Genomic DNA, 140730 nt, shown 5'->3' with positions numbered 1-140730 from the left:
ATTATATTATTGGGATGGTAGGTTGAAATATAAATTAAAAAAAAATATTGTGATGTAGAAGACATTCATTATATTTGTATCGTTCATGTTCAATTAGCCAAGTTTTAATGCAGGACATCTTCTGTTTCTTGAGGTTTTCATTGAACCTCGCCTTCTACAACCTGTACTTTAATATGGAAAACTTCGGCATGAACGTCTTCTTGACACAGGCGTTGTTTGGTGCTACTGAAATACCAGCAATTTTATCCGCCATGTGGCTGATGGAGGTTTGTGGAAGAAGACTTTCACTCATATCAACACTTCTCACAGGAGGCGTCTCTTGCATATTTATTCCTGCTGTTCCTCAAGGTAAACCATTTGACTTTGTAAGCAAAATGACAATTCAGTTTATGTGAAGTTTAATGTTTTTTTGTTGTTTTTATATCTTCTCAGGGTATGCTATTGCTGTTACATGTTTAGCTATCACAGCTCGTTTTTTCCTGACCTGGGCTGGTGCTGTATGTGGTGTCTACATGCAGGAGTTGTTTCCCACATCTGTTAGGTAGATGTTCACAGTTTATATTTTTGTCTTTTTGTGCAAACTTTCATGACCAGGGCGAAGCAGCATTTAAAAATACAGTAAATCACTTCATTAGCCTGCTCAGTGCCTTGACTAATTACAAGTGAAAGGTTAATACATTGAGTGTTTAAACACACTAAGAGTTAGCAAATTGGTTGTTAGCTATTTGATCAATATGTGGAAGTGTTATAACTGTTATAATGCCCCCTTTCAGACAAACAGCCACAGCTTTAGGATCCATGTCAGGGAGAGTAGGTGCATTACTAGCTCCACTGCTCAACCTGCTGGCCGTGTACCACTGGGTCATACCCACCACGGTCTACAGCAGCCTGACACTGGCCAGTGGAGCTCTCTGCTTCCTGCTTCCCGAGACCAGGAGGAGAGAGCTTCCTGAATCAGCCGATGAGGCCGAGGACAACAGGTGAATATGCTCCATCATATTTATCACTAGACAATTCTCTTATATGTCCTCCTTTCATCAAGGATAGATCTTAGTTGTGCATCTGAATCTGTTTTTTTTCCTGAAATTTGTCTTTCAGAAAGGACGCCTCCACAAGGACAGAAAGTCTCAATCAACAGTCAACCAAGTTATAGGTTATTCTTTAGAAATGCGTAATGTATTTGCAATACATCATACAATACATCACTCATCAGTAGTGCACACCTTCCTTCCATGGGGTCCCATGTTAAGCATTGGGTACAAGATCATTAACATGTTGAAACAATACTATTACTACATCACTGATGTAGTGATAGTTTTGTATGTCGAAAAAAGTCATAGTATAGATGTCGTAAAACGTCACGAATAAGTCGTAGTATAGCATATCGAAAAAAAAAATCATAGTATAGTATGTCGGAAAAAGTCCTGAAAAAAGTCCTAGAATAGTATACCGAAAAAAGTCCAGAAAAAAGTCACAAAATGATTTAAAGTATAGTTGTGTCCAAAAAAGTAATGAAAAAAATCATATTATGTTGAAAAAAGTCACCCGCTAAGATCAGACTGTCAGCATTTAATTCTATTGTTGTTTTAACTGCTGTTCAAAAAAACACTTTGTAACCTTAATAAGAATAGTGCTTTACTATAATTATTGTTGCAACCTGAGCTCCCCATTGACAATCTGTTGCAGACCTTAAAACTCATCTGTTCAGACTGCACCGTGGTGAATTAAAAACATTTAAATCAGTCTTTGTCTCTTATTGTGGTGACATGTAGCACTTGAAGCAACTCAGCGTATCTGCTAACTTGATCTACTTGAATGATTTGTTAAATTTTGGTGATGTAACATAATTGAAAGTCACTTTGGATAAAAGTGTCAGTTAAAAATGCATATATTGCCTTAAAATGGGAGACAAACAAATAAATGAATGTGGTCAACTATGTGCATAATTAACAATTCGTTTGACTCTTTGATGACGTACTAATAACTTCTTGAGTCATAGTATAGTATTTGTTAAAAAGGTCAGACCTTCAATCAGATCATTTACCTTGTGTTCTTGTATATAGTTCTGTTAGGTTAAACATTGATGGATATTGGTAAAACCTGTGGTGCCTTCTAAAGGAGATAAAAGGAGCTCAACATAAAGGAGATAACATCAACATGGCTGATTTCGGAGAGATCCTGAGATACATCGGAGAATTTGGATTATTCCAGCAGCTCAATCTGTTTGCACTTTGCTTTCCATATTTCCTCCAGTCTTTCCTTTTTGCAAGTTTTCTTTTTCTCCAGTCTGATCCGGATCGACACTGTAACACGGACTGGATCCTTGAGGCCGACTCTTACCTGACCACTGAGGAGCAGCTGAACCTGACTCTGCCCCGGGAGGACGATGGGACCTTCAGCAGGTGTCGCATGTTTGTCCCCGTGGACTGGGACATCGGTGCCATTAGGGAGTACGGACTCAACGAGACCACGGGGTGCCAGACCGGATGGGTGTACAACGACACGCTGTACGAGGCCACCATAGTCACCGATGTAAGTCACGAGACAAGTATTACAAATAAATGCAAACATTAATAATTTGCCTTCATGGAACTCTGTTCTTTTTTTAACAGTTTGATCTCGTTTGTGGAAACGCCAACTTTGTCAAAATGATACAAGCAGTGTTCATGGCTGGTGTTCTTGTTGGTACACTCATATTTGGTCCTTTTGCTGAATCGTAAGTATTTCATACAGGAATGAATTGTGGGCTTTTTTGACTATGAAGTGAAGAAAGAAAATGCAATTTGGTAAGATTCGTACCATCTAAAATTACAGCAAATTTATGCTTCCACAAATACAAAGAAAAAACAAATATGTGTGATCTGGTTATATGTTGATACCAGAAAAAAGAATTCTTTGTATTTTATATCAAATCTGCTACATTATGTTCCACCTGACTATTCTGTTTAACTCGGTCACCATACAGAAGCTACATACTCTTGTTCCAGCTCTATTTTAACTCTAAAACGATTGTAATCTTCACATAGACATTTCATCTGGCAGTTTGGGGACCAGATAGGAGGCGAGTCCCCACAATATGATGAAATCTACTCGAGACAAACACAAATACCTAAAAATGCAGCATTGTGATACTGACTGTTGTGTTGCATTGACTGGGTGAACATAATGTTAGAGTGTTTGTTTACATTGATGCCAAACAATATGATTGATACCATCTACCAGTATCTGTAGAACTTTGTCCATCTCTTTCTGTTGCAGGTTTGGTCGCAAGCGAGCAACTCAAATTCCAGCAGTTGCAATAACCATATTTATTGTAACAACAGCGTTAAGCCCCAATGTTTACTTATATTTAGTATCTCAATTCTTGGTGGGAATCGGAGCTGGAGGATATCGAATCAACTGTATAATACTGGGTATGTATACTGAATTTATACATATTTATTATGAGAAACTCACACAAAGGCTGTTTGTATTGGAAAATGACAGTTGCCATCTTTGTTGCATGAAAAAGAAGCTGTAAAGAAGGGATTGTCTGATCTTACGTAGCCAATGTTAGCATGTCTGGCTAATCAGCTTACCACCACAGATCGAACAAAATCAAACAGTATTTTTGATCGTAGTTTATATATTTTCTGATTTGTCTGATCATTTGAGTTGTTTTTCAATAAGACCTTTAAATCTTTCGCCACCATTGATTTTACAACCAATGTTTTTCATTTTCCCGATTGCAGCCACTGAGTGGATCGGGCCAACCAAGAGATCATGGGGATTTTGCATGGCTCAGCTGTTTTCTGCAGTGGGATAGTGTATCCTCGCCGGTGTGATTTACGGCATCCGAAACTGGAGACTGGCTCAACTAGTAACTGTGGCCCCATTTGCAGTTATCAGTATCTACATATGGTGTGCATGAACATTTTTTAAATTTTCTTTTATTGTTTGACTTGTAAGTTACTGTTGTTAAAGAGCCACTGTCCTTGTTTCTACCAGGTTCATTCCTGAGTCGGCCAGATGGCTGTTAAGCAGAGGAAGGACAGAAGAGGCCAAACAGCTGATTGTCAAGGCAGCAGCCATCAACAAACGCACTGTTCCAGACTCTCTGTTGGACAACGTACTGAAACTTAAAGCTTGTGTGACATGAATCCAACAAGAATAACAGGATAAAAATATATGACTAATTTATAAAACTTGGAAAGATATTTAAAAAATAATAAATACATATTTATTATGTATGTATCATTTGTGTAGACTATTAATTTCAGTGGATATTAATACTTATTTTGATTCAAATTCCATTGCCTACTCATCAGTTGCATTTTTATTTTTCATTTGATACTAATTTAATTGCTTATTAATATATCAAATCACTTTTTTCAAGCTGATTTAATTGTGTAGTTAATCATTTTTTGGTCAATTTTAGTTCAATGATTCCGTTCTTTTTTTTCTTTTTTGTTTTGTTAACGATTAATTCATCTTGAAAAAGCTGTTACTATTAGTATGAGTTTAGTTTTTTTTTTTTAGTTTTTTTTTTTACTTATTCTCAGTTAAATATGAAGTGCCTCTTATTGAAAGGTAATAATTTACTATAATAAAATAGTAATACATTATAATAATTTTTCCTGCAGATTGAAATGAAAGATCCCGTGCACAAAGGAGGTATACTAATTATTCTCAGATCGCCTCGCCTGACCAAATATTTCTTCATTATATTATTGGGATGGTAGGTTGAAATATAAATTTAAAAAAAATATTGTGATGTAGAAGACATTCATTATATTTGTATCGTTCATGTTCAATTAGCCAAGTTTTAATGCAGGACATCTTCTGTTTCTTGAGGTTTTCATCGAACCTCGCCTTCTACAACCTGTACTTTAATATGGAAAACTTCGGCATGAACGTCTTCTTGACACAGGCGTTGTTTGGTGCTATTGAAATACCAGCTATTTTATCCGCCATGTGGCTGATGGAGGTTTGTGGAAGAAGACTTTCACTCATATCAACACTTCTCATAGGAGGCGTCTCTTGCATATTTATTCCTGCTGTTCCTCAAGGTAAACCATTTGACTTTGTAAGCAAAATGACAATTCAGTTTATGTGAAGTTTAATGTTTTTTTGTTGTTTTTATATCTTCTCAGGGTATGCTATTGCTGTTACATGTTTAGCTATCACAGCTCGTTTTTTCCTGACCTGGGCTGGTGCTGTATGTGGTGTCTACATGCAGGAGTTGTTTCCCACATCTGTTAGGTAGATGTTCACAGTTTATATTTTTGTCTTTTTGTGCAAACTTTCATGACCAGGGCGAAGCAGCATTTAAAAATACAGTAAATTACTTCATTAGCCTGCTCAGTGCCTTGACAAATTACAAGTGAAAGGTCAATACATTGAGTGTTTAAACACACTAAGAGTAAGCAAATTGGTTGTTAGCTATTTGATCAATATGTGGAAGTGTTATAACTGTTATAATGCCCCCTTTCCCCCTTTCAGACAAACAGCCACAGCTTTAGGATCCATGTCAGGGAGAGTAGGTGCATTACTAGCTCCACTGCTCAACCTGCTGGCCGTGTACCACTGGGTCATACCCACCACGGTCTACAGCAGCCTGACACTGGCCAGTGGAGCTCTCTGCTTCCTGCTTCCCGAGACCAGGAGGAGAGAGCTTCCTGAATCAGCCGATGAGGCCGAGGAAAACAGGTGAATATGCTCCATCATAATTATCACTAGACAATTCTCTTACATGTCCTCCTTTCATCAAGGATAGATCTTAGTTGTGCATCTGAATCCGTCCTTTGTCTTTCAGAAATGACGCCCCCACAAGGACAGAAGGTCTCAATCAACAGTCAACCAAGTTATAGGTTATTCTTTAAAACTGTGTAATACATTTGTTTCACTCATAGTATTGTATGCCGAAAAAAGTCACAAAAAAGGCATAGTATTCTATGGTTGATCAGTTAGTATAGCATGTTGAAAAAAGTCACTAAACAAGTCATGAATATCATTTTGGGCCCTAGTTTTGTGGCGCAGGGCGGTGCAGGGTGGCGGAGCCGGCGTAATGCAAGTTTCGACCCGCGCAGCCTTGCGCATGGTCAGTTTGGCAGTTTGGTGGATCGCCTGCGCCAAGATGGGTGTGGCGGCGAAGCAGGGGGAGGCGTCACAGATTCAGCTTGGCGTAGCGGAAGTTTCGTGGCAAAAAGCCTCGCCGAGACTGCGCGCTGACTACGCCTAGTCTACGAAACTAGGGCCCTTTGTGTTTCCTGTTCCATAACCATCTAGCGTATCTCTCCGAAACATCAGGAGGTAGCTAAGGGAGTGTCATACTCCGTTGTCCGCCTCCACAGTCTACTCTCAACACTGGTGACCTCACAACAACAAGGATTCAAACTCACTGCAGCCACCATCTTGACCAGGAACCTAACAACCACGTCACCATGCCATTCACAATTACCGCTTATTTAACTCTGTCACAGGAAACTCTAAAGTAAATGCATCAGGACTGAACCAACAACCTTTGGTCTTCAGATCAGTCTTCTGTCGACCTGAGCTTTTCTGATGCTGCTATACTTTCATCACATATTTGTCATTTTGGGTTTGTGAAACAGAGCTGGGATTTGATCATTAAGTTAGAGCCTCAGACTGGGGAACACTCTACCTACTGAGATCAGACTGTCATCATTTCATTCTATTGTTGTTTTAACTGCTGTTTTTTTAATTTTTGAAAAAAAACCTTAATAAGAATAGTGCTATATAAAGTTTACTGTAATTATTGTTGTTGCAACCTGTTGACCCCATCTGACTCCCCATCTATTGCAGACCTAAAACTCATCTGTTGTGATTGCACCGTGGTGAATTAAAAACATTCAAATCAGTCTTTGTCTCTTATTGTTGTGAAATGTAGCACTTGAAGCAGCTCAGTGTATCTGCTGAAGTTGATCTACTTGAATGATTTGTTAAATTTTGGTGAATTGTATCCACAGTTAAATGTACATATTGAAAGTCACTTTGGACAAATGTGTCAAATGACTGGAATGTAATGGTGCTACTAATTATTTAGTAATGATTAGTCAAAAGAAGCTACAAAAATACAGAAATCCATTTCATTTTAAACATTTATTAACTCAATGCTGGATCACAACTGGAGTATTACAGCACGAAATGAAAGGAGACAATGCACTCAACAAAGAAAAATATTTCAGTTTTTATTTAGTCAGTTCAGTTTGAAAGGATGTTTCAACACTTGTATAAAGAAAAAAAACTGTCAATGTTAATCATCAGCACAAATGCAGATATTGCTTTAAAAGGGCGAACATTCATCCATCCATTTTCTACCGCTTATCCTGTATTCAGGGTCGCGGGGGGGCTGGAGCCGATCCCAGCTGTCATTGGGCAAAGGCAGGGTACACCCTGGACAGGACGCCAGTCCATCGCAGGGCTGGCGAACAAACAAACATACATGACAAAAAATTCATAGTATAGGTCAGTGTAGAATGTCGAAAAAAATCACAGTATGTCAAAAAAGTCATAAGTAAAAAAGTCATGTAAAAAAAAGTAATATGTAAAAAAGTCATAGAATGTCAAAAAAGTCATGTAGAAAAGTCATAGAATGTCAATTAAGTCATGTAAAAAAAGTCTTAGTATGTCAAAAAAGTCTTATGTAAAAAAAGTCATAGAATGTCAAAAAAGTAATGTGTAAAAAAGTCATAGAATGTCAAAAAAGTAATGTAAAAAAAAGTCATAGAATGTCAAAAAAGTAATGTAAAAAAAGTCATAGAATGTCAAAAAAGTCATGTGAACAAAAGTCATAGAATGTAAAAAAAAGTCATATGTAAAAAAAAGTCTTATGTAAAAAAAGTCATAGAATGTCAAAAAAGTCATGTGAACAAAAGTCATAGAATGTCAAAAAATTCATAGTATAGTATGTTGGAAAAAGTCAGATTAAAGTATGTTGAAAAAAGCCACAAAAAAAACATAGTATAGCATGTCGAAAACAAGTCATAGAATGTCAAAAAAGTCACAATAAGTAAGTCATAGAATGTCAAAAAAGTCATAGAATGTCAAAAAAGTCATGTGAACAAAAGTCATAGAATGTCAAAAAAGTCATATGTAAAAAAAAGTCTTGGTATGTCAAAAAAGTCTTATGTAAAAAAAAGTCATAGAATGTCAAAAAAGTAATATGTAAAAAAAAGTCATAGAATGTCAAAAAATGAATGTGGAAAAAGTCATAGAATGTCAGAAAAGTCATGTGGAAAAAGTCATAGAATGTCAAAAAAGTTATGTGAAAAAAGTCATAGAATGTCAAAAAAGTTATAGTATAGTATGTCGGAAAAAGTCAGATTAAAGTATGTTGAACAAAGCACAAAAAAGCCATAGTATAGCATGTCGAAAAAAAGGCATAGTATGTCGAAAAAAGTCACAATAAGTAAGTCATAGTAAAGTACCGGTATGTCGAAAAAAGACACAAAAAAGACAGTATGTCAAAAAAAAGCCATATGTAAAAAAGTCATAGAAATAAAGTATGTTGAAAAAAGCCACAAAAAAGTCATCCTTTAGTATGACGAAAAAAGTCATAGTATGTCGAAAAAAGTCACGATAAAAAGTCATAGTAAAGTATGTTGAAAAAAGCTGCAGAAAAGTCATAGTATGTCGAATAAAGTCATGATAAAAAAGTCAGTAAAGTATGTCGAAAAAAGTCACACAAAAAAGTAATTGTAAAGAATGTAAAAAAAATAACTAAAAAAGTCAGTATAGAATGTCAGAAAAAGTAACGAAAAAAGTCATAGTAAAGTATGTCGAAAAAAGCCACAAAAAAGTTATAGGATAATATGTCAAAAAAAAATTCATAGTATAGTAGGTCAGTGTAGAATGTCGAAAAAAATCACAGTATGTCAAAAAAGTCATATGTAAAAAAGTCATAGAATGTGAAAAAAGTCATGTAAAAAAAAGTCATAGAATGTCAAAAAAGTAATGTGAAAAAAGTCATAGAATGTCAAAAAAGTCATGTGAAAAAAGTCATAGAATGTCAAAAAAGTCATGTAAAAAAAAGTCATAGAATGTCAAAAAAGTCAAGTGAAAAAAGTCATAGAATGTCAAAAAAGTCATAGTATAGTATGTCGGAAAAAGTCAGATTAAAGTATGTTGAAAAAAGCCACAAAAAAGTCATAGTATAGCATGTCGAAAAAAAGTCATAGAATGTCAAAAAAGTCATGTGAACAAAAGTCATAAAATGTCAAAAAAGTCATGTGAACAAAAGTCATAGAATGTCAAAAAAGTCATATGTAAAAGAAGTCATAGAATGTCAAAAAAGTCATATGTAAAAGAAGTCATAGAATGTCAAAAAAGTCATGTGTAAAAAAGTAATAGAATGTCAAAAAAGTCATGTAAAAAAAAGTCATAGAATGTCAAAAAAGTCATGTAAAAAAAGTAATGTGAAAAAAGTCATAGAATGTAAAAAAAAGTCATGTGAACAAAAGTCATAGAATGTCAAAAAAGTCATAGTATAGTATGTCGGAAAAAGTCAGATTAAAGTATGTTGAAAAAAGCCACAAAAAAGCCATAGTATAGCATGTCGAAAACAAGTCATAGAATGTCAAAAAAGTCATATGTAAAAAAGTCATAGAATGTCAAAAAAGTCATAGAATGTCAAAAAAGTCATGTGAACAAAAGTCATAGAATGTCAAAAAAGTCATATGTAAAAAAAAGTCATATGTAAAAAAAGTCTTATGTAAAAAAAGTCATAGAATGTCAAAAAAGTCATGTGAACAAAAGTCATAGAATGTCAAAAAAGTCATATGTAAAAAAAAAGTCTTGGTATGTCAAAAAAGTCTTATGTAAAAAAAGTCATAGAATCTCAAAAAAGTAATATGTAAAAAAAAGTCATAGAATGTCAAAAAAGTCATGTGGAAAAAGTCATAGAATGTCAAAAAAGTACTGTGAAAAAAGTCATAGAATGTCAAAAAAGTCATAGTATAGTATGTCGGAAAAAGTCAGATTAAAGTATGTTGAACAAAGCCACAAAAAAGCCATAGTATAGCATGTCGAAAAAAAGGCATAGTATGTCGAAAAAAGTCACAATAAGTAAGTCATAGTAAAGTACCGGTATGTCGAAAAAAGACACAAAAAAGACAGTATGTCAAAAAAAAAAGCCATATGTAAAAAAGTCACAGAAATAAAGTATGTTGAAAAAAGCCACAAAAAAGTCATCCTTTAGTATGACGAAAAAAGTCATAGTATGTCGAAAAAAAGTAACGATAAAAAGTCATGGTATGTCAAAAAAAGTAACGAAAAAAAAAAGTCATAGTATAGTATGTCGAAAAAAGCCCCCAAAACACTTATAGGATAATATAAAAAATTCATAGTATGTCTAAAAGGTCAGTGTAGAATGTCGAAAAAGTCTCAGTATGTCGAAAGTCATAAAATGTAAAAAAAAAAAAAAAAGTCATGTAAAAACAACAAAAAAGTCATAGTATGTAAAAAAAAAAAAGTCGTAGTATAGTATGTCGAAAAAAAAGTAATGAAAAAAAAATCATGGTATAGCATGTTGAAAAAAGTGATAATCTCTGGAAGTGTAAATCACACTGAATTACATTATTTGCAATAGTTTCAAGAATTTTATAACAAAGCTAAAGACTAAAGACTGAATTTATGTTGTACATCCCTGAGAGCCGAGAGTCTACAGGCTATAAACCTTCCTCTTCTTCTCGGAAGTCATCCACTGAGGTCACAATATTCAGAAGCGACAAAATAAAAGCGCCCGTCTTAACAAGCAGTTACAAGCGAAAGCTAAAGTAAAAAGACATAAAACAATAATACACTTTAATAGAATGTACATTTACATAGTTAGCATTAACATTGTTGCATTAGTAGCACCAACACGAGCACAATAATAATTTTGGTTCAATACTGGTGACTCGATACTGAGTCTCCCTGCTCTGTATGTTATAGATGTATGTTCTTCTAGCTGTATGCAAAAAATATGTTGCATACAGATATGTTTATCTGTACAAAAAATGTTAAACATGTGATAGAATTAATACTGAATTTTTTTTTTACCTACCTGTTGCCGATGTTTTTGATACTGTTTCTGAATGTATCCCGTCATGTCCGAGTAAAATCCTCCATCACTTCTTCTCTTCTTTTCATGAATGAGATACGTATTTTTAACAATCCCTTTTTACAAACTTTTGAAGACTTGGATGCAGTTCTTGGATTCTCGCTGCAAAAAGCGACCACCTGATTGGTCTAGTGGGAAACACGTGACGGTGTGCCTACGGAAGCCTCATCGTTCATAATCTAAATAAAATAAGATAGAACTATTCATCCCGAAGGAAAGCCAGATGTTACACAAAATGTATATATAATAATGTAGAAATTGACTGAACTTCACTTTACTTGATTGATTTGATCTTTTCTTCACTTTATTTATAACCAATAGCAATGGACTAGTACAAAGTAACCTATAATTATGGAGAACTGTAATCTAACCTCAAAGGTTTATTCAGCCACCAATAAAAATGCAGGCTTTACTGATACTGTCGTCGGTTATTAGGTCGTATCACATGGCTCTGTGAATACCCATTTTCAAATGTTTTTTAGTTTGCCTGGTTTATTGCACACATCACATTGCAGATTGCAGACACGTCTCCACCCAGCATGAATAGTCTTTCTTAAAGTTGACATCTTATTCATTTGATGTTAAGATAACAGTCTTTGGTTCAGTTGAGGTGAAAACAAGAAAACACCTGATGAGCAACGTATTCTTCACCACCGACTTCAGAGAATGGTAAAGTAGTGCACATCAAGGAGTGGGAGAAGAGTAGAGGGGGAAACCACAGAGGCGAAGAGGGAGACGATGGGTGAGAGAGGTGTACACCTGTACAATTATATAAATCACAGGTGCACTAAGTTATAGTTCAGTTAGGTTAATCATTAATGGATAGTGTTAAAACCTGTGGTGCAGTCTTTATAACCAAACATTAAGGAGATAACATCAACATGGCTGATTTCGGAGAGATCCTTAGGAACATCGGAGAATTTGGATTATTCCAGCAGCTCACTCTATTTGCACTTTCCTTTTCAAATTTGATTCAGCCATTCATTTTTGCAAGTTTTCTTTTTCTCCAGTCTGATCCGGATCGACACTGTAACACGGACTGGATCCTTGAGGCCGACTCTAACCTGACCACTGAGGAGCAACTGAACCTGACTCTGCCCCGGGAGGACGATGGGACCTTCAGCAGGTGTCGGATGTTTGTCCCCGTGGACTGGGACGTCGGTGCCATTAGGGAGTACGGACTTAACGAGACCACGGGGTGCCAGACTGGATGGGTGTACCACGACACGCTGTACAAGGCCACCATAGTCACCGATGTGAGTCACGAGGGTAGAAACTGGAGAAATTACTTTTAATGAAATCCTTTCTTCATTAAACATTATTCTTTCTTCACAGTTTGATCTTGTTTGTGACAAAGCTACGTTGGTGGAAATGACACAAGCGGTGTTCATGGCCGGTATTCTTGTTGGTTCTGTCTTATTTGGACCTTTTGCTGAGTCGTAAGTGTATTTCATGTAGTAATTCAACTTTTTTTTTTTTTTTTTTTTACAATTTTACATGTAAGATACAATTTCTACCCAACACAAAATGAATTACTATAGTGGGAAATTGCACTATGCAAATGCATTGCATTTACTTTCCTCACAAAAACTTAAGTGCCATTAAAAGGTGTGTTGTTTGTTATCAACTTTGTGATAATTCCATACAAGTAACAAACAACTTATACAAATACACAACAAATAATGTGCCATGTAACAACACATTGTTCAGACTGTTATGATCGTAAAAAAATACATGTTATATGTAGTATTTTAAAAATTCTTAAATTTTACTTGGGGAACCCTTTAAAAACCCTGACTAAACACTTAATCATCATATTTCTCTTACATCTTAAACTTAACAGTTAGTTAGATTATTTTCAGAGGTAGGAAGTAATAAAGTACAAATACTTTGCCTTGGGACCCGAGTTGAGTATAGAAATACACAAATACACACGTACAAACCGCAAAGTACATAATTGTTAAGACTGTTGTGCTGAAAAGATTTAGTGCACAAAAAGCTGCTGCCCATTTCTAGTGTTGATTAATTTAACCTCTGTCCACATTAAATACCTATTATTTTGTACATAAACTTACCATGTTATTGCTTTGTAGCACAGATGAAATGAGGTGCTTTTCAATTTGGATTAATACATTTCTGTCAGCACCATTAGTTCCTTTAATTCGGTACGTCTTTTTTTCATCCCTTTCTGTTGCAGGTTTGGTCGCAAACGAACAATTCAAACTACAGTGGTTATATTGTTCATATTTAGTATAATAACAGGATTAAGCCCAAATGTCTACTTATACTTACTATCCACATTTATTGTGGGAATTGGAGGTGGAGGATATCGAATCAACTCTATAATACTGGGTATGAACTGTAAACAGCTATAATTGTATCACATTTGGCATCCAGACTTATCAGAAATGTCAGATTATCCAAATCAAGCTAACATGGGACTAATTTAAGATACTTGCATGATAGCAAATTTACAACAATTCTATTATTTTTGGTTTTCCAAATAATGATGATTGAAAATGATCCACAGAATAATTAAAAATATATATATATATATATTTTTATAAAATGTGTTTAAATTATTCTAATATCTTATTATTTTAAAAGCATTACTTAAAAATGTACATATTGTTTATTTTCCTAACTGCAGCCACTGAGTGGATCGGACCGTCCAAAAGATCATTGGGAACTTGCATGATTGAGCTGTTCGGTGCGGTGGGGCAATGCGTCCTCGCCGGTGTGATGTATTTCATCAGAGAATGGAGAGTGGTTCAACTTGTCACAGCAGCTCCAGTTGCAGTGGTTGTTATCTACATATGGTGTGCATTAACCCGTTTTATAGCCTTTTATTGTTTCCATTTGTAAATGATTTTCTGTTTGAACTGAGAATTTCCTTATTGTCCTACCAGGTTTATTCCGGAGTCGGCAAGATGGCTGTTAAGCAGAGGAAGGACAGAAGAGGCTAAACAGCTGATTGTCAAGGCGGCAGCCATCAACAAACACACTGTTCCAGACTCTCTATTGGACAATGTGCTGAACCACCATCATTTATTTTCTCTAAATTATTGCGCTGCTTTAAAGTATTTGCTACTACTTTTACCCCAGGAAACTATTTATGCAACTCAATATCAAAACGCAGTTTTATTTCTGTTACAGATTGCTGTGAAAGATGTCAGAAGGAAAGGAGGCATTAAATTGATTTTCAGATCACATGTACTGACTAAATATTTCGTCATCATAACATTGGTATGGTAAGTTGAAATTTTCATGAGCTCTATCAACTTCTTAAAATGGCCCTAATCTAATATTGTCGTATTTGGCCAGTTGGGAGGTCATTTGATGCAGAAATGGAGATAAAGTGACCAAATTCCAACGCAACAAGGCTCTATGTTAATGATGCAACATAATGTCTGACATTCAGGGTCTTGCCCTACACATGAATGATGTGTTTTCTTCCCGTCTTTCAACTCAGGTTTTCACTGAACATATCAATTCTAAGCCTGTACTTAAATATGGGGAACTTTGGCTTGGATATATTTGTGACACAGTTCTTGTTCGGTGCTACTGAAATAGTAGCTCATATACTGTGTATATGGCTGCTGGAGGTTTTTGGCAGAAAAAGATTATTTTTAGCAACAGTTCTGACCGGAGGACTCTGTTGCATACTTGTCATATCGGTTCCTCAAGGTAATCCCCACGAAACACTATATAAAAATGATTTTGTCCCGTTTGTCTGGTTCTCAAATTGTTATCTTTTTTTTTCAGAATATGCCATTGCTGTTACGTCCTTAGCCGTCACATCACGTTTTTTCCTGATCTGGGCTGGTACTATATGCAATGTTTATGTCCAGGAGTTGTTTCCAACATCTGTTAGGTAGGTGTTCACAGAGAGAAGGAGCTTTTAAGATGTACTAAAAGGTTTGTATTAACCTGCTTAGGTGTCCAATGAATGGCTCGACACATTGGGCAATAGGTAGCCTACGGAAAGGTTAACGCAGACCCGGGTTCGGGTCAGCCATCTGTGTGAAGTTTGCATGTTCTCCCTGTGTCAGCAACATAGCAGAAGTGTACCTTTTTAGTTTTTTCTTGCTTTTATTTGGCTTCACTGTTTGGGGATCCTGTGTCTGCTATGTCTTTTCTGCCAAAGTTAACTTTGTTTTTAAAAAGGTGCTACACAAAATTTGCTATTTGACCCAACTGTGGAAATGTCTTCTATTTTTCCCCTTTCAGACAAACAGCCACAGCTTTAGGATCCATATCAGCAAGATTAGGTGGATTACTAGCTCCACTTCTAAACCTGCTGGCCGTGTACCACTGGTTCATACCCAACACAATCTACAGCACCTTGACACTGGCCAGTGGAGCTCTCTGCTTCCTGCTTCCTGAGACCAGGAGGACAGAGCTTCCTGAATCAGTCGATGAGGTTGAGAACAACAGGTGACTTTCGCAAATATGTTCCATCACCTTATGTCATTAGACAAGTTCATCTCTTACATTACATCATTTGCTCCCTGATATCTCTCATCCTTTGTCTTTCAGAAAGGGGACCAAAGCAGACACAGTCAGTTGTTCAAATTCAACCAAGCTGTAAACGTGTTTAAAGCCCAAAACCTTCATCATATTCACTTCATCATGTAAACCGCAAAAGCAGCCGAAGAAGTATGAAGTGGTGCAGTGGTGTAAGGTCTTGTATCATTTGCTTTTGTTGTGTAATTCTACTGACTACATTTGTCATAAAGCTTATGAATGAACTACATTGTTTTTAGTGGGGTTTTCTTTTATTCTGAGAATACGCTTTACATGTAAATGCAATAAAACCACATGTATAGGTATAAATATAGTCACATTGTTGGTTTATTGTTTGTAAACACAGCATTCATAAAATGTGCCCCTCCCCCCCCAGTTAAACCAGAATTAATGAAGAGAGAGGCCAGCGTTTGTTAGAACAAATCTGTGAACCACAAGAGATGGTGCTGGGTAGCAGAAAACCACATAACTTTAAAGAAAACAGTTCAGTCAGCAATGTCATTATATGTAGCGGTATCATTTATTTATATGTAAATTAGCTTTATATCAGAACAGAAGTTCTCTCAAACCACGTTTAAAGCAGGTCTAGACCCAACAAATTAAATGACAGGAATCTGAAGACTGTTTGCAAATGTCCTGTATGTGATGTACTGTATGCACACTGTACATGCTCCAAAATGTCTTCTTAGAATTTAAAATTACTCAATTATAGATTGTAAAATTACAAATCAATTTGTTGAAATGATGACCAACAACTTGAGCAGGAGTGTAGTATGAACTATACAAGATGCTGTCATACATTTAGTTCAACTTCAAGGGGGAATTAAAGAAAACTGCCTCAGTGCCTAAGAGTTGTCATTTAATAAGGCTACAAGTTCATCAATCAGTAGGAAACAGCATTTTCATATCAGAATATTTGGTTTTATTTTCTAGAATGTATACAGAAATTTCACAGACCAATTAAACATTTGATTGAACACTGATTTTATTAGCTATTTATCCATGTGAAATAACTGTGAAATATAAAGCTATTCTGCAAACATTACATTCTTTGCTTCTTTGTTTAAACTTTGAAAGAAAACCGTATCCATGTCATTCAATGCATTGATTTCGGAGCCCTAATGTAAAGACACATGCTGAATTTACTTGCACTTACATTTATGTTACAGATTGTGTTTGATACACGTTTCTAAATAAAATACAACGGTAAATGAAAGCGATATTGCTTGTGCTTTTTAACTTATTAAATGTGAAGTGTTTATGAACATCTTAATGTATTATTTTTGCACATTCCAACTTTGTGTATCACATCATGTAAACGCGGTCCTGCTTTTACCCGAGCAAATCATTCATCCAGCTGTTTGTGACAGTGCTTCCTGCTGTTTGCTCAGTGCCGTTGTTATCAGTCACCAAAAGACTGTCCACAAATGGATTTACATCACTCGGCTCTGACACGGCCAGCAACTGTGGTTCTGATGCAAAGATGTCATCAGTAAAAACACCTGTCTGAGGTGAAGGAGCAACGGTGGATGTATCTGAAATGAGTAACTCATTCAGTGAGTTAGAAGGTGCCGGGGTGGATGGCAGTGTCGTAAACGCATCACTAGATCCGAAGATGTCATTAGCAAAAAGATCCATCTGAGCTGAAGGAACAACGGTGGATGCATCTGAAATGAGTAACTCATTCAGTGAGTTAGAAGGTGCCGGGGTGGATGGCAGTGCCGTAAACGCATCACTAGATCCGAAGATGTCATTAGCAAGAAGATCAGTCTGAGCTGAAGGAGCAACGGTGGATGCATCTGAAATAAGTAACTCATTCAGTGAGTTAGAAGGTGCCAGGGTGGATTGCAGTGCCGTGAATGCATCACTAGATCGGAAGATGTCGTCAGCCAAAAGACCCATCTGAGCTGGAGGAGCAGCAGTGGATGTATCTGAAACCAGTAACTCATTCAGTGAGTTAGAAGGTGCCGGGGTGGATGGAAGCCCCGTAAACGCATCACCAAATCCGAGGATGTCATCGGGAAAGGAAGATGGTTGGTTTGACGAAGCATCAGCTCCTCCTTGTTGAGGAGTGATCAGTGCATCGCTTGAGCTGAAAAAGTCTCTTGTCTGGCCGTTTGTACCAAAAGGACTTGTGGTTTGATCCTCATTGTGGTTTAGGGGTGCCGAGGCAGGGGCAATAAGCTGATCTGTGAGGCTAAGCGCCACGTCTTCCTCAGTTGATATCGGGTGAGCGTCGAACAGGCTACAGCTATCAATGGGGGCAGCTTCGGGCATGGATGTGTCACTGAAGGGAGATAAAAATGCATCAGCGGGGGTGTTCATGAATACGTCCGCACCAAAAAGATCACAGGAATCTTCAGGAAGTTCATGGTGGAGGTGAATGTCTCTTCCTCCATCGTCCAATGCGAGCACTTCATTTAGCATTTGAGCAGATTCATCAGTATTGATCTGAATAGGCAAAAGGTCATCAGGGGCTGAACAGCTACTGTGCCCAAAAATATCATAAAATGAAGCACTCAAACGTTCATCACCACTTTTCTCAACTATTACGTTACCGAATGACTGTTCAGATGCTTGGCTCACCGGTTCTATCGTATTGGGGAGATCTTCACACTGAGCTTGTCCAGGATCAGTTTCAGACAGGCCTGTAGACTCTTTGCCGCTTTGTAAATCTAATTCATGATCATCATTTTGTCCTGGAGCTGTTTGGTCATCTCCTGTTTCACTTGTTGAAGCCTTGAGCAGGTTGGTTGGCTCTGTGGATTTGCTTGCAGCTTCACTTATGTTACTCTCCATTGTATTGGGCTCAGCAGAATGCGACTTTTCCTTTATATGCTCTCCTGCTTGTAGTTCCTGAGGTGGTACTCGAGACATGTCGTCCTCCTTTTGCATCTCTTCTGTAGCGGCCTCCTTTACCTCCTCTGTCTTTTTGTCATTATCACACGTTTTGTAATTTCTCTCATTTTTCACAGCCGGTTTTGTAGCGTCCTCAGCCTTCTCCGAGGATGACTGAAACAGTCTTCCTAAGAGTCCACCACTAGGCTTGGCATCTGGTTTCTTGGCATCTTTTGGTTCAGCCTTGTCCGTTTTGTCATTTCCACCTGATGTGAAGAGCTTGGACAAAGGACTCTTTCCTTTGGACCAGGATCCCAGTTTGACTTTTGTCTTTTCAGGCTGTTTTACAGAACCCTTCAGAGAATTTGTTCTCCGAACAGGCTTCTTCTGACTACTGCAGTTTTCATGGTCTTGAAGTAACTCAGTCTTTTCAACTTGATTTTTGTTCCCCTCAGGACTGGTCTTCTCTCTGGTCGTATGTTCTGCAGGACTGTGTGGAGTCCTTGAACTGTCTGATTCAGACAGGTTGTCAGAGTTTCCTGGGATGAAAGGAGATAGCTCAAACGGCTCCTGGTGTTTCACAACTTCTTCAGTTGAATTAAATGTTTCAGTGAAAGTATCAAGTGATTCCTGAACTTCGTCTACAGTTCCATTCGGAGCTGTTACCTCAGTATGTGTGACTTCTTGACTGCTCTCCATTTCAGACTCTTGGTTTGACAAACTGCTTGTTTCTCCATTATATTTGGCGATAAATAAAACCTCGCTTTCACGCTTTCCCTTGCTGAACTCAAACGACAAATGATCAAAGTCATTTTTGTCAACGACATCTTTTATATCATCGGATTTATTGACTTCCTTTTGGTCTAAACGCTGTGTGCTGTGCTCTTCAACTTTGGCTCCCGTGGTCAGTTGGGAGGACGGGTCATGCTGACCAACATTAGGAGCAAAACGTACAGACTTCCGAACTTTATTCAGATGAGTGTCCAGCCGGTTAGATGTAGGGTTTGTTTTTGAAGTGGGTGCCACATTTTTCTGTCCAAACTTCTGGTTTGCGACAGAAATACCCTTTTCTACAGAGGGTGAATAAAAGTTCAGCCCTGTTGAGGAGATGTTGTCTTTGGTTGGATAGGTATGGCGTTTAGTTTCCTCTGACAGCAACGTCTTCACTTTATCTTTCATTTCTCCACCATGGTTGATCTTTAATCGGTTGTTGTCACCTTTGTGATGCTCTGGAGTAGACGCTTTGCCAATGTCAGATATCTTATTTGTCACATATGTTCGCTGTGGCAGATTAACCCCAGTTCTCTTCTTCTCTGGTGGCCAGCTCACTTTTAGTTTGCCCTTAACATCAGCACTGCCATCGCATCCCATTTCTCTCACAGACACCTTTTTAACAAACACACCAGCAGAGGATGCTCTGGAGCCGTCAGATGTGTTTGAATTTCCTTTTTTCATTTTGGGAGCAGACACAGCAGCCGGCTCATCTACGTCTTTACTTTTCTGAAGCCAGCGGTCTTTATGTTGCTTGTGCCCAAATCCTTCATCATAGTTTCCTGTTCTTTTAAAAAGCTGTTGGTAGTGAGAAACGCAGTAGAACTCTCCATTAAGAGACGAATAGTTGTAGATGCTGCGATAAAGTAAAAGAAAGTCTTTTGTAATATATTTAATATATTTAACATTTATCATATAAATTATTCGTGCGAGATCAGCTGCAAATGATTTCAGTGCATTGGAGATTTGCAATTATCATGATGTAATTTTTAAAATTCTCATCCTAGTCATTTATATTATTAATTAGGGTGAATATTTTTTTTTATAACTGTTGATTTAGTTCATTTTCATCGTACTGAAAAAATATCTTACCTGAGCTTCTTCTTACAATGTTTACAGCAGAAACACTTGTTGTGCAGGGTAAGTTTATTGGCCACCATTTTTTCCATTGGATAGACGGGTGTCAAACAGGCGGAACACAAATCCTTGGCAGGTGAATCGAACTATGATGATAAAACAAATTCAGTTTAAATTATTTTATGTTAAACATTTAATTTTTTTCCTTTCTGCCTTTTTATTTACAAAACATGATGTCTTTACTGGAATTATTTATTATAGTTTTTCGAACAAAGGCTGACAACACAGTCACACTGTGCTGATTTCACCCTAGTGGCCAGCTTTGCACACTGTTGCAACTCAAAGTCAGGCAACTGCTGGATAGATTAGTGCAGCTACGCTGAATATCAACGAATATCACACCAATCCCGACGAATCATCAGGTAGAGACAGAACGTGTTTCACCGCTGATAGCTAGCTATCGTTCCCTGTATTATACTTAATTCAACTTAATTAAATGATTTAACATGGAAACAAGCAACTTCCTCGAGTCTCCACTTGTTGCCTGGCAACTCTTCCTAGCCACAAAGCTGTCCGGCACATAATCCTTTAAAACAGCATTTTTTTTTTCACCAAGCGTTTTTTATACTTCAGTTTTATAAGGTGGTAAATGTTCATGTTGATATGTAATAACCAATAACTTTCATTACATCCACTTCAGGTTTTAAAAGTTTTGGAATAACAACAACAGACAAGCATGAAGAACAGAAGTCACAGTTAACAATCTTTTAAACTAGTTTATTTGACAATTTACACAACAGAACATACAGTACCAACTTATCTTTAATAAAATAACATTACACTTGGGCATGTGGTTACAGTATAAAATCTATAAGACAGACTGTTTTTTTAATTAAAATTCAACATTTTCATGATTTCAATTTCAAAGCAAAACCTTTTTCATGAATCACAGATGGAATAACTACTTTCTTAAAAAGGACAGGAAGGTCGCTGTACATCTTATTTAGCGCTTTTCCTTTGGTTGGCTAAATGTTACGAACACCGTTCCTTCCTCATTGGTGTTGCTCAACACTTTATCTTCAAAAGGGCGACCAGATCTTCGGATTAATGGGGATGTCATAACTTCGTATCTGGCTGGACTCCCGGCTACTTCAAACAGTGCTGACGATTTACTGTCGGACTGTTTGGTGACAAATGTTGAAGTCACAGAAGACACAAATACATTGCCAAAGCTGTCAGTCTCTTCGTACGTTTCACTGACGGTCTTTGAGCCAACTATTCCGGTGGGTTGCTCTGGAACAGTTTTCACTTCGATCACACTAACCTTGCGTTGTGCCGGACTCTGACCATTCTTTGAGGGTTCAGCAGCAGCAGCAGACTCCTGTCCGAGATCACCATGTGCACTATGGCAGCTTTGAGAAAGACCCTCCGTTTTTGGTTTAAATGTAGACATTGGTGACTTTGGTTGTTCAGCAGACTTTCTGGCAGCCGAGTGAATGGAGATGAATGACGGGGAAGACTGGGAAGACTGTCTGATAAGTGGCTTGTCCTTGACTTGTCTGCGCACTTCTTGTTGCGAAGCACTTGAATCCGAAACTGTTTGCGTATTCATGCCAGTTGCCTCTTTGGTTTTGCCTGATTTGGCCTTGCTTGACACAATACTTATTTTCCTGATGTTGTTGGCAGGTTGAACATTTTGCTCACATTTCAATGATTCATCAAATAGTCCTGACAAACCTGCAATGTCAGCCTCAGATTTCAGATTGGAGACGGAGTACAAAGCCTTTTTGATGGCCTCTTCAATGTCAAGAAGTTTTGCTAATGTTTGCTCCTTCAGATTCATTATTTCCTTGCTTGCTTTTTCCAGATCTTCAAATACAGTCTCAACTGAAGAGATGCTTTCAAGGTCGTCGTCCTGTGTCTCTACTTCAACTTTCTTTTCATCACTTTGCTTTGCATTTCCACTTGGCGTTGCCACCCAAGCAGGAACAGTCTCACATAACGTCTTAAAGGAGCTAACATCGACACTGCTCGTCTCTCCCTCTATATCTTGCACTTGACACAGGATTCCTTTGAGTTCCTCTCGTTTCCTCAAATTTTCAAAGATTTCCATGGCTGCTTTCACATTTCCCTTCATGATCTCCTCCTTGTGGACAGAAAGCCTTTCTCGTCTTTCATAATCTGTCTCCTTTACTTTCTTCTCTCTTAAAACAACTTTTTCCTCGAGTTTGACTTGCTTTTCATTGAGGTCCTTTTGCTGTACATGGCATGTCTTGGGTTTTGATGTTTCCTGTGTATCACCTGTGTTGTGCTCTTTCTTGGGAGGTGATTTGTGTTGTTGAGCAGTGGTTTTGTTGATTTGTTTATGGTCACTAGGATAATCATTTATCACGTTTACCTTCTTGGACAACAAAGGGGTTCTTCTATTCAGAGTCTCACTTTCCTTCCTTTCAAAGTTCTGCAGAGTAGCTTGCAAGCTCATGTTCATTTCATGTTTGTCATCTTCTGCCAAATTTTTCATGCACCTTTGTATCTCTTCAGCCGCATTAATTTTCTGTATTACATTTCTCTCCATTTCCACTTCGGAGCTGTTCGACATCTTTACTTGGCAGTCTGTTTCATTTCCTGTAAGTTTTTTCTTATTCTTCTTAGTTTCCTGAACCTTTGAGTCCATTGGTAGACATTCACTAATTTGATTCAAGTCTTGAGATGCCTCAATACAGTTTTGGTGGGATGTTTCCTCTAAGATCTCTGTACTGATTTTGCCAGGTGTTGTGGTTCCATTTAGTTTATCTGGAGAGGGCATAGGGAATGGTTTGCTTTGTTTTGGAGGAATCACTGTGCTTTTTAGTTTGTCTGTAATGTGGCAAGCGACTTTGGGAGGAGCTAAAATATTCGGTTCTTCTACGACTACTGATTTTATCCATTGTGGCTTTGGTGGTAAAGCTGGCTTCTGCTCCTTGGATTTCTCGCTTGTCTTTTGAGGGAGTGGAGGTGGAGTTACACTCACAGAGCTGGATGATTTAGTGTTTCCATTTGCTACAGGGTTGGGTTGTGTTGTAAGGGATGGTTGTCCTTCACAGGTTACTGAAATTGAAGGAGACAATGTTGTGTCAGATGGAGGCATAGACACCACAACACACTGCTTCTGAACAGTCTTGCTCCTCCCTGAACAAGCCTTCCCTGAATTCCTGTATATCATTGCAGCTTTATAGTCTCCTTTGGATACATTTACACTAGACTTCTCAAGAGATTGCAGAGCCAATTTGACGTTACCTCTTACGATATCTTCTTTATCTAGGAGCTTCTGCTCTGTTGCTGCACTTTTCAGAGACTTAATAGATGCCTTCACATCTCCTCTGATAACTTCTTCTGTCTCATCTTCTGTTGTCTGCCCATTACATTCACAACTTACAAAAGGTGGCAGTGATTCTGGTGCACAATTGCTGACTATAACTGCACTTTGTTGACAAGACTCAAAGGAAACATGGCTTCCCTGATCTTTCTCTGCATCACTGACCTTTGGATACGTCTTGATTTGCTGGCATCTGGAGGAAGATGAACATGTAGATTGCATCACTGCGGCAGAGCTTTCCTCTTGTGCTGTCACATTCACGTTGTATATTTTTCCAGGGACAACGACGTCACGCTCCATGTGCATGCTTTGCTGCTTAGCCATTTCAAGGGACTTTTTTGCTGCTTTCACATCTCCGGATATGATGACCTCTTTTTCTGATTGGCCTCCTTCTATTTCAGGACCTGGCAAGTTCATGTCATAGATAGTTCCAGGTTTAATGGTCTCCCTCTCCATACACAGGCTCTGCTGCTTTGCCCGTTCTAATGACTGCATTGTCGCCTTGATGTCCCCAGCCACAATTTCCTCCTTCTCCACCATGACAGGTTGCTTTACTGCAAGTTGTTGCTTTGCTGTCAAGATATCCCCAGGGATTATTTCTTCCTTCGGAGCGCAGTTTTCAACACTGAGAGAGCACTCTGATGAAAAAACCTTTTTGGTGTTCTTTACGTCCCCTGGCAAAACATCCAAAATGGTTCGCTCTACTTGCTCTTTTTGCTGACAGAGACTTCTCTTTGCTTCCTTCACATCACCTTGAACTACTTCAATGTGTTCCTCAGCCAGAAGACTGTGATCAACTTCATCTGCTGTTGCATCAGTATGAAGACTTTTCAGATAGCACATGTCTCCTTTCTCAATGCAACTTTTGTACAGATTCACATTTCCCTTTTCATTTTCATCCACTCTACATGACGCTGCAGTCCTCTGACTCTTAGCAGTGGCTAGCAGATTTCCAATGGTAGACTTGACGTCTCCCTTCTCTATAATGTGACCATCGGTTGTGGTTTCAGAATTGCAGATGAGTGAATAAACTGACATCTCTGCTTTCCCCTCCACAGTCTCTTGCATTATGATTCCTTTTTTCAAATCCTTATCTTGGGCGAGCAATTCTTCAATCATCTGGACAATGTTTTGTATTCTTTGATCGCTCTCGAGGTTGATAGTTGTGGGTGACTGGTAGACTGGAAGTTCTACTACTGTGGTATTCACTTTACCCCTCACCACTTCTCTAAGAAGACTTATTTGTGGCTTTAGGGTTGGTTTGAGTAAGAGTTGTAACATGATGTTCCTTATGTTACCCCCGATAACCTCTTCGTTCTGGATTTGCACGCCATCATTGCCTTCAAGCAGATATTTTGCCATGCTAACATTTCTACTCTCATTTGCTTCTATTATGATGCCGCTTGAGTGAACAAAATGCATTTGGCACAGATAGCACAGGGTGTCAGCAACACTGTTGGCAGTGATTTTGTCAAGGGGCGTGGTCTCAAAGAGCCAAGTAGTGCACTTTACATCAGCTTTTGGTATTTCCTCCTCAGCACCTTGCACTGAGGTATCCTCTGGCTCCTTGATTTTGATTTTGTCAAGTGGCTGTGATTCAAACAGCCAAGTGCAGCGTTTCACATCTCCTTTCTGGCTGTCTTCCCTGTGGACCGTTTTTACCGGACCTTGCTCCTGAGGGTCCCCTTTCAGACTGTCAATGGTTTGATTCTCAAAGAGCCAGGTGGAGGTCCTGACATCACCATGTTGGACATCAGTAACACTAACCATTCGCATGAATTTCTGGCATGACTGATCAGATTCAAATATCTGTTTATTGAGTTGCACATTACTGCTTCCCAACTCTTCAATGACCCTGACAGAGGGCTCATCCTGGCTGGTAAATGAGTCCAAAGGTTGTGTCTCAAACTTCCATCTGGCTGATTTGACATCTCCTGTCTTAACATCTTCCTGGGTAACAGCCCGGATCACGTAAACTTCCTTCTCTGCCTTGATGGCATCAAGGGGTTTTGTCTCAAACATCCATCTTGCTCCTCTTACATCAGCACTCATTACCTCCTCTTTTTTCACAGTTGTAACTTCATGAAACTGGCCCTCTTTATCTCTGATGGCATACAGCGGCAGGGACTCAAACATCATGGTGCTCGACTTCACGTCAACACTGCTCACAGGTTGTTCCACAGAGACTGAGTTCTGTTCAAGGGGCTGGTCATGGATTTTGTCCAGTGAAGAGGTTTCGAATATAAACTTTTTGTTCTGTACATCACCGCCCTCTGCACCACTGACTTTCTGATTGTTTGCATCCTCACTGTTCCTATTCATTTGGTTCATGGGGCAGTTTTCAAACATCCAGGTAAATTTATGTACAGAACCTTTTACAAGGTGTTCATCTTGGTTCTGCTCATCAGATGTTGCCACCATTTCTGATCCTATTTCATTGAGGGAGCAGGATTCAAAAAGTTCTTTGACTCGTGAGACTTCTCCAGACTGGAAGTTGACCTGGCTGACACATCTCACATCTTGCTCAGAGTTTGCATCCTTTCTCATTCTATTCAGGGTTTCTGTTTCAAAAACATGTTGAACACCAACTTCCGATTTGACAGAATCCTGTAAGGTGTTGCAGAGTTTCAAATTGAACTCTTCACCATCTTTGATGCTATCTAGAGGCTGTGATTCAAAAAGCCAAGTCATGGACTTGACATCGGTATTGTCAATGGCTTCTTTATCATTTACTTTTTCTGATTTGTCATACAAAATGTCCATTGGTTGTGTCTCAAATAACCACTTGCAGTTCTTGACATCACCTTTAGGATGCTCCTCTTCTACAGAAACGTCATGCTCTGTCTGGTTGAACTTGGAATGGATCCCATCTATTGTCTGGGTTTCAAAAAGCCACTTCGCCATCTTGACATCACCGGTGGTATCCTCCTGTCTGGTGATCCCTTTGATCACCTCAACATTTCCTTTTCCTTCTTCAAGCTTGTCTAAAGGCGTCGTCTCAAACATCCACTTATAATTTTGGACCTTCCCTTTGATGAATTCTTCTCGGCTGACTGTTGTGACCGTATGGAGGTTTCCAGAACTGTCTTTTATTGCATATAAAGGAGTCGTCTCAAACATTGCTTTGTTACCTTTTACATGTCCTGCTGCAATAGCTTTTTCCTCCTCAATAATCTCCTCATCAGACTGTGTGATTTTGCTCAGGGGAAGTGTTTCAAAGAGATGTTTGAAACCCTTAACATCGCCCTTTTCAATCTCTTGTTCTTTGAATGAGGTGGTCTTTTGAGTGCTGCAGCTCTCGAATATTTGTTTTTTGCCTTTTACTTCTCCTTGTTCGTCAGCTGAAAGGGTAATCTTTTTCAAACTCCCAACTTCATAGCTATCATTAAGGGCCTCCATGGGTTGAGTTTCAAACAGCCACAGAGAAGTCTTGACATCTCCGGCTACAATTTCTTCCTTTCCCAAAGACTTTTCTGCAGAGTCTCCTGTTCGTGCTGCCAAGGGTTGCATCTCAAAGAGCTTCCTCTTGTTCATGACATCGGCATCTCCTGCACAGTCAGCCACCGTTCCTTCAAACGTGTCCACTCCCACAACCTCTTGTATTGTGTCAAATGACTGAGTTTCAAACATCCATCGCTTTTGGTCAACTCCTCCTCTGTGCCCCTCTTCCAGAGATATACCCCGAATTATTTTCACCCCATCAGTTCCCTTATTAATCAGGTCCAAAGGCTGGGTTTCAAAAAGCCAACGGGCAGTGCTGATATTGCTGCTGTTGATCTCCTCCCTGCAGATGGATTTAATCTCATGGATATTTCCACTGTTGTCTCTTATGGCACAGCAAGGTTCTGCCTGGAAGAGTTTTACAGTCTTCTGGACATCACCTTTCTGCTCCTGGAGCTCAGATCTCAGTTTGAGGAAGCTCTGGTCTACTATGGAGTTGCAGCGTCCCAGGTCACTTAATGGTTTAGACTCAAAAAGCAGCCGAGCCCCTGTCACATCTCCTGGCTGGATGGGTTCTTTCAGCACTGCTTCGACCAGTTCACCCTCTTCTCTTTTGGATTCGGTAAGAGAATCTAAGGGCTGAGTCTCAAACAGCCATGTTGACGTCCTAACATCCCCTCTGACAGAAGTCTGTCTTTTAGCAGACATGTGTTGGCTGCCGTCAATGTGCTCAAACATAGAGGAGGTGCCTCTGACGTTTCCACCTTTCAACTCCTCATCGTCCAGCAGCTTCTTGGTTTCGTGAGGATCCCCAATATTGTCCAGTTTCCAGTTCTCAAAGATCCACCTCATGGACTGCACTTCACCCTGATAAGCTGCATCCGTTGCCTGAGTATTTTCTGACTGCACTGCCTTCAATATCTCATCATCCACTGCATCATCAAGGCTTGCCCTCAGGTCTGGGTGGATGTGTTTAAAGAGCCTCTTCAGCTCACTCTTCTGCCGTTGCTGGTAGAACGTGGAAAAGGTTTCTTTAGGTGGGGGCAGAGGGAGGCTTCCCAGTGCTGAATGCTCTTCATAGTCAAGGGGTCTAGGTGGTATGGGAGGAGGTGGGGGGGGAGGCAGGTCGTCGTCATCATGAGATGGGTAAGAAACTGTGATTTTCCTGGCTGCTTCAGCCATCTTTAAATGAAAGACAGATGGGAGTAATATTGTCAGGTCTCAGTAGTCAGAAAATGCTTTTGTTAAAGTACGGTCAAATATTAGATTGACATGCATTTTAGCAAGTGCAGACATATCTTACCTTTGTATATGCTTGCTTGATGTTTTTAACAGCAAACCATCCTTTGTCACACCAGGGTTAACGAAACACTTCATAGCTGTTAGTAAGCAGACATCACACAGACACCGAGTCTATACTACAAGTGCACCAAGTTAAATTAATTACTAAACGTCTTCCTTTGGAAGTATAAATCCGCATTAACATACTTTTTTTGGCCACTTGGCGGCAGCGGAAACAAGCTGCATACACATTCAAACAGTATGTGTACAGTAGCATTTCCATCAGAGATGTAGCAACTCATTTGAAGACGAATGATCTGAAAAATTCAATTTTAATATTCATTCTCTTTTTATATTGGATCTGGATCTTTAGCCACTAAATGCTCCACTATGTCCACCAGCTGGTTTCTAATGTTGTCCGTTTGCTGGGTCGGAAGGGTACGGTGGGATTCTTAGATCTTTTTTTGCTGGAATCAGCTGCCTGCTGCGGCCAAAGACAACACTGATGAGAGCAGTGCAACATAACCAAAAATAGTAGTTAAATCTGCAAAGCCAAAACAATGAGTTGAAAGGTGCTGAAGAGAATGCGGCTTGGCGGTACCACATTATTGCACTCACATTAACGCAGTTTCACAAAGTGTGTTGTAGAACGTAACGTAAAAACGGCAAGGCCCTGTTTAGAGTCAGTGATTTGTTTGTAGAAACATTGTGATGCTACAGGATAGACTCCGTGAAGACGACTCACTCCCTGTGTAACTTTAAAAGTCATATATGGCACCATTATGTTGTTTGAGTTCTTGAATGTGATCAAAGGTTAACTGTTACTTTGTTCAAACAAGCAAAAAAAAAAATTAGTCAGAGTAATTTCCACAGCACACAGTATCAGTGCCCACACGTGGTAGTAAAGGATGCTAAATTAACTATACAGTACCTTACTGTTTTTGATTCTCGTCCCTGGAGTATTGACGGATTCCTATTGAAAAGCAGAAAAAATAAAGTGCAATTTTGATCAGTTTGGATTAAGTTTGGCTATTTTCTATAAAGAAATATATACATTCACTGTGCTGCACATGTGCTATACATTTAAAGTATTTTATTATACATCATCCACTGTGACAGAGCATTGCGGTCATTCCCTACTGAAGACCTTGACCTCGGTGTGCAGGGAGGAATGAAAGGCATTTCAGGAACTCACTGGCTGAGTTGAGCCTCCTGTGGAGTCGATGGCTGCTGCTCTTGACAGATAGAGAGCTGATCTGTCTCTCACTGAGGAGGAAGTAGATATCCTGTCTCTGTTTTGTCTTGTTGGCGTGCCCCCCTTAGTCAGCGCTGGACTATATTTGTCATCTGCAATGGAAAAAGAAAAATATTTATGTTTTGAGATCATTTGGTCAGTAAAATGAGAATAACTGAAGTAAAATAACCTGCTTGACACATACTTTCCCGACATAAATGTGGAGTGTGACTCGTGTCAGCGACAACTTAATGATAACACTGTGTGGGTGGGTATTTTTAGTGATGCAGGAATCTTATCACTGTTGCAGCTCCCTGTTAACTTCCATCTGCATCTGCAAGGCCTACAGTATATGACACCCTGACAGTGAGTCTGAGTAGCTTAGGGGACTTAAATATTAAAAGGAACCTATATATGATTTATTGTGCTAAAGACACATTCTTAACAAAGAAGTGAGTTTAGGAAGGCATTGATCCCAGTAGCTGACTGGACAAATAGGCCCACACAGGCTGCCTGCTGCCTTGGAACATCACCAAACTGCATGCCATGCACAGACCATGACGCCCGAGAAGAAAAAAAAACAGCAACTGCTAGCTCAGCTGGAGTGACACAGATTGTTTGCACGTTGTTTGTGTGAGCTCTCGGCCATCAAACCATCAACACCTGACCAAAGGAATGCGTCTGCCTGACCCCATGAAAAATATAGTAATGATCTCCGTTTGGTGAGCATTAGTCCACCTGGTTGTTTAACTCTGCAATAATACAGATATTTGATTTACTGAAATAAGAAGGGGTGTAACGGGCACACGTATTCGTAGCAGAAATCTCCTCTAAAGGACGTTTGGTTTGGTATGCAACATTCGTCCGTTGTTCCATGTGAACCAAACTTCACTCTACACTTCAAACATTTCATTTACGACAGCATCGCCGTAATGTGTCAATAAGTGGAACAAAGCAAAAGTGGACAGGGCGGCGAGTCCTTCCCCTCGCGGCGTTCAGGCTCCTCCCAGATTCACACCGAGCCAAAGTAATAACTAATGCTATAGAGAGTTTTTCGATGTGCATATGTGACCACACTCGATCTTAGACGATACAGAATTAAAGCATATGATCAAAGTGCTTGAGCAGCTACAACAAGCCTCCACATGAGTATTTTAGTCTGTTGTGTCCAAGCGATGAGGTTAGGTTACAGCCCAGTTCAGAAATGATTTACAGGTCAGAGTCTCGTGATGGAGGATTACACAATCAGAAGTCATTTTTGATCACCAGGATTGGGTTACATTGTTGTGTTTGACTGTGGTTTATGTTTGTTATTGATTTATTTTCTATACCAGTATTTGAGTGACTTAACTGGTAAAGTAAGAATTGTGGCCAATGAGCAACTGTTAATTGTTTATAATATTCTAAATAAATGACCAAAATATTTAATATAATTCTGCATTTTCATTGTTTTCCCCTTTTGTAGGCTACCGACCAAGCTGAAAACAGTTGATTAGTTTGAGTAAAGAACATGGTAGATGTTTTAAATTCAGAACGTATTTCAACAACAACAACAAGAGCGATGAGAACAATATGACCAGAGGTCAACAGCCCCAGAGTGCTGCACAGGCCATCCGGCTGTAACTAATGGACAGATTTGAACACACCTCCCCTTTTCACACATTAAGCCCTCGCAGGACAAAAGGATGGACCAGCAAGCTGGCGCCTCTCACGAGTCCGGACTTAAACTATTTTCATAGATGGGTGAGCAGACTGAATGAGGCAACCGAGTGCCGTGCGTGTCCCGTTGAAGCCCTCGCCCACTCAAATGAGAGGTCAGCTTCATCACTTGTCATCACCACACACTCGTATCAAAAAACTAGTCAAATGTAAAAAACGTTTTAAACAAATGAAAAGTGACTCGAAGCTTCGCTGACATTTTTTCCAGTGATTCCCACACGTTCAAAATGGATTTTTGCCGGACGTCTCTTTGATGCGGGTTCGGTCTCCAGGAATGAAGAGGTGCTATTAGTGGCACAGTAATGTGGGGGGCGTTTTGGGGCTGCGGGCAGCTGTACAAATGACGGTGAAATGCAGTTGGTATTTGTTCTTCACTACCACCACCTTCACCACCGTCAGCTGTCGGCGATTGTACCCACATTCACAGACTGAAATGAAAACCAGCATGCCAAAAGGCTGCTCACGCTGGAGGGCCCCGGAATGCACATCACACCACTGGGTATTACACCGATCAATAAAAACGATAGATCGGGATTTTCTTTATTGCTTTTACAGCAGATTTGCTGCAGTTCATCGTGACTCTCGTGATGACAGAACGACTGAACGCTAATGATTGAGTGCTCCTGTTGTCTGACCTCCCATTCCAGACATTTCTAAAGATAATGGGTGGAAAATTGATAGCCACTTAAGACTTAATGAAGATGCCAGCAATGTAATCACACTTCAATTTGTGACCTAAGCTTTGATGTCACTCAAAGAAATAGCCATAATTAAGAGAGAAATGGTTTGAAAATGTTTTCTATTATTATTATTTTTATCTCAGTCAATATATAATAATAATATAATTAATTATAAGCCTATATGCTTAAAATCAATTGCAGTATTTGGTTTCTCAGTGACACACTGGCACAATATTAAAATTTACCTTTAATATTTAGATTTTTGTTATACTGAAATAAAAGCAAAGAGTATCCACTAAACTCCACGTTCACTCGCTTAGCTCACAGATCAATCACGTCATTCAGAACAACGAAGCCATGTAGGTTTAAGTATCTTTTACATTAGCTACATATTCAGTTTCCTCCATTTCCAGAAAGTTAATAATCATGATACTCACTAAAATACCATCCAGTGTTGTTCCCTCTCGGTTCCCTGTGTATCCCCGCTGTGCTGGATAACTCGACTCTTAGGGCCCCTGTGATGTACGATCAGCCTCTCTGCTTCTCCGTTCACTGGGACTGAACTCTTTCTAGTCCTGTGGCCTCGGTGACAGCTGATTTTTATCAGAGCCCACTGCTCCAGTGGAAGACTCTGGCTATTTTGGGAGGGTGGGCTGGCGGCTGAGTCAATCACCTCTGTTAGTCACAGAGAGACTGGGGCACCCTCCGCCTCCCATTCCCAAAGCTACATTGTCACCCACTATAACGGGCGCTGGGTGGGACCTGCAGTATGTATGTCAGTGGGTGTTTTTGGTGGGAAATATAATTTAATTTTAATTTTTTTAACTTAAGACTGTCTGTATCATACTGACCCATATACATGTGTGCTAGTTTATGCTAGTAGACAATGGTTGAACAAATTGTAGCTTAAGATTTTTATATATATATATATATATATATATATTTTCACCTACGATCAGAAAGTACACTATGATTTCTAACAGTCATCCTCAGAAATACTCCAAGAAACACATAAGATGTCCACTCACATTCCTCTTTATGTCTTATTCGCACCTGACGCAGCTCAAGGTCAAAGGGTCAAGTGCGATACGCTGGCACGATATCAGTTCCAGGACACGGAGAGGCATGCCTCAGAGGGACGCGGTCTGTGTCACGGAGCCTTCAGCAACAGCCTCACTCCTATCTTAAGCATCTAAGCCAAACGCATAGTTATGTATTTACTCTGCTACATCCTTGTCTTTATTTAGCCGTTTCCCTGCTACCTACCAGGGCCAAAGAACACAGAGGTCAGTGTTTAACCAACAATCTGTCAGGATGTACACGGTGACACTTGTCCCACACACACGCTCCAGACATTTTTGTTCTTGTAACTTAATCTAGATTATTTTGGTATACTTGATGTGTTTTTGACATGGACAGATAAATGTCTCAGCCTACATTCATGGTTCAACAAAACAGCAGGAACATAAACATCGCCTCCCTCAAAGAGCAGTGATGGTCTTAGTTTGCCACAAGGTTGCTATAAAGAGAGTACAACAGTGACTGTCAACTGTGGCACCAAAATACAACGGTGATCTCATGCTGTCGAGGGGATCCTGTCACCGACCCCATCTGCCCTATCAGATCTCAGTGTCCATAAACATGACATCCAGCACCACTGCTCACCGTGTGAGTATCTGGATGATCGGGCAGAAGACTCCGGGAGTCCATTCATGGCCTTTCCTCCTTCCACCTGGGTGGCTCTCTGTGGATAAAAAACATACAGTGGGGAAGACTGTAACAACACACTGTTTTTTCTATGGTTAGTCCCTGTTTGGAAAGGTGGCCTACAAAGACTAATGGGAGCTTAAAGTAATAGTTTGACAAGTATGTTTATTTGCTTTTTTTTTGCGATTAGATGAGAAGATTCATACCTCTCTCACATCTGCATGTTAATGCATGGAACAAAAAAACACAAATGGTTGTTTTTAAATGTATTTTTTTAAATAGGTTAAATAAATATATGTACTAAACTCACACACCTGAATGGTTGTTTCCTTGTGACTTCTCCAGTCCTGTAGAGGCCAGATTCTCCCTGTGTTGATGTCAGTAGCAGAGGCTGAGTTGAGCCGTGGGCTGCTGTTGAAGCTTTGCTGCAGGGTGGCCCTGGACTCAAACAGGGCACAAAGAGCTTTGGTGCCTGAAGACTCCTTCTGAGGCAGGAAATCCATGGAGCGACTCCTGGACAGATTGGAGCGTCTTCCAGATCCCCAGAGGGCCACTTTGTCCAGCCTCCTCCATTGAGGCTCCACACAGCTGTCTGTCACCTGAAAGCAGCGGCTGAGATGTATGTGTGTTGTTTGGGTAGTGGTGTTGTTTTACTGGTTGCCACGTTTATTGCTATGGATGAAAATACGAAAATAAAAAGATGTTGCACCTGAAGTTTATGCTCCTCTTTTTCAATACTCCTCAGGTCAGCACAGCTTTGGTATCTGTTTGAACACATTTATTGACAAATGTATTAATAATGATCCTTTTGCTGGGAATACATTAGCAGGAAAAGTGAATTAAACTGTCTATGTGCTCTTGAGCAATGCACAAACACTGAACTTTCATTTGTCTTAACTAGAAGAGGAATGGACTGGGAAGCTGTGTAAACGTGTGAGCGTGAAGCACGTAATGCTGCATGATCATGTGAATACGAACATACCATATATTGTGCAGAACTTACTGTTGCACCAGCTGAGACACAGACTTCCTGTCCCAGCGTGTGGAAGCTGGCATGACCCATGACCTCTCCTGAACCCCAGAGAGACTCCTCAGGGACTGGGTCCTCCTCAGGCCAAATGCCATATCAGTCCCTCTATCAGCAGCTAAAATAAGGAAATGTTACATGGCAATAACCTGTAATTGCTTTATTTGTGTGTGCTTACAAAAATTGGTAACATAAAGCACATGACTTGCAATGCTAAATCACTTGATTGGAGTTTACCGTCACATTTAGAGCAGAAAAAACAAGTCAAATAAATGTGTTATTTCAAAGTTCTAACTTGAGATAAATCTGAAATTTAACTTAATTTTAGTCAATACGTAACAGATTTTCACGCTGACTGTCATATGACTCTGTTAATGTTTATGAATTCCTGCACTCATCAATCTTAACTTGGATCCTCAGTATGATTATAGTACAATCAATATATGATATTGTAGTTAAATGCCACTGTCAAACACAAGTAAGATATGTTAATTTTGAACAGAGATACATTCATGTGTAGACTATACTTTAAAAACACATGCATCACAACAAACAAGCTACAAAGCAGAATCGTTACGATATTGTCATTGCGAATAAGACTATGCTGCTGCTCTTTCTGCAAAAAAAATGTCAAAAGAATATTCAAACCCAAACCTGAAGAGGAGACGAAGACACCTGTGCATTTCTGTCACTTGTGGTTTTGGAGCATCTCACTGCAAGACACAGCAATTTCTGGGGGTCAAAGTCCTTCAGCACCTTGTGATTCAAAGCTTCCGGATATGAGACCTGCTGCCATAACATCACCTGATACATTTCTCGGAAGAATAGATAGAACACAGGATTTTAATTCTGCAAAGCTGATCATAAAACTTAATGACAACAATGACAACATGAAGCATTAAAAAAAACACACACACACAAGAGAAACCAGAGAGCAGTGTGTTCAATGACAGACAGCTGCTCCAGTCGGAGGCCTGTGTTGAAATGCCTGGCATAGCCTCTGTGTTACTGTATCTCACGCCAAAACTCAAAAGCAGCAGCATTTCATCTGCAACCTCACATACATGACATAGCAGCTCTATGTGCAGCAGGAGGCACAGTCATTCACCTCACACACTAGTCCTTAACGTACCTGGCAGTGTGTTAAATTGCTCTACTCTGCTATATTCTGGAAAGGCTGACGCTGCACCATGATGTCAATCTGCTGGTGATCATCAGTTACAATTCAACCACCGTTGGCGCATGATTTGTATACGCCAACAAGTCACGGAGAGCTTTATATGAGCTTTATTTTTTTTCTCCTACGGAGGTAAAATGAAGTAATCATTAACAATCGTTATGATCATCTAGTGTGTAACAGTTTACAACACATGTAGCAATGTGAAATCAACGAGTAAAACTGACTAAATTGAGGATTAAATAACTGTATGTCCTATAATGTTAATGCTCCACCATTATTATTTTTTGGTAGTTCTACATACGCTGTGTCACTTTTAAGACTAGAAAAACTAAGACTTTTTTTTACATATGACTTTTTTGACATTCTATGACTTTTTCTTACATGACTTTTTTGACATTCTATGACTTTTTTTCACATGACTTTTTTGACATTCTATGACTTTTTTCACATGAATTTTTCACATTCTATGACTTTTTTTGACATAAGACTTTTTTGTCATTCTATGACTTTTTTTTACATTACTTTTTTGACATTCTATTACTTTTTTTGACAAGACTTTTTTGACATACCAAGACTTTTTTTTACATATGACTTTTTTGACATTCTATGACTTTTTTTTACATGACTTTTTTGACATTCTATGACTTTTTTACATACGACTTTTTTGACATTCTATGACTTTTTTTTACATTACTTTTTTGACATTCTATGACTTTTTTACATACGACTTTTTTGACATTCTATGACTTTTTTACATATGACTTTTTTGTCATTCTATGACTTTTTTTATATTACTTTTTTGACATTCTATGACTTTTTTCACATGACTTTTTTCACATTCTATGACTTTTTTTGACATAAGACTTTTTTGACATTCTATGACTTTTTTTGACATAAGACTTTTTTGACATACCAAGACTTTTTTTTACCTATGACTTTTTTGACATTCTATGACTTTTTTTTACATGACTTTTTTGACATTCTGACTTTTTTCACATGACTTTTTTGACATTCTATTACTTTTTTTGACAAGCCTTTTTTGACATACCAAGACTTTTTTTTACATATGACTTTTTTGACATTCTATGACTTTTTTTTACATGACTTTTTTGACATTCTATGACTTTTTTACATACGACTTTTTTGACATTCTATGACTTTTTTACATATGACTTTTTTGTCATTCTATGACTTTTTTTATATTACTTTTTTGACATTCTATGACTTTTTTCACATGACTTTATTCACATTCTATGACTTTTTTTGACATAAGACTTTTTTGACATACCAAGACTTTTTTTTACATATGACTTTTTTTGACATTCTATGACTTTTTTTACATGATTTTTTTGACATTCTATGAATTTTTTTTACATAAGACTTTTTTGACATAGCAAGACTTTTTTTTACATATTACTTTTTTCACATTCTATGACTTTTTTACATATGACTTTTTTCACATTCTATGACTTTTTCTTACATGACTTTTTTGACATTCTATGACTTTTTTACATGACTTTTTTGACATTCTATGACTTTTTTTTTACATGACTTTTTTGACATTCTATGACTTTTTTCACATGACTTTTTTCACATGACTTTTTTCACACTGACTTTTTTTGACAAGACTTTTTTGACATACCAAGACTTTTTTTTTACATATGACTTTTTTGACATTCTATGACTTTTTTTATATTACTTTTTCGACATTCTATGACTTTTTTCACATGACTTTTTTTGACATTCTATGACTTCTTTTGACATAAGACTTTTTTGACATACCAAGACTTTTTTTTACATATGACTTTTTTGACATTCTATGACTTTTTTTTACATGACTTTTTTGACATTCTATGACTTTTTTACATACGACTTTTTTGACATTCTATGACTTTTTTTTACATTTTTTTTTTGACATTCTATGACTTTTTTTACATACGACTTTTTTGACATTCTATGACTTTTTTACATATGACTTTTTTGTCATTCTATGACTTTTTTTATATTACTTTTTTGACATTCTATGACTTTTTTCACATGACTTTTTTCACATTCTATGACTTTTTTTGACATAAGACTTTTTTGACATTCTATGACTTTTTTTGACATAAGACTTTTTTGACATACCAAGACTTTTTTTTACCTATGACTTTTTTGACATTCTATGACTTTTTTTTACATGACTTTTTTGACATTCTGACTTTTTTCACATGACTTTTTTGACATTCTATTACTTTTTTTGACAAGACTTTTTTGACATACCAAGACTTTTTTTTACATATGACTTTTTTGACATTCTATGACTTTTTTTTACATGACTTTTTTGACATTCTATGACTTTTTTACATACGACTTTTTTGACATTCTATGACTTTTTTACATATGACTTTTTTGTCATTCTATGACTTTTTTTATATTACTTTTTTGACATTCTATGACTTTTTTCACATGACTTTATTCACATTCTATGACTTTTTTTGACATAAGACTTTTTTGACATACCAAGACTTTTTTTTACATATGACTTTTTTTGACATTCTATGACTTTTTTTACATGATTTTTTTGACATTCTATGAATTTTTTTTACATAAGACTTTTTTGACATAGCAAGACTTTTTTTTACATATTACTTTTTTCACATTCTATGACTTTTTTACATATGACTTTTTTCACATTCTATGACTTTTTTTTACATGACTTTTTTGACATTCTATGACTTTTTTACATGACTTTTTTTAAATTCTATGACTTTTTTTTTACATGACTTTTTTGACATTCTATGACTTTTTTCACATGACTTTTTTCACATGACTTTTTTCACACTGACTTTTTTTGACAAGACTTTTTTGACATACCAAGACTTTTTTTTTTACATATGACTTTTTTGACATTCTATGACTTTTTTTATATTACTTTTTTGACATTCTATGACTTTTTTCACATGACTTTTTTGACATTCTATGACTTCTTTTGACATAAGACTTTTTTGACATACCAAGACTTTTTTTTACATATGACTTTTTTGACATTCTATGACTTTTTTTTACATGACTTTTTTGACATTCTATGACTTTTTTACATACGACTTTTTTGACATTCTATGACTTTTTTTTACATTACTTTTTTGACATTCTATGACTTTTTTTTACATACGACTTTTTTGACATTCTATGACTTTTTTACATATGACTTTTTTGTCATTCTATGACTTTTTTTATATTACTTTTTTGACATTCTATGACTTTTTTCACATGACTTTTTTCACATTCTATGACTTTTTTTGACATAAGACTTTTTTGACATTCTATGACTTTTTTTGACATAAGACTTTTTTGACATACCAAGACTTTTTTTTACCTATGACTTTTTTGACATTCTATGACTTTTTTTTACATGACTTTTTTGACATTCTGACTTTTTTCACATGACTTTTTTGACATTCTATTACTTTTTTTGACAAGCCTTTTTTGACATACCAAGACTTTTTTTTACATATGACTTTTTTGACATTCTATGACTTTTTTTTACATGACTTTTTTGACATTCTATGACTTTTTTACATACGACTTTTTTGACATTCTATGACTTTTTTACATATGACTTTTTTGTCATTCTATGACTTTTTTTATATTACTTTTTTGACATTCTATGACTTTTTTCACATGACTTTATTCACATTCTATGACTTTTTTTGACATAAGACTTTTTTGACATACCAAGACTTTTTTTGACATAAGACTTTTTTGACATTCTATGACTTTTTTTACATGACTTTTTTTGACATTCTATGAATTTTTTTTACATAAGACTTTTTTGACATAGCAAGACTTTTTTTTACATATTACTTTTTTCACATTCTATGACTTTTTTACATATGACTTTTTTCACATTCTATGACTTTTTTTTACATGACTTTTTTGACATTCTATGACTTTTTTACATGACTTTTTTGACATTCTATGACTTTTTTTTTACATGACTTTTTTGACATTCTATGACTTTTTTCACATGACTTTTTTCACATGACTTTTTTCACATGACTTTTTTCACACTGACTTTTTTTGACAAGACTTTTTTGACATACCAAGACTTTTTTTTTACATATGACTTTTTTGACATTCTATGACTTTTTTTATATTACTTTTTTGACATTCTATGACTTTTTTCACATGACTTTTTTGACATTCTATGACTTCTTTTGACATAAGACTTTTTTGACATACCAAGACTTTTTTTTACATGACTTTTTTGACATTCTATGACTTTTTTTACATTACTTTTTTTTACATTCTATGACTTTTTTTACATAAGACTTTTTTGACATAGCGTCTGATTTTGTTCACATCGGGCGCCATGTTTATCCATGTTAGAAAGTGACGCAGCTAAACTAAGCTAACTCCCATAGCTACTTTACAACTAGCGTAGCTAAATTACTCGTAGTTTGACGTTTATGTATTTGTTTTAAGTAACATTAAAGCTTTTATATTAACAATGGACAACGTGACTATCTAAGAGTGTGGTGACAGACATAGTAGTTTCGTAGTAGATTAGCTATTAGCAGCTAACTAGCTACCTGTTCCACCTTCCGTTGGGCATGTTAGCGCCTTGTACGTCAGCTCGCTGCAATCGGTGCGTTTGAATGAGAACTCAGATATTTTCCTCATGAGTTGGCGGACACCAAAACAGAGCTAAATGAGATTATCACTTCATGTTGGTCTGTACCTGCTGGATGTGTAGATTAAAAAAAGCTAGTTAGCTGACATATTAGCCATATACAACAAAATGCCGCCTCCAAGGGGCCATTTATATTATTACAGGCTAATTATTGCCGCTGACTAAAAGGGTGTCATCTATGGAAAAAAAGAAACTTTCTTAATAAAGTTTGTTTTTTAGTATATCAAAATAATCATTTATTATCCCCAAAATATTGAGATACTTTTTCAGTATCTCAAAAATATTGACTTAGGTGACTTAGTGAAGTATGCCATTATTCTGAGATATTAACATTATTTGAGAAGGCTTCTTGTTTTTTTGATGTACTAAGTCATTATTTTGAGAACTTAAGCAATCATTTCGAGATACTAAGTTAATATTTTTGAGAAAATGTCTCTTTTTTGTGGCGGAAAATTGGTTTCATGTTTTTTTTTTTTTTAATCCTGCGGTTCCATTTAACAGAAAAGCATAAATTGTTATCATTGACCAGACCACTTCAATTTACCATGTCGATCTCAAGTGGAGAAAATGATTAACTCATTGGAAAAAAATCACACCAGTGATGGTTGTTGGGACTTAATGTTACATAACAACCAGGAGATGGCGCCAGACCAACACGCCGGCCTTCATGAAGAAAAAACTTGGTTAAAGGGCATCAGAAATGTTGCATATTGTTTTTATACTTAATATTTGGGCAAATTAGTGCACGTGTTCAACAACATTAAAAGCACAGATAGTGGTGAATACTTTCAAGTTTCAAGTTATTATCACAAGCACAGCAATCACAGAGAAGCAAAAGTCATTGCCATGAAAATCTCACAATGCTCTAAAAAAAAAGTATGTGTAAAAAAAAATGTTTTTCATATACATGAAATAGTGCAAAAGACATAATGCAAGGATCAAATATAATGTACATAAAGTCTAAAATAAAATACTGTAATGTATATTTGAACTGCAGAATAAATCACCTGAACAGAAATGTAAATGTTTATGCATAGTGAGAAGTAATAGCTTTTTCTAAATCTTTGCTTTTATTAAAAAACGCATCATACCTTGTTCTTTTGTGCTCCTTTTAGTATCTTGTCTTCTCTCTTATATATCCATATAAAGTTATCATTACCATTTTATACATGAATGTCACCTATCGACTTCTACCTTTGTTTACTTTATTCCCTGTCTTGGTTTTGTACAGTCTATTAACTAAAGTGGGGGGTAATAAATACATGCAGTATAGAGATGTAAACAGGTTGTGAAACAGTAAATTAAAGTACATCATTTAATGTCGGAGTCATCAGACAGCGGCGAGAGAAGTGAGAAGCCCACCCTGTGTCTAACAGTTGTGTTGTTGGCCTTTGAATGTGTTTTGCCAGCTGCAATGGAAGAAAAGAGAAGCAATCAGTGGGTGATTGAGCATGTAGGGGGGGAGGGAGGGAGGTACGGGGGAGTCAGACAGTCACCCACACACACAGCTCAGCACCGGCCCAAACAGCTGAGAACAGAGCAGGTCTCCTTCCTCCTCCTCCTCCTCCTCCTCCTCCTCCTCCTCCTGCTGCTGCTGCTGATGTGTGTGCTCCTGCAAAAAGCCTCACATGGAGCCACATGTGACAGCCAACACCGACAGCAGAGCACACTCTGCTGGAAGTGGGAGAGCACAGGAGCTCCCACTGACAGCCAGATGCACTGAGTGGCTCGATTTACAACACCTTTATTCCTCAACACTTGGTGAGTCTGCGATCATGAGCTCATAATGAAACACCAACAACGGGGACGTAAGGAAGAAATACGTCTGTGTGTTGCGTTCCTTCAGGGGAAAAAACGCCTTTTGGCTCCACGTTGCGTCACACAGGCCGGTTTGTAAGTTTGTAAGAAAGGTCACCACAGCTCTCTGGTTAATGTTGACAAGAGGCTCATTGTTGGTGGGGGGGGGGGGGGGGGGGGGTGTTAAACCCAATCGCACAGCTGCTCGGCTGTTACAGCTTGTGCTGCTCACATGCATTGAGATAAGATCGCTGCTGTTGAAAGTTGTAGTTGTGTAACCTAGTTTACACTCCGCGCCGCAGCGTGTCTTACTTTTGCAACAATTCTGTCAACCTGATGATAGCATATCTGATGATATTGGATATGTAGGGATGCATTTATTCTCTAAACATTCTTCTTATTCATATTAGTTAGATTTGCTTAACATTTCCTTAAAATGTTGTTGCACAGCAGCTTTGAGCCTGACTGTCCAGAGTGGTTTTGTTTGAATTTAACATTGCAGTTCATCTCTTCTCTTCAACCTACATGTTCCACCCTCGGGCTCCAGGATGTTGTTGTAGCCCGAGTGACTCTGCTGCAGAGATACGGTATCACCCCTGGACCGGCCCCAGGATTAAGCAGACGTGCGCTTGGCACGAGGCCAGCGCCTGCCATTAGGGTGTCACAGGAAGTTCTCTGGTGTCACCCTCGCCTGAACTGATACCGCTGCACAGACAAAAGGATGGCAGTTGATGCACCGATCAGGGTGTTGGTGTTGTGAAATTTTACCCAAAGTCTTTATCTGATGGCATTTTGCAGAGTGGAGAAAGTCTCTTTGATGGAAGTTTGGCACACGTTTCGGTTTAAAGGGGTGTGGGGGGGGGGGGTATTTCCTGCAATCAGCTTCTTTTTTTTAAACTGAGAGCAACAAAGTCCAACATGAACACAAAATATCCTCATCTGGTTTGTTTCACGCTGTCTTTGCGCCTCCGTTGGAAAAAGGCGATATCACAGGGTTTTTTTTTCCGCACCACAGTTTCGCAACAATTGAATGGAAATTTGATGACAACGACTGAATAGTATATGGTTATGTTGATACGCAAACCTAGATCACACCCCAAATGGTGCATGAAGATTTATGGGGGGAAAGCGTAAAAAAATTATCTTTCTAAGATTCAGTATTTGAAATTGAAAAAAAATATGTATTTCTTTAAATCACACTACACTACAGTTTAAAAGCTAAAGATCAAACCCTAATCACAGCTGAATGGAATCCTATAGACGCAGCTTTGACGTCATTAAAGATTGATCTGTGTTGGTTATGTACTGCATGTGTATGGTTGTGTATTTTTGTTACCAGACCACAACCACAAAGGAAACTCATGAGTAAATAATAACTATACAATCTTTATTCCCCCAAACGTTTACTTGTTGCGTATGAATATACAACGTGGGGAGAAATGTGTAAAAGTTTAAAAAGTTTGAAATGGTCTTCCATGTTAAACTCATCGCCGCTGGGGTCAAAAGCAGACGACAAATACGTGTTGACAAATTGTGCTGATGATAGCGGCCACGCTGCTGACGATCGTGGCGATGATGAAGGAAAACACGATGATTCACTGCTTGACCATCAGCTAAAATAGAAAACGGCTGGACTATTTTTTGCCCTTGTGACCACGGTGACGTCTGTCAAAACATGACATCAGAGGCATAACGAAGCCGACTCATGTGTGTGCTTGTGACATATCTATCTATCTATCTATCTATCTATCTATCTATCTATCTATCTGTCTATCTATCTATCTATCTATCTATCTATCTATCTATCTATCTATCTATCTATCTATCTATCTATCTATCTATCTATCTATCTATCTATCTGTCTATCTATCTATCTATCTATCTATCTATCTATCTATCTATCTATACCTGTCAATGTGAATTTAATTTTTATACCGCATTTACAGACGGCTAGCCACACCAAAGTGCTTCACAATAAAGTGCAATAATGAAAGAATAAACTATTGCACAAAAAAGAAAAGGGCTACAGATAAAATAAGTTTAAAAGATGCAATATCTATCTATCTATCTATCTATCTATCTATCTATCTATCTATCTATCTATCTATCTATCTATCTATCTATCTATCTATCTATCTATCTATCTATCTATCTATCTATCTCTGTAGTTGAGGAAGTATTTTTGCAGGAAAACAAAACCATCTCCTGCCACCTTCCATGACTGCCTGACCGTAAAGCATTAACATGCTGATATTTCCTGTTCTGCATCAACAAAGAAGTGATCATGACAGCAAAAGAAGGGCAAATGCCTGAGATAGCATCCACGGGGGGAAGGAACGAGGAACTGGGCCACAGTTTCTCATGCCCGAAGCTTTTGTCAAGCTCAGTCAGTATATTGCTGCATGTGGGCCATCGCTGGCACAGCTTGACTGAGAAAACGGGGCCACAAGAGCCAGTGGCAGCAACCTGAGAGGCTGCCAGAATGTAGGCTAACTATATGTTATGTAACGCGGACTCTGGACGGAGAGAGCACCGTGCTCTATGGGAGCCGATATGACATGGGATCATTCGTCGAGGAGAGCAGCTCTGAAGAATGAAGCCGTGCACCATATGTCACTTCATTGTTCTCTACATGACGTGTGAATGGGATTAAATCCGGAGGGGCTGATGAATCTGGCGTAGTCTGACTTTGATTAAGTGAAAATACAGTCAACTGTGAGCGAAATTGTGCAAAAACTAAGGGATAACCATTGCAGTGCTGCTTGAGTGAAATATTCATTTTCTTGTCATGACTCATCTCCTTCTCCCTTAGTGCGGCTCCAGCGATAGTCTGAGGAAGTCTCCTGACACATTGAAGCATGTAACAAGCTCACATAAAAGGGAACAGGAAACTCCAGCCGTGCCGCACGAATGTATCTTTTGGACGGGCTCGTGCTATAAATACCGAGATCTCAGTGAGGATACGCTGACGTGGATGTTACCTTCAGGTTCCACAAATACTTAAATATCTACGCACACTCATTCACAAACAGCTGATTGGTTGTTTGTGTGCTGGATGACCCTCCTCTCTCTCTCTCTCTCGCTGGTGTTTACTCCACACACACGGGTCAAGAAACAACACACACATGCACTGGAGTGATCCCAAGCCAAAGTGGGTCACATTCTCATCACACACTCGTCCACTGAGACGAGACGAGTGGACCGTCCTCTGGTTATTAAGACCGACAGGTATTTAGTGCAGCTTTTCCGTCCAAACTGAAGCAATGATGTGTATCAACACGAGGGTCAAAGCTCAGGAGTATTTTTGACTTGTCTATGTTTCCGTTCATCCGTCTGTTAATCTTTGTTTTCCTTACTGAGCTTCATTTCCCTCCCAGTCGGGGCCAGAGTAGCCTATGATTATCTTTAAAAAGCAGAGACACTGGAATGTTAATCCAATCGCTTTAGGTTTTCTCACTCAGTATCTCCCCCGTCTATGAAAAAAAGTTAAAAATGAGCGTGTGTTTGCGTAAAGGCAAATTGCAATTTCTTACTAATGCTTACAGCTGTTACAACAAATAGAACGGGAGACAGTTTGACTCAAATCCATAATCCTGCCCATCTCCTGCTTCTCTACACTGCAGGGAGTTTCCTGGAGTTTAGGAGTGTCTGACTTAAATCACAGGAATGCCAGTGAGTCATGTTACAGTAACGTAAGACCAACACTTTTTAAAAAGAGGTCGAGCTCACCGTTTTCCTTTTTATTAGACGTGTGATGGTTGATTTACAGACACAAAAAGACGATCTATTGAGGCGATGAATGGTGAAATCTTCTAAACAACCACTACACATACGTCTGCCTCCTTAAATTCCCAGAGAGGGAAAGTGAGAAAACACACAAAAAAAACAGATCAAAGTGAAAGCATATAAAGTTAATTTATACACATTCAGTTTAAGTATGTTTAAATATCTACTTGAAGTTTTCAGTAGTGGTAAAAGAGCACAATTTCGTTGTTTATTCATTTGCTTGTAAAGTTCAATGTTATTGCAGTCAGCCTTTGCTTCCACACAGTCGCTCTGCCACAAACAATGGATATACTGTGACATAGAGGAGAAATGAAAGGAGAGTAGTAAAAAAAAATCATTACACAACTATAGCAACTAACAATAAAACAACCATCGAAGTGAAAGAATGCTGACAGTATGAACAAAAGCTGTGCCCTATGTACTCTGGGATATTCACATTATTTTGTCCACCCTCCTAAAGTCCAAAAAAACTCCTTATCCTTATTATAATAACCTGCTGGAGGTTTAGACGATAAGTTATTTATTTACCGCCACATCACTGGTTGTAACAGTGCGTCACGAACACAACAGACAGCCAGTCTGCGGGGAATGTGGGCAGCGGTGACGCGAGCGTCTCCTGCCTCTGCATGTGTGTCACCGGCTGCGTCAGGACGGCCAGAGATCCGCACAGAGAGGACTCATGTGAAGCGAGATGAACACCGCTCCCCAACCACTTCCGGTTTCCCTGCGCAGAAGAGCCGTTAGCCGGATGAGATTTCCCCATTCCCAGTTGAACTAGCTACGCTTAAAAAGAAGAAGAAGAAGAAAAAAAGTGTAGCTAGTTTAGAATGTTTAAATATCCTCGTTTTTAAGGTGCATTGGCTGTTTTTGGTCTGATTTAAGACCGGACGTTATAACAGTTAACGTTAATAACAGCTAACGTCTTTAATTTTTTAACGTTGTGTTGTGTACAAAAGATTAAAAAAACAAAACTTCGTTACGGTGTCATCAAATGGACTAGCTTTGACTTTTCCCCGGAGTCGCGAGCGCTCCTGACAGCGGTCGTTTCCACCAGGGGAGGGGTACTATCTTGCTGCTGCGCGTCGCCTCTTTGTCCGCGGCCAGCCAGTCCTCTCGTGTTCACACTGGTACTACGGTGTAGCTTTACATAAACACGGAGGGGACGCGCAGACGCTCAGCTGGCGGCGCCGCGGACGAGACCCCATAACTTCGCGTCAGTTTCAGCCTTATTTGGTTATTATGCTGCATTTAACTTCGTGGTGAGTAAACTAAGCCTTATATATAGTTTATATCGTATTTTATGTTCATCACAGCCTGTAATCTTGTGAAATTTGGTTCAATTTCTACAACTGTTTTCTTTATTGTTGTATTCCAACTTTTAATTCTAGCGGTATGTAAATGTTTCATGAAGCCTCAAAGTGACATCCTCATAACGTTTAAACGAACTTCGCGCTTGGAAGTTTTGCTCCGGTTTGAATGGGACCGTAATACGTCCTGGATGCTGCTTTAAAAGACAGCGGACGGAACAGTGTTGTCATTGTAGCCGACACGGTCGCCGTGTGTCACCGCGAGGGGTGAAGAGGTCAGCTCGTCTAATGACTGTTATTATGGCGAACAGGAAACCGCGCTCGCATTCCTGCAGTGAAAACTCGACTTGACATTCCCCGTGGGATTTAAAAACCGAGTGTCTGGAGAGGAAAAAAAAAAACAATAATGCAATTATTGAGAACTTGCTGTGCGTCGTGGTACCTGAAATGTGTGTCACTATATAAAAAAAAATGGCCTGCAGCCCCCACTTTCCTGTTTCACACTAACGCTCGTGCATGTGCCTCTGCTGCTTTGAACCTTTTAAAGTATTGATGTGGTCTCAGTGGACACCCACATGTACAGTGTGAAGTCTCTCCACTGCGTCTGATGATATCAAATGTAATGAATGTGATATAATTGGGACATGGGGGAGCTTTAATAATATCGCCATGCAAAAAGGAATTAATTGGAAACGCTGTCGTTTTATTATTTTATGAGCATTAAAAAGCCAATGCAGATGATTTCTTTTTCACATGAGCTGAATCCCTTTTTAACGTCCAGCTGTTAATGCAGACGCACACGGTTCTGCTGGGTTGAACGGTGTAACAGAGCACAGGACGGTGTCTCTTGTTTCACCTCTTATTTGCTGATGGATCCAGGAAGTCACTCTAAGTGCACACGCACACACACATGCACGCACACACACGCACACACTACTTTTAACTGTTTGCTCACAGCAGACAATCAGAAGCACCTTTTCTTGAGGACTTCAGTGTCGGTCCAGATCCTCATCGGCTGCTTGCATCACTGTCACTTGTTAGACCAGGATGGAGTTTAAAAGCACCTTCGAGGTCAAACACAGTTCTGACTGTTTGCAGCCGTAAAGAGGAGTGCACGTTACATAAGTGAATATTCAGTTTGCACATATTTGCTGTTTTTTTCTGAGACTCCCAGAATAGATTGAGGTTTTGGATTGTTGCTCAAACGAAACAAGACATTTGAATATGTGCTTTGGGGGAAACGTTGTGCACTTTCAGTATCCTTTCTGACATTTGATGGGCCAAAGCAGATTATAAATCTATCGGGAACTAATTATTTGTTGCAGCCCTGAGCAAACAATAACCTGGCAACAGATCATAGGCACCCATTGTGTCCAAAACTGACTTGACGGCTTCTGCACACATTCTCCTGAACTTAACTTGTGAAACAGACCGCGACAGACAAGACTTTACTTTTCTTTTCTTTACTTCAACGCCGCTCTTCGACTTTTCATTTTCTCTTCAGCCCTGCTAAGGTTTGAAATTACTCTCGTTTGGACTTATTTTCCATGTTCACATCCAAAAATAGCAGCCACTTGAACCCTTACACCCCCCAGCATGCAACCATTGGACGGACGTTTCCACGTATTCTTCACAAAAAAAACTTGAGGAATCACTGGAATGTTAATTACTCTGCAGGGAAACTCTCTCTCTCTCTCTCCCTCCCTCCCTCTCTCAGAGTGCTCGGCTGCTTTGCAAGCCAAGTGGTACTGGAGTTCATATTTGTACGTTTCTAAAACATCACTTTGTTAGATAATCGCCATGGAGATGTAATTAGCCTAAACAAGCTCGTGCCCTGAAACCGGTCCGACCGGCGGCTCTCAACAGGAAGGAGCTCTCATTCCTCCAGTTGCCGTTTGAATGTGTGCATTTGGCCTCTCCAACACATCCTTATTGCTGCGTCAGTAAATTGTTAGTCCATTAATAATTCATCGATCTTCGTCACGTTGTTGCGTTCGGAAACGCTGAAACAAAGTGCATGACTTGATGAGTGTTGGTCTGTACCACAGGGCAGTATAATGACGCATATTTAAACTGCTTGCTTCTTTTTTTTCCTGCAGAATGTACATATGATCAACAACAACAGCCAAACAATGAGAGGCATCCTGAAGAGAAAGTTTGCCGAGGTAGATGACAACCCCTGCCACTCCTCCTCTTCCTCATCCTCCTCCTCTCCTCCATCCTCCCTATCATCTCCCGCCTCCTCAGAGTGGGAGTCCGACGGGGAGAGCGCCTCCTACGACAACCACGATGTCCCACCACACCGCCCTCCTTCGCCCACCAGTTTACCCAGTAAGTCTCCAAACTAACTTCCCCTTATTTTCAAATAATGCAAACCTCCTCCTTATCTGCCCCCTCCCCCCTCCCTCCTCTCTCTGTGGTATTTTATAGGAGTGACTCTTATCAGTGTTGAGCAGGGGCGATATGAAACCTTAGGGCCAATCTAGGTGATGCACAGCCTGTCCGGTTGTGTGGTTGGGTAGAAGATCATTTGCCTGAGCAATGAATGTTGTGGAATCAATTTGAATAGCAAGGTCCCTTTAAACCAGTCATATTAAATGGCATTATTAAAGGTATCAGCGAGCTGCACGGCGGGCCTCAGCAGCTGAGATATTCTGCAGTTATTGTTGTGCAGTCTGAAAATTGTACGTATAACAGTATCAGGTACGGTCAGTGCAGCCAGCTTAGTCAGCTGTCTCGGTTGTTTACGGACTTCTGGATTTCAGCACACAGTTATGTGTGAAGGTTAGAAGTCAAACTGTTAAACCAAACAGTAACCTGATGGATTTTAAACAGTCAGCAGGAGCCGTGACTGTGTTCTGTTAAAGCACCAAAGAACAGCAGTTAGAGTTCACTTGTTTTCTCTCCGTCTTCTTCAGACCCTTTGCTTGGTATTTCCTCTCCACATGCATGTTCAACTAATGACCCACCCACTGCAGGGAAGCACCTGTAGAGTGTCACCTAGTGGCCGCTCGGAGACCTACAGGAGGCGTATTATGTGTCCAGGAAGCTTTTTCTCGGAACTGTGCTGTGTCTCAGAGTAGGAGAGATATTTATAGAGCTTCCTACGCTGACATTCAGCAAAGACAAGGAGGACTTCTAGGAATTAAGGTGACATTTTACAACATCCAGAGAGTAGATCTACAGCTCTTTGGAACCAAATAACAATATGATAATTTCCCTCATGTATAAAAGCCTAATATCATATACTTTGCATGTATTTGATATCCTAAAAGTAAGACCATTTAGTGTTAAATCTTTACGGTTCCTACTTGACGGTGTCTCACTCTTTTCCCACATTTGTTTCCCTTCTTTTCTCCCAGTTCGGTCCATCCTGAAGAGTCCCAAGCTCACATGTACGCAGAGCAACGTGCGCTTCGACCAGGTGACCGTGTTCAGTTTCCCGCGCTGCCAGGGCTTCACCAGCGTGCCCAGTCGCGGAGGTGCCACCCTGGGCATGACGCAGAGGCACAGCTCCCTCCGGAGATACACTCTGGCCGAGCACGCGCTGGAGCGGCGGCGGGAGCGCAGAGAGAGGCTCCGAGAGAGGCGGAGGCGAGAGAGGGTCGAGGCGTTGAAACACAAAGTGAGTTGCACTTCGTTTCTACAGTCAAGTCTGCAAAAAGCTACACAGGGGTGGTCTCCTTACTTGATCTGTTGATTCCAGTTGATCACCAGCGGGGCTATGGACCGCACGGAAGCAGACAGGATCACAGCGGATCAGATCCCGGACGAAGACGCCGACGTCCACATCAGCGATGCCGAGCTGGAGGACGGAGGTTTCCTGCAGCCGTACTCCTCCAAGCAGCGGCAGGCTCTCCTCCAGGCGGCCGGGGTGAAGCGAGTGGACCGGGAGGAGAAGAGGCAGCTTCACGGACTGCGTGTCTCCAGGGAGGCCTGCGGATGCGACTGCCAGGGCTTTTGTGAGCCCGAGACCTGCGCCTGCAGTCTGGCAGGAATCAAGTGCCAGGTACGCCACTTTCACATGAATGAATTATAAGCTTGATTTGTTCATGACAGGTTTTTTTTTGCATGATTAAGCATCTCATATGAATCAGTCGACTCCACCATTTACCTTTAGTTTACCTTTAGCTCACTGTCAATAAGCCAAAAAGACATTAATACCTTGTTATTCTACACACAAACAATTTCTCAATTGATTTTCCAGAAAATGTGTTATATTATTTATACATATCATATATAATCGATTGAATAATCATAATGCATCATTATTTAATAATTCATGAATGCATCCATATTATTATTATTATTGTTATTATTATTATATCCAATAATAATGTGGCATAACAATACATAATAACGCTAATAACATTAGTAATAATTAAAATAATAGTAATATACTGTAAGTGAGGATGTCGTCCACCAAGAGTCAATTTTAATCAATATTAATGATTATTATTACAGTAATTTTATTGGATTTTTACCCAAACCTGTTTTAACCTGCACACGTTTCTCAGTGTTTGTTAACTTCCTGTCGTTGTGCTGTTACTCACAGGTGGACCGCTCCAACTTCCCCTGCGGCTGCACTAATGACGGCTGTGGAAACACTCAGGGCCGCACCGAGTTCAACGCCAGGCGTGTGCGGACTCATTACATCCACACCCTCATGAAGCTCGACCTCGAGAGGCGCCTGCAAGACGAGTCGCTGAGCCGGACGGGACCTCCGAAGGACCCCGAGGAGCGCGTGGACCGGGATGAGGTCCGCCCGGTGCAGAGCGCACAGGACAAGAGCTGCCCCTTTGGGTTCACCGTGGAGGAGGACGGTCTTCCTCTCAGCATGCCCGCCACGCCTTCCTTTCATTTCAGCCCCGAGCGGTTGATGGCGGAGGAGAACAGCTGCAGCAGCGACATGACCGAATCCTCCTGCTCCTCCTCTGACTCCTCGGATGCTGGTGGACGCCTTAACGGGGGTCAGAATGACGTCGATGAAGGGCTGTCACGTGCCCTCAGCATCTCTGAAAATAAGAACTGCTCTACGTGCAGTCAGCCGAGGCACGTAGGAGAACCGCCGATGCACCACGGCAGCAACGCCAGCACTTACAGCGCACCTACTGACGATACGGGACCACTAATGAGCAACGCGTTCACAGACAGTATGAGCAGGGCCTCGCTGACAGATTACCTGGACGAGAACGCCAACCAAGCCAGGGACTTCTTTGACAATGACTCTCTGGAAGGCTTCCCCAACACTCCCTCCCCCTCCGTGGACTATTTTTCAGGCATCTACATGGACCTGAGTCTGTCCTCGGACTCCGACATCGAGTTCTTCGACAGTGACTGCACCTCTGGACCCCTGCACAGCTCTTTCAAAGTGCACGGGAACCCGGACAGCCTTTGCCACCTCCAGCTGCTCAGCTCTGTTAATTTGCCACAGTACGAGTCGAGCACCTACCTCCTGGAGTCTCTGATCGGCCTGGCTGAGCCGAGCCCGGAGCAGGCTTGTGCCGTCGGTGACACCCAGCTTTCATAGCAGATGGAAGGCATTCTGGCAACATGACAAGTGGGTCAGAACGTGAAATGTATTATACACTGCTTTTATGAATTTGTAGGAATATTTCGATGTACAAAGAACGATTGATAAAATATTTTTTTCCTAGCTGTATATATTTTTTTGCTATTTCTTAAAAAGAATGCCTTTATTTCAGAGAAACCACACGTGAGTTATTAATATATGTAATTTTTTATTATTTGTGTTATTTTCTCCACCTATATAATGTCTGACATGTTATTTAATTTCTTATATGATCCACAGAGAATATTCCTATTTGGCTCATTGTTTAAAGTAATATTTATTACAAATATTGAGGCTAACAAAACATTCCCATTTTGAAAAAGCATCAACACATTTTGCAGGCAGCTACAGGTTGTGTGTTATTTTCTACTGCCTGGCCGATTGTGGATTGACAATATGTGTAAAATATTTCTGCATTGGAGTAATATAATAAAGCATTTTTTGATTTACTTACCGATTTCAGATTCATTCCATCTCAAACTCTACAAACTAGCCCACTCTTTTGCTCTCCAAGAGGGTTTATCCTCCTCACTGTGGTCTGCTGCCATTAAGTTTCAGTTATCATCATTACATCATTACATATTCAGTAGATACAAATTTTATCGTATAGGTCATTTTTGTAGTAGTGGCCTCATTAGCACAATTTCAATATGCAGAGGCCTCAAAAGTACAAACATTCTATACTCAAGTAGAAGTACAGATACTGGTAAAAGTAGAAGTACTCATTCAACTTATTTACTCAAGTAAAAGTACAGGCTCTGAAATAGAAAGTAAAAAAAATCCCTATTTCTACTGGCTGTTTTTTTTTGAAAGGCTAACTGAATCTCGCGTCACATTCATGCCAGAGGGGGGAAAAAATCGAAAATGACCCTAAAATGCATTAAAACTACAGTAACGAGCCTGTTTTGAACACGTGTTGAGCAGAAAGTACAGATATTTGTTTTAAATGTATTGTGGTAAAAGTAGTCAGAAACATAAATACTCAAGTAAAAGTACAGCTACCATACAGTTAGTACAGTAAAGAAGTATTTGTACCTGTATTTGTACTTCCCCACCTCTGCTGGCTGGATGACACGACGCAGCTCTGCTTCGACGATGCTGTTTGCGCATGCGCGCGTTTGATAGCAGCGACGTTCGATGGTTTTGGACTGCAAACAAGATGGCCGCGGACTGTCAACCGAAATAATTCTCACTCACTTGTTATTTTCTGATGACATTATCGGCTGATTGGTGACAGGAATGGGGTTATCACAGAGTTCAGAGGTGTCCGAAGGGGGGACGTATGGATACCACGTGCACGGCGTAAGTTTGTCGGCCTTCTTTGCATTTGGAGCGGCGGCTTATCGTGAGACGTTACTGTATGCTAACCGCTAGCTAGCTAGCTAGCCGAGTAGTTGCTGGGTAAAACCCGATGACCTGTCAGCTTTCTACCGGCTCCGACACGGTGCGACACTTCCACATACTTGCGTAGTTGCGTGAGGAATACGCTTGAATTTAAGAAGAAAGTACGTAACTTGAGTTGTTAAGAAGAGCTAACTGTTAGCTAATGATTTGACTAATACAGCTAATGGTTTTCAGCGTGAAGGCTTCATGGAAGTTGTTGTTTTATTGCGTTAGTTTCGCTGCTTCTCTCTGGTGAGAACGATTGTAAATTTGGTATTTTAAAGGATCGAATAATAATCGTTATGAATCGTCATTGCAGGTGCAGCCAAATTCCCCCGCAGAAAACGCCGGCCTGCAGCCCTTCTTTGACTTCATTCTGTCTCTGGACAACAAAAGACTTGTAAGTTCGTGGGTTGTTATTGTTGTTATTGTTGTTAGCACCTAAACTGCACAGATGCATAGGAACAGTGAGTTACCGCCCACTGTCCTGACTCCTCCCATTTCCCTGCTCCGCCAGAATGAGGAAAATGACCTGCTGAAAGAGATTCTGAAGGCCAACATGGAGAGGCCGGTGAGGGTGGAGGTGTACAGCACTAAAACCACAAGGGTCCGTGAGCTGGAGGTGGTGCCCACTAACACGTGGGGGGGCCAGGGCCTGCTGGGTGCCAGCGTTCGCTTCTGCAGCTACCAAGGAGCCAATGAGAATGTCTGGCACGTTCTGGTGAGCTTCAATCGGGGGAACGACTGACCCAACGCTGATTTTGGACGTCTGGACTCATGACCCCCCTATACTGCTATCTTATAGTTTGCTGACTCCTATTGCTTTCCCGTAGGATGTGGAGGCCAGTTCACCTGCTGCTTTGGCAGAGCTGCAGCCACACAGTGACTACATCGTCGGGGCGGATCAAGTGTTGCAAGATGTAAAAAAAAATGGTTTTTATCTCTTTAAAAAAAATCTTTGAAAGATTGATGAGTGGTAGGTAACTCTGAATTTGCCGATTTCCAGTCAGAAGACTTCTTCTCGCTGATTGAGGCCCATGAAGGGAAGCCCCTGAAGCTGCTGGTGTACAACACGCAAACGGACGACTGCCGAGAGGTGGTGGTCACACCAAACGGAGCGTGGGGCGGAGAGGGCAGGTACGTGGCAAATACACTCACAACCACTGCATCTCATCGTATTTCTCATCTGTTTTATTTAGACAACATTCACTCCTTTTCACTGGAGTTAAATGCTATATAAGTAGAAAGGTACTTGCAGATTTAATTATTTTCTATTGTAGTAAGTGTATTCAAACATGTTTGTTCTCAGTCTGGGCTGTGGCATTGGTTATGGCTACTTGCACCGGATTCCAGCACAAACTGATGTTCCAGAGGCAAAGCCCCCCACCCCGGTTCCTGAGGAGCAACCCTCTCCAGAGCAGCCTGCCCATGGTTTCACGGAGGTAAATCTAAATGTGTTAAAAGTCACACTTGAGAAGCTGAAATCAACAAATGTTAGATTGCTTAAATTACTACAGATAACCCCCAAAAAAAGATGATTTGATCAAATCAGTGGTTTGACTAACTGTCACTATCACTGCTAGATTACATTGAATGTGGAGAGAATAGCATTTAGGAAGTAGAGCTTATGTCTGTTTCCTGTTTTCCAGGCACCTTTGATGGCACCTTCAAGTCAAAGTGAAGAATTGTTAGACCTGGAGCAGGTGTCCCTCCAGGAAGATCCTCTACCTCCACCCATCCAGAGGGTCATGGATCCTGGTCAGTTCAGATATGCGCTGGTTTTTAGAGCCTGATGATGGTATCTTGTCCGTAAGAACCTTTTCAACAGATGTTGTGCTCGTTTTTCCAGGTTTCTCCGAGTCTGAAGTGGCAGTGACGAACCCCGACCCTGCAGATTTGGCGGACAGGCTGGATCTGTCCGTGTCGTCCATCGACATGACCAACACGTCACTGACTATGCACGAGGAGAAGGAATGTGACATCTCTGGTGTTGGTAAGTTAGGACAGTATACAAGTGTCCCAGAGATATGGTGTGCAGATTTGGGCCAAAGGAACATAGACTGAATGTTTGTATTCCGTGTTGTACAGAGGAGCTGGGGGACAGCGGGCTGCTTTCATCGTCTCCAGACAGCCAGACTGAGCCACAAGAGCTGAGCTCCCAGGCAGCCATGGACCTCATCTCTGCTCTCTCTTCCACGGACACTTTGTCTGATTCAGGCGTCCTACCAGTGGAGCCATCTCACCTGGTCGCAGAGTCCACAGAGCTACCTGGCTCTCTGTGCGAATATAACCACAGCCCCAGCCCCCCTATGTGCGAGTCATCTCTCCCTGTAGAGCCTCCTGCTGCCGAGCCCTCTGTCCCGGCCGAAGACGCTCCCCGCCCATCTTCCGTCGATCTCTCCCCCCTCTCCTCCTCTCCCTCTGCTGTTGACGAGTCTCCTGCTCAGACCTCCGAGGATGCAACAGGGCTAGAGGAGGAGCCTCTGGATACGAGTCCCGCTCACCACTGCAGCCACGAGAGTGATGAGGAGGAACAAGAAGAAGAGGAGACTCCTCTCGAGTAAGCTTGCTTCAGGCCATACAAAAAAAAAATACTAAGTGAAGTTGACAATCATGAGGGCATTTTAAGGAAACACTAGGAAATACAGCACACATGGAAAAGCTGTCGGATTTGATATTCTTACAATAAGCGTTTGGCTCCTCGATCAGGTTAGTTACACTACAGAAACCAGCTAAAGCATTACCATTTACGTAGGAATATCTTATTTGTTTTATCTTTGTGTAGGAATTTAGAGTTCCTGCTAATTTGTACACCAAGAACATCCTCAGCATTTTTTTCCCATGCTTGGTGCAGTTAGATCATACGGGTGACAATACTTTGCTTCTGGTAGACTAACGTGACGAGTACTTGAACACTTCCAAAGACAAATGCATACATTTAACACAGGAAGGCACAGCTGCACCTTAATATTCATAACACTATCCATGTTTTTGAAGCTACCGGACTGTTGCTGTTACAGCTGTTTAAAATACCTTACCAGTCAATCATTGGCCCGTGTATTTGATTTTTAAGTGTTGGTTTGAGGGAAATATTTGTGTTGTTATGCGTGAAAGTCAGTACACTTTTGTTTTTACCCCAGATTTGATGAGACCATTATTTTTTTTAAGCAACCGTCTTCAATTTGATTTATTCAACCATGCAGTCTGTTTTTAAACTTTATATGGTTTGTGTCGCTGGAATTGTTTCATTCACTCTTCTTTGTTTGTGATCTATGCAACGGTAGACAAGCACTGCCCGAGAGGCGACAGGCAACGTGTAAATCCAATAGATGACCTTTCATTTACAGTATGTAAGAAGTCTCGTAACAGTGACGCTACTGTCGAGTAATCGTTTTCCGTTTTTCTAGGGGGCTTCTTAAAAGTTTTTCACTGTCAAAGTAGGTGCTAGTGTGTAAAATAAGGAAAAGTATTTTTGCAAATATTTTATCAATTAATTGTATGTTTTATTAGGAATGAGTGTAGTATTTTGATGAATGTGAAATGGGTGAATCTTTGATGGTAAAACAATCATATCACTTGACTTAAAAAAAAAAAAGGAAAAATAAAAAATAAATCGTCCCTTGTTTTTCTTGCTTCACACTCATCAGCTGAACACATTACAACTCAATAAAACATCCATTTGTAATTCCCATAAATCTGTCATTGTTAAACCATTCCAATTTATTTCTTCAAATGCCTAAAATATACATATTTCACAAATTATTACAACAAGGGATATTGCAGTGCTATGGCCTAATTGTGGTACCCATCATGGGTTTTTTTGGGCAATTAGAGCTCACTCGATGCGTCCTCGCTATGGTGTTAAACACACATTCTTCATGGCAAAATTAACTGCAAAAATTTACAATGAAAAGATCTGTTCTGCTTGGTGACAAACCAAGAGAGAAATGGGTATTCCTATTTATTTCACTTTGTTGAATTCCCCACAGTGGTTGAATATTAAGATATTGGATGAGATTTCCCTTCAAGTTATATTCATGTTCCATTTAACTATTAAATCTAAATGAAATATACATTAGGAACAGCCCTCCCTGTCGTCAAAGTCACTGCTCATGACCACACATTTGTTATTAAAGATATATACCTTATATAGAATTTCCCCGATTGCTAAGATGACTTGGACGACTACTAACATTCTTAAAGAGTAAAATGCAATTTCTGGGTTTTTAACATCCAAGTCAAATGACCATCATGACCATGAATGTGCTCTAGGGTTTTGGAAAAATAATTGTCGGGTTTTGTTTTGTTTTTTTAAGTAAACTGTACAACAACAAAATAAAACTGCTGTGAAAACAAAAGCCACTTAAATCAGAAAAAATGTTTTCCATATATTTACAAAACAAAGAACATTCAGTCCATTGAGAACAGCACAGCTAAAAAATAAATGACAAAGACAACAGGTGCTTCTGTCAATGAGGTTCAAGCTCTGCAATAATTAGGTGTCTAAGTTAAGTTCAAGTTAAGATGACAGCAGAACGGAGGAGGATTGCTTTGAGGGGCTGTGACGCTACCCACAGGCCGAGTGGACTCCTACACTGGTGATGCTGCCGAGACGGGCGTGGAGTGTTTGTAGAACAAGGACAGTTTCTGGAATGTACTAGAACAAACAAACAGTCTACTACATCCACGTGTGTAAAACACACGCGCTCAGACACAAACGCTTACTGCAACTTCTGTCGCTTCGAAATAAAACCGCCATCGGAAGGAAAGAACAAACAAAGCAGTCAATGTAAAAAAAAAAAAAAAAAGAAAGAAATTGGTGAGTCCTTTCTTCAAACTGTAAAAAAAAAAAAAATTAAAATAAATGAAACTATGGACCATATAATCTCCCAGGTGTCTGTTGACTGCTCCGGCCTGTTCTGGTCAGTTCCCTATGATACACCCTGAGCCTCGTCCTCACAATTTTTTTAACTGGATTCTCATTGATACTGCGACTCTTGACCACACAATGGGGTTTAGGGAACTACATGTCAGAGGTGGGTGGTGATTGGCAAATGACTAAGAGTTCTTGATTTAAAAATTAGGATTTTCACGTGGACTTCTGCCTATAGTGAAGCGTCAAGTCCCCTCCGCTCTTCCAGATAAAATGTTTAACTGTTCGCAGGTCCATGTTGGGATCTAGAACCTGGTTGAAGGATAAAAAAAATAAAATTAATACAATGACAGAGGTTGCACAAGATGGCAGAACGTGCGGGGCCACAAGATGCCATGCCCACCTGGTCTTGACACATTAGTTCGATCTTCTCCTCGGCGAGCATGGCCATGTCCTCCTCCTTCTCCTGCTCCCCCGGCTTATCGTTGGCTGAGGAGCTGGTGGTCTGCGACTCGTTGTCCAGGTTGATGATCTTCTCGTAAACATGCTCCATCACCTTCCTCACTTGGAGCATGTCACTGGCCGAGAGACGGTCCCTGCACAAACACACAGCGGGTTAAGGTAGCTCTCACTTGTGCTGATAGTTCTGGTGATAAAAAGGAAACACAATCCGGGAGCAGACGACAAACTCACTTCTTTAGAGTTTTTGCACCAGAGGAAGAATGGGGCTGGAGGTAGAACGGGATTTTGTTGAACTTGGGCATATTTTTCTGAAATAGAAGAGGAAAAGATATTTCATGCAAATTAAACAAATAAATTGTTGCCAAACATGCTGTATCATAGAAGTCTAAATTGAGATTTTCAGTCAGAAAAGCACAGGTGTAAACGGCATTAAGGATGGCTGAATTCCATTCAGCTGCTCCAGGGTCAGGGCCCCGATATCGTGCATGCAGACTCAATGTCCCGTCTTGCTGAGGCCGTGGTTACACTCATCTTTTCAATGCCACTTTGTGATGAGATGCACCAGATGGGATCTGAGCCGTGTCCACACTCGACACTTCAATGCCACCGAAGGAGCGGCTTTAAAAACGGTGGATAATCACATTTAGGTTCCTATAAAGTCTTCGCCCGTTAAGTTTTGCTGCTCATTCTTCCTGCAGTCTTAATAAACTGTTTTATTGAAGAACAGCCACTAACAAAGCTGGGCACATTCAGTAATAAACATACTTTCCTATAAATTCTTCACAATAAAAGTGTTAATAGCTTTTATTTATAAGCCACAAGATCTTCAGCAGTAACTTAGAAGACTGTATATCATCTATCTCCAGCCCTGGTTTTCCTCCTCTCTTCCCTTCGCTCTCACAGCCGTGATCGGCATGTGGTCCGACTGATCGGATCCCAATGAGAGAAACATCTGATCTGGGAACGTACGGCCTTGACAGTTAAGGCGATCGGATGACAAAAGTCGCAGTAAAGGGGGGGAAGTGGAAAGTGGAACCACGACGTGAGACTTACATAGAATAGAGCCATTGTTCATGTTGTTAGTAATACCTGAGCTTTTCCTGCTATGACAAGTAAAGTCTGTTGTAAGAAAGGTCTATACACTATTTCAGGAACTACCTGTATTGTTTCCCACAGCAAAAGAAAACATCATCCAACTACAATGTCTGACGTTCCTGTGTTAGGCTACAAGCTTCAAACAGATGGTTTGTCAAAAACAACCGAGAGCTCTGAAACATCAATGTCACATTGGTTAAAAAAAAAGTATTTTATTGGCTTCTCTGAATGAAAGAGGTTTAGATTTAGGTCTATCCCGATCACATTGTCTTAATGAATAATAATCAGCACAAACTAACTAAAATTAGCTAAACGATTGCCTTAATCTGCTGACTCTGTATGTGTGTGCATGCATTTAAACAGTCTGTGTATAGCTGGAAATATTTATGTAATTTTTCTTTATAATTTCAATCGAAACTCGTCTTCACGTTGCACTAAATGTCTAAATTAAATGAGAAAAATACTTAATATTTAATGTAGTATTAAATTCACACCAGCAAAAAAAAAAAGGCTTTATGAAATGGCCTATATCTTGATGAGAGTCTTTGGCCATATCACACAGCCCTAGCTGTAGATACACACATACCACACACATATATCTAATGTAACCTAAAATAAAGCAAATTGTACTCACGTCTACAGTTATATCAATAACCCACTGTGGAACCGTCTCATTCAGCAGCATCGACTCCGTCTCTCCACCTGAATCTCTACATAGCAACCTGCAACACACAACGCAGCACATCAGAAGCTACGCAGAGGTGCAATAAACAAATCAACCATCAGCATTCCTATTGAAGACTATAAACTGGTGACATTAGAAAGCAGGCTGCTCTCCCCGAGTTAACATTTAACCTGTGTTGATAAGGACGTTGGTGAAACATTACCTAAATAAAGTTCTGCCTCCTGCTTCCCCAAAGATGACTGGCGTGTGTGGTGGCACTTGGAAATATCCGTTCCCCTTCTGGACGCGGTTCTCCTGCTCTCCGTTCACTGTGGGCACAAGAACACAATCTTACTGTAAGACAGCAGCAGGAAATGATGTCGAGTGTGCAGCCGAGCGGATCGAAAGACAAGTGGAACAATGATGTCCCCGGAGCATTCCTGCAGAGGTCTGGGTCGACTTCGGCGTCGTAACGATTTGCCAGTTTCCCCACCTCCCTCCTTACCGTGGTTCACCTCGTTCTCTTCCTCGTCCATGGGGTTGATGCGAGTCCTGGGCCAGAACTCCAGCAGAGCCTGGAGCAGCAGTCCACCCAGGTTCACTGTGGAGATTAAAAGGGGCAGTTAGCTCCAGTTCTGCTCGATTCAATAGTCACTTGTGATTCACTCAGATGGCTTACACTTTGGATCGGATCCATCGGAGCTTGAAAAGCCGGCGTCCTTTGCGGACACCCAGGCAGCGAAGCAGTCGCTCTCGTCCAATGTGATGGTGAGCATCTGTTAAAAAAGTGAACGTGCAACAATGAGACCACTAACCAGGCTCAGGAAGGACTTTGAAAAGTTATACAGATACAGATGGAAAGGCTTTTGTGTTGCCACACTCACCCCAGTTTTCAGATCTACAGAGAACCAGTTTGGCACGTAGACCATTTTGAAGCGCTTTTTAATCTCTTCGTCAAACTCCACTTTGCCCAAATCTTCGCCCTTGCAAGCCTGAAGTGAAAAAAAATATATATATACATGAAGTCAATTTAAACCACAGGTATGGGTCAGGGCAGGTGAGCCCCAAATAACCATGACCGTCCTCCGCCAGGTGGGCCGTGGTGTTACTTGTTAGAAGCGAATTTGAACCATTAGATTCACTATTGCTGTGTTTCCACTGCATGGTACGGCACAGCTCTACTCAAATTGCTATTTTTAGGAAGTTGTGGATAGTATTACTAATGCTTATGGACTATTGGTCAGACAGAATTGTCACTTGGACATCCTGCACACACCTGCCATTTTTTAATAGCCACGTTACCATCGACCCAGACAGCCAAACCATGCGGCGGAAACGAGGCACGCGACTTGGATGAAAGAGCGGCAGACACAATCACACTTAGATAGGTCTAAACCACAGCGTGGAGTTTACCTTCAGGACATCCCAGAAAGCCACGTTGTTGTTGGTGTCTTTGGTGAGTATGTGTCTCTTGTCATTCAAAATGTGGCACTGTATGATACTGGCACCGCCTGCAAACACAACACAGCATTTCACTCTACAGAATGTCCATGGGAAATGTTATAGGAAACGCTGTAGACGAATGTTTACCCTTGATGACTTGTTCTGGCTGAGTACACAGTGGTGTCAGAGGGGTAGTGCAGTCATTGTCATATTCTCCTGATGATCGGAAGTTGTGCATTCCCTTTAGAGACTGCGTATACACATGCACACAAAGAAATGGTAATCATTACAGATTGCTCTGGGTTTTAATAATCGCTCTCCCTTGCGGGGATAGCAGGCGATTTAATGAAACGCAATTATCTTTTGTGTAACGCCCACATCATCACAAAGCTGGTTTAAATTCTTACACAAATTGCAGGAGGATTACAACTGAATAGCATTAGGAGTGGCCACATGCACGAGTCCATCCACACAGTATACCACAGTCATCATGCTGACAGTTGGCCAGTGATCTCGGAGGTGTCACGCATGCTTACCCATTTATTAACGGATGACTTGGTGGTGGAGACCCAGATTGCTGGAGGTGGGTCAGCGGATCTGTCCAGTTCCATCTGAGCAAAAGGGAAAGACAGCAAAAGGTTGAATGAGTCCAGATGTTTGGATACGAGTACAGAAATGACCGAGGGCCATTATATAACTGTTGGTTGCTTTCTTCACAAGCACAGTCATTGCTAACAAAGCTCAACAAATTAGCCCTGCACGACCAACCAAAAATATCATGCATGTAACAATAATGTCTGTTGGCAACAGAAACACCAAACGCAGGTAAAATGACAGAACCATGACCCACCAAGTACTACATGCAGCTTTTACGATATAGCTCATTTCATATCTCCATAACGATATATATCAAATAACAAATCATATCATAAAACAAATAAATAACCACGGGGTAAAGCCTATTTTTGCATGCTATCGTGTGAATTAAATACTTAAAAAATTAAGAGTATTTTCTCATTTAATTAAGAACAGTTGCAGGTGAAATTATAGAGAAATATTTCCAGCCACACACGATGACGTTGACATGCAAGCACACGAATACAGAGTAATCAGATTTAAGACAGTGGTTTGATTAAACTGAGTTTGATCAGATTCTCGGATCAGATTAAAAATGTAGTCGATGTAATATATGCATATAACCATATCTCAATATATAATTTAATCACGATTCCATTTAAAGACGATAGACTTTCACATTGAATTTGCCCGAGATTAAATTTATTTCAGCATTCAAGATCCATTCCGCTTTTCCAATGAAAAGGTGTTCTGGTTTCTTCTTACTTTGAGCACCGGGGCCTTCTCCTCACAGATGAGCACACGGATGTCGGGGTTACGCAGGTCAGTGCAGTAGATCTTTTTGTCTCTGCCTCCGGAGTAGACGTGTGTGAAGGCCTCGTTGACCTGCAGGGCCCAGACGCCTTCATCGTGCACCCGGTAGGTGGCGATGCACCTCTGCTGGCCAAGTGACCACAGGCGGATGGTCCCGTCCGAACTGCCCGACAGGCACTGCAGGGGAAGGACAGCGGGTTTAGATTTTAAAAATCCCTCCGTTTAACCGCTGCCACCACTGTGGACTTCACACATCTCGACTCACTTGAGTGCCATCTCGATTCAGTAGCAAGGACTTGACGTTGTCTGTGTGACCTTTTAGCTTCATCAGTTTAGCACATGTTCGAGGATCCCACACTCTCAGGACCTGACGAAGGGATGAACAGAAGGAGGGAGTGAAGATGAGCACTTCTTCACTACATTAACATGCACACCAGATTACTGTGACAGGTTAATTAAAGCATTCACATGGTTTAAAAGTAACAGAACACCTCCTGTAACCCCAATTTGTAAACGAATGAATGTCCACACAGATGTGTAGGTCTACAGGACACAGGGCAGTGAAATAATCAATGTTTTTTTTGTATTTAGTTTCAATTCAATTTATAGTGCGACATATATCTGTGTCATACTGATGGAAACCCAAACCTTTTCTGTGGATCCTGATACAATGACTGTACCCATCTGGTTCATAGCCAGACTGTAGATAGAGTCCTTGTTCCCACTGAGCGACGAGGCTGTTGGAGACAGATTATAGTGAGTCCACGGGTACAGAATATCTCAGAAAAACATATTCAGACATTACAGAACAGTACAAACGCACAATAAACGGTACTTGTGGGTCAGAAAATGGAACACAGAAACAAACAATTAGAAAAGCACTGAGCCAACATTTTCCGTCCCGATTCCAATATCCATTTGTTTAATAACCTAAATGCCTCACTGTGTGGAAGTTGGTTGAAAAAACTTAACGGGAATCAAGATTCAATTATATAACGTATACAGTATACGAACATAGAATTTAACTGAATAGATCGGCCTCATTTTCACAAGATCGGCCTCATTTTCACAAGATACCCAATCCAGCTATACGAGTCAGAAAAATCAGTATCGGCTCATCCCTACAAAACTGGTGACTTACTGGTGACAGTGTTGTTGGAAGCAGTGAGCGCTGTTAGTGTGTTCACATCCCACAGAAAGATCTGCCGGTCGAGACCTGCGGATGCCACAAGCTCCTTGTCCTTAGCGTAGGCCAGAGCTTTCACGTAGTCCTTGTGTGTTCGTAACGTTGACATGCAGAAGCCTTTATGTGCGTTCCACACTTTGACTGTTGTGTCTGATGAGGCAGATATCACTGCAGACAGAAGACGGTCGATAAGTCCGCCAGAAAAAAAAAAGTAGCATGAACAACACCTAATAAAACTCAATTTAAAAACTGTTCTTTATCACACTCACATGTTTTGCCATTGCAACAGAGAACTATGTCATTGACCCAGTCTGTATGATGCTCCATCGAGGCAATGTATGGGTCCTGCTGCAAAGAAAGCGAACAGAAATTAAGACACCTCCACTCTTGGTTATGGGAGGAAAAAATGACGCAATGCTGTCTGGCCATTTTTTTTAAATATAGATGAAGAATCTAAGAAGTCCTACTTTATGCTGGTAGACGCTCCATATCCGGATGATGGAGTCCCTTCCAGCGGTGAAGAGCCGGTTCAGCGCCGGGTCTAGCTGGAGTGCATTCACCCCATTTCGATTGTACTTCTCCACCTCGTCCCTAATGACATAGGACACCTGAAACACAAATAGTAGCGTGAGCACCGAGGTCGTTCCGACGCGCTAACAATCCACGCTCGTCGTTGTGAGGACAAGCTAGCTAAGGAAACGTTATACGTTAGCCAGGCTAAGTGACACACACGCACACACACACGCACACGCCTATGGGGGATATTATTCCCCGTTGAGTCATGTTAACGATGGACAAATTCTAGGGTGCTTTGATTTCGTAGCGATGTGCACTGACAGGGCGCGCGACAGAAACGCCGACACGCCAACGTCCCCCCAGCAATTAGACCGAGCCCAGATACAGTGCCGCTAAGCTACCGTCAAAGCCGTTAACAGCAGAAATCGCGTCATAAGACAGCGCGTGAATCATTCGAGTCTACTAACAAGCGAGGTAGTTGTGGCATAATATATTTGACACGCACTCCCTTGTTCAGTGTTTCCAAAAAACAACATGTAATCACGTAGAACCAACCGTTAGCAGAAGACGCTAACTAACGTAAGCTAAGCTAGCTGGGTTAGCCGGCTTGAGTCATGACTCATAACAGCAGCGCTGCTTTTTGCGGACGGATTTTGCCGCCCGTCGAGTATCCGTGACGCACTTTTCCAGGTCGAACTCGACAATCACGGCGCTGCCACAAGCTGAGCAATAATACAACCATTGTAAAGTACCTGTACTTTTCTCCGCCCAGCAGCATTTTGCCTGTGATGCGTGGCCATCTTGCATGTTGACAGTCAATTCGCGTGACGCTACATCCGGAAAAAAAGACAACATATGCACCTGAGCCGTATGGGTAATGTGGTTTTCACGCTATCTTTCAGTTTCACAGTAAGATGGGCCTGGTAGACCAGATAAATGTTTATTATAAGGCTTATTATATCCAAATGACAAGGCATCTGCCAGGGACTCCCACTTATTAGGGCCTGAAACAACTAATGGAAATAATTGTTCTATGATGTTTAGATATAAAACGTATAATTGTATTCTAACATACTCTCAAATAACACCCTTAAGGTGCATATTTTCTCAGCATCAGTGCTACATTTTCCTCTGAAAGTCACATAGATCCATGAAAAAACCAAGAAGGCCTTTAAATTCTCATACGGTCTCCTTTCAGACTACGATTAAAACAAAAGATAGATGTTCAACCTTATTAAAATGTTGTGCGTTACTGTAGCCTTCCCTGTCAAAACAGCAGTTTTACATCATATTAGGACCTGGGCTGTTTCCAGGAATCAAAATCGAAACCAAACTCATTGTTTCCTCAATATGTAGGTCTAAAATGCTTAAAGCCCTCTTTACACTGCCAGAAATAAAATGTTGAAGAGAACCAGGGGCCTACTAGGCCTACTGGGTCCAAAATGCTACAACATGCTATTTAAACCTTTTTTCTTTTGCTTGAACTTTGATATGTGCAAATACTGCATCTCCCAGACAAGACTAATCAGCTGACCAATTCATAGAAACTCCACCGTTGGCCACTAGATGGCGCAAAAGAGACGAACAACTGCATACGTATTACACCGCTCGGCCATCCGAAATCCACCATCCCTCAGCCCACTGGAACACAATTAAAAAAAAAAAAAAATGCTGACAGCTTGTGTTTTACCATGTTCTTTTCCGGTTCGTTTAAGGACATTATTCAAAATCTAAATATTTTGTTAGACAGTGAAATGACTTGCTGTGTGTTTGCACATGGCTCTGTCAAATATCAACATTGAAAGTAAGAACAAGTTCATACACTCAGAAAACAATAATGCTTTCTATGAAGGTATAGGCTACTATAAACTGCATGATTTGGTGATGTGGTAAAATGCGCACTTTCCTCATATTTGAGTGTGTGGCATGCAGGAGCGGTAATCCCCTGTGCTCCAGCAGCAGCAGCAACATCAGCAGTAGCAGCAGCATAAGCAGCAGCAGCAGCATCCTCCCTCCCTCATGCTCTTGCTCAAGGGCAAATCGAGGTGCGCCTCTCCCGCCGCTGCGCAGCTGCTGAAGACAGCGCAGCATCCTCTCTCCACGCTCGGCGGCTCGCCCCGAACCTCTCCTCTGTGGGATGAATGCGGAAGAGCCGCTCAGATGGAAAGGGAAGGTGACAGCCTGCGAGTCGCACCTGTGGCACGTTTTCAAAAAAAATGTCCAACATAAGGTGATTAGACCACTGGCGTTTATGGTCTAGAAGTGTCAGCTTTGTTCGCTAAAACTTTGGGATTGTGGTGAAAATAAGACGCACTTTTCTTGCCCTTGTTGGATTGGAGTTTTTGGTCAATCATGGAGAATAAACCCTGACGCGGAGACATGGATTTTGCGCGGAGAGTTTGGTTTTTCCTTCTTCTGAAAGCCGAAGAACTCAACTCTGGAAATTATGCAAATCTCAGAGTTTCATATGTAAGTGTTTTTATTATTATTATTATTATTATTATTATTATTATTATTATTATTATTATTATTATTATTATTATTATTATTATTGGATTTCTGGAATTAATACTGAGCATGCATTCATTCTGGAGGATGACTTCTTAAATAATAATTATTTGTTAACTGCTTTTCTGTCTTTCCTTCAAGTTACATTTCGGGGGAAAAAAGAAAGAAACATTGTTATTACTCTAGTTTTAGGATTCTATCATTTAAAACAGCACTAACATGGCTTATGTTATATATCATAAAAAATGATATACCAGAAAGTGCATAAAGCAAAATATCAATTTAATATTTCATGTTTTGATGTGAGCATTAAAGGCTTACACTTACTTAGGAAATTCACTTTCATGATCTCTCACTTCTGCAGTGACACATTACATAATGCCGTGTGAGGCACATTTGAGATGCGTTTTCCTCTTTTGGTGACATCTGACACCTTCATCTACTCGTCTAATGTAACCGATGATTGGTTTTAAGATGTCCCTGCGTTTGGGGAGGGATTCAGTTAAGCATGTGGAACAGCAGAGCTCATGAAAGTCATTTTCATCAATTCATCAGCCTCATGATGAATGATATTCTGTCTCATTTTGTATGTCTATACCTTCCGTAACCTACGTATTTAAGCTATCTCATGCAATTACATTGAAAGGTTTTTGCAGGAGAAGTAGGTCATCAGTTCAGTCTGGGCCCCCATGAAGCTCTGAGAGGGCACTGACACGCAATGTGGCCCAGAACACACAATATATGTACAGTCGAACTTTTATTTTAAAAGTTTTGATGTCAAGTAATCAGACTGTTTAATTTGATGGTAAACCGTCAGTCAACAGTTCCACATAATATTAGTTTTTACAATTCAAGAAAGAAAAGATGTACAAAAGTAACACAAAACTCCAAACATCTTAATACTTGGAATCCCATTTATTCACTTGTTTGTTTGACCAAAATCCTTAAGTATATTTGGCCAAAATTTAAAGTGGAGTACATATTACATAATGACCACAACGACAACAAGGGGATCACACTTGTCCTATTTCAAACACACGCTCTGTAACATTAAATGCAGAAAATTCACAAGAGATATGTGATACATGTTTTCTGAGGTTTCAAATATTAACATAATTTGGCAAAAACTCTCTGATTACAAATTAAAAAGATTTAAAAACCTTGAACAAATAGATAAAACTGTATTTTAGTAGCGTTGAATGAAAAAAATGTAAATGTTGAGAGTGAAGAGGTAACATGTTATCATCTCCTGTCCCCAAGAAGAAAATAAGGCTTTTACTTCAGCACGTTATGAAACACTTACAGCCTTCTTGACTCATGGACTTGGATTTATATATCCAATATAAGTTTAGGGTTGTGATCTGTTACTTATTGATAAGAAATAAGTTCAGTTCATCAGTCATGAGGTTCCACAGGTGAATCCGATAAAGACGACCTATGCGTGCACCAAAATTCAGCACCAGATCCACCTGATGCTGGATGGTCCACATGGCAAATACGTGTGTGATAGTTACACAAAACAGAATCCCATCATCATTACATAATCTGTTAGTCATTCCTTTTAATCCTTTGAAAGTATCTAACAGTCAGCTATAGTCCCTTTCTTTTAAAGGTGCAAGATACGGGATACAGAGGCAAAGTTTTACCATTGGATCTTATTTTGGAAGAAAAAAATGAATGGTAATCAATGGCAAGAGAATTTTTTATTTTTTTTTAATTGTGCCATGAATGACACATGAGGATTGTCACTGTAAAAGATAATTTTGCAGGTCAAGAAAGTCCTATTTCATCGTTGAACCGTTGAAGACTGTGAAAATACTTACGTTAGAAAGCACCGCACCGAAAAGTTGTGTAGCCACGATGCTTGTGTGTTGTAACCGGGATGTAACGTTACTCGCACTAACAACGGGTCTCGCTTGTTCTTGCATGGAATGTAGGTAAGTTAGCTAGCTAGCTAGCAAGCCAAGCTAACATCAGATGTGTGATTCATGCCACGATTCAAACGGGATAAAAAAAATGATTCCCCTCTTGCCATTGAGTCTTGTACATATTTTTTTTATATTCCAAAATAAGGTCCCATGGTCGTCCACAGGAAGGGTTGTCACTTAGCCCCCATTTAGATTGCCTCTCAACGGCTCTCAACATGGCGACGGCTAGCCAGTGGCTTACAGCTAACGAGCTAACAGCTAAACAGCAGCAAAAGTGCACTTAGAGCACGTGTTGCCCAGACGTGTAAACAAAGCAAGGAGAAGCTCAGATAACCACACACACAGAGGGAGAGCGACTTTGTTCTCTGCTCCGGAAGACATTATATTTATATAGATGAAAGATGTTTGCTGCTATATTAATGTTAAGAAGCCTAAATGCACCTGCTTTTAAATGAGGAAGAAGTGAAAGGTGGAGTCAGTGGTGGTGGTGGACCAATGCCTTGCTTATGGGCCCATTGGTGGTAGCTGATAAGAGAAAAGAAAAGTATTCCTCATTCATTACCAGAGAACTAGAAATCAGCCAGGGCAATATCGTACAATATGAGCTTATTGCGGATCATTGGTGTCGTGTTTATGTCGGTGGATAATTAACAAGAAATTTCAGAGCAGAAAACTAGCTGGATCGTCATTTAGAAACAGTGTCGCTTTGACATATTTTGTCCACCAGAGAGCATTGATAGGTTCATTATTTTACATTACACACTCATATCTTTGTCTAAATGAAGATATTTGTATTATTTATTTGCTTGATTGCTTGTTTATGTTTTAAATAATGCAGTAGCCTATTTGTTAAGCTGTAGTTCAGTCTAGCAAGACTTTAGCTAATGGTCAGCTGTCATTTATGAGAATTTAAAACAGTAGTATTGCAGAACACGTATCGTGTGGTTTGTCTGTGTGTGTGTGTCTGTGTGTGTGTGTGTGTGTGTGTGTGGCTCCGCTCTACTTTTAATCTAATTATAATAATTATTTGCAGTGATGATGACCACATCACATCTGGCTGTTATGGGAATTAATTTTCATTCAACTAAAATGCCCCCCCTCCCTCTCTGTGTTGTCTAATTCTTTACTTTTATTTTTCCTAGTAAATCTAAACACAGAGGCCGGTATTCTCTCTATTTCACTGTGGATTAATTGTATACTCTGATTATGTAGTTTGTTACAGAGGAGAGGTCATCGTCACGTAGCTTTTTACCGTTCTGTCGTCACTTCCTGACAGAAATATGCTCTGAATCCGTTTATCTGTTTCATGACGTTGCAAATGGACCTTAACCTATTTATTTTTTTGATAGCGAATGGGGATAGCGCTGGGCTGTGTGAGACAGGCTGATCTGAGATCAACCTGGGCCAAATAAGCAGATCAAGTGAAAGCAGATAACTAGCGTCTGGCTGGATGTGTGAAGGGATCAATGCATTTCAGGACAGGAGATGGAGAACTCACACAGCTTAGTCGGTATGAAAAGGATACAATGGTATTTTCTCTCTGTCAAAAGGGGAAGAGAGAAATGTAATCCTCTCTTTGGAAAGCCTTTCCAGTTATTAAAATATCAGACTTCGCCATTGGCTAAAAATTAGGTAGTCCAAAGGCCTTGAGTTTTGTCTTTATTTGGATGATGGCTTCAGTTTCAACTCAGATTACCTGTAAACTGTCCTTATACTTTATTTAAGTCCAGACGTCCAGAAATTAAGACTTTAGAAATCCGCAAGTATTATATTGACTAACTTATCATTCATTAATTTTCTGACAGAATTTAAACACTCAAAATTGGCTACTGACAGCTGTGACTTTACTATACAAACTTGTAGTAAACTGGAAAGGAGCTACACAGAAAATATGTCACTACCAATTTGTTAAGTCAAGTTTCCACTTTTTCCAGATTTCAGTGCTGTCATAATCTTAAGAAGTTTATTAGCTCTATGCGGCGACTTTCAGCTCTTTGTCTTGGTTTTATGAACGGTAACTTAACGATTCTGCAGCCGTTTTCAGTAAAAGAGCTCAGATAAACCAGCTGTTTGCTACGCAGCAGACAGACACATTTAGCAACTATGCCAACACATTGGAGCATTTAGAAGCTAAAGAGTCAGTTGAATCCCCTCAGTTGTCGGTTGAGACCAAAACAGAGCAAAAGGGAAAGTGCATATTTGACTTACATTTGTCAGCTTGCCTGAAACACAATGAATGCTGAATGATGTGAACCTTGACCTGCAGTTTAGTTTGGAAACATCAAGAGAGGGGTAGGAGGACATTTTGGCTTTTAGGAGTGCGTTTTGGCGTTAAAAATGTCAGAGTATATCTTTAAGGTTGCTGGTCGATGTCCAGGCCCAGGCAAAAAAAAAAGTGATGGCCATCCTAAATCAGTGCTGGTGAAAACCTCTGGTCAGAGCTGCAGACTGTGGACTTAATCCCTCTGACTCACAACTATGGCTGCCCTAGTTTGACAGAGGTTGGATAACAGGGAGCTGGTGGTCAGTGGCGAGGTGACACATCATATGAAGTCTCTGGACTTCCCTTGAAAAAGATAAGGTCGTCAGCGATGGAGACATACATACCAGTGCCCTTTAAGTATCATATTTCATCCGAATTGTTTGGCTTTCCTTGCAAAAGAGAATATTTACAATTTCCTGTTGCTCAATTGCCGTACTCGTGATTCATAGCGTTTCTGCGAATCTGACCTTTTTTCGATTTTTAGAAGATCATGTTCAGAGAAGTTTCTACAGAACCACTTTTAAAATATATCAGTGCTTATTGTCCTGATATATGCTTCTTTTAAAATATGAGACTATGAAAACAAGACTATTCCGACAGTCCAATATTCTCTCCTTGTAGCTTTGTTTTGGTCTCCACCAACTCCTGATGGAAATATCTAGCTCTTTAGCTGCTAAATGCTCCATTTTGTTCATCAGCTAGCTGCCACCATCTGGCTGCTGTTTGATGCTGAGCAGGTAGTTTGCTTGAACGCTCCATTGTGCTGAGATAAATGCAGTGTTGGGTGGTAAATTTCCAGTATTCTTACAAGCAATCTCTTTTGACATTATTCATATTATATCATATGGAAAGTTGATTAAAACAGCTTTAAGACTGAAAATATGTCTCGTAAAAAGAAACTAGAGGCCGGCCCTAATAAAATACCTGCCCTCTTTTGCAAAAATACTGGGACCAGCAGTCCAAGTCTCCCACATGCTCCAGCAGGTCCTGGACTCCAGCTTTGTTGCCCACATATAGAATGAGTCCGCCATATACAGGCCCATAGCATTAGCATCTGTGCTATGTAAATGCATGGAGCATTTGGTGTGTGATCACCTCTCCACCTCGGTTGCAGACGCACTTTAGTTTGCTATCTGTGACCAAAAGTTTTGTCTCTCCTACACCAGGATTTTGTATTCATAGACTTAGTTGTTACAGTAGACATACTCGCCTTGCCAAAGTGCCTCTCTGGACCGCAGGTCAACCCAGTATTGATGCTACAGATTAGAAACTTAGAAAACCTGCAAGATAGGACACAATTAGTGGTTAGTTGTTAAAGGCACTTGGACGTAAAACAACCCTCATCTCATCACTCTAAACCCCCCCCCCCCTCCCCCCATTTGAACCCTTTATGTGCTAGATGTATGGTTTTATCTGATGCGTGTATGACAAAAATTCAACATCCAAGACGCCACGTTGTTTGCAAAGTGTTTCGTGAGCCTGTATTATTGAATTTTACAATTCTCTCTCACCTCCCTTCATCTCTGCTTTCCCTGTGTTGTCCCTCCCCCACTTCCCGTAGCTGTAAGTAAATTCTAGTACAGGAGAATCAGGATGAAAAGATGGCAACCATGCTGTTACCAACGGGTCCTGATGGCTTGCGGCGGTTCACTCGCGAATCCTTGGCTGCGCTGGAGCAGCGGATTGCGGAGGAGCAGGCCAAGAACGCCAAGGGTTGCCACGAGGCTCAGAGGAACGCAGAGCCACCCAAACCCAGGATTGACCTGGAGGCAGGCAAGCAGCTGCCGCGCATCTTCGGTGACATCCCTACAGAACTTATCGGGGTGCCACTGGAAGACATTGATCCGTTTTACTACAAGAACCAGAGGGTGAGGACTGAGTGCTGGTGGAGTCTGGACAGCAAGTCTAGAAAATCGTGAAAAATGTCCCTAAATATACCTGGTTGACTGTATGTTGTGAATATCCGTTTATTCCTATTTAAATGCATCAGTAATCACTTTTGACCAGGTGCAATGATTACATTATGGTCTTTAAGGGATGCAGAAATGTGATGAGCAAGTTTAGATTTACAGAGTCAGTAGATCAGGCCGCGGCCCACTAATGTGCCGCTTATGGAGAGATGGCAGTCATTCTCAGGGTCTCTTTGTTTTGGCATGTGATGCGCCGCTAGATGGGAGGATTATCCAAAGACAAACAAATATTTAAATAAATGCAGCATCTGTTGGGGGAAAGGTTCAGGCCGCTTTGGAGTGGCCTCCATTATCTCAACTGGCCTCGCTGGCTGCGTTTGTCGTTGCTTTCTTGGAGAAGTGCTTATGGTGGAAGTTAAGACAGATGGTAAACTGGGTGGTAGACTCAACACAGCAGCTATATTATCATCTGTTGCCGGGTAAAGAAAAGAGCATTTGTTTGTCTCCAGACCTGGAGAAAAAAATAGCCTTTTGGTTGGGAAATGTGTCAACATGCTGATGACTTGTTACTATTCGTTTTATTTACAGAATTTAGTTTGTTTTATGCTACAGAATTTAGGCAATGATATTTGGAAAATGTGATTTCTCCCCTCCCTGACTCATGATTTCTGTTTTCTTTCTGTTTTCTTTGCAGACTTTTATAGTACTTAACAAAGGGAAGGCCCTCTTCAGATTCAGTGCCACATCCGCAGTTTACATATTTAGCCCATTTCACCTCATCAGATCACTTGCCATAAAAGTTTTAGTCCACTCATATCCTTTTTGGTTACCCAGAGCCGTGTCTGTTCATATCGTAATTCTGTGACTGTTTGATGGATCCACGATCTTTCCTGTCGGACCGTATTACCTCTCACTTTAATTACTGGCTCAAAAAAGTCATAGGAAGATATAGTTAGAAATCTGGCTTTCAGGTATTGTTTTGCTCTCCAAAGAGTGCTTCACTTAAACGTGAAAATGTCAGTGTCTTGACTTCTGTGAGATCATGAAATGTAACTGCTGAGAACAAACCACTGTGAAAAGTTTCCACTAAAATGATCATTTTAAGCTTTAAATAGTCTCGACTCCACCTAATGTATCTCATACTGGCAAATAAGCCAATTTCTAATGTTTACTGATTTCCCCCGACGGTTTCTATTGGATTTTTCCATAGTCCCATTTTTGAAACAGCTTTATAATGGTCCTCTCGGGGCATTGCAAAAACAAATCCCCTCATATCCCTCTTTTAATCTCCGAAATGAAATAAGAGCAAGGAGATTTCACATCATGTGACGGCTGCCTATTAGTTCTCAGACAGCCGATTCCAACTTTACATATTCCTCTGGATCTCCTCTACGTTATAGATGACAAAACATCTATTGCTCAAATAAATTGTAATATCCATCAACGGTTATTGATTCTCTGCAACTGATAAATCACATGAATATGTGTAAAATGTAGTTCAACGTGCTCTGAACTACATTATTAAAAGCCCCATTGGGGGGGAAATTTTATTTTGATGACTTTTTTCTGATAAATTTATATTTTTCATTCATTCATTCATCCATCCGTGAAAGAGTATGATGTGACTCCCCCAGGTTTAATGAAATGGAATTTACTTACATTTCCATAATCTGCCTTAACTGTATTCTAATACCATTGGCACACATAGTCATGTTTTATCCTAATGGGTATATTTCATAGGATTACAAGAAGCATTGTGTGATACATTGATGGCTGGCAAAAAGCTATATTTGACTGTAATTTACTGTTTCACAGTTACAATTTCCTTAACCTTTATTCCTCCCCACATTGTTCAGCTTGTTCATAATGTTCACTATACTGACCAACTGTTGCTTCATGGCCATGTCTGATCCGGCACCATGGACCAAGTACCTGGAGTAAGTAATATTTAAAGCTAAAGCTTTTGTGTCTTGGACAGAATCAGAAAAATGTTGTGTTCTAATGTGGAGCTTTGCTGGGGTTTGTAGTTTTGTCAGTGATGACTGAAGAAGCAGCTGACGTGTAAGTATATGATGCATGTGATGTTTTAACTTTACTGCGGTAAGAAGGCATCACAGGCATGTTTAAGGAAAGCATGTGATGTGGAATGAAACTTCAGAAATATTGTGATGTGGAAAATGCGTCATCATCATCACTGGGTTAGCATGCAGCATGCTATCTGCGCTTACTTAATTTGTTCTTTTACTTTAGCAACTTTAGACATTAATGTTTAATAGACGACGGAATGACAAGCAGGCCGCGAGAGTTAGATGATAATATCAACGCTGACTGTCACATATACGTTAAATATGAAGCTAAAGCTAGTAGCTGATTAGCCTAGCTCAACGTTAGCTTTTGAGGAATCAGCTAGCGTTAGCCTAGGCCTTCTGTTCAAACGTTAACTAAAAACTGCGGCTACTGGGCAACCAACGGAGACCTTAGGAACTTTACTGCTCCCAGCTAAGAAATAAGTAATATTTTTCTAAACTTACGTTTTTGAAGGAGACGTAGTGTAAGCTTTAGTGTTGTTGATATGTGGATTTTGCTAGCTAGCTTCTTCCTCTAGCTAAGCTAAGCTAAGGCAAGGCAATTTTATTTGTATAGCACCTTTCAACAACACTGGGCAATTCAAAGTGCTTTACATAAAATATTTAAAAGCATTGGAGAAAAAAAAACATTAAAACAAGCCAATAATAAAATAAAGTTTAAAATAAAAAAAAGCTAAGCTAGCTAGCTAAGCTAACCAACGGCTGACTTTAGCTTCATTTGTGCTCTACTGTGGCAGACCTGAAGTAAAAGACTGTTTACAGATACGAAACAAATTATAATATGAATAAACTAGTGGTCCTTAGACTTACATTGCTTTGCATAATGTTTGTATTTGTGAACATGTATTAATGTAGGCTGCAATAATGTATGTGCTTATGATGTTATTTTGCTGGTTGATATCTTGCATACAGTCTGTCAGTGGCATCAGTCCTCCAAAATGAAAGTTACTATAATTCATCAGCAGCATTCAAGTAATTTTGGGCTGAGAGTGTTACACATTATTCATTCTTTTGTTTTTCATGCTTTGCCTTTGAGTCCTGATTGTGTTTTTCAATGCTCAAAATCCATTTTTAACTTTAAATGTTTCATGGTTTAATGGAATCAGAGCTAACTGCATTCCCTTTACCCTCCACGAATATTTTTCAGGTATACTTTCACGGGCATTTACACTTTCGAGTCAGCGATAAAGATACTAGCGAGAGGATTCTGTATAATGCCGTTCACCTTCTTGAGAGATCCATGGAACTGGCTCGACTTCAGCGTCATTGTCATGGCGTAAGTAACGATGTCATTCATGCTTCATTCACATTGGCAATCACGCTCCCCACCTGACATTCACTATGTATTAGTAGTGGCTAGGCCTACATTTTTCAGTCTAAATAGGCCGTTTTTTTTGTGCTGACTGTAAAGATGGAAAGTCAAACTGAGTGTCTGTCAATCCTCAGTTATCCTGAGTGGCATTTTAAAACACGGTCAACGATAAGCCTGTTGTTAAGGTCATAGATCTGTGCAGCTCGACTCACTACCCATGATGCAGGTGGCAGATTAGACAGGTGACCTCTCAATGTATTATTCCAGTATTGTCTGAGCCCAGTCATCCTGATAGGACGTTTGCTTTGTTTGAAAACAGCGAGACACAATACCTTTGACAGCCTGTGGACACACTGAAAGCCGTCGTCACCTTCAGTAATTCATTTGTTTTTGATTCATTACCGCTCATTCAGCAAGTTCATCCGTCATTTCCTCTCTTGTGTACTCAACTAATGCAGTTCTTGTTGTTTTAACAATTTAAGGATGCTATAAGCAATGTTTCTTGGTTATGAATGATCACATGACTACTTGTATGTGAAAGGAGTTGCTTGTAGGGATGATCCTACAGAACATTATCACCAGACTGCAGCTTCACTCGGCTCTAAGGACCGTTTTAGACCCTTTCAGCCTTTCAGGGGAGGATATACAAATTTCATATCACAATTATCCTGGACAAAATAAGTGTGATTCACGATATTATCCTGATAATTATCTAAAACATACTGGAATCACTATATATTTTGTCAAGAAGCAAATATTTTTTATTGCATTACAGACACATAATTTATTTAACAAACCCATAATGGTATTTGATTGAGATTAATCGATAAAGGCATGATATTCAAACCGTAATCTATGTCTGAACATGAATTATAATCCCTGCTGTTCATACAGATCACCAGATTGTTAACTCTTCCTGCAGAAGTTCATCAATCTCCTTATCTCAAATTCCAGATATGTGACAGAATTTGTCGACCTCGGAAACGTCTCGGCATTAAGAACCTTCAGAGTACTACGAGCACTGAAAACCATCTCCGTTATCCCAGGTAAGAGGACCATGACATATCAACAGCAACACTTAATGCGTCGGTGTGCTACCAAACAGTTGATACATCGTCTCCTCTCCAAGGTCTGAAGACCATCGTCGGCGCTTTGATCCAGTCTGTGAGGAAGCTGGCAGACGTGATGATCCTAACCGTCTTCTGTCTCAGCGTGTTCGCCCTCATCGGCCTGCAGCTCTTCATGGGGCTCCTGCGTCAAAAGTGCATCCGCAGCCTCGCACACTGCATCAACTCCTCCTACAGCCCCAACACATCCTTCATCTGCAACAACAGAACCTGGAGCTCCAGGGCGGACTTCCTCGGCAGCGAAGGTCAGCCAAGGGAGCAAAAGAGGCCGGGTGTCAAGAACTTCACACAGTGGAGTTTCTTTAACTTCTTTTTCCTCTTTTCCTTAGATAATTTTTACAAAGTTGAAGGAGCAAAGGATGCCTTAATATGTGGATATGGAAGTGATGCAGGGTAAGTGAGTCTTTGTCCCGTTTACTGCTTGTTAGTAATCTGGCTCCCATACAAGTCATGTTTATACTTGGATACAGTAGCCTGATACAGTAGCTCGAGCTACAACAATAGATGATGTGCTTTCGGCTTTATATTTTATGGCCGTTATGTATAGAGATGATCCCATCGGGGGAGGGGTGTAGCGTGAGAGGCTGTACACAAGACAACATGTGGTGTGGATAATCACCACACCGCTGGAACCCTTTACCGAGAAACATGGAGTTGCCAGCTGGAGAGAGAGAGGGGGGGTCTTTGGACATTTCATCATCTCAAAAGCTCCATGACATGATTAGGTCAACTGGAGGGCACCGGATCACTTCTGATTGATATTCTGTTATTGTTGAGAGGAGATGCTGTATTGGATCCTCCAAGCGGCAGCTAAGTTTGTCTCTTTGTGATGAACCAAAGACGTCCTTGATTTCAGTTGTAACATCAGTATAACATAGACATGCATAGATGACATTTTATCTCTGGACTTTGTTCCCAATCAAAGGCACAGTGTGAAACCATCCAAATATTGCTACTCAGCCTACGCAACGAATAATCCTATAATTCCAAATGCTTTTGAAACAAGCACAACAGGATGACTCAGATTCTGCCCATGCCAGGCCCAGTTCAAGGACTAAATACCCATCTGTGTGAATCTGAAATCCTGCAGCTTCAACAAATGGCATCCATTACGTGCTCACGTTAATGATATAAGATAATGGATGATGGCAAATAACCCAAAAAAATGGTGCAGATATATATATATTTTTTTTCTTAAACTCTTAAAACAACTCTAAGGTTCTATATTGTGTTGTAAATATATGTGTATACATTTGAAAATACATTTGATCAAATAATAATAACCTTATTTGTTTGACAAGGTTAATGATTGATTGATTGATTTGCTGCTTCTTTGAGTATATTGTGTTGATGGGCTCCAACAGACAATGAGACGTTTAAATGTTTATGACACATAGCATTAAGCTAATATTGATATTTATAAAGTATTCTAAGGAGTTAATAGGAAAAAGGAGGTGGAGGTAGTGACACATTTTTATTGGCATCGGAGTGCAGTCAACACTTTAGCTTTAATCTCGCTCTGTAACCTCTCCTCCAAAAACACGGGAGCTTAATCTCCCAAGAAGTAAAATCTGATTCAGTAATTTGTGTTCAAGTCAGAGCAAAAAGAGGATACATTTGAGGGCATTCGGAGGGAAATGACGTCACTAAACATCCATAAATAGTAGGTCAGTAAGATCAGAATAGCACCAATAGGACTGATCCAGCTGTCCCGCAGTTTACAAGCCATTGCAGTTGGACTGTTTTAGATTTGATACATGTTTGTGTTTCTGCCATTTGCAGATGGTCCGTCTCATCGCATTTAAATCTTTTTATCTGTGTCTAATGGGTGTGTTAAAGGCTCTTTAGATGATAATATAAACAGGAGGGTTACTCCCTTTTGACTCCTTTTAATTTAAATGTTGCTCTGTCATCGCCAAGAATAAGGCATTAATTGCATTTGCCACGTCTTGGCGGTTAGGTTGATGCTAAATCGAAGACAGAATGACACATTCCCATGACACACTAGCCAGGTTATAGGTTAACGTCACCATAGGGTAGCTTATGCCAGCCTTTTAACTCCTGTGACATTTGAGATGGAACTTTCTGAGGCTGGATGTGGAGACGGGCAAGATATTAAGCAGGTCAGGATGGAGGACGTAAAACATAGAGGATGCTTAATCTTTTGAGTGTATTCCAACAAGTAATCCCTTAGTAGATTTCCAAATTAAAGCTTTGGATACGTTATGATGACACAGACATACACACAAACACACACACACACATACTCGTGCAAACACAAGTGGGCATGCACTGACACACACACACACACACATATTTAAATGATATTTTCAGCCTAGATGGTTAACAAGTTTGTGATAAATGATTTGCTCAAAGGTCCAAGCTGTTTCTCATCACGCCTACTGTAGAGTTCAGGCAGACGCTTATCCCCTCACATCTTAAAGCCACTGTGCATCAAGGATTATGACTTTCGACTTTTGCCCTTGACCGGACTGATGTGGGCATGGAAACCCTCCACCTTTGCCCCGCCCACCATAGAGGGAAAACACTTTGCCGCGATTGACAGATGTTCCTCTACTGTTCTGTTACACAAACTGCAGGGAATTGATGGTCCACTCTCAAGAGTATGACTAATACTGTAAAAATGTAAGCATTTCATTGTGCTCTTACATACCCGAGACTCTGTTGCTTTGGAGCCGTGTGATGTCTTGTCGGTTTAAAGGACCATACCGTTAAGAGTTTGAAGATTTTTTCTTGTTAAAGGAACAGTAAATAGGATTTAGGGGGATTTTCTTGATCAGAAATGTAATATAATATACATAACTATGTTTAAATCAGTCAATGGTCACCAGAAACTAATAATGGTTTTGTTTTTGTTAACTTTGTTTGAGCGGAAAAGACAGAACAAAACAGGCAAACCAAACACTAGCACTAGAGAGGGCCTCTCACATTTTGATGTTACCTGAAGGCCACTGTAGTTCTCTGGCACGCTTGGAGAGGGAGGGGCTAAGGGTTATTCGGTTGGATCTGCAACCTCACTACTAGATGCCGCTAAATCCCACACACTGCTCCTTGAACTAAAAATACTTTCTACTTTAAATTGTATGCTGATTATTTTCAAATGCATATGCTGTCAGTCTTTGTCAATTATTTGATGTATCTATTCTGTACGGTCTGAAATCAATTAGCAGACTCTTGACTCTTTGTTTGAGTCCATCATTGTTTATTTTCATTATTGATTAATCTTAAATTATTTTCTAGATTGATAGATTAAAATGTATCTATATATCAGGTGACTGTTGACAGAACCACAGTCCTAAATCTTTGGCTTTTCAATTTACAGAAAAGAGGCAGCGATATGTTTGAAAATGAGTAATTCTTTACATTCTTGAATACAGGATTTTTTTTTTATCCCTGCTCGCTACTTAGGATTCATTTTTTAAAAAGCTTCCTAAAAGAAGGACATCATTTTAAAACAAAACCTGTGCTGTGCTTTGAAAACTGGTCAACTGTGATGTAATGTATTCACAAAACAACAAGATATATTTGACAGGTTGAAATATGCAAAACGGCACTGAGAGGTGAACCTATTGGCGACAGTTTGAGCAGCGCAGCAGAGGGAAGGAACAGCCTGACAGGAAGATGTCGCTGGCCTCACGCAGCCTCCTCTGTCCTCGCTGCTGGGATGTTAGTAAGCATTCCTGCTTAGCTGGCTGGTTGGTGAGATCTACAGCTGTTCTCACAGCAGCGCTCTGCCGACCAGCTGTTTCCCAGCCATTACGAAATTATTCTGCACTCAAATTGACATGGCAGTCCAGCTTGTTCTCAGCTGCTGGACTTAAATATTTTCTGTAATGCCACTATGCTGCCTGACAATGAAGATCAGAGATGAAGGCATGGAACATTTTTTGAACTGCAATTTGATATCCATCTGGCCTCGGCCTAATCCCTTTTTGCTGCACTGCATTTTAGTGCTCTTGCCTGTGGCGAATTTCAAGTGCCCTCTTCAGTTGAAATAATGGTGTTGATAGCAGTGTATGTACTTACTGACTCATCCGCTTCTCTCCCCTGTTGAGTCAAAGGCCACAGGGCTCCATGTAGATACTGGAAACGTTTTTAGCTCCGATAAAGCAGCCTGCACGCGAACCACGGATACATCCGCCCAAGCTGCCATTCATTTAATTGTGCACAGCTTTTGTTGACCCATAATCATCTGTCTTTTCAACTATTTGTGTGTTACAGGAAGTGTCCGGATGGATTTGACTGCCTAAAAGTAGGGAGGAATCCAAACTATGGCTATACCAGTTTCGATACCTTCGGCTGGGCTTTTCTGGCCCTTTTCCGACTCATGACACAAGACTACTGGGAAAAACTGTTCCACCAGGTGCAATATGCAAAATCGACCAATATTCTACGTTTTCTGTGATTTTTAAATATCTATAGGTCCAGAAATACATAGTAGAACATATTTACAATGCATTATAATCTGTTTATAGCACTGTATAATTATTGTTTTAAGCACTCATAAATATTCTTAATGCTTTATAACAATAATTATAACACATTATAAAGCATTTTGTATTGAATTATAAGGTGAAGTATCAATCATACTCATTTTTTATGTGTATTGCATTTACCATAGTTGTAATACATTTTATTAAGTGGTCATTGTTTGCTTGAAGTAAAGTAAAAAGTTATTTACAATGTTTTGTGTGTTATTTAATTGTTTTTACTTTAAGAAAACAATGTCAGTGAGTGACCATAAATGAAGAAGAATTACCTTAAAAGTCATTATAAAATGCTTTATAATGTCTTATGAGTATTGTTATAAAGCATTATGGATATTAATGAGTGCTTATATGCCTTGGTTTACAGTAATCAACATGCAATAGCATATGAATGTGATCGTATTGACATATTGTCTGCTCCCTCAGACGCTGCGCTCTGCAGGGAAAACCTACATGGTTTTCTTTGTGCTGGTAATCTTCCTGGGCTCGTTCTACCTGGTCAACCTCATCCTGGCCGTCGTAGCCATGGCCTATGAGGAGCAGAACCAGGCAACCATCGCTGAGGCCTGGCAGAAGGAGAGGGAGTTCCAGCTGGCCATGGAGCACCTTCGCAGGGAGCAAAGAGTAGGTTCAATGCAAACAGTCGTCGAGGATCTTCATATTTATGTGTTTAAACATTTTTAAAATGTCATCTTCCGTAACGCAATTCCTTTCTGTGTGAAGTTGGCGGCAAAAAGACAACAAGCACAGGACACAGACTCAGTGTTGTCCCCGGAGTTGTCTCCATTCTGTCTGAAGACAGGCAGCATACGTCGAAGCAGCAGCAGAAGAAGAAGATCGCACAGGGCGTTGTCAGAAGAAACGGCAGAGGAAGCTGCTGAAGAAAAGTTTGACCCACTGGATGAGCCAATGGTACATCATTCAACCGTCACACTCCAAACCTTTCTCCCAGTCTTTGATGTCCTTATAAAAGCCATAGGAGCTAATGTATCCTCTGTGTTTCCGTAGCCTCCTCTCTCTCCCCTTCCGGTCCACCCTCTGCTGGCCACGCTCTCCTCTCACCCCCTCAGCACCAGGAGAGGAAGCCAGGTCAGCGTCTTCAGCGCTTTCCGGCCGCGCAACAACTCAGAGGCCGACTTCGGGGACGACGAGTACAGCGCTCACGGGGACGCCTTCAGGAGTCGCGCCAACTCAATAGCAACGCCGTGGAAGAGAAGGACGGGCAGTGTGCGGAGCCACTGCTCCCAAATCTTCACCCCCAGCCTCAACGTCAATGGCCGGCTCAACATCTCCCTCGATCAGAACGGAGTCACCACTCTGGGCCTACATACTCCCACCTCCATGCCTGCCTACAGCATGGAGAGGGTCAGGGAAGACACAGTGAGTGATAGAAGCCTGTGTATGTCATTTAGAAAATCCTGCAAGAGTGAATAAATGAAACAGCTAAAAGAAGAAAGCTGTGTATTTCATTTTGGAGTGTTTTCTGTCCACCACAAGGCCACCTGCGTGGAGGACATGATTCCCAGAGCCTTCCTCCAGCCTTCCCCGACAGTGACTGAGCCTCCCGCAGTGCAAAGGAAAAGAGGGCTGAGCTCGGTCAGCTTCTTCAGTGATGCCATGGGTGGTGAGTCCTTTGGAATATTAAACACATTTTTGGGAAAATATGCTTAATTGCTATTCTTACTGAGAGTTAGATGCTTGATTGGACCTCTAACCAGCAGCTGGTTAGCTTAGCTCAGCACACAGACTGGAAACAGGAGGTAACGGCTAGTCTCTGTCTAAAGGAAAAAGCTGTATTGACCTTACGGTCTGATCGATCTAACTTTTTGTAAGAAAGTGAATAAGACAAATTTCCCAAATTGTTAAATTATTCCTAATTACTCCTTTCAAAGATTGCTTGTTTATTGTAGCAATATGTTGAGCTTCAGAGACCTGTTTCAGATTGCACGTAATCATAAAGCTATCATACATCTCTGAGTTGTACATGCTGGGGCTTCAGCTAATGTGCATTAGTGTTTGATAGGTCTGCAGATGAATACTTACTGAATGAATACTCTCTTTGCAGAGCTAGAGGTGTCGAGGCAAAAGTGCCATCCCTGCTGGTACAAGTTCGCCAAGAGGTACCTGATTTGGGACTCCTGCCCCTGGTGGCTGAAGGTGAAGGAATGGGTGAAGTTCATGGTGATGGATCCTTTCCTGGATCTGGGTATCACCATATGCATTGTGCTGAACACCCTCTTCATGGCCCTGGAACACTATCCCATGACTGATGAGTTCAACACGATGCTTTCAGTGGGCAATCTGGTAAGGGGCTTTTAACGATAGGTGTGGGCAGCCTTTCACACACTTTCTCCTAAGACCTGTTGAGTGAGCAGTGGAGAGGAATGAAAGCTTCACCGAGAAGAAAGTAAAAAGCCAAGAGCGTTCATTCAGATAATGAATTTCTATATCAGACATTTAGGCTTTTTATAGTCAGTGCTGTGCTGGACATAAGGTCAAGTAAGGCCGTGTTGATCCTTTGTCAAACGTACTGCTTTAGACTATTTGCGATTATCCTCGGTAAGAGGGAGTATTTTTAGCAGGCGGTGGGATGGATTCCTGTATTTGTATTTTGCCGTCTCCCCCTACTGGTCAATTATAGACTCTGGAAAACGCTGGATAAGCTACTTTAAAATGATAAATGGAAGTAATACAGGATTTCTCAAACGTCCTAAAACATTTTATAAAATTGGGTAGAAACTTGGGTTAAAGAACAACAAGTGAAGCATATTTTGAAAAAGAAATTGAAAAATCTCTCTTGAACTTCATGGATATCTGGATCCTACAGCTGGGACATCCCAGAGTATCCATTCTAGTGCTTTCGAGAGCTAAACCTCAATTTAAACAAGCTGCAAGTGCATTGACAATTTTACTGAAAACCACTGCCTGCTGCTGGAAACAAGGTTGACCCGAGCAGTGAGACTTAACCAAACAGTACTGTATATTTGTGGACCATAAAATCCAAAATATGGGCTAAAAGAGACGACAACACACACTGAGCAATCTGCAGTAGGGTGGTAATTACATGTCGGTTTACACCTTCCACGTTACACATGGTCCATTTGACCCATTGTTAATACGTAGCATTAATTGAAGACTAATAGGCTATTTTGGTACTTTTTCCAACCTCTTATTTTTTTTATGTCTCTGTATCTGTTCTAGGTTTTCACAGGGATCTTTACAGCTGAGATGGTGCTGAAGCTGATCGCCATGGATCCCTACTTCTACTTCCAACATGGTTGGAATATCTTTGACGGAGTCATTGTTTGCCTCAGTCTGATGGAGTTGGGTCTTTCCAATGTAGAGGGGTTGTCTGTCCTGCGATCTTTCAGACTGGTACATCTTTAACTCTCACTCATTTTTTAAAAATCTTAGAACATCTTATAATCCAACCTAAAATAAAAAGTTTACCACACAATTTGTTTTCTTCAATTTGTTCTCTTTGTCAGTTACGAGTCTTCAAGCTGGCAAAATCCTGGCCCACCCTCAACACCCTCATCAAGATCATTGGCAACTCGGTGGGCGCCCTGGGAAACCTGACGCTGGTGTTGGCCATCATCGTCTTCATCTTCGCCGTGGTGGGCATGCAGCTGTTTGGCAAGAACTACCAGGACTGTGTGTGTAAGATCGCCATCGACTGTCAGCTGCCTCGCTGGCACATGAAGGACTTCTTCCACTCCTTCCTGATCGTGTTCCGGGTGCTGTGCGGCGAGTGGATCGAGACCATGTGGGATTGTATGGAAGTGGCCGGGCAGCCCCTCTGTATCTTGGTGTTCATGTTGGTCATGGTCATAGGGAACTTGGTGGTGAGTATACCATTTTGATATAAATTCTCTATTGCTACAAGATGGATCTTCATAAAAATAAATCTCATCTTAGACGAGCATTGACTGTGTAGCCAAAGGTCTCCTCTATAGACCTACATTATTGTCTATGACATACACTCTTGCACTGGGAGATATGTTCCTTCAGCTCTCATGAACACTGGAACATTGTAGTTTATCTTGAGTTAATAAAACTTGCTTATGCGTATTACTTTAACAGTATATAATAACAGAAATTCTACTGGACAGAAATCCAATTTCACATCAATACAACCAACTCTAATCCAAATGATGATGTCATGAGTAATCAGGGATTACGTCGTTGCACCAATAAGGGTTTGTGATTTCATATAATGTTGATGGGACATCCTCAAACATTTGTTGATGCCTCCTAGTGATATATATTGCAAACTCAGATATCTTTGTTGCACGATGGGTTGTGAATCTTTCAGTGTTGTTGAACGCGTGCTTCTCACTGAGAAAGTGGTTGTGTCACAGCGTCATGCTAACAGTCTTGCAGATTAGCATTACCAGTCTGCAGAACCGATCATGTCAGGGCGACATATAAGCCATCTGTTTTCCCCCTTAAGTAAGATATGTATTATCTGCACATGCTGTCGTGCAAACTGCAGCCTCAACGGAGCGACTCTCTGCGAGGAGAGGCTTTGCCACGGCCCCATGTCCAACGGGGCTGAATGTTTTATCCACTGCTAATGAACTAAGCCTTATGGGAGAAATTGTGACCTAAGTACTGTACAAAGGATCAGCCAAGGCCACAGAGTGTTCTCACTGTCGTTCCAGCCTTTTCAGCAGGTATTGAGCCACATCATTGCATGCATCTGCTTTTGTAAAGAGTAGTTAATCTGTACGACAACTCTGTTTGTACACAACTGCTGTCGCTGTTGTAGGATACGTATATTTGGTGGTCAGCCCATATGGTGATTTGTTGTCCAGCTGTGTCCTAAGCTAATGTTAATGAGAACAGGAAAAAAACAAATCCCGGAAGCACAGTCGGCCAGCAGTTGCAGCATTTTCTATGGTCAGTATAGTTTTATTTTGAATGTGGTGTCGTTTAAGTGCAGATTCTAGACACACATTGTAGTGTTGTGGTCTGTTTCTATACAGTATCGGAATGAGCAAGTAAAATCTAGTTCAATATTATTATTATTATTATTATTATCATTAATGTTTGCCCTCAATCCATTTTCAGGATTTGTTATTTTTCTATTTTTGATAAGGGTACGTTTAGACTCCTGACCTGGACATAAATTGCCAAGAGATATTATGAGTTACGTAAATCCAAACGACAGAAATGTGCTACCAGCTTGTGGATTTTCCATCTCGTGCTAAACACAAATTAGAATAATAATATACACTGCAATATGAGTGTTTTCTACACCACAATCAGTTTAGTTCTTGTCATAACTGTTTTAAAACCCTGTCAGGCATTTTCAGAAACGATGCAAGGCTTTGAGTGTGGCGTGGGCCTGTTGGATGTGGTTCAAACACCTGTTCCCAGCATGCCCTCTGTTCACCCTGCCATTAAATTCTAGTGAGTTCCACATTTAATCCAATGCCCTGAAATGTATCCGTCAGAAATGTTTTAAAACCTTTTTGGTTGGCTCTAAAATATTTGTTCCACTTTGCCTGAATGATGACTGACACTGTTTTTCATGCAGATCTATAGATGGTGCTATTTAACCTAAAATGTCTATGATACATAAACCATAGTTATGTATTTCCTGACAATATATACAGTCACAATTTTGAGGGCAGTGTCCTTTTTCTTTATCACTTTTCCCAAACCAAAAACACGTTACACAGTACTCTAACCTGAGCTGCAAATATTACTACGCATTCCAGCCAAGAGTTGTTTTTAAATAAAAAATACGTCTGATCAGATTTTAGTGATCAAAGGTTAGTGTGAGCTCACAAAACTGGTTATGACAATTTCGCATACAAATATCTGCTCGGATAAAATGATGAAGTGATGACATTTTGATCAGACATGGATGGAATCGGAAACTTTGGCGAGTAATCTGGTTGGCGGAGGCCCACAAATGCAAGGCGGTAATTGTAGTTAATAACACTAACAACTAGGGGTGAGTATTGGCAAGAACCTTGCGATACGATACGTAGCACGATACTTTGGTCACGATACGATACGTATCACGATATCACGATATTGCGATATCAATAAAGATGAAAACACAAGTACCTGTATATGTGATGATATTGATCAGAGGACAAATTGAGTCAAAACTATTTCATTCAAAACAGCCTCTCTATTTTATTAATTCCTATGAAATTCACTGGAATAAATATTGAAAATAAATCAATATTGTATTGGGCGGCAAAGTATTGCGATATATTGCCGTATCGATATTTTTACCCACCCCTACTAACAACACTACTTCTCTCACCAGTTCAGACACTGTATGACTCTTTAAATACTCAGTATAGCTTTAAATACTCCTTCTGGCCTTGCGGTAGTACTGACAGAAGATGAGCGGTGAATCGACTTAAAGGGCACATAGCCGTTTATCTTGTTTTACAAATGCCGGATACCCTTTCGTGACCCTGTTGTCTGGGCAAATATCACAACAGTGCTTCTTATAGAGTTTAATGGACAGAAACCTGCACTGCACATGAATTGTAGGGGAAAGCTGTTTATCCAAGGGATTATCCAGGATGCTTAGGGGCGAGAAGGCCAGAGGGCATTCATCACTAATCATCTGCTCATGCTCCCCATCTCTGACTGGCTCAGTGGCTAAAGATGATCCTTACCACAGGCAGTATGCGCTCATACACACACACACAGAAAGAAACAAACAACACACATGCTACTGTGCAGACATGTGCTTCATGATGCTGCTCTCTAAGCTCGTAGACAGATTACTTTGGAGTTGGATGCTTGGAAACTTGAGTTCGGTGTGGCTGAAAGGAGACGAAGCCATATGTGCTCGGGTGTTATCTTGGGAGAATATCCTCCTCAGTTTACAATGCAGGATTGGCCAGTGTTGACATTATGTAGGAGTTCATGTTATGCTCTAGATACACTTATCCTTGAGTTTACAGGCTAAACTGGGCTCCCATTGTGAAAAAAAGTTGATACAAGTGTAGAGACTGCATTTTCTGCCATTCCAGCTCAATTTCCACAGAAGTATAACAATATTCTGATATTTCTCCGTTTGTCAACAGGTGTTGAATCTGTTTCTGGCCCTGCTGCTCAGCTCCTTCAGCTCCGACAACCTCTCTGCCCCAGACGAAGACGGCGATTTGAACAACATCCAGATCGCCATCGCCCGCATCCAAACCGGCATCTCCTGGATTAGCGTGCGCTTCGGCGACCTCTTCAACCGCAGCTTGAAGCGTCGGAATCAGAAGGCCAAAGAGGCCGGTCAGGCCATCAAGCTGGTCGGAAATCACGTGGAAAGCAATGGGGGGGTTTTTGGAAGCTACGGAGAGAAGTACATTATATCGGAGGAGGACAGCTACATGACAAACCCAAACTTGACCGTCATCGTTCCCATCGCACCTGGAGAGTCAGATGTGGAGTTTCTCGAGGAGGAGGAGATTTCGGAGTCGTCAGAGGATGAAGACAACAAACCGGTGAGTGTTTCACCTCCAGATATGTGTGTTTACACTGAACCACAAGGTGGTTTACTGCGGTAGTGGTCTTTGGATGGTGTTGTCCAACAAAATAGTTGTGTTGAAGAATTGATCTACTATACTGATCAGCTGCTACCGCTGTCACATCCCTGCTTTGGGTCAAGCCAGAGGAAACAAACAGAACTATCTCACCCAAAACTACGTCGTCAAAGTGATAAGATTTCACTTCTGTTTAATGTTTGACGTGATTTTCAATAGATTTGAGACTCTAAAGTGTTGTTTACATGCTTCCTTCCTGGAAATGTCAACGTCCCATGCTGGCAGCAAACATCTGCATGTTTATATAGCGAGATCCTTGGGCCAGGAGGATATGATTTTTAAGTGGCAGGTTGTTGATGATGCAGGAGAGGTTTCTAGAAAGTTATTTTCAGTTTATTATGTCATTTTTTCTCACATAAACTCTTAATCTGTCAAGTAAACTCTGATAGAGACCAGTGCCCCAGTGAGACTGATACAACTGAGTTTAAGCCATTGTGACATCATTATCATGATGTAATGCTGATGAAATGTTACTAGCCACCCTTCTGTATACCACAATAAGGTGCTGTGAAGCCTAATCTTCATCAGATAGTCAGACAAGCATGTGGAGGTCAAAATGTCTGCTTCCAATCGGAGGACCGTTTCTTTTGTGGATGTGTTATGTTCATCAGTGAGCTTTGGAGGTGCTGGTAGATGGATTTTGACGAGCCTGGCCGTTTCCCTCTTTCCAGCTAAGCTAAGCTAACCAGCTGCTAGAATTAGCACCATATTTGCAGGACTGGCTTGAGAGTTTTATCAATCCTGTCATCCAATTAATCACATAAAGTGAATGAGCGTATTTCTTTAACATTTGACACAGCAGAGGATCAGCATTATAATTTTGGTTTAGATCCAACAGGTTGAAGTCGAGACAAAATTGTTAGACATTTATCATTGGCTGGCGGGGAAACACCATGGATAAATCCAGTTTATAGAATTATTTATGAAAAATGGCTAAGGTCAGAATAATTAACCTGCAGACTGCAGTATCCATCCATTGTCTACCGCTTATCCTGTATTCAGGGTCACGGAGGGGCTGGAGCCGATCCCAGCTGTCATTGGGCGAAGGCAGGGTACACCCTGGACAGGTCACCAGTCTATCACAGGGCTTGCATTACTATTTTATATTATTAAATGAACCTGTCTCTCTCTCTCAGCCTCACTTCATCAAGCTCCCTGTTTCTTCCTCTTGCTTTGCTCTCATTCGCCCTTCCTGTTTCCCCCGGATCCCTCTATCTCCCCGTGTCCTGTGGGTCGAGGGTAGTGTTGAGGTGGAGGGTGTGTCGCTGCTGTCCTCTCTGGCAGGCAAACAGCAGCAGGCCAGATGTGGAGCCAGTCCCTACAGAGCAGATTAAAGTGACACAGCTGAGCAGAGCCAGGCAGGGCCAGGCTGAGCTGAGCTGAGCAGGCTGCAGTCTGGCGTCTCTGTCTCTCTCTCTCTCTCTCTCTCTCTCTCTCTCTCTCTCTCTCTCTCTCTCTCTCTCTCTCTCTCTCTCTCTCTCTCTCTCTCTCTCTCTCTCTCTCTCTCTGTCTGTCTTTCCATTTCCCTTCCGTGCTGCACTCCCCAGCAAACGAGAATTAGGCATCAGGGGAAAATGAAAAAAAAAAAAACAGCCCTCCATCAGCTTAACTGTGCATCAGCAGCTGCTCAGCAGTAAAGAAGGATACATTTCATTCATTTGAATGCACACTTAACATGGCAAGAGTGTGCTTAGTAAGCAGGTAGTTGTGAATAATGTGTTACTTTACACATTCTTTAAGTGGAAAGTCAGTCTATATAGGTGCGTGTATCACTACTGCGTACACTACATGTGGCTGTAAATGTGCCGTCTTCGAGCACTAGCGCTGATAATGCTGGTAATCTGGTCTTCAGGTCCCGCGGATGCTCTTTAATGCTGGATTAGACTTCATACCAGTTTATAGGATTGAAGCTGCACCTCTGTCCTATAAATCGCGTTAAATATGTTGCTGTTACAACACAAGCAAATCTCATCAAAATTGTATTTCGGCTCGGAGGAGATTGAAAGGCAAGGCAGTGCATCTAGGTGAGTGAGCGTTGATGGGATGAATCTACGCTGAACACAGGGCAGGAAAAAAAATGCTGAAAGGCTCCTCTGTTTGGTCCGAGACTTATGAGCACTTTACAGATGTGACCACACCCCAACTAGTGATGACACAGCAGGTGCACAAAATCCATCCATCTGTTTTTCCGTGCTATACGTGACTCGGTATTGGTTCGTACACTGTTTACGGAATATATAAGTGGAAGAACTGGTTGGTAACGGTGAGGCTTCTCACTACTCAGGAGATTGTCAGCCTATCAGAGGGCAGCACGGTGGATCTGAGGAAGCCTGGAGAGGAGCTGGACAACCTATCGGAGCTGGGTGGAGAGAGCATGGAGCCGGAGGATTGCTTCCCAGAATGTGAGAGTTCGGTAGTTGTAAATTAAAACGATTAATATAAAGTACGGCACGGTAACGTCTTCATGTCTGCGCTGGTTTCCGTTTTTTCTCCAGTGTGCGTGCGCCACTGTCAGTGCTGTGAGATCGATAGCAGCAGTTTTGGCCAGTTCTGGGGGAGGCTGAGGAAGACCTGCTACCAGATTGTCGAACACAGCTGGTTTGAGACCTTCATCATCTTCATGATCCTGCTCAGCAGCGGGGCTCTGGTATGGCAAACTGTATTGATGGTCTTAAATCAACTGAAAGCACATTTGATAAATATAATCCCTGAGACGTTGCTGTGTTTGTCACACCGCCGTCCCTCCTTCTGCTGCAGGCGTTTGAAGACATCTACATCGAGAAGAGGAAAGTGGTGAAGGTGGTGTTGGAGTACGCCGACAAGGTCTTCTCCTACATCTTCGTGCTGGAGATGTTCCTCAAGTGGATTGCGTACGGCTTCAAGACGTATTTCACCAACTACTGGTGCTGGCTCGACTTTCTCATTGTGGATGTACGTGATCCATTTTGCATGTTTTTGTTGCTCTACTGTGAACGGATGATTTAAAAAAAAGAAAATCACATGTTGAGAAATGAGGTTGAACGCCTCTCATTGAAGCTGAAGCTGTAGTGCTTTTCAGGATCGGTGGGTGTCATTCCAGGAAAGCACTCGTCAATTAATATGTGCTTTATAACAACTGGTCTCCTTCCCGACTAAAATTGTGCTTCACATTCAAAACAACTTTATTAGTCCCACCATCAGCTACTCCACACACCTGTTTACTCACAGGAAACACTCAGATAGATCACTAAACAGTTGTTAGATTGTAGAGTTTAAACTTGCTTTTACGGCAGGATTTTGCCAGACAACTTCTAAAAGAAGCGCTCCAGCGATCGGAGTCATGTTACACTTCACGTAGCCTGTTGGGTAAGATGGATGTGGCTCTGTAGCGGCCCTCCAAAATGCCCGAGGCGTGCAGCCCGAGGCCTGACTTGACTCCCTCTGATTTCACCTGCTGTTACACAGATCGCCACAGACCGCACTATTGTTAGGGTAAGTTGTAGTTAGCAGGTTCTCCAGGTGAGTATTGGGCTCCTGGGATTTGGAAACTTGCATCTGCCTCACAAATGCTTCTGTGTTTTCTTCACTCCTAAGTGCTTTTCTGTTGCGATATCAAAAGCCACCGTCTCGTTTCCAAACAAACGCACTTCTACGCTACAAAATGTCGGGCTGTTGCTCAACTGTCATCCTTTTGAATCGGTCACGTCGGGACCTTGGCTTTTATATCAAAAACGAATTGCCGTTCCATTTGCACTAAGGTTTATCTACAGAAGATGTACTTTATACAGCCTATTGAACCTGTAAATGTTGCTTGACAGACATTTTAGCCAGATTAGAAATGCACCGGTGGAGCTCATGTCTGAACGGTTGTGTCGACTTCATGTACTGAGTGTCATTTGTTATGTCTGTTTAGAAGAAAAGACAAATCCTGCTGATATTTGCAAATACCGACCTTTTGTTTCTCTCTATGAAAACTACCACTTAACTTGCTTCTACAGGGTTTCTGTATTTGTATGTTTTGGAGCCAAAGACTTGTCCTGAGAATAAATATTGAGAATCTTCTTTAGATATATTGGACAAACACATGCGTAAATAGACTTTTATAAAGAAATTCAGACCAATAGGACCTTGTTAGTCCTGTTTTTAATGTTATTGGATCAATTTGGATGCAAATTGGGAAACAAATTTGGCAAAGATAGATATAACTTCTTTATAAAACTCACTCTATTTGATATATATACATATTGTATATGCATATATAGCTGAGTATGCATTCATGGACACGATTTGTCCATATGTGCATACTTGTCTGTGTTTTGTCATCATCAGTCATGACATGAACTTCTTTCATTTACATCACGTCATCTTCATTCATAGCTGTCATCCACGGGTCATTCAACAGCGGAATACCATTTAGTTTTGTCCGTTTTGGATGTAGAATAGAGTGGAAGTCTAAATTTGCTAAAAGACAACAACAACAACAAAACCAAATCTAAACCTCAAAAATTCAATAATTGTGTTCCTAACTGTGGAATGTCCCAAATACACAAAAACTCTTAAATATGGCTCTTCAAATGTTTTCTACCTGTCTTTTATTATATTTCTTTCCTTCAAAAGTTATTTTAAAATCTGCTAAGACAATTTAAGCAGTTGCTCAACTAATATGTGATATTGCTTTATTATTTAGTGCTTTTCACAATGTTTTTGTTGTGTTATGAATATGATATTTCTACTTTCCTCACCAGGTTTAAAGATTTAAACCAAGAACTGATATTATGTGTTTGAATCCATGTTATGATTCTGGCAGTACACACGTCTTTCTCTACCCCGTGTAGGTGTCCTTGATAAGCCTGGTTGCAAACTCTCTGGGATACTCCGACTTTGCGGCGATCAAGTCCCTGAGGACTCTGCGGGCGTTGAGGCCTCTCCGAGCTCTGTCCAGATTTGAGGGCATGCGGGTGAGAAAAGTGTTTTCTAAACTATACTGATGTCACATAATGCTTTTTATGTCACATAATCCTTTTTTTTACTTCTGTACGAGGTTATGTCCGAGTTTGGTCCACCACTTAGATCAACTATTCAGATACAGATATTCATGGTGCCCAGAGGATGAATCCTAATGAATGAATGAGATGCACATTCATGTTTTGAGTGGAAACCAAACAACTCAACCAATTGCTTTGGTTTAAGTATGGGAAAACGTATAAATTTCAAATCATACAGTCATATTTCCACTACATAATATTTACCCTTAAAATATGGGAGATTTATTTAGGCTATTTGAGAAAAAGTTCAAAAACTCGACACAAACATTAATCTCATTATTTAAATGTTCAAATTGTATGCATTTAAATACATTTTATGTATTGTACTACATTATTTTGTATTTATTTAAAATTTTGTTATCTTTTCATATTTTTATCGTATTTTTCTTCTTCACTTATGTTTCTTGACTGATTGAACTTGTTTTCATCTATTATTTTCTCTCACAAATTCTTATTGTATTCATTAAAACACCAAGACAAATTCCTTGAATGTGAAAACCTACTAATACCTCGATCCTGGTTAGTTGTTAGTTCAATAAGAACGTGAGCTCAGAGATGCCAAAGCAGACTAATAGAGAAACCCGGATGCCGTCAGATGACCCTGCGTCTCACCTGTTCCCTCATCAGGTGGTCGTCAACGCTCTCATAGGAGCCATCCCTTCCATCATGAACGTGCTGCTGGTGTGTCTCATCTTCTGGCTCATCTTCAGCATCATGGGGGTCAACCTGTTCGCCGGCAAGTTCGGGAAGTGCGTGAACAAAACGGGCTTCATCCACAGCTTCACCGTGGTCAACAACAAGTCAGAGTGCCTCTCTATGAACGACACCCAGTTCTACTGGACGAAAGTGAAAGTCAACTTCGACAACGTGGGACTCGGCTACCTTTCCCTTCTGCAAGTGGTGAGTCGGATGTTCAGATCCGTCCAATCCGCACATGAAGAACACGTGATAATGACATTATTGCGTTTTTTCTAGATATAAAGCCAGTGATTTACAATGCCTTGCCCAGACAGTAATTCTATGTCATATTGTATTATAGGCTACATTCAAAGGATGGATGGAAATCATGCATGCGGCTGTTGATTCAAGAGGAGTAAGTATGTCTATCTCACTCCCAGACTTCCTGAACGCGTCACAGCAACCGGCTGACTCATAAAACTTTGTTTGTTTCCAGGTGGAGGAACAACCCATCAGAGAAATCAACCTCTACATGTACCTCTACTTTGTCATCTTCATCATATTCGGCTCCTTCTTCACCCTCAATCTCTTCATCGGTGTCATTATTGACAATTTCAATCAGCAGAAACGAAAGATGAGTATTTGGAGTTTAATTCTGTACCTGTAAAATATTAAATCTGTGTACTCTTTCTTCTGTTGATCACCAATGAATGATTTTAATGTGTTTCTGTAAAAAGTAATGTGAGGTGTTTTCGTCTATACTTAGGTGGGCAGGATATCTTCATGACTGAAGAACAGAAGAAGTACTACAACGCTATGAAGAAGTTAGGATCTAAAAAACCTCAAAAGCCAATACCAAGGCCTGGGGTAAAATAGCATAATATTATATTTCCATGTTGTATTAATATCCTCCAATCCTGCATATCGTGACATTTGTATTTCCCCAATGCCAGAATGTGCTCCAAGGCTTCTTCTTCGATCTCGTGTCTAAGCAAGCCTTCGACATCATGATCATGATGCTCATCATCGTCAACATGGTGACCATGATGGTGGAAACCGACGAGCAGTCAGAGCGCATGGAGGCCATCCTCAACAAGGTCAACATGGTCTTCATCGTGATCTTCACCACCGAATGCCTGATCAAGATCGTCGCCCTCCGCTGTTACTTCTTCACAGTTGCATGGAACATCTTTGATTTTGTGGTGATAGTTCTCTCTATCGTGGGTAAGTAGAGACACAAAAAAACACCATTAACCGAGGGCGTTATATCTTTCAGTACCATCTGTTGTTTGTTAGCAGAATATTGTTGTAGCAGTGTGACATTTTTTTTATTTTTGCTATTTTCTTTTAGACCACTTTACATCCTCCAATGAAATAATTTTGGGGGATGTATCCACAGACAGCTGCAGAATAAAATCTCTTCACATTTCTATTATTAAAACAATAGATAGAGAGGATTGTGCCTTGACAAATGTTTTTTACTGAACTTTTCCTACGTTTCTTTAAAGTCCCAGTCGGCAAGTCCGACAGATCGAGGGCACTCTGTCAGATTTTGAATGTTTACAACTCTCACGCTCCTCCCCCACGACCACCGAGCTCCTCCCCCTCGACCACCGAGCTCCTCCCCCACGACCACCGAGCTCCTCCCCCTCAACCACCGAGCTCCTCCCCCACGACCACCGAGCTCCTCCCCCACGACCACCGAGCTCCTCCCCCTCGACCACTGAGCTCCTCCCCCACGACCACCGAGCTCGACCACCGAGCTCCTCCCCCACGACCACCGAGCTCCTCCCCCTCGACCACCGAGCTCCTCCCCCTCGACCACCGAGCTCCTCCTCCCCCTCGACCACCGAGCTCCTCCCCCACGACCACCGAGCTCCTCCCCCTCGACCACCGAGCTCCTCCCCCACGACCACCGAGCTCCTCCCCCACGACCACCGAGCTCCTCCCCCTCGACCACCGAGCTCCTCCCCCACGACCACCGAGCTCCTCCCCCTCGACTTCCTGCCCTTTGAAATCCCTTAGATCACGCCACCTTTGAAACGCGGGTCCGATGTTGACTCTGGTTTTATCACGGGCACCGTTGCCATCTTTCTTTTTGTCCTTCTTTTCCACCGGTGTTTTCTTTTCCTTGGTTGTTTTGGACCTCCTCGTTTCGGTTTTTAACGAGGAGGTCTTGTTGCTACTTCCCTCCGCCTCCCCCCTGTGATAGTGGAACGACCCGAGGGGGGAGGGGCTCTGTGTGCACGAACACAGCCCTGCGTGCTGATTGGACGGGATGATCCGGGCGCTGTCGATTTTTGCAAAACAAACAACAGGCTCTACGTGCACGTAGAGGCACGCTTTTTTTTCTAAAACCGGATGATTTATGTTGTTGATTGATTGATTTAAATGTTGCCAACTGGGACTTTAAGCGCATCCTTGTGCATTGAGATGAACCTGCTCTCACCTCGTCTTCTTCTCTCATTTCAGGGATCGTTCTCGCGGACATCATTGAGAAGTACTTTGTGTCTCCGACCCTGTTTCGAGTCATCAGACTGGCAAGGATAGGACGTGTACTTCGACTTATACGTGCAGCCAAAGGAATAAGGACTCTACTGTTTGCCTTAATGATGTCCATGCCGGCACTGTTCAACATTGGCCTCCTGCTTTTCCTCGTCATGTTCATCTACGCTATTTTCGGTATGGCGAACTTTGCCTACGTGAAAAAACAAGACGGGATTGACGACATGTTTAACTTTGAGACCTTCGGGAACAGCATGATCTGCCTTTTTCAGATCAGCACCTCGGCGGGTTGGGACAACCTCCTGAGTCCTATCATGGCCAGCTCGCCGGAGGAGTGCGACCTTCGCTTTGTCAATACTGGCACCAACACCCGGGGGAACTGTGGCATCCCCTCAGTGGGCATAGCTTTCTTTGTCAGTTACATCATCATCTCTTTCCTCATTGTGGTGAACATGTATATAGCGATCATCCTGGAGAACTTCAGCGTCGCCACGGAGGAGAGCACCGAGCCGCTGAGCGAGGACGACTTTGAAATGTTTTACGAGGTTTGGGAGAAGTTTGATTCCGAGGCCACGCAGTTCATCGAGTTTTCCATGCTGTCGATCTTCGCCGACAATTTGTCGGAGCCGCTGCGCATCGCCAAGCCCAACAGGATCAAGCTGATCTCCATGGACCTCCCCATGGTCAGCGGGGATCGGATCCACTGCCTGGACATCTTGTTTGCCTTCACAAAGCGCGTCCTGGGAGAGTCGGGCGAGATGGACGCCCTCAAGCAGCAGATGGAAGAGAAGTTCATGATGACCAACCCCTCCAAGATTTCCCACGAGCCCATCACGTCCACGCTGCGCCGCAAACTGGAGGAGGTGTCCGCCATCATCATCCAGCGGTCTTACAGGAGGCATCTGGTGCGCCGGCAGATGAAGCAGGCGTCCTTCCTCTACAGACAGATCAACTACGAGACTGTGGTGGACGTGGAGAACGCTCCGGAAACCGAGGGGCTGATCGCCTGCATGATCCAGCACTTCGGGCTCGTCGGGGCGCAGACTGTACCGACAACAGAGGACACCCTGCTGTCCTCGCCGCCGTCTTATGACAGCGTGACCAGGGCGGCCGGCGGCCTCTCCGGGATCGTCAGATCAATATCCAGAGACTCTGAACTCGGGGAGCCTGGTGAAAACTATGAGGAGACGTTCCTTTGAAACTCGATTGCATGGAGAGTGTTTGTGTGTTTTTTGTCTGTTTTGTTTACAGCAGAGAATATGGTAACATATGGTAAATATGGCTCAAAGTAAATCACGGTCAAAGAGATGAACTGGTCAATGTTGTTGCAGTCAGGACCTCCACGAGAGGACGTTAATCTCCTCCTTAGAAAATCTTAAAAATTGATATTTGGCAGATAGTTTATAGCATCGAGATGGAAAAGAAATGATGCACTCTATTTTAATGTATCGCTCTTTATTGAACACAAATAGCATGTGAGCTTTCATGTGTGACCTACATTCATTAAGTAAAACAACTAAATGTTAGTTGGGTGTGTTTTTTCAGATATTATACAACTATGATCACAGATAGTTTACTTGGACTTGTGGTATTTGTTCAAAATGAGCGTTTTGCCAATCCTGCAAATGTTGTTAACTCAAAGGCACTATTCAGTGAAATATATATATATATATATATATATATATATATATATATATATATATATATTATATTATCACAGCAAGGCTGAGAACGGAAGGGACACTAAAGGGACAAATAAAATGTGGTTTGCCTAATTGACCAAGCAAACAGACACACACAATAGCCTGTACAACCAAAGAAGGGTAGTAATATAAGAAGCCTCTGAAAGAATAATTTTAACAGGAAATAATAGCCAACGAACATCAGCAACATTTCTTAGATAAAACAGCATTTGAGTTTGCAAGAACTATTTTATTATTTTCTACACGTAGAAATGATCTCGTAGCTGTTTAGCTGCTGATACAACATATTTGAGTCATGCAGATAATTAACCGTCAGACCGGCTCGCCAATAAGCAGAATGAGAACACTGAAGAGCACACAAGTCCGACCAAACGTTTCCCGCTGAGCTACTATCCTGTAACCAATGCTGACTGTAGATGCTATGAAGCTCTTATTCAGGTGTTACTCATATAATGTTTAACCAAAGCTAAAGTTTGCTCATAACATTTAAAAAAAAAAGAAAAAAAAAAAAAACATTTTACGATTTAACTTCTAAAGCTGAAGGAAAAACATACTCAGTGTAAGTCAGAAAGTTTGGGATTTCTTTATTTATTTTTGTGATCAATGACATTATTCCTGTGAGATGCACTTTGATTGAATGAAGGTGATTTATTCAGCGTGTTGTAAGAGAGACGTGGTTTAAAAAGCATCAAGTGTATTCAGGTCATGAAATTCAAAAGCACAATTTCTTGTATTATGCATCATGTACTACTGCGAATATGCAGAAATAAACTGAAAATGCTCGGTTTGTGAAGAAATAGCACTTCTAATTAATTTGTCAAACATAGCACATTACAAGTTCAACTCGATTAGGAAGAAGAGCCATGTGTACTAATAATCCCTGAATTATGTGCCTGATTTTGACTGTTGTCCGCACACTGAATCTCTTTAGTCCATTTAATTTGATCTGATGGATGTGGATGGGAAGAGCATGACTGCACCGAAAGCTCCTTTTGTAATCAAAACGTGTAAAGTACCTTGAGGCTGTGTAATGTATGGAAGCTCATTTTTACCTATTTTTTTGTAACGTATTTATATTGAAAGACCATTTCAGTGACTCTCATGACGGCCATAACAAGTTATGATCAAATTATATAAATATACTGTGTTCATTTTTATATAAAAAGACTTTCCTTGAGGACCTGATTGTCTGTATTGCATTTAGGTTGATCGTTTCATGGATTGTTTTACGAAATGGTAATAAAACTCTTTTCCATATTTGTGGGTTTTCCAACTCTCAGTGCCGTTTCAAAATAGCAGGAGGTCGCATGTTTTGGATTATTGTGAAAAACATTTTTTTTGGCAGGGCTGTATAATTGTTAACACGTTGCCATTTACCCTGTTTAACACTACATTTAAAGATGTGGTTGTGAATTTTAATGCAATGTCTCTCCATTTGCACATGAGGAACCAGTTTGCTGATATGACCTCATTACGAGGCTGGAACTGTTAAATCTCTCTCTCTCTCTCTCTCTCTCTCTCTCTAAAAAATAACAGGACAGATGTGCACAACCTCTGCATCTCCGTGGCTGCGTGTCTGTAGCAAGGCAACGTAGCTGAAGTCGAGGCGCACACACACACAAAAATATCATGCAGTAATTCTGACCACTAAAAAACAAAAAAAAAAGAAGAAAAACAGCCATAAAAAATAAGCTTTTGGGTCATTTGTGTGTATTTTCCATCTCTCGGACTTTCTTCTTCAAGACTTCAGGGAGTTGTATTACAAAAAATATTTTCTTTTATGTTTATATTTCCAAGTTAATAGTTGAGCACTCTCACATTTTCAGTTTTGAAAAAAAAAAAAAAAAAAAAAAATCATCAAGGTTGCCAATTTGGATTTAGCCCCAAAGAGATTTCCTCTCTCTGGTTGTCGGGGTGGTCAAATCCAACTCTGACCAGCTGGGATAGAAGGATAATCTGTGTGTAAAAAAAAATCACTTGTTTTAATTACACACGCATTACATACGCATGCACTCTCTCTTTTTCTCTCCCTTCCACACACACACACACACACACACGCACGTACAGTACACATGTGGAGATACATGTATTAACACACACACACTTTACTTCTGCCGTCCATCATCATAATAGACAGATGCTTACTTTGAATTTAATTTGGTTTTGTGCGGGAAGTGCCAGAAAAATGTGACTTGACTGAATGTGACTTGGTAATTGATCTGATTTTTAAGCGTTTGGACATGTGGCGGAGATTAAAGCTTCATCAGAGAGAGCAAACATTTTTAAAAAGATTAAAAAAAAGGCACTATGTCTAATTACAAAAGGCAGCAGCAGCAGCGCCGTAAAACACCAATGTCAACGCGATGCATCACGAATCGTCCGGGTATAATGCAGACAACTGTAATGCAAAAGACATTTGATGAATTGCATGTGTGCCATTTATTCAAATAAACGTTAGATGGAGGTCATGAGTCACATCCATCATGTCAAAGGGGTCAATGGGAGTGTATTCCTTTTTTCCCCCAAACATGATGATTTCTGTGCCTTTAAATATGTCCATCGCTGGAGTTAAATATGTATAAATACAATATTCAAAGTCAGTCCGAGTAAAAAATTATTATGATTGGAAATCCTGAGCATGACCTTGTAATCTTCTGTGGTTGTTACTCACCAGGTTCTTCCTTCACCTGAGGTTCATGGTGGAACTCGCTTCAATAGTGCAATAAATTGAAAAAATGGTGATATACTTTTATAGGAATTCTAGGCCATTAGCTGTTATGGTGAAAATCAAGTAAAAATCTAAGGCTGGGTTCGCTAAAAAGGCTGAGAATCCCCAAAAAAAGAAAAAGAAAATAGCCTTTTTAAGTACGAGAGGGCCATGCTGTCATTCAACATGCACTGCAGGGATTTAATTGGTGTCATGGTGGCTGATGCCGCCCAGATGGTCTGATGAGGCACTATCTAATTACTTTTCCCATGATTCCTCTATTTCTGATGAATACTGGGCCCGCTTGTTAGAAAGCCTTCACTGCCACCCTCAGGACATTCATGCATCTACAACCTGTGAGGAATAATAATAATGATAATTATTTTTAAAAAAAGTGCCTTTGAAAACCAGATTTATAAAAGAACACATCATGATCGGGGGTTATAGTTACTATGTGTTAGTTAATATATTCCAATATGCAATTGTAGTTGATTAGAGTTTTAGGATTTGTTTGTTAGTTGCGTGTGTGTGTGTGTGTGTGTGTGTGTGTGTGTGTGTGAACATGAACATATCCATACGGAATGTTCATGTTCTAAAGTGAATCCAACTATAAGTTATGTGGACAATTGCACACAGTTGTTGCACACACATGTTCCACTATGATGTGATGTAGGTTTGGGAGCTGTAGGATGAGCCATAATAATAAGCAGGACACCGCAGGGAGTCGAACCCCCTCTCAGTAAACTGAAAGTACCATCACCAGTGTCTTTTGCTTTTTGTGGCCAAATGTGAGAAAAAGAAACCCTGCATTACATTTTGGTTGTGATCAATGTCACGTCTCCTGGATTTAGCTTAAAGCTTAAACCATAAGTTGTTTGTTTGTTTGTGGGCTCAGAGTCTGGAATAATTCAATATCAGAATAAATAAAGAATAATATAAATCTCAGAAGTTTGGTATTGACTATTAACCAATAAGGTCGCTGTTGCTGGGTCAAGGGAAGTTATGATTGGCTGTTTGACACACACACACACACACACACACACACACACACACACACACACACACACACACACACACACACACACACGGGACAGTGAAGTGCAGGTGAGGTCTGAGTCTGATTCCAACCACTGCATCATTGTTAAAAGAGCTAAAAAAAGTGAATAAGTGGTCCGCACCCGCTGCATCTCCTCACGAGTACAGTCATTCAACCAAATACTGTTTTAGAAAATAAAATACAATATTTAATGAAACTTTAGGTAATTGGAAATCACCGTTTTAGAGAGGATCAGAGGCTGTGCGTAGAGGTAAGCACACCAGATCTAACTGGTAGCGCTCCACCTCCTGCAAGGCTCCGGGCAAAAGACAGTAACTGACCAGAGTGTCAAACTGAGAAAAATTACTTTAAAGTTTTTTTGTCTACACAAATGTATTAAAGGTAGAGCAATGAAAATCTGGTAACTTGTTGCCCTGATGAAGAAATGTGTGTATATAAAAAATATTGTGCTCAAAGTTGACCTTTGACCCTTTTTTGTCAGATACTGTACTTTGTATTATGTACTAAAAAATAAGCAGTAGTACAAAGGCAACAGACAGTAACTGACACATATGTACTGTATATGGCCTAACAAAGGCAGAGTAACCTTGTGCATCAAAGCCAAAGAAGGGAAACTGCAGTTGCGGCTTTCTGCCATGGTTGCTTGTATGGTTTTGGGAGTGCGCCTGATTGTAGCGGACGATAGGTGGCGGTAACGCGTCAGGGTGTGTCAACCGAAATGCACCACACGAAGAAGAAGAGTCAGGAAGTGGCGTTCGGCAGCGAGAAGCTAATCAGCGAAGTGCTGCTAAAAGGGCTCGTTTTCAAGGAGGAGGAGGAGGAGTTTGATGAGGAAGCATTCTTCTGTGTCCGTCCAGCTGTCATAGCTCTCCGGGGGAATAACATGGGTAACGTGTTGTCGTTTTACTGGGGGTCACGTCGCTTTGTTGTGATGTTTGTTAGCACGCCTGCTAACAGCAACTTCCTAGCTTTGACTTGTCAAACTTAATGAAGTCATGATGGAGGTGTCTTTTAGACTGATATGACGCTATGTCACAGCACTACATTGGGGACATTTAATCGAACAGAATTATTAAAAATCAGAATAACGTTATGAGTTGTTGTTGTTGTTGGTGTTGTTGTTGTTGTTGTTGTTGTTGGTGAACCCCAGTTAAGCTTTATAATTATAACGTAACTCATGACTTGGCTTTCGATAAAACAGGCTAAACCCAAATCAAAAAGAAAATTGACCTTTTAAACCTACCGTTTTCTTTTTAAATGTAACACGTAAAAGTCACATCAACTATGAGAACTATATATATGTATGTATGTATGCATGTATATGTATGTTGCTGCAACATGAGCCTGTGTTTTCACCACTATAACCTTTAGTGCATCTTCCCTGCCAACACTATGTTATAGACGTGTTATAGACATATTTCTGACGTGTCATCATATTTTAAGTGCAATATTCTCAAGCAAGAATAAAGTAACGCTCGCCTCCTCCCCCCTTGCAGACCCCCCCCTGCCCCTGTCCTCGCTGAGGCTCCTGGTTCCACCTCTGCGGGTGGCGATGGCCGTGATGTGGAATGTGGTCCGTCTGAGGAACGTCGTGCACTATGGGAAAGTGTCGGAGTTCGTTTCCTTGGTAACCGAGGCCATCCCTGACATCTTGACGGACAGACAGATGAGGCTGCTCACTCTGGGCTTAAGAGCAAAGGTAAAAGAGATACATATTAAACTGCTTTATTGCTGATATTCTGGGTTGGAAATGTTTTTAATCATCTTTTCATTATTAAGTAATATAACTGTTCTTAAGATTCAATGCAGCTTTATTGTCATTGCACACAGTAACAGTACAATGAACTGCAGTTTAGAATCTTATCAGATTAAAAAAACCCTGAAATCATTAACTTTATGATTATTCATCAGATTCCAGTTGGATTTTATTGTTTGTGGCAAAACAGCGGGATTCCTGGGTTTTCCTTGAATGCCCCTGACGTTTGCTTATTAATGGCTTTTCCAGATGACATTAAAGATGACATTGAGTTCTGAACAGTCACAGGATCTCAGAGGTCTTAAAACCCACCTCCTGCCATCTAATTCAAAACAGGTGTGCAACTCTTTTTTTCCCAGTCCTCAGACATTAAATGCTCCTGACTGTTTTTAAGAAGCATTCTTATTATAATTGTCGGTGTGCATATTTGTCCTCGACAGGTTCATCCAGGAAACGAAGCTCTCGAAGCCAACTTTGTCTGGCTTGTTCAAAGTCTCCTGGAGGACCCAGAAGGGAGAGAGCACTTCCTCAAGGTGTGTCTCTGCTTTCACCTTCGGTTTTGAGTGATTTGATTTCAAACGATGCGGTAACACGAGGTTTAACATCCATGCTCACAGAATGTGTTTCCTGTGGAGTATGGCTCTGACTTCGATGCAGCTCTGGAGACACTGCTTTGTGAGTTCTTCACCAGACTGGAGGAGTTGCTGCTTATACCAGACTTTAAGCAGGTAAAAAAGCCTTTCCAGAGATTGGTTGTTCCATTCCAGTCCATCAAAATAAGACGTTTGTTTGTTATATAAAGACTGCAGTGTGGATGAGTGACACACCCCCGGTGCTAGAAGAGTACATGCAGTGTGTGTCCAAAGAAGATGACCTCAAAGTGCTGCTCAGAAGCAAGTCCCACTGTGGTAAAATGGCCAAGATGGATATCAGTGGTAAGTCACTCTGCCTGGGAAAAATGGTTAATGAATTAATTGAGAAAATAATCAATTGGTAATGACAATTAGGCCTGTTCGATTAATCGATTTTAAATCGTAATCGCGATTATGTAGTTAGGAGGATGTTAAAAACGTGAAAATCGTAAAATCGTTTTTGTAAGTTAAAGTTCTACACTTTATTTATTCATTTTTGTTTAATGGACACACCTTAAGATACATGTGAAAGTGAGGTTTTTCTCTTAATCCCAAAGGGATTGTTGTTTTTTGTTGTTGTTGTTGTTTACAAGAGGTGTACAAGAAGATAACATGGAGCAAAGCCAGATGGCAAAAGTTCATTAATTGTTCTTTATATTAATCCCTTGAGGGATTTTTTGTTTAGGTTTGCACTCAAATCCCAATGGGGAAATAATTTGCAAAATGTTCAATAAAAAACAGCATATTTGAAATCATTTCTTTGCCTTTTGTCATTTTACAAAATAATTGTAATCGAAAATCGGATTTTGAGAGAAGATAATCAGGATTTTATTTTTGGTCAAAATCGAACAGCCCTAATCACAATAAATCTTAATATCAGCCTGGTGCAGATATATTACAACCACTAAATGCATCATTTTTTCCTCTTTTTCAACAGTGCCCTCTCCCTCGGAGCAGCTGCTCTTCTCATCATTATCACTCCCTGCTTCACTACGAGAGACCAACGCTGAAGATGCGGACTCTAACACACAAACACTTCAAAGTCAAAGAGAATCTGAGGAGATATTTCCTCAGGATGCAGGAGATACTGGGTTACAAGATGCAAGATGGCCATCGGGGGAGGAAACAAACATTCCTGAAAGCAGCAATGCAGAACAAACGACAGGAGGGGAATGCAGTGCTAACATTCCTGACATCCACGCTGCGGAGGAGTACGGTGACGGAGCATCAGACACCTGCCGAGCTCCCTCTACATCTGCTGAGAGTCCTCCGTTGTCCGGCTCGGCGATCGGACCTGCTCGGCAGAGAGTTGCACACAAATGTGCACAGTGCGGAAAGTGCTTCATTTACCGCTATGAACTCCTGGAGCATCAGAGGCTGCACACTGGAGAAAACCCTTACAAGTGCTCTCAGTGCGGAAAGGCCTTCAGGAGGACCTCTGACCTGTCATCTCACAGGCGGACACAGTGCACGAAAGCAGCTTACATTTGCATCAAATGTGGGAACAGCTTTCAGTCAATACGGGACAAATTTAGACACCAGTGTGTTAAAAGTGTACAAAAGTTTGACTGTTCTCAGTGTGAAAAAAGCTTTAAGAAAATACACTTGCTGGGGAAGCATGAGCTGACTCACACCCAGAACCGCGTTTTCACGTGCAGACAGTGCGGTGAAGAGTTCCCCACTATGAGTGAACTGAGATCCCACCAGAAGATTCACCCTCCCGAGCTGACCAATCAGTGCACACAGTGTGGGAAGTTTTTCCGCTCCGTTGCCTGCTTGACAGCCCACGAGCTACGCCACAGGCAACAGAGGACTCAGATCTGTGTGCGCTGCGGCAAAGCTTTCAAGAACAAACACGACTTGAACCTTCACATGCGCAGTCACACGGGCGAGAGGCCCTTTCAGTGCACGTACTGTGGGAAGCGCTTCTCCGTGTCAGGAAACCTGAACATACACATAAGGATCCACACCGGGGAGAAACCGTATCTGTGCTCCGACTGCGGCAAGTCGTTCGTGTCGGCCGGCGAGCTGCAGATACACAGACGCACTCACACGGGGGAAAAGCCGTACAAGTGCACCGTGTGCGGGAGGGGATTCACCATGGCGAGCAAAGTGACGCTTCATATGCGCGTTCACACCGGAGAGCGTCCTTACATCTGTTGTGAATGTGGGAAGGGTTTCTCTCGTGGCAGCGAACTGAAAAAGCACACCATGAATCATACAGGGGTGCGACCCTTCGCCTGTCAGCTGTGTGCAAAGACGTACACATGCCTCAATCACCTAAAGAGACACTTGAAAACTCACAGTGTTGTGCAAAACCAGGCCATCTAATTCCATTTACCATGGCATTTTAATCAAATTAATGTTTAATTTAGGCAAATACCCTGTACTGCTGGTGATGTTGACTTTACCCCCTCTTGTAAAGACAATATTGCACAAGTTCTTATTCCCTTTCCTGCGTTGCCAGATCTGTTCCCGTTGTTCTCTGAAACCCTAAAACATGTGTTTAAAGAAAGGTGTACCCTATGGGTTTGCTTCTAACAACAATAAAAGTATTTATGTACTTGAATCCAACAATAAACAACCTGTGATCTTGCACAATATTAATATGTTTGTGATCATTAAACATAATAATAAATTAGACAAATTAAATAATTGCATAGCTCCTGTAATACCAAAAGCGTGTTTTTTTAAATATTATTTAATTTTTTATTTATCCTATTGAGATTTTAAATCATTATTGTTTCATTGCAATTATTATTATTTTTTAAATCTTTGCGAATATAATATTTATAAATATATTAGCATACAAATATCTGATTATATGAGGCATTAAAAACATGCGGGATGACAGTTTTATCAAGTTTTAATATTACTTAAAAGATTTTGTCATGTGATTTGTCCGGAGGGGCGGTGCGTTTAATTTTGACGGTAGCATGAACGGCTCTCGTCTCATCCGGGCTGCGCTGTGTAGCAAAACGAGCCTCGCCGTTACAAACTGTCACTGACTGGCCAACGCGCACCAGAATGAACAACGTGTTTCAGGAAGAAGTTGGCGCCTGAAGCCCCGTATGCGGTTAGCTTAGCGCGCTAACCGAAAGTATGCAAGCTAGTCTACTGTAATGACTTTTCTTCCCATCGTTATTAAAGAATCCCAAAATGAACGACACGGGTATGTATTTGTTTGTGGAGCTCTATAGAGTAGTGCATTTATCGCTTATGCGGCTAGCCAGAGAGCTAACGCGTAGGCTTAGCCGAGGCTGAATAGGCCTCGACTAATCCCTGGAACAAGAATTGTTTTCCCCAAAACATTGAGCTGGTTTTAAGGCAACACCGAGCGGGCCTGAATGGTTTAGTCTGCTAACGTTAGTTAACGTTTTGCCTTGAATTATATTTAACAGCCCAGCTGCTGGGTCTTTGACCGATAGTTAGCCAGACTCGGTTTGATTTTAAAATAAAGTGAAACGGGTAGTGATGCTAACGTTAGCCGTTTGCGAACGTAAACTGCGTGTTTTTTGCGCACTGTGAGTTTACCTGCTTTGGTTTCAAAAGCGCTGAATGGGTTTATTTTAATCATACGAGGGCGTCCAGAGCTACTAAACGCATGTAATGATGGGTCGGAGCTGCACGTATGAATGCTGCAGGTAACACTACACGACTGCTACTGTGCTGCAACGTTAATTCACATTTAGCCAGACGCATCACAGGCATGCATACTAGAGGCGGATTTCTGTGCATGAAGCCACTTAAAGTGAGATGCTGGAAATGCACATTTCTCCCAAATATAATAACTATAGTACCCCAAATAAGACATAGGAGGGAGGATTATTTGCATGTATGCAGCATCTTCATGCAGCAACCATAACATCTAGCATTGGAAGTGTTTAATAGACTCAAATCTAATTTCCCTTTGAAGAATTCAGTGTCCCTCTGTCCTCGCTGGCTCTCCTGGTCCCGCCACTTCGGCTGATGTCAGCAGTGATGTGGGAAGTAGTACGCCAGCGCAACATAAAGCACTATGGGAAACTGGAGGAGTTTGTGTCCATGGTAACGGATGCAGTCCCCGAACTGATGAGTAAGAGAGAAGGGAGGCTGCTGTCGCTGGGCCTGAGAGCACGGGTAAGTGTTTTGTTTTTAATGTGTAGAAGAAGTGTCAAGAGACCGAAGAAAAGGCTATCATTAAGGATGCATTAAAATCATTTATTATATTTCCTCTAGACAACTCTCGAGCTGCTGCGTTCAGAGCACCCCGAAGATCTCAAGGCTGTCGAGAGCCACCTCAACCGCATCCGGTCTTCTTGCATCGAGGAGGTGAGTGTTTTTAATCGATTGGTTGTAGAACTAAAAGGATTAGTCGGCTGATTCACTAATCGATCAGCAGGAAAATAATCGTTGAACCAAACCATTCACTAGTTCCAACCTCATGAATATCAGGATTTGCTGCTGATTATGTTTTATATGCAGAGGTGTCAAAAGTACACTACAAGTAGAAGTACAGATACTTGTCTTCAAAAAGACTAGAGTAAAAGTAGAAATACTAGTTCAACTTATCTTCTTAGGTAGAAGTTAAAAAGTACAGGCTCTGAAATGTAAGTATAAAGTATCTCTATGAAGGACATTTCCACTGGCTGTTGTTGTGCAAAGCTAACTGAATCTTTCATCATATTAAGAACACTTTTTCATGTAGGTTAACATATAGGAAAAAAACGCTAATTAGTTGTTTATTTTCTTTACATCGCCTATAATCATCTGACTGTGGATTTTTGTCTTCCAACCCAGACCAATGATCCTGTAATTGAGGCACCTGAGGCGAACTTTATGAAGCTGGTGCAAGGTCTCATTGAAGACACCGATGGCAGAGAACATTTCCTCAAGGTGAACTTACATTTAATTTATATAGTGCTCTAAATAACGTGATCTGCCAAAACTCACATGCTAGAAATCAACTTCTTTGTGGCAGCTTTACCAAACATAATGTGAGAAATTAAGTTTTCTTCTTCCTGCTCCGTCTGACAGAATGTGTTTCCGGTGGAGTATGGTCCCGACTTCGACACGGCACTAGAGACTCTGGTTTGTGAGTTCTTCACCAGACTGGAGGAGCTGCTGCCAATACCAGATTTCAAACAGGTACAAAGAGAAGGTCTGAAACATTAGAATATAAAGTCACTGATTTCGGAGACCTTTCGATCTGAAATGTCTCTTTCTGTGTAGACTGCATCCTGGATCAGTGCTGCCCCCTCTGTCCTAGAAGAGTACATGCAGTGTGTGTCAAATGGAGATGACCTTAAATTCCTTCTCCAAAGCAAACAGTGCCACGGAAAATTGGCTAAAAGTAGTATCGGTACGTGCTCATTTTACATTTTAAACTAGTCATCATGTAGTGTATAAGTTGAAGAAGAGAGAGACTTAACTTTTTTTTTTTTTTCTCGTCATATTTCCCCTGCAGCTCCGTTTCAGTCCGATGATCTTCTCATCCCCTCGCTGTCTCTTCCTCCATCGCTGGAAGTGGCCATCGCTTCCCACCCGAGTGCTTGTGACGACGAGAACAACGACGTTCCCCAGATCGTCATGTTCGACGAAGAACTGTCTACGAATCCTTCCACCTCTACCGACTTTCCCGAATCACCGAAAAGGGCCGACATCTCATCGTCTCCTCGCAGGAGACAGCAGTCAGGCATGCACAAATGCCCAGAGTGTGACAAATGCTTCAAACATCACTCCGTCCTCATCGAACACCAGAGAGTGCACAACGGGCTGCAGCCTTACAACTGCTCCGAGTGCGGGAGGGCTTTCAGAACAGCCACTCTGCTGGCCGGTCACAGGCTACGCAAATGCAAAAATGCTGCATATCTGTGCATTAAATGCGGGAACAGTTTTCCAACCTCGCTGGACAAATTCAGACACCACTGCCCGAAACGTGGCCGCAACTACAATTGTGGGCATTGCGGGAAAACGTTTCAAAAGTCGAGCAGCTTAAAAGAACACCTGCTAACTCACGTCCAGAGCCGCCTTTTCAAGTGCAGCCATTGTGGGGTCGGTTTTTCAGGAATCGGTGACTTGAAGTATCATCAGCAGGTAGATCATGATAAGCCTTATCAGTGTAAGCAGTGTGGGAAGAGCTTTATCTCCTCCAAGTGTCTGACCAAACATCAGCAGCGACACGAAGAGGTCGGCGAGATGGAGACGTCCAAGTCAATGAGTCGAGGTAAACATAGGAACAGTGGCTCCGCCCATCGGACTTCCTCGGCGTCCTCCAGGAAAACATCCAACAAAGCCGGTTACCCACGAGGACGGGTCACACATAACTGTCCACTGTGTGGAAGGAGCTTTAAGTATCGCTTTGAGTTTCTGGAGCACCAGAGGTTCCACACCGCGGTGAAGCCTTACAAGTGCTCTCAGTGTGGGAAGGCCTTCCGCACGGAGGCTCACCTCTCCAGGCACCGCAAGAGAAAGTGTAAAAACGCATCCCATATTTGCACAAAGTGCGGCTGTCAGTTCAGGTCTCTGCATGAACGGGTCAGACATCAGTGTGTCCAGCTGCTGACAAAATACGAGTGTTCTCACTGTGGAAAGACCTTCAAGATGGCCCACATGCTGAGGAACCACCAGATGAGTGAACACCAGCTTCCCTACAGCCCCAACCATCGCTTCAGGTGCCGATACTGCGACGAGACGTTCCCCGGCATCAGCGAGCTGAAGTACCATCAGCGAGTCGACCACGAGAAGCCCTATCAGTGCCAGGAGTGCGGCAAGTGTTTCCTGTCTGAGAAATGCCTGGCCAACCACGAGCTGCGCCACAACGACGACCGACCGGAGAGCTGTCTCGTCTGCGGCCGCGGCTTCAGGAACCGCTACGACCTGAAGCAGCACATGCGCACTCACACGGGGGAGCGACCGTACCAGTGCACTCACTGTTCCCAGTGTTTCTCCACAGCGGGAGGACTGAGGAGTCACACCAGGGTTCACACCGGAGAGAAGCCCCACGTCTGCCCAGATTGTGGAAAGGCTTTCTCCCAAATGGGCGCCATGCGCACCCACAGGCTCACCCACACGGGAGAAAGGCCATTCAAGTGCACAGTGTGCGGCAAGGGTTTTACAATGGCACACAAGGTGACGGTTCACATGCGCGTGCACACAGGGGAGCGGCCGTACGTGTGCACTCAGTGCGGGAAAGCCTTCTCGGATGGAAGCGTGCTGAAGCAGCACATGCTCAACCACTCGGGGGTGAGACCGTACCACTGCCAGATCTGTCCCAAGACCTACACCTGTCTGAACCACCTGAGGAGGCACCTGAAAAGCCACTCTAACATGAACTGAGACGGTGTCTGTAAGGCAACCTGGAGCAGAACATTTTACACACATGCCGGACAAAGTTGGCACTAAAAATAGCAGTGGACCAACTGAAAGAAGCAATACATGAAGGAATATAGACAGAACGATGCTGTACAGTTGCTGTTGAGTTTCCTCTTCACTGTAAAGTAAATGTAGTCACATTTAGCCAATTTCAAGGCCATTCCCTGAGCCTTTTTTTTTTTTTTTTTTTTTACATCATTTCTTGCATGAACATGTTTGGATGTAATTCTGGACGTTACCAGGGTAAGATCCCGTATGTGAAGAAGCTGTGATATTGGAGAAAATTATATTTTCAGTAAGGCCTCAATAGTGATAGATATGAAAGTTTTGGCTCTCTGTAAATATGCTGAAATACACAATGTGAGATTGAAATAATTTCATTTATTTGACCGTGGCATTACTTTACACCTGGAGGCCTTTTATACCCCCCCACCCCCCCGCTATGGTTTGCAAAGTTTGTGAGTTTCAAATTAAATGACCTTGGTTATACTTTGGCCATGTTGATTTAATTTATTTACATCTAAGCGTTCTCAGAAACAAGTGTGGACAGTTTGGGAAATGACCTCGCTGTCGGAAATAAAAGGTGTCACTAGATGGCAGTAGGTGACCACTAACATTTGTCACCTTGCCGTTCACGTATCCATCAGTGACCAGTGTTGTACAGTATTGGAAATAATGATACAGTTAGAAAAGTATTCCCTGCTTTGCTGCCGACTGAAACAACTGGAGACTTTACCGAAAAAAAAAAAGATCTCCGAGGAGAATAGAGACTGATGGTGCAGTGGAAGTTGGTCCGGCCCATTTCCTGTCATTAACTTAATTTGGCGTGGCTCAGAATCTTGATCAGCCTGCAATTTCCTGATGTTTTGACTGGCGCCTACCAGTATCTGAAGTGGTTTTAACCATGACAGAGAATTCCTCACGTGTTGTTGTGTTTGCTTTGGTGCCACTTCTGGGCCATCACTGTTTCCAGGACCTTCTATGTTAACTTGGGTTTCTTCTGACGTCACATCGGGACGCTTACATTGTGATTAATCTTTTCCATCTGTGCTGCGTTGACCGTCATGTTTCGGCAGGAAGACGGAAGCTTCTTTCCCTAACCCTCGCTCCATCTCTGCCATGTTCACTTGTGCGTAGTAGTTTTTGAACCGTGCTCTCTGAAACAAGGCAAAATCTTTGCCGATTCACTGAAAGATCAGCCCCAGAAGATGATTGCGGTTTGATAAATGTTGCAAGATGTTGAACCCACCAAAGAAATGCAGTCAGGCTGGAGACGCTGGCTTTACTCGGCATGATTCCATCGTTCTCTCTGACTCAGAAATGTCTTCTCCGATGAACGTCAGGATCCTGTGGGCGCTCGTCTGCCAACAGGCTTTTGCCCAAGAAGACGTTATGCGGAACCTAATTGGCTTTAGAAAGTACATTACTCCTTTCTGCATGTAACAGCTGTAAGCGTGACCTTTTTTTTGAGGACACACTCGACTTTTGTTCCCTCTGGGTGAAAGATAACGACTCCCTAATGAGCTTATTACATGATCTCAATTCCACCTGGCTTGTAAAAAAAAGTCCTGAAAACAAGGTGCCGGCCTTTGAGCAAAGTCACCCGTGTAACCGTTAACTGAAAACCCCCTTTAAAGTGTTTAGCTAATGAATTCCTCGTGGTTTTTTATAGAATAATGTATCGACAATGAAGATATCTCACAATGCATGCATCACAATTTATACATGACCCCGTACATCTGCCAGAAACCCAACAGATTTACTATGAGAGCTTGCTAATAAACACAGATCATTACCAGATGCTCTCTTTCTCTCCTCACCCCTTTTTTCATTCTCTCCCTCCCTCCCTCCCTCCCTGCTTCTCCACTCAACTCCTTTTTTCTCCTTCTTCTCGCTGAAACAGTGATCTCAGTGGAAAATCTGAGTCCGGGCCAGACCTTCCCTTCAGTCCCACAGTCTGAGCAGAACGGAGTGGCTCACTGTACCCAAAAACTCTTTCCGACGTCCTCTCCAAGAGTTGCCCACAACGACCACTAGATGGCACTGTGTCTCTTCCTCTCTCCGAGATAAAAACAGTAAAGAACCCCCCCCCCCCTCCTCCTCTTCCTCCTCATCCTCCTCCTCCTCGCTTTCATGTTCAGGTCAGGTCTGGACACCGAAGTGAACCAGATGTATTCAAACCCCACCCCCGTCTTCCACAGAAATACGCTTCTTTTACAAGAACAAAAAAAAAGAGAATAGAAAATGCATCCAAGATGTGTCAGCTGCTTTTAATTACGTTTGATGAAGTTCCTCCATTTCTTTTTATATCTTGTGCACATTCATTCTCATGTGTGATTAAACAACAAGCCTACATTATATTCAACATACTGAACATACACTGGTCTGGGATCGTTACAACAGAATCCAGATCTGTTTATACACGCACATTATTCTCCTGCCAAGAATAAAAAAAATGTTTTTAAAAATGCAATCTGTGCATAATGGAGCCTCCTCCCCAGTCAGCCGGGTTATTGTTTATTTCAGGGAATCAGGTCCCCCGTGGTCCTTTTAAGGAAGCGTGCATATCTGAGATTTTATATAAACTTGTAGCTCGTGCGCGTTCTCGCCTGCTCCACTCGTGAGCGCGTGAACTCAATCCTCCTCCTCCTCCTCCCTTCTCCTCCCTCCCTCCCTCCCTCCCTCCCTCGCCGTGCGCTCTGGTCCTCTGCGCGCTCTCCGTCTCTCTGCCTCGGACAAACTGCGGCGGAGCGCTGGATCACCAAAAGTTTGCAGAATCGTTTTAGAGGGTTTTTAAGGTGGGCCGGGGTGATTCGGTGTTTGTTTTCCCGGAGATTGGAGGGTTTTTTTTGTTGTTCATTTGTTCAAATAGTATCTTTGCAGTTCAGCCATGGAGACTCTCGGAGCTCTCCTCGCGCTGCTGTGCGTTTTCCTGTCCGGAGCGCAGACGCAGCTCATAAAAGACAAGCTCGCGGGTAAGTAAATGTGCACTTTACCAGAAAATGCTGTAATATATTATTTGAATGCATTATGTCACATTGTAGGTGTTTTCTGTGTGTGACTGTTATATGCATATGCTGATGTGACGTTGCTGCCAGAGTTATTCCAGATGTCTTTGGCTGACTTGCCTTAAAAATGAGCAGCACAGATGCAAATGAAGGTAAAAGCAGAGGATGAGAGTAGCTTAGCCCAACATGACCAGGCCGTTGTTGGCTCCTATGGTTGTCTTCATAGAAAGGGGGAGGGGGGGGTGGGGTGTAATGCAGATGATCTACCAGTGCTTTGGATGCCAAAGGCTCTTCAGGCCCTCTTCCCTGCCGAGGTGCACTGCAACAGTTCTAGCACAGGGGGTGTACTCTGACGGCCATGTTGTGGGTGCAGTACAGGCCTGCACCTGTCTACCTGTAGATGGATGGATCATGACCCCCCAGTGGTGAGCTCCAAGTAGCATCACGTTGGCCTCATGTAGGCCTAATGGGAGGACGATTGGTTCGTTAATGCCTTCTTTGGATCTATTGGTTCATGAACACTTTGTTGGGTTTAAAGATGTCACCGCTCCATTTGAGGAAGGCTCACTAAACCCGCCGCCCAACGGCCTCCCCTGACCTTGAACCATCCGAGGTCAAACCCCCGAACCTCAAGCGTTTTGTGAGAGTTTAGAAAATTGAGGTCTATTAGACATTCGATGAGTGCTATTTGCTGACGGCCATCTTTGTTTTTGTTTGTTTTGTGAACAGATTGCCCGGTTGACCTGTTCTTTGTGCTGGATACGTCCGAGAGTGTCGCCCTCAGACAGAAACCTCCCAGCTTTTATATAAACCAGACCATAGCATTCACCAACAGATTCATAGATGAACTCAAGGAAATGTAAGCACACACTCACACACACACACACACACACTCACACACACACACACACACACACACACACACACACACACACACACACACACACACACACACACACACACACACACACACTTCTGCAGCAATGGAAGAAGCTTTCAGATCCTTCTTCTTAAAGAAGCAATAGCATGGTGGGGAAATGCTCTAGATGTCTGGCATTAAAGAGAACCTTAACCATCACTTTGCTGCTGTGATGTCACGGTGTACTCTGGTACACCATGACATCACCACTGTGCTGATGACAGCCGACCACACCCATCATGGAGGGCGATTTAACCCTTATTCTGCCTGGGATTAAGTCAGGCTTAAACATATATTTATTTTCATAAATATATAAATCTCTACTAGTGTACTAGTGCATGATTACACATTTAATTTGGTCATCACAGGTTTTGCACATAAATTAGGAATCTAACTTACACAAACAGAAGTAGAAGTATAACGTAGCATAAAAAGGAAATACTCAATTCCGCCACTGCGAGCGTTGAGTTGACGACTCTGTTGGTCCAGGCGCCACCGATGCGACCGCACCCTGACGTGGAACGCCGGAGCGCTGCACTACAGCGACGACGTCAAACTGGTGCGAGAGCTGAGCGACATGCGGAGCCAGCGCCAGGCCCTGAAGTCCGACGTCAGCCGCATCGACTACATCGGCAAGGGCACGTACACGGACTGTGCCATCAAGAGGGGCCTCGCCGAGCTGCTCATCGGGTAACAATGACAGTCAGGCACTTGGGCAGGTCACGTCATAATAAAGGGGTGATGTCATTTCTGAGTGTTGTGTGTTTGTGTGTCAGGGGTTCCCACTACCACGAGAACAAGTACATCGTCGTGATCACCGACGGACATCCTATTACCGGCTACAAGGAGCCGTGTGGAGGCGTGCAGGAGGCGGCTAACGAAGCCAAGCAACATGGCGTCAAGGTGTTCGCTGTCGCCATCTCACCTGACCAGGAGGTACTACATACACACACACAAGCAATAAGAATAATCAATGAATTCCCATGCCCATTCCCATTTTTTTACCCCCAAATTCAAGGAAAAGCCCTGAAAATTTACAGTTTTTCTGATTTAAAAAGGTGATGTCATGTTTCTAAGTCGTCGGGTCGTGTGTGGTCACCGTAGACGACACCCACACAGTCCCGATGATGCAGATGAGCAAAGTGTTGCAGATAATCTCCTCATAGATATTAGATAGCGATGCTTTTTTCTTTTTTGAAACCACACAAGCTTATTTTAGTTACGCACGTTGAACAGAGAAATACTCAAACAATGCTTTTAGATGAGCTCAGTGTGAAGATGGAAATCCAGAAACAACCCGGACTGCTGATGCCACACACAGCTTCAGCTGAAATATGGACTTTTTTATCTCTCTTAAACCTTAACTCTTACCCTTATCTTAATCTTACACTTAAACCAAGTCTTAACCCTCAAACAGGCCGGCTGAGTTGTCATTAAAGGGGAGGTGAAGTGAAAGTAAAGTGAGTTGAAGATATAATACATTTACCTAAAAAATGTTTCCCACAAAGATATATATATATATACTCACAAAAAGCAGACACACACACACACACACACACCAATATTTCCAAATGTCATTATGAGGCAACATTCTGCAGGTTGTACAGTATTTTAAAATATACATTGTCGGGTATTTCTGTGTATTTCTGTCAAAAGGCCAGACTTTATTCTCACATGTGGCGAAAACCAATCTAAATTAATAATAAGACGATGAACTTAACAAGCTTTTGCAGGTGATTTTTGTCGTTCTACGTGGAAATCTGACTATTAGCAGGATCTAAAAGATAATAATCTCAGTCGTGAACGTGTATCATATCTGCTCCTTTTACAATGTTTGTGCCGTGTTTCTTCACCAGGAAACCAGGCTGTCGCTCATCGCCACAGACCCCAACTACAGACAGAACTTCACTGCTGCAGACGAATCCAGATCCATCCAGACCAAGATCAGGACCATCCGGACCATCATTGATATGATCGTATGTATCCTCCTCTCCTCTCCCCTCCTCTCCTCTCCTCTCCTCTCCCCTCCTCTCCTCTCCTCTCCTCTCCTCTTCTCTCCCCTCCTCTCCTCTCCTCTCCTCTCCCCTCCTCTCCTCTCCCCTCCCCTCCTCTCCTCTCCTCTCCTCTCCTCTCCTCTCTTCTCCTCTCCTCTCCTCTCCCCTCCCCTCCCCTCCTCTCCTCTCCTCTCTTCTCCTCTCCTCTCCTCTCCTCTCCTCTCCTCTCCTCTCCCCTCCCCTCCCCTCCCCTCCTCTCCTCTCCCCTCCTCTCCTCTCCTCTCTTCTCCTCTCCTCTCCTCTCCTCTCCTCTCCTCTCCTCTCCTCTGCTCTCCTCTCCTCTCCTCTCCTCTCCCCTCCTCTCCCCTCCTCTCCTCTCCCCTCCTCTCCTCTCCTCTCCTCTCCCCTCCTCTCCTCTCCTCTCCTCTCCTCTCTTCTCCTCTCCTCTCCTCTCCTCTCCTCTCCTCTCTTCTCCCCTCCCCTCCTCTCCTCTCCTCTCCTCTCCCCTCCTCTCCCCTCCTCTCCTCTCCTCTCCCCTCCTCTCCTCTCCTCTCCTCTCCCCTCCTCTCCTCTCCTCTCCTCTCCTCTCCTCTCCCCTCCTCTCCTCTCCTCTGCTCTCCTCTCCTCTCCTCTCCCCTCCTCTCCTCTCCCCTCCTCTCCTCTCCTCTCCTCTCCTCTCTTCTCCTCTCCTCTCCTCTCCTCTCTTCTCCCCTCCCCTCCTCTCCTCTCCTCTCCTCTCCCCTCCTCTCCCCTCCTCTCCTCTCCCCTCCTCTCCTCTCCTCTCCCCTCCCCTCCTCTCCTCTCCTCTCTTCTCCTCTCCTCTCCTCTCCTCTCCTCTCCTCTCCTCTCCTCTCCTCTGCTCTCCTCTCCTCTGCTCTCCTCTCCCCTCCTCTCCTCTCCTCTCCTCTCCTCTCCCCTCCTCTCCCCTCCTCTCCTCTCCTCTCCCCTCCTCTCCTCTCCTCTCCTCTCCCCTCCTCTCCTCTCCTCTCCTCTCCTCTCTTCTCCTCTCCTCTCCTCTCCTCTCCTCTCCTCTCTTCTCCCCTCCCCTCCTCTCCTCTCCTCTCCTCTCCCCTCCTCTCCCCTCCTCTCCTCTCCTCTCCCCTCCTCTCCTCTCCTCTCCTCTCCCCTCCTCTCCTCTCCTCTCCTCTCCTCTCCCCTCCTCTCCTCTCCTCTGCTCTCCTCTCCTCTCCTCTCCCCTCCTCTCCTCTCCTCTCCTCTCCCCTCCTCTCCTCTCCTCTCCTCTCCTCTATTTAAACCGGATTCAACATTTGGATTTTGAACGAACTTTTTTCTTTCTCGTCTTTTCAGACAAACGAGACGAAGGACACGGTAAGTAATATTTACATGGAAATCAATCCTGTTTGATAAATGCATCTACATGTAAAGGAGTAGTTGCATTGTATATCAGCTAAATGTTACGCCTTAATAATGTTTACCTAAACCAACCTCTTTACTTAACAAAGTATGTTTCTTTGTGGCTTCTAGAGTTGATAATTTAGTGCATAAATCTTCCTTATGAACTCTGATAAAAGCGTCTCATACCCAGGAAACAAGGAAGGGTGTCTCAGGAAAGCTACAGGAAACTGAAATGAGCACAAACTGAGATTGCAGCGATATTCACAATCTTGCCTACTTTTGTATCTCTAACAAAATCACTGACAGTTAAACTAAGTATCTCATGTGATCACATCAGGAAAGATTATAATATGCCTCCTTTTAAGATTTGTCAAGAATAACTTCCTCAAATGTGGAGTTATGGAGACTGTTTTACAGTGTTTCAACTCTTTCTTTTCCCCCTCCAGTGTTGCTCCTTCGACTGCAATGTAAGTCTGCCATTCATTATCTTAATTCCCAACATACATACTTCTCCAGCTTTGTTCTTTGAGTGGTCGCTTCACTTTTTGTGTTTTTGTTGTTTTGTCTGCAGGCTCCAGGAGGGCCTAAAGGACCAAAGGGAGAACTTGGCCTGAAGGTGTGATGATTTAAATTGAAAACGATGCGATGGATGTCAGGAAAATGCACAAATGTACAGAACTTTACTTTATTGTCTCATCTTGTTTGCTCGTTTGCCTCCCTCCAGGGAGAAACGGGTCGCCCAGGAATGCCAGGAGAGAAAGGAGATGTTGGTGACATGGTAGGTGAAGTCCACCAGCAACGACCCCGAGCATGCAAACATCCCGTGTGTCAGGATGGAAGTATCTAATACGTCCATGTGTGTGTTTCAGGGCATCGTTGGAGATCCTGGTCCTATTGGCTACAGTGGAATGAAGGTAGAGTTCACTTCATGGATGAAACACTGCTGAACAGGAACAGACTCCTGTAATATGAAATGAGTCATATTTTACAGGCATGTTTTCCATTTCCATGCGACGGCCCTGAATGTGTTTTGTAATTGCTTTTCCGTTGACGATCACTGACTCTGGGTCAGACTTTACCCACCTGAGCAACTTTGCTGCGTTGATTATTCTCACATGTGTTTTTCTGTTTCCAGGGAGACCGCGGTGGCAAGGGAGTTAAGGTACTGTCAGAGCACTGAAAACACATCACGTATAACAGCTGTACGGTGTCAAACATGGACACGTCTGACTAATGTGTGTGTGTGTGTGTGTGTGTGTTCTTTGCAGGGTGAGAGAGGACACAAAGGCTTCAAGGTGAGCTCTCCCTGACAGCTGTCTGACACTCGGAGGGTTCGCTCTCCCATCTGTGATTCCTCTGAACGGTTTTGATGATTGTCTTTCCTTCTTCTCCATCCCTCCTTTGATCTCAGGGGGACAAAGGTCAACGAGGAAACGATGGAATCGATGGACGCAAGGTGAGTCACACACACACACCCGACCCTCCAAACGGCCACGTCTGCTCTGTTGACGAAGTTGCTTGAAGACGTGTTCCTCTGGTTTTTTCCTTATTAGGGAGAAGATGGCTTCGCTGGTCTCCCCGGCTGTAAAGGATCTCCCGGATCAGACGTGAGTCGTGTGTATATAAATATTCATACATATGTTGTGTATCTATCAGAGTCAGAATAATCCCACTGTCACTATCTTGCATTTTGGCCTCGACCCCACTTACACTAACGTGGCAGTCCGTTTGAATCACAACCAGCTGGGAAGAGATCACTAGACGTTAGCATACTCTGACAATGACATCAGGTTTGACAAGTGAAAATACACAGATGTGTACACACACACACACACACACACACACACACTTTCTACTTCCGTGTTTAAACCCTCTCTGGATCAGACATCCGAACTCAGATTGGCCGTTTCCTGCTCAGACAGATTAGTTATTAGTCACAGTTGCAACTCTCGGGTTCGGCCCCAGACCGAAATCACGCCCGCCCCCGAGGCAGGGAGACCGGGGCCCTCGGCTCTCAATCACGGCTGCGTTTACATTCTCCGCTGTCAGATTGTTTAAATGAAGCCATATAGTCACGCTGTAAACAAACAGGCGTGTGCATGTACGTGTGCACGCCTCCTCAGATCGAGTGTTGTGGCTTCAGCTGCTTGTGATCATGTACTGAGAGACTGTCTCTTGTGTTTTCTGCTTGCAGGGTCTGAAGGGAGATTCTGGACCAAAGGGCGACGCCGGTCCTTACGGACTGAAAGGAGGAAAAGTAGGATATGAAAAAAAAAACCCAGCTCTTGTAGCTTTCAGATTGGCTTTTCGCTGGTTTGTGATAAGACTTGGTGTGCTTGTTTCAGGGAGATCCCGGTACAGATGGCGAGCCAGGAAGGCCCGGAAACTACGGCCCACAGGGACCTCAGGTGAACGCGAGCGAAGAGAATACGACAGATCTGTGCATCAAAAAAGGAGGCGGGGGAATATTGATTAACGTGTTAATGTCTGTGACAGGGGGAGACCGGCCCTCCCGGAAACAACGGGGACAAAGGAGAGCGCGGCGATGATGTAAGCGATGAGAGCTCCCGACGACAGCGGTAATCATCAACTCTGTGATTCTTTAGCGGCTCATCTAACATCCTGCTGTGTGTGTGTGTGTGTGTGTGTGTGTGTGTGTGTGTGTGTGTGTGTGTGTGTGTGTGTGTGTGTGTGTGTGTGTGTGTGTGTGTGTGTGTGTGTGTGTGTGTGTGTGTGTGTGTGTGTGTGTGTGTGTGTGTGTGTGTGTTTCAGGGCCCACCGGGACCAGATGGACGCCCCGGCGAAGGGGTAAAGACGATTTATCTTGTCATTTTATATCAGTGTGTGTGTGTGTGTGTGTGTGACAGCTGCCAAAAATATATGTTAACATCTCTGAATTCCCTTGTAGGGAGTACTTGGAGAGAAGGGCGAGCAAGGTTCCCGTGGCAACAGAGGTCCAAGAGGAGACCCGGTAAGTGATAAGATAAGGGGGGATGAAGAGGAGTTCCTCAGGGTCTATCTGGTTTCAGCACATCCTTCCTTAGAAAATTCATGGGAAATGCTGTTTTGGCAGTTGTGTCGAAGCAACCGCGACCACACTTGCCTTAATGGAACACTGTTTTCATAAATGAATTCCCCATGCACGCCTACTGATCTAACTCTGTTTAAAACTTGGCCCCGTCTGCTCCACTTGTGTATTGTTACTGTCTTGGGCTTCATGCATTTGTTCTTCTCCTTGCCAGGGGGATCCAGGACCCCGTGGAGAGCAGGGGAGGGAGGGCTCAGCTGGACCCAACGGAGACCCTGTAAGACAACACCTACCGATATAATCACATATCCACACACGGGAGCTACACTGTTCGTTAAGCCAGTTGTTTAGACTTTCAGGAACCACCCACTTTTTCTGGCAACATCCTTTTTTTTTCCAGTCGGTGAGGAGCCCTGAGTGTAGTGTGCATAGTGCATCCATATTTTATGTTAAGGGGATGGGGTGGGGTGGGGGGAGCTCTGGGCAGAAGCCTAAAACAGAGGCCAACCTGGCTGGAGCCCCAGAACGCTGCCCACTCCTCCATCTCCCTCCTCTCATTCTCCAGTTACCACTCAGTCTTTCCCCTCTGACTCAGTTCTTCTTCTCTCCGTTTCACTCGAGCCAAAGCCTCAGTATGGCTTTTCTTAATAAGCCTCCAAGCAGTGTAATAATAATAATAATAATACGTTACAAGCATTAGTTGTGGTCACCTCCATGATGTGAGAACTTTCAATGGCTCTTTTGTGCTTTTGTGCCGCGTCTCCTCCCTCTCTTCAGAATGAAGAGTAAAGATCCGAAAACATGGAATAACCGACACGTCGGGTCTACCTCATACTCTGAGGAAAAAACTGGCAGTAAAAATCACATGATGTGCCGGACTTGATTCATTTTTAATCGAGCCACAGCAGACAGTATTAAATGTGACAACGCTTCATTATGTAGTCTCTTTTTGGACAAGAAGCCCTCTGACATTTATGCAAATGTTCTCGTCTTCTGTCAGAATCTCAGCGCTCAGAAGAAACTAGAAACACTGGCAAACAAAAGATTTAAAAAAAAGAAAATAGCCTCCAGAGAACTTTCCCATTTGCGTGAATGCATTAAATCCATTTGTCCCATTTCAAAAGTGTGACTTCACTAAATGGACGCGGACCGAGGTGCTGCAGCTGCATCCAGCTGTCGTTTCCATGGAAATAATACAGATTCAAGAGACAACTCCTTCAAATAACGACAGCGCCTCGGTTTCCAATGATGTGTCAAATGCACAACGTGCATTGTGTGAACCAGACGGCTTCGGAGGGTTGGAAGTCGTACGATTTAACTCTCTCCTCATGTGTCCAGTCTTGTTTAACCTAAAAAGTTTCCAAATTAATTCAATGTAGAATTGAATTAGTGGCAAAGACGCCACTGTCTTCTCAGATCTTAGTCCAGTGTTGTCATAATCAATAGAAATGATGGCCAAATATATAAAAATGACAAGTCACCGTAATTCATCTAAAATCATTTGAATGTAAAGAGGCACTTAACGGGGGCTGTGAATCTTGTTTTTGCTGACCCGGCTGCAGTGATGTCACGGTGCACTCGGTACACCGTGACATCACAGCTGGGTGTGGCTACAGGGTTGTTGGACCTCGGACCATTGGTGTGATGTGACAACCAGAAGGGGAGTAAAAAAAAAACAATGATTCAAAAAGTAACTTTAACTTTAGGTTGAGATGATTTCAGGATAGCTTCGTTTTCACTCACCATTAAATGTTTGCGGTTTGTTCTTTAAAGAAGAGTCTACACAAAGTTATAAGAAAGTAAAGCATTTAGTTGAGAATATCAGATACAATCAATGAAAACATTTTTGGATAATCTCCCAGCAGGACTTTGTGTTGTTCGGTTCAGAATGGTGTTGAAGTCCAGTCCATTGCCAGTGTTTTTTATTTTCTCTCAGTGTGGTTTATGTGTTTTGTTGTTGCTGTTTTTACGGCGTCTCATTAACGGTGTTGTTGTTGTTGTTTTCCAGGGTGAGAGCGGCAGACCCGGAACTTCTGGCTACAGAGGAGATGAAGGACCAGCTGGACCAGAAGTGAGTCCAACAGAGCACACACATACACCACAGATGTTTGCATCTGTGTTTTTATTGGACCTCAAGGTGATGTCACGTACTTTCGTGCACCAATCGTTTAGCGACGATCGACTCTGTTGTTCGATCACTTTGAATTAAATCTGATTGATGATGTTATGAAGCTGCATTTTCAACTGAAGCACCACTGATTGAACTTGAAACTCTATAAAACGTGCAGTTTACAGCAATCAAAAAGCTAGTTATTATCATAAATCATGTATGTTACACACATGTTATGAACAACGTCCCTCTCTGTAACAAAATGCAATAAACGATTTCGTATGCGTTTCATAAACTGTTACAGTTGTGTTCTCTGCAAACACATGGGATGTTTGATTTCACATGTTTCTACTCTAATCGTGCCTTTTCATCACAAAGGGACCCAAAGGGCCGAGAGGAATCAAAGGAGCTCCGGGAGACAGAGGCCAGATGGGGCCGAGGGTGAGTGTGGGAGACAGATGTGTGCCGTCCATCAAAATGTCCATGAGGTTTGTGTTTGTGTGTGTGTGTGGACGGATCTGTAAGTGTTTCTCTTTTATAAATCCAGGGAGAAGACGGCCCGCCAGGAAATGGAACTGAAGGTTGTCATGGTTTCCAGGTGAGGAGTCATGGAAGTGAATGTGCAGAGCCGACACACATGTACATTTCTGAACATTTACATTTTTTTTTTAAAGGGTTATCCTGGCCAACGTGGAGACCCTGGTGAGCCGGTAAGTTATTTTTCAACTTGTATGGACTTTTATCATAAATCAGATATTCTGGATGGATATAATAGAGTTTGGTTCTCAATCAGAAGCTTTAAACCTAAGCTGGCTTACCCAATACTTTTACACATATAAGAGCGTCCATGTTTGTAGTTCCCTGCCAACAGTGCGAAACCTTGACCTCTTGATTTTGCTGTGTGTCCTCCAGGGTAGCAAGGGAACCCCTGGACCCAAAGGAGACGATGGAGACGCCGGAGAACCAGGCCCCGACGTGAGTCTGCTTTCTGTCTGCAGTTGCTCCATCTCATTTTTCTTTTTTTTTCTTTTTTTTTATCTCTCCTCAATTCTCCTCTTGGCAGAGAGCGCTAGCAGGATGTGAGTCACATGTCTCGTTTTGTGGGAGAAAAATATCTATTTTTTTTATAATAACTTTCTTCCTTGGATTTCTGTCTTTCACTTAGTTTTTTCTCCATTAATCCCCCTCACATACTTGAGTCTTATTTTTGAAGTCGCACTCTTTCCTTCTGTTCTGCAGCTGGAAATGCTTTCTTGATTCAATCGGAACACATTTTGTGTGTGTGTGTGCGCATGTGCATGTGTGTGCGTGCGTGTGTGTGTGTGTGTGTGTGTGTGTGTGTGTGTGTGTGTGTGTGTGTCTTTGGGGAGGAGGGCTTTGAGCTGATGCAGCTGTGTGTATGTCGTTGTCAAGGATACCAGGAAATGAGCCAAACAACGAAGGGACTCCATCAGTCTTTTGGTTGGCGTGTGTGTGTGTGTGTGTGTGTGTGTGTGTGTGTGTGTGTGTGTGTGTGTGTGTGTGTGGACATTTAAACACTTAAACTCCAGGTTTACGTCGACCCTGTTTACATTAAAATCTTACAAGGTTCACGTTTCGAGGCGTCACCAAGTGTGTGCACATGTGTGTACGTTCTCTCTACATCCGTGCCCTCTGACCTCTCGCCCGATGTCGTAAGCTTTGGTTTACAGTGTCAGATCAGTTTACCACTCATCAAGAGCTCATGGTTCTGTAGCTGGGGTCGGGATTAGCTGCACGTTCTCCCTGCGAGCATCATTCACCCGGTCGCCCCAATGTTTACCTCACTCCATACTTTGCTCCGTCCTTGAGAGGCGACGGCATCATACGGCACGCAGGTCATGACCTCCTGCACATGTGTGGAAGGACTCTTAACCGTCTTAAATTCAAACTGAAGTGCTATTTGAAGTTTGTTTTGTGACAATATGGTCCTCCAACGAGCGCCACGTTGACATGTACTTTTGGTGAAATATATGTCATTTTAATTGCCAGCACATTTGCTGAAGTGGATATTAGTTTGGGAAATATGCTTAATCGCATTCTTGCCAAGAATTGGTGGAGCAGATTGACTTCTAGTAGCTGGTTAGCTTAGCTTAGCATAAAGACTGGAAATAAGGGGGAACAAGCCAGACAAACTGACTAATCTCCGCCTACCTGCACCTTTAAAGTTCATTATTTAATACTTTATATCTGGTCTGATTCATACAATAAGTGTTCACGGTTACAGATTTATGGGTGCTTATCTGCCTTTTTGGCCTGGATCAGTAACCTCTGGAGCCAAGCTAGCCGTTTCCCCCCGTTTCCAGTCTTTATGCTAAGCTAAGCTAACTCTCGTCATGTGAAAGTGAATTTATCCCACAATGTCAAACTGATTCCTTTTAACAAATGATCGCTAATCTTCCCTCTGCTGCCGTTTCATTGATCAGTCCACAACCATGTGGCTTTTATAAAATACATAATTAGATCATCCCATTGGGGAGAAAAAATGGAATCCATTAAAGTCCACTTATCACCAGAAGCATTCATCCAACTTGCTTTTTTTCTCTCTCTCTCTGTCCATTATATTCATTTCACTCAACAGTCTCTTGTTTGTCTGGTTTTACTGGGACGTTCACTGTTCTGGACGGCACAGCGGAAGAAACTGCTCCCAGTTTGACTTATTAAACATATTTAGAGAGCATGGTGCCACTGGCCTCATTGTGATTTTTTTTTTTTTTGAGTGACAGGGCTTTAAATTGTTTAAATATCTTCACACTTTGTCTTGACATGTTCTCTACCGGGTTGCCGGCTCCTTCTCTGGCCAGAGGGCTCGGCGGGGTACAGACGTGAGGGATGAGTGATAAAGATGGAGACAGACCTTTTGACTTTTTCCATCTTTTTTTCACTTTTTAACACACTTTGGAATGATAAACATACACGTATTCTACGAGGTATGACAGTCGTCACATCTGGTTACGTGTCGTCAAATGTGAGTCGAGGTCAGGACGAGTGCGTGTTTGTAACTGTGGACGATCTGGTCCATGTCCTGTGCATCGGTGTTTGAAGTGGAGTAACTGGAACCGTGTGTGTGTGTGTGTGTGTGTGTGTGTGTGTGTGTGTGTGTGTGTGTGTGTGTGTGTGTGTATCTGTGTGTGTGTGTGTGTGTGTGTGTGTGTGTATGTGTGTGTGTGTGTGTGTATGTATCTGTGTGTGTGTGTGTGTGTGTGTGTGTGTGTGTGTGTGTGTGTGTGTGTGTGTGTGTGTGTGTGTATCTGTGTGTGTGTATCTGTGTGTGTGTGTGTGTGTGTGTGTGTGTGTGTGTGTGTGTGTGTGTGTGTGTGTGTGTGTGTGTGTGTGTGTGTGTGTGTTATAAGCCAGGTGGTTGACATTACCTTGGTTGTGTAGAAGCAGCACTGATCAGCTGTCTCGAGTTGAACTCGGATCAAAGAGCAAATTATGATCTCTTGGGGATGATTTGTGACGTTCTTCTCATTTCTGTCCAGCATGTCGAGCTACAAATACACATTTATCTCTCAAAGCTTTTATTGCAGGCAACTGGCCTTGCTTTGGGCAGGGGAGTTAGTTTAGTTATTTAACTTTCTTAATACCTGAACTCTCCACAAGTCAGCTAGAACTGAGGAAGCCTCTTGGATGAAATGTGAAACGTCTTAAAAACCTTAAACAAGTCCAGTTGTCAGCAATAAAAGCTTTCAGAGATCACCGTGACCCGGATGACCGAGAAGCTTCACAGACAATCTGCATTCATGTGACTAGGAATCAAACTGTATTTGGAGCAGAGAGGAGATTAACTTTGTGCAGACGAAACCTTTTCAGTATCTGTTTTTTTTTATGAAGACAATCCATGAAGCTCTTCCTGTGAAATGCTCCAATATTGCACATGTGTTCTTGACAACAGCTGCCTCCCTGGAGGGATGCATGGTTTAAATGACGTGTTGTTGCTTTTCTTTTCCTCAATTTGCAAATTTGCATGAATTTTAAATACTATGCAGCTGTCTTCCTCAAACCAAGATGCCCACACTTCTTTGAAGTGTCTGTGGGAAAACTTAAAAAAAAAATGGGATTGATTTACAGTGTTGAAACTCTTCATTCTCCAAACTTCTGGGGTCTAAATCTCCCAGCGATCACCAGCTGCAGGGACGGACAGCAGCCAAAAGCCCCGCAGCTGCACTGGTGTGGCAGATAGCAAGCCAGACAGGACCCGACCTGGCCTCAATTAAGATCTCAACTGGATTCAGAGGCTTCTCTCAGACCGACTCCTCTTTGAAAGAGTTTTGATGTCGATTATATTTCTAAAAATGTCTCGTGACATATACAGAACCCTTTTAGACATTTCAGATAGGCCTATTTGAAATATAGTCAAATCCTGGGTGAAGACTTTAGTTAAAGGCTGTGCAACTTTTCACCAAGATATTGATCAGCAACGTAACTTGGGAAGAGCAGCCACCAGATAAATGCAGGGAATGTCATTTAAAATGTTTCCCTTGGGGATGTTTTGTCTGCAAAAATGGAACAAAACTGGAATGTACCACTAAGAATGTATACTCGTTAATAAGCCTTTTAAGGGGCTGCTGCTATGAGGTGTATCGACACATGCTTCCAATAAATTTAGCCCACTTGGTAGAGTATCAAAAGTTTCAGTCCAAATGTGCAATATCACCATGTATTGCTGTTCTTGTATAACAGACTGTAATCTATAACACATTCCCTCAGATTCTCATTCTTTCCAGTAGGGGGTGTCTTTACTTTTCTCTAAGAATATGCCCGTCGTTGCTTTCTATGCTGATGACGCCCAGATTTACATTGCTATCCCACCAGGTGGTCTGGATTATTTCTCCACACTGAGCGCTGTTTAACCACAGTTTACACATATGAATGACATCTTTGAGCTTTCTTCCCTCTTTGTTGTGTGTCTGTTTTTGATCGGATGTGGGGTTTTTTTATTCACGCATCCATCAAACCAGACTGGGATGTTCTGTTCTCCGGCCTTTCAAAGTGCAGCTTTATACATTCAGAACTAACCTAATAAAATAAAATAATAATACAAAAAATCAACAACGACAAGTCTGTTTTTATTTAGATCAGTGGATCCCTATGACTTCCAAGTCAGAAACAATAAATGGGTGCTTCGTACACACAAAACTTGGTCACTGTCTAAAACATTGTTGCGCTACAAGTGTTTCCATCCCTCTCAAAGATTTTATTTTAAAAAACTAAATACAGGTATGGTCCTCTCTCTTAATCGACTTAATTTGTTTGTTTTCACAGAACAACGAACCAGGACGTCCAGGACCTAAAGGGGCCAAAGGTCACAGAGGAGCCGAGGGCAAACCGGTAAGAAAGCCTTTTTTTGCATGTGTATTCAATTTTTGGTGTAATTTTAGTTTATAAATTTGCAAATACCTACAGCTTTTAAGCTTAGCTCAATTGAAATTTTAATTTACGCATTTAAAAAGTCAAAGTTAAATATTTAGCTGGACACTGTAGTTTTCAGCAAATGTCACTCAAATTGGAGAAAACAGTGTATTTGTTGGGAACTATTTTCAGCTGCGTATTAATACACATTTGATGTTCTGTTGCGTATTTACAGCCCGGGAAAGGTAGATAAAACAATCAGCTGTATAGTGTGTGAACATGTGCAAATGGTGTAGCTCACTGATGGGTTTCTAGCCATAGTGGGCGGAGCTTGCTGCTGATCCCTGACCTAAGCTACGGCTAGCTAATCTCAGCAACGCAACACCAAAACCGCATGCAAAGACATAAAATAGTGGCATCCCATCGTTTGGCTCACAGTGTGTTGAGGAGATAATTCCGTTTCCCTTTCACTATTTGGCAAGTGAACTCTTGTGGTGTTGGATCATGTGAAACGATAAGCAAAGCTAAATATAACGCCGTGCATGAAGACATGTTCTCAAAAGCCTTGAAACTCCACCGTTTCACACTTTCCTCTACTTTCCATCCCTCCTCCTCCCTCCTTCTCCTCCCGTTTTTCCTCGCCTTTCCACCTTTTCCCTCTGGCTTGTGTCTCGGCTGCATATTTCTGCTCAAACAGTTTGCGTCATACGTTTCTCCCGACTACAATTAAAAGCCGGCTCCCTCTACGCTGGCATCTTTGTCACACAGAAGAATTCTCTTAAACCGAGTTTAACGTCTGTTAAAACTAAACAGATGGTTTTATCCTGCGACCGAGTAGTAGAGGAGGGAAAAAGAAAAACAATAAAATGCTGTCGCAATGAACTTTTGGGAGATTCACATGTTGTTGCAGAATGATAGCGACGTGTGGGCGTGGATGTGGGTTCGATGACTGAGAGGGATTCTGGTTTGCAGTCAAAGGAGTGATGTGTTTTTTTCCAAGGAATCAAGTTTTTTTTATTGCAGTAAAAAAAAAAACTTCCAAAACTTACTGTGTCATTTTGAAGTCAGACCATTTAAAATATTTTGCTACTTTTTTTTTTTTTTTTTTAAAGATAAAGCCATATATCAGGGCGATAAATCACTTTTCTCACTGCTTCTCCTTCTCTCTTCAGGGACTTATTGGGCCTCCCGGCCCAGCAGGAAGTGATGTGAGTATAAAATGTGTTGAATAAGTCCATTTAATCTGAACCCTCGACCTCATATTCACCCCATAAGCACCACAGACTTAATTCCCCCTAGTTTTCTCTCTACAACCGATACTGCACATATAGGTGAAACCCACACATTCAATTTCCTGAGCTCAAAAAGAAAAAGCCCCAGCCTTTCACCAACCAGTAAACTATCCCCATTCTCATGTATAGTTTTTTTCTTAGAGCAGCTTGAAATGGTCTGCACAAAGTTACGTAATGTGATTTAGCGGCGTATTGCCGTCCTGTAACCTTGTACTCCACCTCTCTCTGCAGGAATGTGAAATTCTGGATATCATCATGAAGCTCTGCTGTAAGTTGGACGCTTCAAGAAATGAAGCCACATGTAGTCCTTGTTTAAACACTTTGCCCTTTTGAACTCCTGAATATCCAAAACGTGCAATCGAAACCCCAGGAATGTGAAGGTCACGTGTGTTGAGTTGTCTTATGTTTAGCTTTTCCCTGTTAATTAATGTTGATTTGTCCCCCCCTCCCTTTCTCTCCTCATCGCTCCGCAGCTTGTTGTGGTAAGTTTGTGCTCAATCTCAAATAAAGTCAAATGTTTCTCATGCCCTTGTGATCCGTTGTGATCCTTTGTGATCTTGTTTATGTCTCCAGAGTGTAAGTGTGCACCCATGGACCTGGCGTTCATCGTGGACAGCTCGGAGAGCATCGGTGCCACGAACTTTGCTCTCGCCAAAGACTTTATCATCACCGTCATAAACAGACTGACCAAAGACCAGCAACTCAAGGTAACCGTCCAAGTTATTTAATTTGGCTTTCGACTGCACTGTATTTCATATTCATCCGTCTTTGCCTAGCCCCAATGACACACCACAAAATAAATTAAAAAAAATAGAGAGAAAACTGCTATGCTCTCCTGGGAACGGACCTCAAAATAGAAAATGTAAAATATTCTCCCGGGATTGGGAAGTTGCATTTAAGCCTCTCTAATGACTCTCCTCTTTCAGCTCGGATATAATTAGTCAGGATGGGTGGGACGCAGAGGAAAACACATGCTCGCAGACACAACACGCACAAAAACACATGGTCACCATGCGATGCTTTTTCCTTTCCAGTTTGAAAATGGCGAGTCCGGGCTGAGTGTGGTCCAGTACAGTGGATCCAAAGCCCAGGAGAAGGTCCGACTGGTCACCAGTGCTGACCTCATCGACTTCAAAGAGTGAGTTCACATCCTGACCCGGCTTTCTCTTGGACTGTGTCATGCTTCGCTAATGATTCGCCGTCATCACGCCACCGATGTCATCGGTTCAGATTCTGGTTACGTCTGCATGTCTGAACTTTACATCAACGAGCCTCTCTGAGAACAAGCAGTTGCTAGTTTACTAACTCAATATTATTTATTTTCAATGGCCTCCATTTTGCAGTCTCATTCATTATCATATCACCTCTTTGCACGCAATTCAAACGTGTTCAGCCTCGCTGAGCAAATGAATGGTTTGGAGTTCGCTCCGTCAAAACATGTCAGTTGTCTTAATTTGTTTTATTGTGAATAGAAAATGTAATGCTGTAATGTCATGTAATTTATTTATTTCAAGACAGGGACAATAGAGACATTAATCTTGTACAACAAGAAAAGAGGCATTATGCAAAAGGTTGTAGCAATTACTATTTTTATACATTGGAATATAAAGGAAACGATGAATAAAAGAACAAAAAAAAGCCAAAACAAAAAACACAGTAGATAAAATAGATGAATAGAAATTTGGGAGCTGTGCTGATTGGCTTTCTCTCCAAGATCAAAAATCATGTCACGATCCATCTTATAGTGGGAAGCTAGCTTTAACGCTAAACATTACACACAGATATGAGGAGTATATTAATGGATTAAACTATTTAACTCTTCTTGGAAAGAACCTAAAAACAATAATTTGGGGATTTTTTAGCTTTCACTACATGCAAACTAAAAAACGTTTTCAGGAAGGAAAACAAGCAAAATCATTACATGCAAATAAGAATTTCTTGACAGAGGCTAACCATTTAGCTCCCTATCAGCTAGCCCAATGCTATCCAGACATGGATGGAATAGAACAATCCTCCGATCTTGGCATATATTTGCATATATTGGAGTGTTTGTTTTTTAATTACTTTGATGGCCTAAAACTTTTATTTTTGTGTACAGGAAAGTGAGGAATATGACATGGCTGGCTGAGGCCACGTACACCGGCGAGGCCCTTGAATACGCGCTGACCAACACGATCAGCGAGATGAGGCGCGAGAACAAAGTCGTCATCGTTCTCACGGACGGACGTTCGGATATTTCCAGGGACAAGGTTCCCCTCAACACACTCTGTGGTAAAGATCTCCGGGTGAGTAAAGATAGATGGACAACATCTCAGGCAAGCCTGCTGGTTTAGTCCAATCCGATCACAGCCTCTCCGAGCGCTAGTGATTAGCACCAGCGATTAGCGATTAACACCATTCACAGCCATTGAACAGCTATCACTAGCGATAATTTAAGTGGTTGAATGCTAAAGTCATTTCCAAGCACAACACTTCATGTGACGTGACATGAAAGCATGATGGATGCGAGAATTGGTCATTTTTATTGGGTGAAAAAAAAGACCACAAATAACGAGTCGAGTAGTTGATTCCTACTGAAATGCATCGTCCTTTCTCTTAGAAACTCCAACACCCTTTAACTGAAATGATGAAGAACCCACTAAACTAAAAAAGAAACCTCTCGTCTCCAGGTGGGCGGTCTCGGAGTAAAGGACTACTCCGGTCGTGAACCCAACCAGGAGCAGCTCGGGGAACTGGTTTGTAAGAGCGACACCAAACCAGGCTTCTCCTTTGTCCTGGACAACTTTGCAGAACTGCTCGATGACTCTTTCCTGCAGAACCTCACGGCCAGAATCTGTCAAGGTAAACTTTAATTCACACATAAGTGAATATGTCTGTACCAACCCATCAAATAAACTGACTTATTGTTGTTCTCCCATTCAGAAAAGAGATGCCCGGACTACAAATGTCCCAGTAAGTCTGTTTTTTCTATTTTCAATACCAATTGTATGACATTTGGTTGGCGGTACTTTTTGCCACCTTTTCCCGAGCCGTTGGAAGCGGCTACTGATCAGACGTCTTGTGTGTGTGCGTTTTCAGTCTCTTTCGACCGAAGTGCAGACATTTTGGTGATGATGGACAGCTCGGCCAGTGTGGGCCAGAAGAACTTCGACACGAGCAAGACCTTCGTCCAACGCTTGGCCGAGCGTTTCCTGACCGCTGAGAGGAAGAGGGGCGCCAACGTCAGAATGAGCGTGGGCCAGTACAGCCGAAACGTCCGCATGGAGCAAGGGCCCACCACCAATTTGACCCTGCTCTCTCATCAAATCGAGCAGGCGGTCTTCCAAAACGACGGCACCAACGTGCTGGCGGCCATGGAGTTCGCCATCAAGAACTCCGGCGGCCGTGGCGACGCGTCGGGAGGCAGGAAGAAGCTGGTGCTGTTCTCCGACGGCAGGTCTCAGGCCGTCACCACGGCCGAGCTGGAGGACCGCGTCCGCGAGGTGGCCGACGCCGGCTTGGAGTTGTTCGTCATCGCCGTTGGCAGCCAGGTCAACGAGGTCCACCTGCGCACGCTAGTGAGCAGGGGGCGGGCGGACGACGTCAGCTACGCCCAGCGCCACCTGTTCCGCGTGGCAGACTACGCCTCTCTGCTGCGCGGCGTCTTCCACCAAACCGTTTCCCGCCGGGTGTCCATGGCCTGAGTGCAACAACGGGACCAACACGCTTTAGATTTTTAGTCTCAATATGAATATTCAGTCTCACTCATTTACCAAACACTGTTCGAGTACTTTAAAAAAAAAAGAAAAAAAAAAAGAAGAAATGTCACCAAATGGCGAATGATTGTGTGGCAGACACGTCTTCAAGAAATTTCCGTGGACTTTTTTTAATTTTTTTTTTACCCTGAGTCGAGTCTCCAAGGCAGGTTATCTAAGGCTGTGTCCAACTCCCACCCACCATCTGTGCTACGAGTATTGGACTGTAACCCAAATGATGATGCTAACCTAAACAACTGAGTTTGTTGTGACAGTTCACGACCGTAAGAAATTGCTGCCTGGCAGGCAAATTTCAGGGTAAACATGTCCACAGGTCGAAAGGAGTTCCTCGGGTCCTGGAGAGCCATCATTAATGGCCTTAACCAAACTAAATGTATAGCTTTTAACTGCATTGGGCTGATTTCTACTCAGGTACTTCACCTTCAGCTAGTCTGGACCTCTGATTTATTTCTACCAACTAGTGTGGGTCCTAAAAAAATGGCTCATCAAGGCTACAGATCTGCTGTCTCTCCAGGACTCGGAGCTTCCCCCGCCATTTCGAAGGATTAGTATTCAGGCTTTTAATGTGGACTCATTTTTTTTTGTAGCTATTACCACTCTTTCAAGTGGTGTCGGGTCCGTGGCGTGGCGGTTTTACCAACCGACCGCAGCTGTGGAGTGAAAACACACAGATTCTTTGGCGATCGCATCGCTGCACCTAAATGTTCGGTTGGAAAAAGCCAAACGTTGTTGGTGGAAACTTCGCGTCCGACATCACTTGAGAGCGCCGTCGCATCAGCAAACCGACAGGACGTGACATCAGGCAGACCCCGGTCCTGATGAGGACACGACAGCTGGACTCAACATGTGTGATCCTGGCCGAGTGTGTGTGTGTGTGTGTGTGTATGTGTGTCAGTTACATTTATTTTTTTAATGGTGATTTTTCAGTTCAACGGTTTCTAGTTCAAATGACAGAAACCTGGTGCTTCAGCAGAGAGGCCTCTGTCACACATACACACACACACACACCTACACACACACACACACACACACACACACCTACACACACACACCTACACACACACACACACACACACACACACCCCTTGGTGCTTCATCAGTGAGGTAGGAAAACATCTGTCATGGCTGAAGGCTGGAAATGAAGCCTAATGTGACTCATGCTGTAAGCCCCTCACCCCCACCTACACCCAGGAAAAAATCAGTGTGTGTGTGTGTGTGTGTAAGTTTTGTTGTCGTCGGCGACCCCGAGTCACCATAATGTTGTTATCTGTGGTGCTATTAGTCTCTGTGTATCAGCCTTTACCCATGTTGTTAAAGATATTTTTGACTGAGGATACCAAACCTCGGGACTGTAAGAGCTCCTTCAATAAAGGTTGCTACACCAACGCGTCTCAAGCTCACGTTTGTTCACACACATCGCTTCAGAGGACATTACATGGACGTCAATGTAAACACTGGAGACTTGTCCTTCCCCAAACCTATAATTACCCATCGTGGGGACAAAGAGACTCCCCACAACATGAGTCAGTCTGAGTCACAGACGATTCTGCGGCTTCCAAAGCCAGCAGCACAAAGATGCACTTTCATACGTCCGTGCATAAATAAACCTCCAACTCTACAACATTCAAACTCTCCATGATGAACCACAACTCTTACCTCCAAGAGAAATAATGTGATTTTAGACGATTTCCGCCTTGCATTTCCTCCATGTTTCATCAATCATGGCTACAATATTCACTAGTGCTGCTTTGTGCATGTTGGAGAAAGTCCAGATATGGCGGGTAATCAAACGGCGTCCTGTCTGAGTTCATCACGTCACCCAGAGGTCATGAATTTCATTGAGCTGTGTTCACTGTGTGAGTAAAAATGATGCTAAAATGACGACAATTTGTAAAAAGTCCCAAGTTATGCTTCGTCAGTTCGTCTACGAGACGATAAGCAAACAACGTTTAAAATGCTTCTTTTTTTAATGGAGTTTGGATCAATCAGAGGTTGGCTATGCTAACGCTGTAGCTGCTCCATAAACAACTAGCATAACGGCGTCTAGACTTAAATTCGGCAGCGATCTTGTTGTTTGTACAATAGACAGTCTCTGGTTTCTATCGTAGAGCTCCGGGAGACAACAGACCGCTACCATATGTTTAGTCTCCTTTTCTGAGAATCTCAATGCTGATTGGCTTTCGCCTCACAGCGTCTCACAAAATGTTCACCTGAGTTCAAATATTAGAATAATAATTCATCACCATTCACGTACCGCACAAAATCCACGATCCCTTGACCTTTCATCGAACATCATCATCCGGTCAAATTTTTCAATTTCTTTACTTAGTTTTATGTTTGTTTGGTTTTGCGTACTGATCAGTATTCCAGCATTGTGTCCTAATGAATATGTTAGCATGCTGATGTTAGCATTTAGCTCAAAGCACCACTGCGTAGCTTCACAGAGCCACTAGCAGAGCTACAGACTTTGAAGCTTCTAATAAGCAATTAATACATTTAATACATGTATATAAGACAGCTATCTATTTATATTAATTTGAGATATTCAGGTTTGAATAGTGAAAGATTAGCAGACATATAATCTTAGCCTAGATTTCAACGTCTTTTCCAACATTTATGCATTTTTGATTATTTTTTTATATACAGGGTTGCCCATAAAGTTGGAATATTTCGCAAATGTCTTGTCTTCCATTACATAATGTAATCATTGCACCTGGTGAAAAGTGATTACTGATGCATTTAAATAGAATAAACTTGTGTCTGAAAACAAAATATTCCAACTTTATGGGCAACAGAAGAAAGTACCCTTTGTTCATGATGACAGCAGTTATTTCTAGCAAATTTCCCATCAGGCAATCAGCCCTGACTCGTCATCAAATTTGTTCAATCTGCTTTCAATGCTAAAGGCTTCGGACATGTGTTATTGTCTAGTCATGACCTCAGCGTTTTCTAGTGTTTCCCTTTCCCTGACATCCCTTGAATCTCAATGAAGTGGGCGTGGCATTCCTTAGTCTGTCCTTATTACACAATGGCCAGCACACCTGCCATTTATCAGCCACACACACACACACACACACACACACACACACACACACACACACACACACACACACACACACACACACTCACTCACTTAAAAAATACTCAACATCAGGACCACAGGGACAAAAATAGTTGGAA

At 41.6% G+C, this 140730-nt stretch overlaps 14 protein-coding genes across 19 annotated transcripts in view; 11 read left to right on the top strand and 3 right to left on the bottom strand.

Moving 5' to 3' along the window:
- LOC311011790 (solute carrier family 22 member 13-like) overlaps positions 1-369 on the top strand; it is a gene marked incomplete at both ends in the record, with an annotated part of 2913 nt that extends 2544 nt beyond the window's left edge. Inside the window, 3 exons of the mRNA XM_084006918.1 lie at positions 1-17; positions 134-266; positions 349-369. The exon at positions 1-17 is cut by the window's left edge and continues 78 nt beyond it. Coding sequence (XP_083863044.1) covers positions 1-17; positions 134-266; positions 349-369 — 171 coding nt within the window. The remainder of the gene's footprint in view (positions 18-133; positions 267-348) is intronic.
- A 108-nt stretch (positions 370-477) lies between these two features.
- Positions 478-6831, top strand: LOC311012247 (solute carrier family 22 member 13-like). The gene is made up of 4 exons (XM_084007628.1): positions 478-541; positions 774-980; positions 1099-1153; positions 6268-6831. Exons 1-3 carry the CDS (start codon positions 513-515, stop codon positions 1151-1153), a joined length of 291 nt encoding a protein of 96 aa, XP_083863754.1. The 5' UTR covers positions 478-512; the 3' UTR covers positions 6268-6831.
- Positions 2158-4138, top strand: LOC311011789 (solute carrier family 22 member 14-like; the record flags this gene model as incomplete). Its single annotated transcript, XM_084006917.1, is given in 6 exon segments — positions 2158-2532; positions 2613-2716; positions 3259-3413; positions 3732-3802; positions 3806-3900; positions 3988-4138. Coding segments are annotated over 6 exon segments (951 nt in total).
- LOC311012246 (solute carrier family 22 member 13-like) lies at positions 5178-6361 on the top strand. Its single transcript, XM_084007627.1, has 4 exons — positions 5178-5241; positions 5482-5688; positions 5795-5979; positions 6234-6361. The coding sequence occupies exons 1-3, from the start codon at positions 5213-5215 to the stop codon at positions 5847-5849; spliced, it is 291 nt and encodes a 96-aa protein (XP_083863753.1). The 5' UTR covers positions 5178-5212; the 3' UTR covers positions 5850-5979; positions 6234-6361.
- Positions 6832-11815: 4984 nt separating the features above from the next.
- Positions 11816-15706, top strand: LOC311011788 (solute carrier family 22 member 13-like). Its single transcript, XM_084006916.1, has 10 exons — positions 11816-12357; positions 12437-12540; positions 13299-13453; positions 13752-13920; positions 14011-14131; positions 14258-14352; positions 14574-14788; positions 14867-14975; positions 15332-15538; positions 15641-15706. The coding sequence occupies exons 1-10, from the start codon at positions 11983-11985 to the stop codon at positions 15690-15692; spliced, it is 1602 nt and encodes a 533-aa protein (XP_083863042.1). The 5' UTR covers positions 11816-11982; the 3' UTR covers positions 15693-15706.
- Positions 15707-16116: 410 nt separating this feature from the next.
- Positions 16117-20642, bottom strand: LOC311012753 (uncharacterized protein). The gene is made up of 3 exons (XM_084008388.1): positions 20330-20642; positions 19226-20093; positions 16117-19159 (listed from the first exon to the last, which is right to left on the bottom strand). Exons 1-3 carry the CDS (start codon positions 20404-20406, stop codon positions 16961-16963), a joined length of 3144 nt encoding a protein of 1047 aa, XP_083864514.1. The 5' UTR covers positions 20407-20642; the 3' UTR covers positions 16117-16960.
- Positions 20643-20941: 299 nt separating this feature from the next.
- Positions 20942-34855, bottom strand: xirp1 (xin actin binding repeat containing 1). 5 transcript variants are annotated; one of them, XM_084008387.1, is made up of 8 exons: positions 34735-34855; positions 34441-34495; positions 34046-34330; positions 33690-33768; positions 29587-29738; positions 29323-29364; positions 23835-28292; positions 23263-23401 (listed from the first exon to the last, which is right to left on the bottom strand). In XM_084008387.1, the coding sequence occupies exons 1-8, from the start codon at positions 34785-34787 to the stop codon at positions 23399-23401; spliced, it is 5127 nt and encodes a 1708-aa protein (XP_083864513.1). In that variant the 5' UTR covers positions 34788-34855; the 3' UTR covers positions 23263-23398. The 5 variants fall into 5 exon arrangements, with proteins under 5 accessions (XP_083864509.1, XP_083864510.1, XP_083864511.1 ...); XM_084008383.1 differs by having other exon boundaries at positions 20942-28292; positions 34735-34845; XM_084008384.1 differs by lacking the exons at positions 33690-33768; positions 34046-34330; positions 34441-34495; positions 34735-34855 and adding an exon at positions 32462-32605 and having other exon boundaries at positions 20944-28292.
- A 12441-nt stretch (positions 34856-47296) lies between these two features.
- On the top strand, positions 47297-53525 carry LOC311012949 (cysteine/serine-rich nuclear protein 1-like). The gene is made up of 5 exons (XM_084008785.1): positions 47297-47455; positions 49603-49834; positions 50866-51128; positions 51210-51512; positions 52059-53525. The coding sequence occupies exons 2-5, from the start codon at positions 49612-49614 to the stop codon at positions 53031-53033; spliced, it is 1764 nt and encodes a 587-aa protein (XP_083864911.1). The 5' UTR covers positions 47297-47455; positions 49603-49611; the 3' UTR covers positions 53034-53525.
- A 656-nt stretch (positions 53526-54181) lies between these two features.
- On the top strand, positions 54182-58076 carry gorasp1a (golgi reassembly stacking protein 1a). The gene is made up of 9 exons (XM_084007822.1): positions 54182-54377; positions 54778-54858; positions 54976-55179; positions 55292-55378; positions 55465-55595; positions 55768-55900; positions 56108-56216; positions 56308-56451; positions 56547-58076. Exons 1-9 carry the CDS (start codon positions 54315-54317, stop codon positions 57020-57022), a joined length of 1428 nt encoding a protein of 475 aa, XP_083863948.1. The 5' UTR covers positions 54182-54314; the 3' UTR covers positions 57023-58076.
- On the bottom strand, positions 57721-66920 carry LOC311012370 (WD repeat-containing protein 48). 2 transcript variants are annotated; one of them, XM_084007820.1, is made up of 18 exons: positions 66839-66920; positions 66038-66178; positions 65840-65918; positions 65526-65738; positions 65033-65121; positions 64650-64751; positions 64337-64561; positions 63532-63606; positions 63143-63245; positions 62966-63063; positions 62437-62544; positions 62232-62328; positions 62058-62153; positions 61776-61881; positions 61523-61610; positions 60025-60101; positions 59735-59927; positions 57721-59643 (listed from the first exon to the last, which is right to left on the bottom strand). In XM_084007820.1, the coding sequence occupies exons 1-18, from the start codon at positions 66884-66886 to the stop codon at positions 59548-59550; spliced, it is 2034 nt and encodes a 677-aa protein (XP_083863946.1). In that variant the 5' UTR covers positions 66887-66920; the 3' UTR covers positions 57721-59547. The 2 variants fall into 2 exon arrangements, with proteins under 2 accessions (XP_083863946.1, XP_083863947.1); XM_084007821.1 differs by having other exon boundaries at positions 65840-65915.
- Positions 66921-76547: 9627 nt separating this feature from the next.
- Positions 76548-101035, top strand: LOC311012592 (sodium channel protein type 2 subunit alpha-like). The gene is made up of 24 exons (XM_084008106.1): positions 76548-76632; positions 77930-78058; positions 79049-79140; positions 79224-79466; positions 79551-79614; positions 83464-83605; positions 84156-84353; positions 84453-84641; positions 84738-85109; positions 85227-85353; positions 85795-86033; positions 86931-87104; positions 87218-87574; positions 90794-91204; positions 93588-93705; positions 93799-93950; positions 94061-94234; positions 96118-96240; positions 96955-97227; positions 97367-97420; positions 97502-97643; positions 97772-97872; positions 97959-98229; positions 99478-101035. The coding sequence occupies exons 1-24, from the start codon at positions 76562-76564 to the stop codon at positions 100707-100709; spliced, it is 5448 nt and encodes a 1815-aa protein (XP_083864232.1). The 5' UTR covers positions 76548-76561; the 3' UTR covers positions 100710-101035.
- A 4660-nt stretch (positions 101036-105695) lies between these two features.
- LOC311011787 (uncharacterized protein) lies at positions 105696-109947 on the top strand (the record flags this gene model as incomplete). Its single annotated transcript, XM_084006915.1, has 7 exons — positions 105696-105864; positions 106474-106676; positions 106983-107069; positions 107174-107266; positions 107351-107461; positions 107536-107668; positions 108303-109947. The coding sequence occupies 7 exons, from the start codon at positions 105696-105698 to the stop codon at positions 109694-109696; spliced, it is 2190 nt and encodes a 729-aa protein (XP_083863041.1). The 3' UTR covers positions 109697-109947.
- Positions 109948-110368: 421 nt separating this feature from the next.
- Positions 110369-115212, top strand: LOC311012257 (uncharacterized protein). The gene is made up of 7 exons (XM_084007638.1): positions 110369-110537; positions 111282-111484; positions 111584-111676; positions 112145-112240; positions 112382-112492; positions 112577-112706; positions 112812-115212. The coding sequence occupies exons 1-7, from the start codon at positions 110525-110527 to the stop codon at positions 114680-114682; spliced, it is 2517 nt and encodes an 838-aa protein (XP_083863764.1). The 5' UTR covers positions 110369-110524; the 3' UTR covers positions 114683-115212.
- A 2196-nt stretch (positions 115213-117408) lies between these two features.
- col6a1 (collagen, type VI, alpha 1) lies at positions 117409-138935 on the top strand. Its single transcript, XM_084008195.1, has 35 exons — positions 117409-117693; positions 118456-118585; positions 119135-119335; positions 119422-119581; positions 120502-120621; positions 121948-121968; positions 122442-122462; positions 122567-122611; positions 122720-122773; positions 122865-122909; positions 123131-123157; positions 123264-123290; positions 123407-123451; positions 123549-123602; positions 124190-124252; positions 124341-124403; positions 124492-124545; positions 124768-124803; positions 124904-124966; positions 125238-125300; positions 127032-127094; positions 127512-127574; positions 127681-127731; positions 127808-127843; positions 128046-128108; positions 132417-132482; positions 133676-133711; positions 134027-134063; positions 134269-134277; positions 134369-134502; positions 134830-134933; positions 135894-136080; positions 136465-136636; positions 136718-136747; positions 136874-138935. The coding sequence occupies exons 1-35, from the start codon at positions 117609-117611 to the stop codon at positions 137476-137478; spliced, it is 3033 nt and encodes a 1010-aa protein (XP_083864321.1). The 5' UTR covers positions 117409-117608; the 3' UTR covers positions 137479-138935.
- The last annotated feature ends 1795 nt before the right edge of the window (positions 138936-140730 follow it).

Source organism: Eutrigla gurnardus, assembly GCF_963514095.1.
Source record: "Eutrigla gurnardus genome assembly, chromosome: 4".
Lineage (NCBI taxonomy): Eukaryota > Metazoa > Chordata > Actinopteri > Perciformes > Triglidae > Eutrigla > Eutrigla gurnardus.
This window is presented reverse-complemented; position numbering and strand designations above follow the sequence as displayed.

Bases quoted from the DNA above. Each gene is read 5' to 3' on its own strand.
- LOC311012247 (XM_084007628.1), top strand. From the start codon at position 513: ATGCAGGAGTTGTTTCCCACATCTGTTAG. The intron at 542-773 runs GTAGATGTTCAC...GCCCCCTTTCAG, and splicing joins TTGTTTCCCACATCTGTTAG to ACAAACAGCCACAGCTTTAG. The intron at 981-1,098 runs GTGAATATGCTC...TTTGTCTTTCAG, and splicing joins GATGAGGCCGAGGACAACAG to AAAGGACGCCTCCACAAGGA.
- LOC311012246 (XM_084007627.1), top strand. From the start codon at position 5,213: ATGCAGGAGTTGTTTCCCACATCTGTTAG. The intron at 5,242-5,481 runs GTAGATGTTCAC...TCCCCCTTTCAG, and splicing joins TTGTTTCCCACATCTGTTAG to ACAAACAGCCACAGCTTTAG. The intron at 5,689-5,794 runs GTGAATATGCTC...TTTGTCTTTCAG, and splicing joins GATGAGGCCGAGGAAAACAG to AAATGACGCCCCCACAAGGA.
- LOC311011788 (XM_084006916.1), top strand. From the start codon at position 11,983: ATGGCTGATTTCGGAGAGATCCTTAGGAACATCGGAGAATTTGGATTA. The intron at 13,921-14,010 runs GTGTGCATTAAC...TTGTCCTACCAG, and splicing joins GTGGTTGTTATCTACATATG to GTTTATTCCGGAGTCGGCAA. The intron at 14,353-14,573 runs GTAAGTTGAAAT...CTTTCAACTCAG, and splicing joins GTCATCATAACATTGGTATG to GTTTTCACTGAACATATCAA.
- LOC311012753 (XM_084008388.1), bottom strand. From the start codon at position 20,406: ATGGAAAAAATGGTGGCCAATAAACTTACCCTGCACAACAAGTGTTTC. The intron at 20,094-20,329 runs GTAAGATATTTT...ACTTTATCGCAG, and splicing joins CATTGTAAGAAGAAGCTCAG to CATCTACAACTATTCGTCTC. The intron at 19,160-19,225 runs GTTTTATTTATC...TCTGAAATGGAG, and splicing joins AGGGAAAGCGTGAAAGCGAG to AGCAGTCAAGAAGTCACACA.
- xirp1 (XM_084008383.1), bottom strand. From the start codon at position 34,787: ATGCCAGCTTCCACACGCTGGGACAGGAAGTCTGTGTCTCAGCTGGTG. The intron at 34,496-34,734 runs GTAAGTTCTGCA...GTGTTCAAACAG, and splicing joins GTGTCTCAGCTGGTGCAACA to ATACCAAAGCTGTGCTGACC. The intron at 29,739-33,689 runs GTGAGCAGTGGT...TTTCCATTGCAG, and splicing joins ATCATCCAGATACTCACACG to ATGACAAATATAGTCCAGCG.
- LOC311012949 (XM_084008785.1), top strand. From the start codon at position 49,612: ATGATCAACAACAACAGCCAAACAATGAGAGGCATCCTGAAGAGAAAG. The intron at 49,835-50,865 runs GTAAGTCTCCAA...CTTTTCTCCCAG, and splicing joins TTCGCCCACCAGTTTACCCA to TTCGGTCCATCCTGAAGAGT. The intron at 51,129-51,209 runs GTGAGTTGCACT...TGTTGATTCCAG, and splicing joins TCGAGGCGTTGAAACACAAA to TTGATCACCAGCGGGGCTAT.
- gorasp1a (XM_084007822.1), top strand. From the start codon at position 54,315: ATGGGGTTATCACAGAGTTCAGAGGTGTCCGAAGGGGGGACGTATGGA. The intron at 54,378-54,777 runs GTAAGTTTGTCG...TCGTCATTGCAG, and splicing joins ATGGATACCACGTGCACGGC to GTGCAGCCAAATTCCCCCGC. The intron at 55,180-55,291 runs GTGAGCTTCAAT...GCTTTCCCGTAG, and splicing joins AGAATGTCTGGCACGTTCTG to GATGTGGAGGCCAGTTCACC.
- LOC311012370 (XM_084007820.1), bottom strand. From the start codon at position 66,886: ATGGCCACGCATCACAGGCAAAATGCTGCTGGGCGGAGAAAAGTACAG. The intron at 63,064-63,142 runs GTAAACATTCGT...TTGTGTTTGCAG, and splicing joins GCCAGAACAAGTCATCAAGG to GCGGTGCCAGTATCATACAG. The intron at 62,545-62,965 runs GTAAACTCCACG...TTTTCACTTCAG, and splicing joins CTTTCTGGGATGTCCTGAAG to GCTTGCAAGGGCGAAGATTT.
- LOC311012592 (XM_084008106.1), top strand. From the start codon at position 76,562: ATGTTCACTATACTGACCAACTGTTGCTTCATGGCCATGTCTGATCCG. The intron at 79,615-83,463 runs GTAAGTGAGTCT...TGTGTGTTACAG, and splicing joins GGATATGGAAGTGATGCAGG to GAAGTGTCCGGATGGATTTG. The intron at 91,205-93,587 runs GTGAGTGTTTCA...CTCACTACTCAG, and splicing joins AGGATGAAGACAACAAACCG to GAGATTGTCAGCCTATCAGA.
- LOC311012257 (XM_084007638.1), top strand. The intron at 111,485-111,583 runs GTAAGTGTTTTG...TATTTCCTCTAG, and splicing joins CGCTGGGCCTGAGAGCACGG to ACAACTCTCGAGCTGCTGCG. The intron at 112,707-112,811 runs GTACGTGCTCAT...TTTCCCCTGCAG, and splicing joins ATTGGCTAAAAGTAGTATCG to CTCCGTTTCAGTCCGATGAT.
- col6a1 (XM_084008195.1), top strand. From the start codon at position 117,609: ATGGAGACTCTCGGAGCTCTCCTCGCGCTGCTGTGCGTTTTCCTGTCC. The intron at 119,582-120,501 runs GTACTACATACA...TTTCTTCACCAG, and splicing joins CCATCTCACCTGACCAGGAG to GAAACCAGGCTGTCGCTCAT. The intron at 122,910-123,130 runs GTAGAGTTCACT...TTCTGTTTCCAG, and splicing joins TTGGCTACAGTGGAATGAAG to GGAGACCGCGGTGGCAAGGG.